The sequence below is a fragment of the Perissodus microlepis genome, chromosome 14, assembly GCF_051167445.1.
Source record: "Perissodus microlepis isolate ML-2025 ecotype Zambia chromosome 14, ASM5116744v1, whole genome shotgun sequence".
NCBI classification, from domain to species: Eukaryota; Metazoa; Chordata; class Actinopteri; order Cichliformes; family Cichlidae; genus Perissodus; species Perissodus microlepis.
The window spans coordinates 25433077-25577255 of record NC_140474.1 but is presented as its reverse complement, the minus strand read 5'-3'; the positions used below and the strand labels follow the sequence as shown (position 1 = coordinate 25577255).

Below are 144179 nucleotides of genomic sequence, written 5' to 3'. Positions count from 1 at the left end.
AGGGTCAAGTTGACAGGTGGATGACTTAGATTTTTTAATAAGATTAGATACATCAGTTATGGAGGGAAGAGTAAAGCTTGAAAATAACTTGTATGTTTTGGATACTTACTAAAACAATATATGAAAGTAATGAGAAAGTGGCCACTTTCATGAGTAAATCATATAAGCCTTATATGATTCACTATATGAAGTAGGCCACATCTTATGCAAGTCTTTTATAAGTTTTTTCTATTTCTTTTCCATATGGGACACCTAACTCAGTATTTTTTCAGTGCCATTAATGACACAATGTGGGAATGTGAAATCTGTAAATCTTTGGTTAGGGAGAATTTCTAAAGCTGTCTGGAGCACCCAAGGTCAGTTACTCAATGGTAATAGCTTACATACATATAATTTTGAATATTTGACTGTGTTTTGCTCTTTGTTGTGCCTTGACTTCTATCAAAGATGCATAAATCTGGGGAATAGCATTCAAGACTAATGAAAACCTAATGAAAAATGAAAGCCAAGATTCAGTCAAAAATGAGCTCTAATGAATTCCAATGCCAATTATCAAAAGGCTGCAAAAAGTTTTTGATTTACTGTTCTCCTTTTCATAAACTAAAGTTTAGTTTGGATTTTCCATCAATGAGATGGTTGTGCTATGATTTATGCTTACCAGGCTAAAGTAAAACCATTGGTCTTTTCCCTCGTTCTCTCTCTCTCTGTGGTTCCCCTGGGAGAGCAGCGTGCGAGAATTAGGTCTCTCAGCAGACATGTGGGTATTTTTGCTTCGACAGTTTGAGGCTATAGCCAGTAGAATGAGATGGGATAGTGGATGGTATGGTAGCCTCCTGGACTCTATGTTTGTGTGTTTGTCGCTGTGTGTTTCTAAGACAGACACAGAGAGAGAGAGAAAGAGGCAGAGGTAGAGCAACAATGTGTGCCACAACACACGCTTTTGGAGAGGGCACCATCTGGCCATGCGCTCAAAAAGTCATCCAGCACAAATGCTAGGAAATGGAAAATAGTGGTTGTGGTACATGTTCTTATAAATAAAATTTGTTCTTGAAATTCTGTTTATTTGCTTATTGTTAAGCAACCTGACCAACTTTTGTTAGCTGAATCAGAAAACTGCTCATGCCTTCTTTCCACACAGTGATGCGTTAAGTTAGCTTTACAAGATAATGCAATATAAACAACACTGCATATGTTGCCTCCCTAAGATGATGACCAGAGGGGTAACTGGTTTCCTGTTCAACAACGTGTGGTGCTGTGATAAAGAATAGAAAAAGGGACACACGTTGAGCTGATGTCAGTTTCACAACAGGAAGGTTTATTCTTCACAACAGCTTAGAACAGCTTCAGGTATCACCATACTAACTGCAAAGAAATGGCCTTATGTTTCAATCCAGTTTACCATACATGGCCACAGTTCCCTGAGCTAGAGACTGTATAAATCTCTCAATACAACTTTGACAAAACATAAACAAAATGTTGCTTAAATCCATTGATAATATCAGATCCACAATGTATCACAATAAACACATTTGTTTTACAAAGATAAACAAAACACAATAGCGTACTCTGTACTTCATTTTTAACTACATTTACAAACATCATAAAATTAACTCATTTTTAAACATTTTAATTCTTGTTCAGCACTAAATTATTTATGTGAAATGTATTTCCACTGTACTGACAATGTAACTTCTGTTTTTTTAAATATAGCTATTTTACTCTTTACAAGAAAATAATGTCTTTGACATGAAACAAACATATTCACTGTGCTTAGACAACCTACAACTATATAGAGTGCAATGCTCCTTTAACAGCGTTCACTACTACTGTGCAGTCAGCATTGATCATACAGTTTCCTTATAACACTCTATAAATGTCTTTGTATTAAACCACAAACTTGTTCTTGTAACCACAAGATTAACCAGAAGAATAAAACATAGTATAAAACCCATTTATCAGAGTGCATAATACATTAATAGTTCACAGTCCAGAAGTCTCTCACAGGTCAGATTAGCTTCCCCACACACACTCAGTATTCCACATTAGCCAAGTCCGCTAGCATTAGCATCATTTAGCCTGCAGCCTTAACCCACAATTCAGACACAACTCAGAACGAATCCATTTCTTTAGCAAGTTGCGCTCATTACCCACATAAACAACATTGTCCGTTTGTAAGGTCTGCAGTATACATTCATTTAAATGCATTTACTAACCTGTGATAAAGAATAGAAAAAGGGACACATGTTGAGCTGATGTCAGTTTCACAACAGGAAGGTTTATTCTTCCTCTGTGCCCCAAAACGCTACTCGATACCACTGCGCGTAATACGCCCTCTAGCGGCTGGATGTAGGATAGCATTTTAAATGACAGGTACAAAAATACAATCACAACAAAAACCTTTGGGGGGGGCTGTTTTCCCCAGTTTATTTCTGATACCAGATTTTACTAGAGAGCTATTCTCAACTCTCTACACATAAAGGAACCTGGGCATTAAATTGCAGAACATACTTGCTCCAGAATGCCTGCCATATTGGACTTTTTAGATTTCCAGGCCAGACTGCTCTAGGCTACTTAGCCTATGTGGCCTCGTTCAAGCTGTGGTGACTTATGCTGCTCTGCTGATGTGCTTAGGCCAGGCTACTTCACACATGCTGCATGGAGTAAACCATTTTAACTGGTCTTCATTGGTCTTATACTGTGTGATTCTTAATTTATTATTTGTTCTTTGTTTTCTCTGATATCCCCAAAAAGTTGATTAAGTTGAATAAGTTAATCTGGATGTTGCATTTTGAGTGGGAGAAATGTTTTGTTACTCATCCAAGTGACTTCTTCAGTCTCAGCTGACTGCAGGTTTCCCCAACCTTATAAACAGTACATATACATATTGACTGAAACTACCACCACTTACACAAAAATGGGCTGTGAGGCCAGAGGCAGACAAGGGTAGGTGCACGGTTTTGCAAAACCAGAAAGACTGTCATGAGAATATTTTGTCACTGCTCAGTGACAAAAATACTTGAAATAAGACCCAGGAAGTGGTTACAGGAAGAGGGTGATAGACCAAACATACATAAACTTGGTTTACCTTTGAGATCATTTGTCTGAATGATCAACTTGGTCACCTATAACATCTCAAAGTTGGTAGGCAGCTCTAAACACCATATCCAGAACACCACTGGATTTTGTTGAGAAGCTGAGAGATGGCATTATTGAGACAGATGAAACATTGGTCTTGTATGATGTTACATTTCTCTTCACTTCACTGAGCAAGTGTGTTTGCTCTTGGAACTGTGTCTTCCTTCCACCTATTTCACATACAAGGGTCAGAACTACAGGCAGAAACATGGGTGTGCCTGTCATAAGCTGTGTGCAGCAGGCAGGAATGGAGGACCCAAAATGCAGACTCAAAGGCAGAACTAAACTCAAACCTCAGCTTTATTGCTGGAATCCAGGATAACAAAACAAACTGGAAAATATGTGAACTAAACAGGCAGGCAGGCAGAACACACACAGCGGGAAATGAGGGAGAACGCGATGCTGAACAGAGGGAGATGTAGACACTAAATTCAAGAGTGAAACGGGGCAAAGAGAAAACACCTGGGAAACACGGCTGGTAACAAATCAGACAGATGAGACGGTGGAGAAGCAAAACAGAACATAACGCACACTGAAAGGAGACTATCCTTAAGACCTACAGGGAACGCAAACACTGAGATGCAGACTGACTAGGTACAGGCAACAGTGGGAGGGACAGAGACATGACTGGGGATCAAGGGAGTAAAGTAAAAAGTGACAAGTCTATACGTGGGCAAGACTTAGATGACCTACCAACATGACCAGAGGGTACAGATAACTAAACTAGGAACAAGTCACACAGAAAAAACCATCACGAATAAAGAAAAAAAGACTAAAAAACCATAAACACAACAACACTGAGTCGACGACCCAGGTACCCTAACAGTGTTATGGGTTCCCCAGTTTCACCCCTTGTGGCCAACTTGTACATGGAAGAAGTGAAAAAGAGGGCTGGAACACCACCAAGTGATTGGTTCAGGGATGAAAATCCAATCTCAGGACGTACCAAAATTCACTGATCACGTCAACGTGGTGAACCAACACATCAAATTCACCAGAGAGAATATGAAAATTGACAGTTTAGCCTTCTCGGACTGGGAATTTTCCATCAGTAATGGGGGGCATTTAAAAAGTGTTGTGTACTGTGTATAGGAATTTCTTTTATTTATGTATTAATCACATTATTTTATTGTATAATGCCTTGGTGCCACTGGATTTTAGCATGTCTCACACTCATACAGTTAAACAGATGATGGGGGTCTGGTAAGGAAGTTGGGGGAAGCAGACAACTCCACAGGAAGAGTCTTTTGTCTCTTTGAGGACTCTGGGAGGTAGCAAGGGAATGTGAACCTTAAGGTGTGAAACAGCTGTGTACTGCCTTTTGTTCCTGAAGAAGGTATTTAACTGAGAGCCATGCTAGGCTCAGGGAGACTCTGCTGACTGTCTGCCCCGCAATCATGCAGGCTCTCCACCAAGCTGGGTTTTTCTGTTCTTTGTGTTTTGATTAAAGACTGTTAGCTACCGCTCACCACTTGTCTGCAGGCTTTATTTAATGGAAAACTTCCACAACAACTTTCAAACAACACATTTGGATCGGTATTTAAGGTTTGACTTTTATCATCCACTGGAGCACAAACTGTGTGTCATCAGGATGCTACAACACAGAGCGAACACCAGCCCCACAGACAGAGCATCGAGGGAAGCAGAAGAACATCACATCAAGAAGGCTATGAGTAAATGTGATTATCCCATTTGTCAAAGCTGGGAAGGCACCTAAAGAAAGCTCCAGGAGAGAAGAAGGACAAATGCTGCCTAAGTGAAAACCCTTAGTGATTGCTTATATGTCAAGAGTACGGTAACAGCTTAGATGCATTTCCTTTAAACACAACATCTCTGTTGCTTTCAAACCCCAAAATATGTTCTCCCAAAATTTGGTCCACCCCAAGGATCAGGTCCCCTGGCACCGAGTAATATTCAATTCAATTCAATTCAATTCAATTTTATTTATATAGCGCCAAATCACAACAAAAGTCGCCTCAAGGCGCTTCATAGATACAGAGAAAAACCCAACAATCATATGACCCCCTATGAGCAAGCACTTTGGCGACAGTGGGAAGGAAAAACTCCCTTTTAACAGGAAGAAACCTCAGGCAGAACCAGGCTCAGGGAGGGGTGGCCATCTGCTGCGACCGGTTGGGGTGAGAGAAGGAAGACAGGATAAAAGACATGCTGTGGAAGAGAGACAGAGGTTAATAACAGATATGATTCAATGCAGAGAGGTCTATTAATACATAGTGAGTGAGAAAGGTGACTGGAAAGGAAAAACTCAATGCATCATGGGAATCCCCCGGCAGCCTACGTCTATTGCAGCATAACTAAGGGAGGATTCAGGGTCACCTGGTCCAGCCCTAACTATATGCTTTAGCAAAAAGGAAAGTTTTAAGCCTAATCTTAAAAGTAGAGATAGTTTCTGTCTCCCGAATCCAAACTGGAAGCTGGTTCCACAGAAGAGGGGCCTGAAAACTGAAGGCTCTGCCTCCCATTCTACTTTTAAATACTCTAGGAACAACAAGTAGGCCTGCAGAGCGAGAGCGAAGTGCTCTAATAGGGTGATATGGTACTACAAGGTCATTAAGATAAGATGGGGCCTGATTATTTAAGACCTTGTATGTGAGGAGCAGGATTTTGAATTCAATTCTGGACTTAACAGGAAGCCAATGAAGGGAAGCCAAAACAGGAGAAATATGCTCTCTCCTTCTAGTCCCTGTCAGTACTCTTGCTGCAGCATTTTGGATCAGCTGAAGGCTTTTCAGTGAGTTTTTTGGACATCCTGATAATAATGAATTACAGTAGTCCAGCCTGGAAGTAATAAATGCATGAACTAGTTTTTCAGCGTCACTCTGAGACAGGATATTTCTAATTTTAGAGATGTTGCGCAAATGGAAGAAAGCAGTCTTACATATTTGTTTAATATGTGCGTTGAAGGACATGTCCTGGTCAAAAATGACTCCACGGTTCCTCACAGCGTTACTGGAGGCCAAGGTAATGCCATCCAGAGTATGAATCTGGTTAGATACCATATTTCTAAGATTTTCAGGGCCGAGTACAATAACCTCAGTTTTATCTGAATTAAGAAGCAGAAAGTTAGCGGCCATCCAGGTCTTTATGTCTTTAAGACATTCCTGCAGTTTAACTAATTGGTGTGTGTTATCTGGCTTCATGGACAGATAGAGCTGGGTGTCATCTGCATAGCAGTGAAAATGTATGCTATGTCTTCTAATGATGCTGCCTAAGGGAAGCATGTATAATGTAAACAGAATTGGTCCTAGCACTGAACCCTGTGGAACTCCATAATTAACCTCAGTGTGTGAAGAGGACTCTCCATTTACATGCACAAATTGGAGTCTGTTAGATAGATATGATACAAACCACTGCAGCACAGTACCTGTAATACCTACAGCATGTTCTAATCGCTCTAATAGGATATTATGGTCGACAGTATCGAACGCTGCACTGAGGTCTAGCAGGACAAGCACAGAGATGAGTCCACTGTCAGAGGCCATAAGAAGATCATTTGTAACCTTCACTAAAGCTGTTTCTGTGCTGTGATGAGCTCTGAAACCTGACTGAAACTCTTCAAATAAACCATTCCTCTGCAGATGATCTGTTAGCTGTTTGACAACTACTCTTTCAAGGATTTTTGATATGAAAGGAAGGTTGGAGATTGGCCTATAATTAGCTAAGACTGCTGGGTCTAGAGATGGCTTTTTGAGTAAAGGTTTAACCACAGCCAGCTTGAAGGCCTGTGGTACATAGCCGATTATTAGAGATAGGTTGATCATATTTAAGATCGAAGAATTAATCAATGGCAGGACTTCTTTGAGCAGTTTTGTAGGAATGGGGTCTAAAAGACACGTTGATGGTTTGGAGGAAGTAATTATTGAAGTTAACTCAGAAAGATCAATTGGAGAAAAAGAGTCTAACTTAACATCAATGGTACTAAGAGTAGCTGTAGATAATATTACATCTGTGGGATGATTACTGGTAATTTTTTCTCTAATGATAAAAATTTTACTTGTGAAGAAGTTCATGAAGTCATTACTAGTTAACGTTAAAGGGATGGTTGGCTCAACAGAGCTCTGACTCTTTGTCAGCCTGGCTACAGTGCTGAAGAGAAACCTGGGGTTGTTCTTATTTTCTTCAATCAGTGATGAATAGTAAGATGTTCTGGCTTTGCGGAGGGCTTTCTTATAAAGCAGCAAACTATTTCTCCAGGCTAAATGATGATCCTCTAAATTTGTGACACGCCATTTCCTCTCCAGATTACGAGTCATCTGCTTTAGGGTACGTGTTTGAGAATTATACCACGGAGTCAGGTACTTCTGATTAGAGACCTTAGTTTTCACTGGAGCTACAGTATCCAGAGTCGTACGTAGTGAGGAGGTGAAATTATTAACAAGATAATCAACCTCTGTTGGGGTAGCGTTCAGATAGCTGCTCTGCTCTGTGTTGGTACAGGGCATTGAATATAGTGTATGCTGCTAAGTGCCAGTAGGATTGTCTTGAGTTATATGTCAGGGAAACCAAACAACTCCTGGCTAAGTGGATGGGCAACACAGAAGAGCTAACTCGTCAGGCCAGGACTCCGCAGTCTATTTACACCTACAGGCCAGTGGACACTCTTTCAATGATGATGATGTACACATCCTGGACAGGGAGGAATGCTGGATTTAGTGGGAAGTTAAGGAGACTATTTATGTGAAAAGGGAAAGACCATCTCTGAATCAAGGAGGGGCCTAAGGGTACATCTTTCACCATCTTACAATGCTGTGACTGCAATCATTCCTGAGCTCTCTGTGAATGGTACCCATGGCCATAGATCAATGGAAGTGAGAGTCTTTGATCAGTGGTTGTTGATCAGTGGTCATGACAATTTGCATATTAATGATCAAGAAACTGATCTCACGGTCCACTGTTCATTCAGTGGTCCTAGTTTCAGTCATTATGCAGATGTACTGTTTATAAGGTTTCTCATGGCCCCTTGCATGCAACACCATTGTGACTGAATGGTGGTGGGCACTTGACTCTTTTGACAGATTGTGGATCTTTGGGGTTGCACCGCGAGTTCATATGTGAACACACTGCAGGGAGAATAAAAATAAAAAAAACACACCATGAGTATCCTGCCTGTTTCTGCCTGAACAATGACAAAGGAATTCTATTTTACTCTATTCTATTCTTTTCATCAAAGTTTTTTTAGTATTTAGCATTTAAATGATTGAATATACAATCTTTTTTTACATTAACAGTTTTGCTTTTTTGTAATGGTTTGAACATATGTGTTCTTATAATGATGAAGCTCATAATTTCTAAAGTATATGTGTGTCAAGGATTCTTCATCAACGGACGGTAATGGAACTGACGTTAATGTGAATTATGTCTATCTGACTTGTAAAAGGTTGAATCTCCTTGTACCTCCAGAACTGCCTTAGATCTTCATGGCACTGATGTAGCATTTGTACAAAGCTCAGGCAGACCTAAAGTGCCCAAAACAAACCAAGGAAATATCCCCCACTCCATAACGTTTCTCACACTGAAAACATTGCGTCTAGATGTAAAGAGACAACTTTTTGGGAATCCCCAACATCATTAAATGACCACCAGGTTTTGTTTTGTTTTTTTAAATCTAATGGTACAATGGACAGATAAAAATTCAAAAGTAGAAAATTACAGTGTGCACAAAGACAATACTGATAATGTGGATTATATAAGCTTAATTTCAGACAATACTTTAGACAGAAGACAGGTTGGCCTGACAAGATATTATACCAGGGCTGGATTAGACATGTAATCTGGCATACTGGGCATTTTGCTGGTGGGCCAACCCACCTTTGGGCTTATGGACCAGCCCAAAGGGCCAATCCTCACCTGCTGTACAAGCATTAATGTCAGCGGATTCATTTACTTTCGTTACTGACACTGGATTGGCCAATCACATCTCTTAATTCAACCGGTACCTCCCCTATCTTTGCTGTTCTCTCATGGAGCTTGTAGAAAAAAAGTTTAGTGTGGAAGAAGTGGTGAGAAGGTGGAGCTGAACAGCTGAGAGAAAACAATACAAAGAAAGTAAAAATAAATGCAGCAAAATGTGCCAAATTAATCAACATGTTAGATGTTGGAGCTGCTGCACCATAAGCAGTAGTACCAGCAACAACTAGTAACCATGACTCACAGTCACAAGAGGCTCCTGCTGCTAGCACCAGCTGTGAAGAAGTGAACAATAGATGGAGGGATATAATTAGGAAGGGAGCGATTCGGTGATTCAGGTAAAATGAAGGGCTATTTTCACCATGAGCCACTGCTAAAAGCTAAAGTAGGGGTGTCAAACCTCCACGGCAACTGTGCAGGAATAAAATATAAATTGTAAGACAGCAGAAATAAATAACAAACGGGAGAAATATATACAATCAATAGGAATATATACAGAACAAGAGAAAGGCACACAATAGAAAAGCCTCACATTGCAGAGCAAAGTGCTTGGAAGAAAGACTTGGTCTCAAGGACTTGAGAACTAGGAGTTAAGACTGACTGAAGCCAATGTGAAGCTAGTATGACAAGCAGCTGTTGACTACCAAACCAGACACAATAGTGGTTGACAAGGAGCAGAAGAGGGCTGTTGTGACAGCTTTGACAATCTCAGCTGACAGTAACATCCAAAACAAGGAGCATGAGAAGATGCACGGAAGCCTCCAACTCCCATGCCTCTGGTAGAGGAACTGAGCATCAGGGTGACACACACCACCCCTGGTTGTGAAATGGAAATCTAATTTACATAAGCCTGCCTTTTATAATAATAATAATAATAATGGATTGGATTTATATGGCGCTTTTTTTTTTTTTTTTTTGTGTCCCGTTTGGATCTTTAGCCATCAGAATTGTTGTCTTAAGGCCAAGAAAGATGCCAAGCGGATTTATTTTACCAAGTGGATCATCATGGCCTTGCCATATTGGTCCATTTGATTGACCTTTATTATAATTATGAATTTATTTTATTTTCGGTTGCTACAAACGGGACAGACGTGACTGGGGGATAGGACAGGGAGAAAGAATGAAAGAAAGAGAGGGAGAGAAAGAAAACCAAAGGGGAGAAAAGACGGTGAGAAGGGGGGGAAGAAAGGAAAAAACAAACAAACAAAACACCTGGATCACCTGTATGGAGAAAAAAAAACAGAAGAGAAAGCAAACAACAAAGAGCAACATAATAAAAAACAGCACCATCACAATAAACTAGCTCGCAGTAGATAACAGTAGATACTAAATAATAAACGATATTGTGCAGCACGCAAGATAGACAGCGCACAATGTGCTTTGAGGCAGCAGCCAAGAAAGGTGTAGTCTGCGTCTGTGAACACCCGTGTGTACACCTGTGTGCATACCTGTGTGGATCAGCATGCTTGTATTCCAAAGGTTTCTCCGTGTAACGATCTGCTAGGGAGTGTGGGGAGCCATAGCCCCGTCCACCAGGGTATGAAGCAGGTATGGAGGAGATCCAGGCCCCAGATATCCAGAGGCCCCAGAGTACAAGGACCCGAGGAGGACCACCAAAGGGGGGGGAACCGTGCCACCCCGCAGCTACGGAGCAGAGGCCAGAGGGGGTTGCAGTGGCGTGCCCACTTATATAGCGCTTTTCAAGGCACCCAAAGCGCTTTACAATGCCACTATTCATTCACTCTCGCATTCACACACTGGTGGAGGCAAGCTACAGTTGTAGCCACAGCTGCCCTGGGGCAGACTGACAGAGGCGAGGCTGCCATATCGCGCCATTGGCCCCTCTGGCCAACACCAGTAGGCGGTAGGGTAAAGTGTCTTGTCCAAGGACACAACGACCAGGACAGAGAGCCCGGGGATCGAACCGGTGACCTTCCGGTTACAGATACGCTTCCCAACCCCCTGAGCCACGGTCGCCTTTTATGCACCATCGTGATCTCTGTGTTGATTTGTGGCTTCTGACATGACATGACATGAAGTGAGGACACAGTCTTCAGTAAACAGGGCTTTGATATCTTCTTTCTGTTATATTTTAAAGATCAGCTTTTTCTTTTTTTACTCTTAAGACAGAGGTAGAGACTTTTAAAATTGGAGTGTTTGTTATTTTATTGTGAAACTACCCACATGTTCTGTGCCCTCTTCATCTGCTCTGTCCAGTTGCTTCTGTCAAAAGATATGACCAGTCTCTTTTTATTTCTTGGATTTCTCTTAATACCATTTTGCCAAAGTACCTTTTCAGTTTACTCATGAAACTTAATCTCCTGGCAAACATGTCATTTATGCCACCAATCCCTACCCACCTTTTTTTTAAGACTTTGCAGACTCGTAAGCCTCTAAAATGGCACCACCAGTGTTGCTTTGGCCAGCCAGTCAAACCACTGAATCCAGCAAACATCTTGAGTGTAACAAGGACACACAAGTGGCATCTCACAAAAAAGAAAAAAATATTGTATCATGCCCTGGGATGATAATGCATTCACTTGACGTGTATTTTACAGACACAGAGCAGAGGGTTTCTTCTGTGGAATCACAAGCACTGGCTTGAATGAGCACTAACCGTTCTGACAGCCACATTTAAGACAGAAATTGACGTAAACACCCCTGGTGGGATTCAGGCATCAATCTTTCTCAGGTCATTGTCTCTTTATTCTGGCATTCATGCATTTTCCCCTGCTGGCAATCTGCCTTTTGTTAGTTCTGGTTCTGTTAGGTTTTTGTTAGCCTATTGGAATTATTTGGCAACTGTGTGGCATGATTGATTGTTTTCAGTGATACAGTTAAGTACCTTCTCCATTAACAGCCTGCCAGCTTGCCTCTGTTTTCAGCCACTTTATAAGTTGAAAATATTACATGTACACTCTGTAGTGTAGAATACTGTATGTGTGGTTTTCTATATCTAGGAACGTGGAAGAAGCAGGAGCATAGACTAGCGAAATGTAGTGACAAGGGCAGACAAAACAGTGTCCAGTTAAATCATTATTCATTATCTAATTATGTAAGCACTTTACAATAAACTTTGCATTACCACAGGCAGGCTACTGGTTTCCTGTAATGCTGTCAGACGTTTCAGTAACAGTGACAATATTCGTACTACGTTTTACAGTAAGAACGCTATAAAGATGTTACAAAGCTGTAATGTTCTCGCCAGACAATGACACCTACACTTGCTCTGTTTCACTCAGATTGTGTGTGAGAGAACAAAATGTCGACATCTGTTTTATATTTGGATGCTCTTTTGTCCTGAACTTCATCCGTACTGTTGGGCCAATCACTCAGATGTGACCACATTAAAGTGCTGCTCAGTGGCCAGCACACACAAGCACACAAAGAGAGAGGGAGAGAGTTCATAAACTTAGAAAGAATTCATTGAAGCAAACCCCAATGTGACATTTAACTTCTTCTCTGGCCCTGTATATTTGCAATGTCTAATCCTGTGAGAGTCCACTTTACAACAGAAACTTATAATACCTGATATAAAAAGATCTACATGGAGTTTAGCTTGATTTCCACAAAGAATTTTATCTGGACTGCCAAAGAATATTGAAAAAAGAAACAATGTTCTGTGGTTCTGAATATTTCAAATTCAATATAAACATTAATGGATCTTCTCAAAGGATTTTTTCTTTGTTGTTTTTAAAGTCAAAGATCTCCCCAGCCACTGTTTCTTAAAACCTAGGTCAGGGTACATTCTCACCCTCACCCATTCTCACACTCAAATTTCAAACAAGGCCAGGCATTGAACTACAAGACTTTGAAAGAGAATGTTGCTGTGGACTCCTTTTTTCAGACTCCTTATATCTTTAGCCTCTTACTGTAGGCAATCAAGACCTCTTATTATGTTCAATGGATCTGTGAGCCACTGCATAAAGTATTAATTTTCCATCCATCCATCCATCCATCCATCCATTCATCCATCCATCCATCCATTTGCAGGAGTCACCAGACTAATGAGAGATGCAAAGACCTCTCTCCCCTGCCAAAAGCTCTTCTAGGTCAATAACATAATCTGTATCCCACAATGGCCATTGACAATGGGTGCAATGCACTGCACTCCTGGAGCACCCCCCACAGGATACTCTGAGGGAGTCAGTGAAATGCCCTCTCCAAGTCCACAAAATACATTTAGACTTCCAGGGGTTCACAACCAGCCAGAAAGCAGCATTGTTTTTTCTGATTAACACGTGAACTTTCCTCTTTTGTGCCTCACCCTAGACTTTCCCGTTGAAGTTGAAGAGCGTGATTCAGTTGAGGCACCCCTTCTGGATTGCATTCTTAAAAAGGGGGACTTGAACCCCAGTTTACCAACCAGAGCCATTGGTGCAGGGATGCCAGGAAAACCAGAATGATTCAACAAAATCCAGAGCATTGCGAATATTATCCACCAATGGGATTGAATGCTATGAAGTGAATACTATACTATGAATAAATTAAAATGCTATGTACTATACTATATATATATACATAGCTTTCTTTCCAAGTCTTAATAACATGCATGTGGACTTTAAACAATGTCTGTTCTTTTCATAAAAAAAATTCAGTGCAAATGCATGCAGTACTTCTGCACGTGAAAAGATATAAAATATAGAACAACAGCTATTTTGTGTCTCTAGTACAGCAGAGAGTACATAGATATACTACACAAAGCTAGATGTGAAACTTACAAAGAGTGTAGGTCTTTTTTATTATTTAATAATAAAAACCTACCATTAGAGAACACAATATTTTAACAACGTTTGTCACTAAGAATATTTTCAACATAGGACATATTCTTAATGACAAACACTTCTGTGTAAAGTAAGCTGTTTTTCCCAGCCAACATCAGACTCAAACAGAAAACAAAAGAAAAATATACAGACTTCTATGGTAATGAATATTGTGCATACTGATTTTAGATTTTCTTATAGGTGATGATAATAATAAAGAAATACATTGTATGATTGTATTGTGTGATACAAAATATCAAACTAAATCATGCTATCATGTGGCACATAAATCTCAGATGGGTCTTTTTTTCCTCTCCATTTTTTACCCACATCTTCTTTTGTCAATCTGTCCTTGTTAGTAAGTATAAATATAAGACAAGATAGAACTTGTAGGTGCCTAAAGGAAATCTGTCAGTCATGTAGTAACACTGACAGGCTCATAGGCAAATGGGTATAGCGGCACGGAGACAGACGGACATGAAAGAATGCAGCAGGTTGGCCAAATAAGCAGCTATCAAGTAGAAAGACTGGCAGGCGGGTGGTCTGGTTGGCAGGCTGCCAAGTTGTGGTGTATGTGGACAGTGAGAAAGGCAGACCAGTGACATATTGGACACACTGACTCCCAAGCAGTCAGGGAGACTGGCATGAGGAGAGACAGCTAGATAGATAGACAGACAGATAGATAGGGAATTATTTGACTGTGCCTTCCACCATCCCTTGTGGTTCACAAAGGACATGAGGTATGTCACTGAAACCCCTGATGACAAGCAGAGAAACGGTAATGGAAAGTTTCAAAAGGTGAAGGCTGAAAAAGAAGGAAAGTTTTTGAGGGACACAAAACTTTTTTTAAAACTTGTCTTTTTTTAACAATGCAATAACCCATTAGCTTTTAAAACTGTCAGTTTAAATGCCCAACCATTATCTTAATTTCATGAATATTTTGCATATTTACATGTTATTTAAGCAGTCCTGCTAATCAACCCTTTGATAGGAATGTTTGGTTATAAGTTGCTAAAGCACTGAAAAAATACTTGACATATTATTATTGCTGTCATGTATTATTAAGCGTTTATGAAATAAAGACACCCCTTTGCTGTTGTGGGTGCATCCTTTTGTCTATTCATTGGCAGCAGTTTACTACAATACTCTTTATTGTCTCTGATGATTGATGTTGTCGGTGAGGTCAGTTTATTATTCAGTGATAACCTTAAAATGTTACCCGAATTCATACTCATACTTTTGCTTTCTCGATCAGTGTCCCTAGAGTGATGACATTGCTTGACAGTGCACTCACCCACTGACCTTTATAAACATTAACAGACCTACCATACCTTTCTAACTGAGAGAAAATATTTTTTTTAATAAATGGAATTATAATACACCAAATAGATTTAATAGCAGTACACCGGGTAAAGAAACAAAAACCTCAACCAAAGCATTTTTTCTGGTAAATTTAAATCTTGTTTTCATATCTTAACTGATAGTTATGATTTAGCACTACAATACTGTTGCTTCAACATCCATAAACGTATGTCATGGTCCCCTGGTCTTCCTGTGCCAACTTTCTGTTTTCTAGTTGTTTCTCTTCCCTGTTCTTTCTCTCTATCTGTCTCCCTCCTTTCTCAGTATATGTGTACGCATGTGTGTCTGTTTCAGGGGCGAGTTTCCTCCAGGAGCACCTGCCCTCCTGATCTGTACAACTGGAGTTGTCATCAATTTTCTCACCTGCGCACAACTGTTCGTTTCCTGTCTGCTACTTAAGGCTGAAGAAATCCCTCAGTTGATGCCAGATGTTGTACTAACAGTGTTATCCCCCCAATACACGAACAAACACACACAACCCTGACAAGGATAAGCGGAAGAGGATGGATGGATGAATGGATGGATGCTTCCAGTCTTTGGAGACTTTGAGAGATTATAGTGGAGATAAATATATGGACTTATCTGCCTGTTACCTCATTCCCCAAAACAGCTTTATGAACTTGTTTACTTCCAGTGCTCACATTAAACCTGTTGAGCATTTTTTTTCATGTTCGGGTCTTAGCCTTGACATCGTGACCTCATGTCTTTGTGTTATACAGATTACATTTTTATTATTTACTGTCATTCTTTGCCCTTCCTGTGACACGATACTTGTCAAACCCAAGCATATCAATGTCCATGTTTTGCTGTAACATTCAAAGTGGAAGCTCTAACTAGTAGTCTCATTAGCACTGATCTCCAAAGTGTATGTTAGTGCTGCTGTACTGTGAAAAACTCTGGCCATCCATGTCCAGTGAGATGAATGAAGGGTTTGTAGTGGCCTTATGTCAGTCTTTTTGACAGTAGCTGACAGTCTGAAAGGGTGAATGATGGCTACTCACGAAGAAGAATGGCAGTTTTACAGTCCACCAGATGCTCTCACTTTTTTCTATTCTCCTATCTATTTTTGTGTGTCCAATATGTGTCTGTCTATGGGTGTGCACTGCCTAAGGCTTGTGTGTATTTTATTTATCGTTATAGAATGGTGACTGGTCTGGAAAACCAAGGGAAAACACATCAGGCAAAACATTTCCATCATGTCCCACTAACACGTCTGTAACTCCAGAAGTAACTCTTGATAGATGTTTTTTTCTTTGTTGACACCAGTGTGTGTTGGTGTCAGTTATTTTAATATGACATGGCGTGAGACAGGCACTGAACTGTGCAGAAATTGGGAAACACATTTACAATATGAATAGGAAGGTTCTCTGCACTCCAAGATTCAACATTTTTTGCTATGAACATCACTATTTATTAACATTGCATATGTGCAGTAAGCATGAATGTCCCCAGAGCTCAGTTTAGCCTGGAGTAATCCACCATGACATGCGTGGTAAATCTCTACAGGATTGTCAAATGGGGAGGTTTGCTTGTCTAATACCATGACAGGACACTTTCAAAAATGACTACAAAAACAAAAACAAAAAATACAGTTGCGCCTACACAAATAGACTTAATGATTATCAATTTTAGCTAACTTATCCTGCTTTACTCGGAGAGGATCTACTGAATAATTTTAATAAGACTTGCTACAGCCTTTAAAATACCTGCGCACATTTGAAGTATCCTTTCTCTAAAGTGACTTTAATGTATCATAAATATAATCAGCAGTCGTGTTATGAGAGAAGGATTCCAGCAACCCGATATCGTCGCTGATTTTAGTGACGTTTCATTGCGTAAACTTTTTTTTTTTTTGCCTTGTGCTGCAACCACAGCTACTGTAACAATAATTCAGCAGTCCACAGCAATCATCCTCCTCCTTGCAGAGATACAAGAACTTTGCAAGTGCATCCCAGTCGTCTTCGTGAGCTGTGGCTTGGTTTGCCGCTCACAACACGGGCTTGTGTTGCCCGCTGGAGGCGAGGCGGGGGAAGGCACGCAAGTGGATGACAAAAATGAAGCTTTCTGTGCTTCTCTGTCTCTCTCCCCCGCCTGCTGTAGATAGTCGTGGCCACCCTCTGCGTCTCCACAGCAGTGAGAGGAGGTATTGGCAGGGTGAGGGGCTGCTAACTCCACAATTTGCTCTCGCAACTAACGCCGAATAAATATGCTCAGTGAAAGAACTGAGTATCATTGTGATTATAATTAGATAAGCCTCATAAGGAGAGAGAGAGAGAGTCCTGACTGTCATCCACAGGTTTCGTAGTTTCACCCAGCCCGCACGGCTCTCGCTCCCAGACTCTCACTCATTTATTTATTTATCTATCTATTTATCCGTGACGCGCGTCCCCGCCGCGAAAGCCCGAGCGCTCCCCACTCTCTCCTCTCTTCCCTTCCTCTTCTCCTCTCGGCAGCATCCAGAACCATAGAGCAGCCGTCCCCATCACTCGCTTTCCTCCCCTCCTCCTCTTTCTCTCGCCGCCAGATCGCTCTCTCTCTTTCTGCGTCTCTCACCCCCTCACCCCCATCCACCTCCCCAGCTCTGTCCCTCATTTCTCTGACGCACGACAGGGAAACATACCCGAGGAAAAAAAGAAAGGGAAAGGGAAAAAAAGATAGCAGCTGACCCAGCCACAGTCGATATGATCCACAGATTCCTTCTACTGCTGAGCCGGAAAGAAACGCGGTCCTGAAACCGAGAGGAAAATACTTGCACCCAGCTATACCGTTGTTGAGCGCGCACCCGGGGGGCGGCTGTGGAGAAGGAGGGAGGGGGGAAAGGGGTGGAAGGGGAAGTGGACGGACACAAGCCGAGGACTTGCATTTTAAGCAAACTGCTTTGAGAGGGAAAAAAATGTAGAGGAGAAAGAAGGGGAGAGAGTCAGAGTAACCGGAGAGTGAGAGTGGCAGAGATCGCATTCCTATCACGTCTTCATTTCTTCTCTCTTTTGCCTCAGCCACTGAGAGATCGAGAGAGAAGAAGAAGAAGAAGAGAGGGCGAGAGATAGAGAGAGAGGGAAAAGGAGAGGAGGGGAGAAGGAGATCTAACAAGATTCAAACTAGTGGTCTTTCCCCGATGCTTTGCAATTGGTGAGTGGTTATAGGCTGTTTCCATGTGCATGTGTATCATATGGGGAGCCTTACGCAGATGTGTGCATGAATGTGTGTGTGTTGCCGTGCTTATCGGTGTCTGCATAGCCACAGACTTCAAAATGGGACAACAAGCGTTCTTCATATATCGAGGATAACGGATCACCGGCATCTAGTTAACTGATCAGTGGCCGTTCGTTCTTTATTCGGAAATGTCCTGCCAATGTCACGACGAAAGCCTACTGCATTATGCTTGGCATGTATTTCAATAAGCGCTCTGCTCTCTGCTCTGTCTTGACGGCAACGGTTTCGTGTGTGTGTGTGTGTGCGCGCGCGCGCGCGAAGAAGGCATATTCTCTATTTTTTTTGGACTGTAAGTTGTGCAGTATAATAATTTCACCATAACTTAGTATGATTTAAATTCAAGTTTAATCCTTTTCCAGGTTGTACTGGAATTACCACGCAAGATAAGCAGTACTTTTAACTCGTCCCCGGCTCATTCACATGCGCATCTCTTCCTCTTTCCATCCTCAATGCCCTCCTCTCTCTCTCTCTCTCTCTCTCTGTTTCCTCCTGTTCCTTTCTTACGCCTCGGTCACCCCCCCATTTCTCTTTCTCGTCCTCACAGCCGGACATCGGACGCTAAGCGGGACGCACCGGGCAACAACAGGACACACCGCAGGAGGATATGTGAAGTTGGAATCCTACTAAACTAAGTACGTATGTTAAACGATCTGATACACCCCAAGGGAATATAAAACGGCGTTTAGTATATATACATATTTTTAAATTTTTCTTTAAATTTTATTACTACTTTTTTTGGCATCGCATCGGCGCTTTTTTGATCCCCACTATGGAAGTTGAAACGATAAATCGTGGAGGATTATGCACAGAGTTGGGAATGAAAACAGAGAATTTTTCAACGAGGAAATTGCATGAAGGATTTTTTTCCCTACTTTTTTCCCGTCACATCATTTTTGGGGATTACAAAACATGTTTTCCGTCTTTTTTTTTCTTTCGTTTTTTTTACCCTTGTCGCTGGGCTTTTGATTTCAGCACCACGGACAGCGTCTTCACTCTCACAGACAGTCGTAGGGCATCTCCCTGGATTTTTTTAATGCCTTCGTTTGAACAGAGAGCGCTGTGCGTGCATGTATGAAAAGTCACAGCCTTAAGACAAGACGTTCTGTGTGTGTGTGTGTGTGTGTGTGTGTGTGTGTGTGTGTGTGTGTGTGTGTGTGTTGTTCGTAGGGAGAAGGATGGAGATACTTTATCCCTATTACCATAAAGATGTGGAAGAATCTTTGATAAGTTTTTTTTTTATTATTCCTTTTAGATGATTGGCTCTATTATTTTTATATAACAAAACATTTTTTTTGTTTTTGCAACTGGACATTTTACAATATATATATATATATGATCTTATTAATCATACGACGGTTGGATCCACGAAGATACCGCCTTACATCTTAGCTTCTCGGAGCAGCAGATTCGGCCACTGCGTTATTTCGCTTTACTTTTTCCGATTCACATCCAGTCTTCAAATGTTTTCAGTAGCTGAAAAAAAAGTTCAATTGAGGGCATTTTAGGGAAAAAAAATACAGGTTTAACTACGCTGGAATAGACACTAATGTTTCAGTTATACAGGGAATTAACCCCAGGCAAAGGGCTGTAATTTCTCGTTTTCTGCAGATCGGATTAACGAAACTATTTTACCTATTTCAACACGTTACTGACGTTTTTACATTTGACAGTTCAGGCCTAGCGTGAAGCTGTAGTGGCGTTGTTTACGTATTTTTCAGGCGTATATATTTCTTCTGTCACATTTGCTTGAGTCACAATAGTGATATTTAATTGTGCTGATATTTAATTTTAAGGAGACTAAAAATAAGAAAGCGTCAAAATAATCCGTATTTAGCCCCACTGTGGATACCAAGCGGGCACCTTATCCCGTCCTCTTCCAGCGTTAGACCTTCAAAGCACCTGCTCCCATTTCCACCAAGCTTTTCTGGACTCTAGTTTATTGAAAGAGGGATTGATGTCCCTGTTATGCAATAAATACTGCGAAGGGGCAACTTATACTCACCACTAACCTCACCCTGCTGTGGTTACCTTCTTTATTCAATGTGATAAAAATATCTCAGGTGATTTACTGCGTGCTTACCAGCATATTTGCTGCATAACAAATGACTTTTTCCCTCCTATTTGGTAAAGTTAACTGTCTTAATGTAGGGATTTGTTTGTGCAGCATATTAGCCCTACAAAGATGCCTCACACATATTTTTTAAATACTCATCAATATTGCAAAATTGAAAGTAGGGTTCCATGATTTTCTAATTCATTGGTATTATTTTCAAGATTTGCCTTGCATTCTACTGAAACTAATGTGACCTCCTCTTCTCTCCTCTCCTCTCTTCTCTCTATCCCATCTGCCTGTCTTTTTTGACACAAACATTTCTTGGTTGAGGGCATGCGTGTACCTGTATGTGTAATTACGACACCCGCTTCCCTCCCCCGCCCCCGCCCTTCCTCCGCTCCTTCTCTGTTTTCTGTTGCAGTGTTGTGAAGTGGCTCTGTCCCTGGAGCCAAGACTTCATCCCTTTGGTGTCAGCAAGGATGCTGTGGGTTACCTTGCTGAGCACCATAGCCTTAGGATGGACCACGCCGATCCCACTACTGGAGGACTCAGAGGAGATCGACGAGCCCTGCTTCGAGCCCTGCTACTGTGAGGTCAAAGAGGGCATCTTCCACGTCCACTGTGACAATAAAGGATTTACAAATATCAGCCAGATCTCCCAGATATGGAGCCGGCCCTTCAAGCTCAACCTGCAGAGAAACTCCATGAGGAAGCTTTACTTTAACAGCTTCCTCCACCTTAACAATGCCATATCCATTAATCTGGGCAACAACGCCTTGCAAGATATTCACGCCGGAGCGTTCAATGGCTTAAGAATACTCAAACGGCTGTTCCTGCATGAAAACAAACTAGAAGTTTTCCGGAATGACACTTTCCTGGGCTTGGATGGTTTAGAGTATCTCCAGGCAGATTACAATGTTATCAAAAGGATTGAAAGTGGTGCATTCAGACACCTTCACAAATTGAGAGTACTTATATTAAATGACAATCTGATCCCTGTGCTCCCAAATTATCTTTTTAGGTCTGTGTCACTCACACATCTGGACTTGAGAGGAAACAGACTAAAGACATTGCCATACAAGGGCACACTGGAGTATATTGGGAGGAGCTTAATGGAAATCCAGCTAGAGGAGAACCCCTGGAACTGTGTCTGTGAAATTGTCCAGTTAAAAACATGGCTGGAGAGAATTCCCTACACAGCTTTAGTGGGTGAAATCACATGTGAATATCCTTTCCACTTACATGGGAAAGACTTAAGGGAAATCAAACGCAGTGAGCTCTGTCCTTTGCTCTCTGATGCAGAGATAGAGGCCAAGCTGGGAATTCCCAGGATTCCATTCAGCAATGAGAACACATGGCCTACTAAACCTTCCTCAATGCTCTCCTCCTTTCACAACACAGCCTCTTCTGTGGAATACAAGGAAAGAGTTGTAAAACCCACCAAACGACCTCGACCCACAAAGAACCCCCCAACTCCTCGTAGCATCTACCCAGGCATCAACCAGCCCCCAATTGCAGGTTATCAAACAAGGCCTCCTATTCCAATAATTTGCCCTGCTGGATGTATTTGCAATCTTCATATCAATGACCTGGGGCTAACGGTAAACTGTAAAGAGAAAAGCTTTCATAACATCTCAGAGCTTCTTCCACGGCCCCTCAATGCCAAGAAATTGTATCTCAGTGGAAACCTAATACAGAAGATCTATCGTTCTGATTTCTGGAACTTCTCAAGTTTGGATTTACTGCATTTAGGTAACAATCGGATATCTTATGTCCAGGAAGGCGCCTTTATCAACCTACCGAACTTGAAAAGTTTATATTTGAATGGGAATGACATTGAGAGACTCACCCCTGGGATGTTTCGGGGGCTTCATATGTTGAGTTATCTTTACTTTGAGTATAATGTCATTCGTGAAATACAGCCTCATTCCTTTTCCCTGATGCCAAATCTCCAGCTGGTTTTTCTCAATGACAACTTGTTGCGTTCCCTCCCCACTGATGCCTTTGCTGGAACCAACCTTGCACGTCTCAACCTCCGCAACAATTACTTCCTTTCCTTGCCCGTGCATGGTGTACTGGAGCATCTGACCTCGATTGTCCAGATTGATCTCCATCAGAACCCCTGGGACTGCTCCTGTGATATCATTCCCCTCAAACAGTGGTTGGAAAAGCTCTCCTCTGTTATTGTAGTTGGAGATGTCATCTGTAAGACACCAGAGTTTGCTTTTGGGAAGGATCTGCGTTCACTTGAGGTTGAAGTCATCTGTCCCGAGCTTAAATATTCTTCAGGCCCATCCCCAGCTCTGCCTGGTGGGAATGACTTCACCACAGGGAGCTCTGACATGGGGGTGGCAGGTGGGAGAGGTGCTGTCCCACTGTCTGTCCTCATCCTTAGCCTACTAATCCTCTTCATATCTGCTGTGTTTGTGGCCGCTGGGCTTTTTGCTTTTGTTCTTCGTCGCCGGAAAAAGTTGCCCTTCCGGAAACGTTCTGAGGTAGATCTGACAGGGATCCAAATGCAATGCAGAATTTTTGAGGACCCACCAAGGCAAAGCAGTTCCGGGAACACTGGCACACCAGAGAAACCTACGCAGAGTATGCACACACACACCCATGCCAGTCACACACATGCTCATGGCCACGTCTATGATTACATCCCTCATCCTGTGACTCAGATGTGTAACAACCCCATTTATAAACCTAGAGAAGGGGAGATAGCAGAGGAGGAGAGAGCACAGTTTTCTGAGAAGAAAGACAATGGGAGCAGTAGCAACAGTAACTACAGAACCTTATTAGAGAAAGAGAGAGAGTGGACCCTGGCTGTCTCCAACTCTCAGCTCAACACCATTGTTACAGTCAACCACACCACGGCTGACATGGCAGGATTTCATGAGAATGGAGGGCTCTGCCCAACAGTGATTGACAGTCAGAGGCCCACGCCTACTGTTGGTTTTGTAGACTGTTTGTATGGGACAGTACCCAAATTAAAGGACATGCATGTGGCGCATGCACACCCACCAGGCATGCAGTACCCTGATTTGCAGCAGGATGCACGGCTAAAGGAGACGTTGCTTTTCACAGCGGGAAAAGGTTGCTACCCCGACCCGTCCCAAAGTGATTACCTTGAGTTGAGGGCCAAACTTCAAACCAAGCCGGATTACCTCGAAGTCTTGGAAAAGTCTTATCGGTTTTAACATCTCTAGCCCATGGACAAAAAAAAAAAAAAGACACAACGTCAACTTATTCACTTTGCCACCCTCAAAACGAACTCACCCAAAATCCATGTTAAAAAAATGAAACAAAACAAGCATAAAAAAACCAACTTGAAAATGCAGCATGATATAAAATAAAATATTATATTACAGTCACAATGTTTCCCCCCCAAATCACTTTGGAGGAGAGGCCATTCTCAGATAATTCAATTAAGTGCCTTTTTTTCAGAGTAGCCAGCAATGTCAACAGCCGTTATTTTTATAATATATAAATATCTCAATAAGTCCACGAGAGAGGAAAAGAGAAACAACAGGGGCACTGGGGAATAAAACATACAAACCATCCTACATCTGTCACTAAAATCCATTTTTATGGAATTACATGATGCTGTACCAGATTCACTGAAGACACACGGGAGCTGGACGTCTCCCTGATTTTGGGGTTTTTCTTTCTCTCTTTTACCCCTGACTAGGATGTACAAACACCCGGAGGCCGTGCACATTAAGTTTGTAGGAAATGATCAAAAGAGAGAAAAAAAGAATATATATACATATATATATTAAAATGAACTGCAGTTTGCTGCATGCACTTGCTTCGGTGCAGGAAGTGAGAGGATTTTCTCAGAACTATCCAATGACATTATGAACAGAGATACTGCAACGCATTTACAGTTCAGTGTTCTATTTAATTTTTATATCTTATTAATATGGTTATTACTATTAATGAGGACTTCTGTCTATATCAGGGTGCTTCTCGTAAAAAGGATGCGCCGACGCACGGATGGCAAAAACATTTGTGAATATTACTATAAGACAATGCCGAAGGTTTTCTGGATATTTCCACACACTTTGTTAAGACCCACCCCTTCTCCCCCTTCTCCCCAACCCCCCACCCCACCCCTCCATTACTTCTGGATTCCCCATCGCCACCCACTAACGGCTTTGTAGAAGGCACTTTTAATGTTTTCTCTCTCACAAAGATTTGAAGAAAAATGTGCATATATTTATTCTGTAATTTCAGTGAAGAATTTAATTGTAAAGGTAATGTTAAATCAGTGTATAGTGATTATGCGTCTGGTATAGCCTTCTTAATAAAAACAAACTCTTCAATCAAATGATGAAAGGCTGAATTGGGCAGGGACGTGTGTGTGGAGCACTACTGACAGGGACTATATTTGGTGTCCTGTTACAAAAAGGCATGATGAAGCTCTGGTCAGCCATCATGAGAAAATGCTGCTAGAGTCAGAATAACAGTGTGCTAGACAGGAATGTAGCGGGAAAAAACATTTAAACTAAGTTCAGCTTAGTGATATTTTTCAGATTAGTACTAAATTTATATACGTTTTAAGTTAAGTGTTGGTAAGAGAACCAGATTTATTTATTTTTCCTAAAACTTTTTATGTCTATTCATAGTATGCCCTATGGTCTTTACCTGCTGAATGTCTTAGTGTACCGTTTTTTTCGCCTCTACATTGCTGGTCTCAGTTGGATAATACCTGGAGCAAAAATCAAGTGCAATGCCACAACACGTCACGTGAATGCTGCGGGGTTTGAAGTGGATATAGCAGTTGATACCAAATCAGTGAGGCATGCTGCGATTGTCATTATCTAAACGGGTATTGCTGATGTAGGCTAATAAACAGTAATTGAGAGGGTGAATGAAAACGTGATTGGAAGATGCTCTTTGAATTTGCACATCTAATTTCTGTGACTCCCTCCACAGTAGCAGTGTGGATTCGCTCCACTGGAGGGCGATAAAAAGGTGTTCAGATTCAGTTGGGCATTTATTAGATTTGATGCAGTTATAAGGTGATGCACAAATTGTTCATCCTAAAAGGTCATACAATCTCATATTCAGATGAATGGTCATATGAATTATTTTTAAAGTATATATATATATATAAAACAAAGAAATGTGAATAAAATGCAGTGACATAAATTTCATTAACTTCAGTTTCATAACCGCTTAATTTTTTTCACATTTGTTGCCCTTTTGTTCCACAAACATGTGCGTGTGTGTGCACATGCACATATACATATATATTTATTTGTTGTTGACAACTAATAAATGGTTTAAGGTAAATTAACCCCCATTATTCTCCTCCACAGGACTCAACGTTTGATTAACTTAATGTTTTGTAATAATTCAAATGTCCATGTTTAAGCCTCATTCATTTCTGGGCCCATGGCAGACAAAAAAGAAAAATTAAGAAATATATGGTTGAACCTGCTACATTTGGGTGAAGATGCTATAGAACAGATACTGTCATAGGATCTTGTGAAATTCTAATTATTAAAAGAAGAAGTTCTATGTTTTTGATATATTTGTGATTATCTATGGAAGGAAGCCGTGTTTACGTTGTTTTTGAAAATGGGGATGATATGTACTGGGTTTTGTAGGAATGGTGAGAGTTGGTTCATATGTGTCAGCCTACACTAAGTGAAAGAAAAGTAGCGCACCTGATATTTTCCTGTTAAATAAGAATGCCCTTAGCTAGTCAAACAGTCATCTCCAATATCAGTGATCTGGTCTATAAACTCGCATAGTATGTAACATTTTACATTGTGTTGTATTCATTGTTTATTTTCGAATTATTATTGCTCAAATGTGTAGAAGTCACACTCACATAAAGCCGATAGACGCATGGTTGCATAAAGTCAAGGGTCTTTGTTTTCTGCTTCAGAAAGCTTTTCACTGCTCCGTGATGAAATTTGCTCTTGCTTTAAATTGTATCACTTACACACATATGCAGATACATTTATGCACAAATGCAACTACACACACACACACACACATATATATATATATATATATGCATAGCAACACACATAAAAGCTTCCTTTATCTGACTGACCCTAAGGTCAAAATATATGATCAGCATTTTTAGTGTGCACTCAATTTGATTAAAAATATAACGCATTACATTGTCGACTCCCAAGTCACACCATCACTTCTTTTTTAATGATTCATAAAAAAAAATGGGATCACTGATAATTTTGCTTTACCCCAGTAACTTGGCTACCTTTTATCCTAACCCACCCACTATAGTATTTCACAAATGAGTGCTGGGCTTTGTCCCATTATCTCATGCTGAGTGGTTTTATCCCAATAAATCCTCTTGTTATCCTGCGCTAATATCTCCAAGTGATTCCATACTTTAGTGGAATGCTAGATAAAGGCGACCAATAGGAGAACAGGATTGATGCATGTTTCTTTTCCATGTGGAAAATTGCTTTTACCTATTGATGTTGAAATTGGCATTTGAGTTAACCTATTCCTTCTCTCAAGGTTTCTACACCGGCAAGGCTAATGTGTGTGTGTGTGTGTGTGTGTGTGTGTGTGTAATGCGTGACATGCTTTCTCCATTTGGGAAACAGAGAATTATCTCCAGTTTGCTGAAAAAGCCAATCTGTCTCTGACCATGGTGCTGAAGTTGCAGTCTATTGCAGGTGCTGCATACAATGGCACGTTCTACTTTTTATGCATATGTGTGTTGGTGTGTGGTGGGAGACTTGGGTAACGCTCTCTCTAGCCTTTCTATATTTATTTTGTTTCTCAGAGCTTATCTAAGTTTTCTGTGATAATGCTGATGACTCAACTAACTTCTGGTTGTCTTTGTGGTGTCATGAAAGTGCTAAATTTAAATCTGCTGTAGGTTTGGCCATAGCACTAGCATCTGTGAACAGAAAGACTTTTCTTTTACATGATATAAGCACATTTCATTCAATACTGATGAGCTTAAGTGATTTAAAATAAATCTGTTCTGTGTAGGAATAGAACCTTTAAATATTTATGCCCTTATTTAGAGCTTTGATGTCTGTAACGAAGCATGTTGTCTAATATATGAGCCCAAAATCTCCCATAAGCGTTCAAATGGGTGGAGCTCTGGTGATTGCAAAGCAAGTAGCATATAATTTTCATACTCACTGATGACCTCTTGTGCCTTGTGGATGTGGACGTTATTGTCCTAGAAGACTACACTTTCATCTGCATAGAAACATTTCATCACAACAGCTTTGTGATGATTTTCAGTGACTCTGCAAATTAATATAAGCATTAATATAATTAATATAAGGTTTAAGATTGTCCTTTTTCATAAACAGAGAATTTAAAAGCATAATGAAAAGGCACCCCCCCCCCCAAAAAAAAAAAAAAAAAAAAAAAAAGCTATAGTTTGCTTACTACTGAGATCATTAAAAACCCTTTAACACATCACTCATCTATGCTGCAGTGCAGGAGCTCAGCTGACCCAGTATGTTGGAGAGAAAGTGAGAGGTGGGGGAGAAAGAGAGAAGAAATGGGTGCAGGAAATTGTACAGTGAGAGTGAGGGAGAGAAGGTGAATCTCAGCCCTCTGCAAGTTCTGCTGCTGCCTTTGCTCTAAAGCTCTGCATCCGTATTGTTTGCTAGTGAATTTCAGGTCCCCTGAGACCATGGCCCACTCTCCTTTCTGAAAATACTGCAAGTTTGGGAAAAGTTGCAGTCATTTGTGCTGCTCAGCAGTGTGCCACAGTTTTAGCTATTGTATGTAAGAAAGATTAACAAATCTGTGTCGTTGTCTCTTTTTTTTTTTTTCAGAAAAGAGGAGGGGAGGACAAGAGGCATAATTTCATAAAATAAAATATGGAGCATGGTGTCCCTGGCTGGTGTTCTGAACAGTCCATCTCTCTCTCTGTTCCGCAGTGTGGGGCCTACTTTGTGCTTTAGCGTGGAGTAAATTTACTATGGACTGCTGCAGTTGCCTTCTCGTTATTCTGCTCCCTCTTTCCCTCCTCCTTCTAATGAGATGACATTTGCACAAAGTCACTCATCTGTTTCCTCCCATGAGTCCTGATTTCACATGGTTTTCATTTTCCTCTGCCTCACTTTCAACCTGTTTGTTTTTCCATCTAATATTCTACCCTTCTGCCCCCTGGTACAGCTACCCATCCATGTATGTGTTATTTAGTACATATCTACACAAACAGCAAACGGTTTACCTACCGACCTTGATGGTTGTCTGTATGTCTTGGATGGGCAATATTTGACCAATATAAAATGAGTTCAGTTGTAGAGTTGCTTTTCTTTGTCTGACACGGTAGAAATACTTTTTCTAGTAATCTCCAGGGATGAGGCTAGATTACTGTGTGTTTCTGTCTATACAGTGCTAGCCAGGTGCATTGTATTTTAGGGGTCTACAAGTGACCCAACAAAATAGGCAACAATGCTTGAAATGAGAGCCTGCTACCTGAGTAGTTTATTTTGGACATCAAATACACGACTCTCTGCTGGGCTGCTGTGTTTCTTGATGTTGCAGACAACAAAAAAAAGGTACATATGATTCCATGATGTTATTGGAGCTTTAAATTGAATTCTTTCATCAACTATTTATACTTTTTTTAGAGAGAAATTAAGTTCAACATGAGGGAGACTAGTTTCTCTTGTGCTTTTGTGTAGTGGTTTGACATTCAGCTGCTCCACTCAGATCATGAATAGTTTAGTTGGCCAAGGTCACCCGCTGGTTGCTTGTTTAGCTGATGTGCCTGGTTGTTTAAGTGCATAATGTAAAAGCTGCCTTCAGGGGGTTGATTGCTGATGCAGATTTAGAGATGTTTGGCATTCAGAGATTTAGTGAAAGCGAAATGTAGCTGCTGATTTAAAGATAAAAGCATCAAAGCATGTGTTTAATTTCTGCCAGTACACCCAGCCTTGAATGGTGCAATGCCGACCTCTGTGCCAGCATACCGTGCTTATTTGAGTGACATTGCAATTGTGAATGAGGAGCAAAAGAAGTTAGAGGGAAGCAGAGATGATGACTGAAGAAGAAGCGAGAAATGGAAGAAAAAAGAGGGGAAGTAGAGATGAAGGGAGAGGGTTGGGTCTTTCTCTATCTGCTTTTTCCACAGTACAGATTATGGTGCACTTGCTGGCTGCTCAAGTTGTGTGACTATGGATGGAACATCCCACACTAATGCTTTAAATATGTACTGCAGAGTAAAGCAAATTAGATTTGCATGTGATATAAATGATTTATGTTTTTTCCAGGGTTACCATCGAGCAAACCTGAATTTATGAGGTCAATTGATGTATACATTCAAATGTAATTATTCTACATGAATATTGCTTTTATACATATGAATAGAATTTATAGCTTATTTGTGTGTGTGTTTGTGTGTATGTTGTTGGCTTGGACTGTTCACTTGGCTTGCTTACTTCCATTAGTCTGAGGCTATGGGAATTGCACAGAGAGAGGGCAAGTGGTGGAGGAGGAGGCAAGTGAGCAGCAATAGGGGGAAAAGAGTGATGTAGGACATATGGCAGAAGACAGAAAGGGCAGAGGTATGCTTAACAGGCTGGCATAGAGGGAATAAATAACATGTGTGTTTTGATTTTTCACTGGAATATCTGGTATCTGTTATGTTTCCCCCATGAGGCACAGCACGTTGTTCATTTACGTCTACTGCTAATGTCGTAATGTCTTAAGAAGCCTAATGGTAGTTAAGTTACTGTGTTACAGGTTGTGTTTTAGAGCCCAGGTAGAGCTGCAGATATTTTTATTTTATTTATTAATGTGGGTGTGTGTATGTGTTGATAGGGTGGGCTTGTCAGGTGGGGGGTTCATTTGACTTATCAGTGAAGAAAACTGGTGTGTTCCCCACTGATCTAATGTTAGTCAAACATTTCTGCTTGGTTAGTGAGCATAATGATACTCATATATTATGTGTGTGTGTGTGTAATGATGTGGAGCTGTTATGCTTGTTAAAGTGCTCTGTAAAAACTACTACAGCAGAGAGGGAGAGGGGTTTGTGGAGAGTTTTGCCTAATGTGCAGGGATTGCTTGTGTTGTTAGTGTCATCTGAACAATGGAGGAGTTAGCTTAATTAAGGCCTGGTGGTTTGAGAGGATCAGCACACTCTCACAAACACACTTCGATACACTTCAATAGGTTATAAGAGTAGTGTACCCCCTCCCCACCCCCCGCAATATCATCTTTGGAATTTATGGAGAAGTCTACAAGTGTGAACTCAGGAGAGCTTGTGTTTCGTATGGTCACTGTTAAGTGATTGCATCATTTCTGTGGTGGTGTAAATAGAGTCACATGAACAGGGTGAACTTGAAGGTAAGCGATTTTTTTTTTTTTTTTTTCATTTAAAGGCATCACAGATGACTCTTGGTGAGGTTTCTGCTGCTGCTGTGTGTTGCTGTTGTGTGTGCGTGTGTGTGTGTGTGTGTGTGTGTGTGTGTGTGTGTGTGTGTGTGTGTTTCTTTGAGCAATGTCTAGAGAGTGTGTGGGTTGTGGAGAGAATCCATAATGCAGCCCTATAATTCAGGCAGAATGCTGATTCACAGTAACAGGTAGGACAAAGGCAGTATGCTTGCATGGGATGGAGTGGGAGGGGTGCAAATGCCTGCATGTGCTGCATGTTCCTTTGCTTACAAATGTAGAGTGTGCGTTTTTACAGATATTTTTTGTCAGTGTACATTCCTGTGTTTCCCTGCAGGTTTTATGTGAACAGTTGTATATAGGCAGGTGCGCATGTAAGGTATCCATTGTGTGTGTGCGCATGTCTGTGTGTGTGTGTGTTAGAGAAGCCAAGGACCCTTAGACATACAGAACTCGACAGAAAAGACCCTTGGACTACGTGTGTGTGTGTGTGTGTGTGTGTGTGTGTGTGTGTGTGTGTGTGTGTGTGTGTGTGTGTGTGTGTGTGTGAGAAAGAGAGAGTTGGATAGTCAGATAAAAAAAAACACACACACACAGGAAAAAAGCCCCCATCCAATTCCCTGTAAGCTGCTGTCACTCTTCTTCCCACTATCTCTTCTTCTACCCTGGTCTGTTTTCCCTCTCCTTTCCTGCCTGGAGATGAGAGGGCAGGGTGTGATAAGAAACCAGGGGAAAAGAGGAAAGAATGATGAGATGGAAGGAGGAGAGAAGAGAAGAAGGGAGATAAACAATGTAGACACTGCAGACAAGTGAAATTATCGACACCATACTAAAGAATGAAAGGGGAGATGGGGAGGGGGGTACTGTAAAGAGTATACAGTATTTCCCAATGTCCAATGTATGTGCATGCTTAACTACGCTGAGTAATTTTTGGAGCTTCTTGGCTTCAAGAATGAGTGAACGGCGAAAAGAAGAGTTGAGCAGATGGACATGTAAATGAATAGATTGAACTGTAAAATGTAAGGCTGTATATTTTATCAATGCAATCTGAACTTGCACAGAAGGCAAAAGCTAGGGTAATTTATCACAATTTTCACTGGTCATTACACCAAATTTACACCAAAAATTACACCAAAAAAACGAGAGAGAGCGAGAGAGACATCACTTGGGATTTGCAGAGAAAGATTGCTGCTTCATTTAATTGGAGCATTTAGCATTTTTGCTTGCATCAGTTCTCTGAAAGTGAAAAGAAATGGAGGCAAATTAGTAGTTAGGCAAAGGGGAAGAGGGGGTGCGGTAATACCAAAAATAATGAAAAACAGGGATGGACATATAAACATTTGTCAGTTCCTCAGTGGCCTCAGGCCCCTTCTTTTGGTCAGCCAGTCCATTGTCTTCTTGTATCTCAGAAGTAGCTTTGAAAGTGGACTCCCTCTTTCTGACCAGAGTCTCTTCGTCCTCTCTCACATCCTTATCCTTCCCTCCATCTCTTGGAGCAGCAGAAGCAGCATTTGATGGATCGTTTGGGTCGGCAGGGTTGACAGGCAGGTTGATGTAAGAGACAGAGAGAAGGAAAGACATGGTGTGCATTTGTGTATGTGTGTGCTTCTAAAAGACAGAAAGAAAAAAGAGAGAGGTGGCCGCCCTCTTTCTCCCCTTCACCTGTTTTTCTTTTTCTTTTCATCTCCCTTTGAGGGCCTCATACTTTATGTCACTTCTATCAGATGCTAATACTTTGACCCCAACAAGCTTCTGCCCCACCCTTCTTTGTCTTTCTGTATCAGATTATTGTTTTATAGGTGAGATGACTGCTGCTAACCTGTGGGAAACATAACTTCTAATATATTTACTCACTGAACAGAACAAAAATAATTACTCACAACAATGACAGCATTATGATTAAGAAAACAGTGCTGATCATCACTTTACAAATCCAGTGTTGTGTTGGGGAATTTTCAGTTGTGACGGTCGTGGTGGCCCACCCACCACGACACTGTTGCAAACCAAACACAAGCCAGTGGCAGGATCTTTGGCCGTAAACAAAAAGCCCATGCAATCCTGATACTGCAGAATACCCCCACATAGGTCCTGTTTCTGAGATCCAGTGGTTCAGCCGTGTCCTGGCAGCTGGTTTTAATGTTGTGGCTTATCTGTATTAATCCTATTTTCTCCTAAAATGCGTATAGCTTCAAGCCATTGTATTATCGTTGTATTATATACCACCCATTTGCAATATGAAGTGCCAGCCAGGCGATATCTATCTAGCTTAATTTAAATGTGATTACACTAATCACATTATAGCGCTTTTCCTTAAAGAAATGCTTTTCACTTTTAATTTAATCCAAGAGCACCCTGCTTTGCACAATTAACCCGTTGACACACATAATTTAATGCATAAGATGGACGTGTAGTAGTCTCAGCAGAGCACATGTTTACATGAAATGGCAGAGAACTGTTGATAGTGCTTTTATGTTGCGCTTATCTATGGTGAGCCAAAACTCAGAGCAGAAAACTATTGATTACAGTCATGGATACCTAAACTGTGCTTTGTGTCTAAGAGATAAAACAGCGCTTTAATGTCATAAACTTCCCTTAATGTCTTATAGAAGCTCTTACCTTCACTTTACTATCATGACTCTGTCTGTGTTGTAACACAACATCCAGACTGATCACATATTGTTCAATTGTTGAGTTTAGAGAGAAACAAGAGGACATGGATATACCATCTTTATTTTCTGCATTTTGAACTCTTAAATGGGTGAATGAATGCTCAAGTATGCATGAGTACACAGATCCAGGGTCTTTAAGAGCTTGAAGTGGACTGACACTGAGATTGTGGCCAGGAGCTGTTGGTTATCTATGTATGTCAGAGGGAACTATTATGCCTCAGTGGGCCTCAGTGGGTCTCAGTAGGATATAAAGGACTGAGAATGACTTGCAAATGCATTGCACTTGTATCTTCCATGTTAAGACAGAAACACACACAAACACACACACACACACACACACACACACACACACACACACACACACACACACACACACACATATGACATTAGAGTCAGAGCATATTGTTTTACATTCCTGAGAATGTTGTGTTCATGGGTTTATACTTTGACATCCTCAGCATCTTGTTCCTGTTTTGGTTGTTCAAAATACATGTGAAACACTCATGAAATGTGACTATCTATAGGCAAGCAGGTGAAGCTGTTTGCTGTTTTTTTGTTTTGTTTTGTTTGTCCAGATTTCGCTTAAAAACGTATGTGGGATCTTAAAGGTGCCTGTCACAGTGTGAGTAGGATGAGTTTCACTCATTTGTCTGACAGCACACACTTGAGAGAGCTAAATTTATGATTGAGTTTTCAAAAGACATTTAAAATTGAGAAGGGTGTTTTGTAATCTTTACCTTTGCCACTATTGTCCTCTCCTATTTATATTCTGTGCTAACCCTGCTTAATTAGCTTTACTTCACTGTTTTCTTTTTAAATGTCATTGTCAAAGAGTTACATGTCATCTATTCATGTGTTGTCACAATAACTAGCTTTTAAAAGTGTAGCCAAAAGTGAGAAGAAATAGTTCAGTCATTTGAACAAGATTCTTTTTTAAAAAATAGTAACAACAAGAGAAACAGAAAACTAATGTTGAGAAAAAGATGAAAAAAAACAACTCACTTTCTCATAACTTTGTGTCTGTGTTTGTGTTGATGTGTGTGTTTGTGTGTTTGCCTGTGTGTTCACATTGTAGATCTGAGTTTAGGCTGTTGTTTTGCAGACCTGATTGAATCACTCCCTTGGATTGGTCGACACATCAGTAAAGCCTGACATGGCAAAGGGCTGCTGCTGAGCTCGCACTGCTTTATTTATCACCCCAGTGTGTGTGTGTGTGTTTGCATGTGTGTGTGTGGGTGTGTGTTTGTGTGTGCGTGTGCGTTCTTGAATATCGTGGTTTCTCACAAGGATATCTTTGGTATGGATGCATGTGTGTGTGAGAGAGGAGCTGGAGTAAGTTTGTGCGAATGTGAAAATATCCACATATATACACACGGGCATTCAGGACTTTGGACTCAGTTCAGCTTCTGTGTTATTTGTTGTATATGTGATATTTATACCACAAGGACAATGGTGAAGTCAGGAACAAAATTCCGATGAAGTGTGCATTTATTTGCATCTATGTGTGTGTCAGAGTGTGTGTGTATGTTTTTACAACACAAGGACAGTGATGTGGAGAGGAGCTGCATACTGATTAACTGAAGTCGAAGAGAGGGCCTTTGTGTTGGCAGGCAGATCCACACAGCAACAACAAGTCATTCACCTAATTTAGGACACACACACACACACACACACACACACACACTTCTGAATCACAGATCTCACCCCTGAATCTTTCTCAAAATGCTGCAGAAGCTGCATGACGAGACACTTTGAGAGGAACATTTTTTGTCACCAGCTGCTGTGCTGTACTTATGCTGTTTATCTTTCAGTACAGTCTAATAGTTTTTTTCCCCTAATTATCGTTACAGCTATATAGATATGCCATAACTCTTCATTGTCTCTGAATCAGCAAAGAGGTCATTAGAAAAGAAGGAGGGGGAAAGAGTAGAATGAAGGGAGGATAATGGATAGAGGGAGACATGGGGTGAATGAGAGGGAGGACAGAAAAGATCAATGCAGTCTGTACTTTGAGAGAATCTGCATATCATGGAACAATGCAAGGCGGGAGTGTAGTTGCAGAAATACAGGAAAGCACACAGCAAGTTTTCTTGTTTTACTTTCATGGAAGGAAACAGGAAGAAACAGGCAGGAGAGGAGTTGAGAGCAGAAGACATAGCTGGACTGGCCATCGGGCATACCGGGCATTTGCCCGGTGGGCTGCTTGCGATTTTTTTGTTTTTATGGGCCGATCGATTTATTTATTTATTTATTTTTTGGAAGGGTATAAATAATGAAAGGTGTTGGATTGGCCAATTGGTCATGATCGACTTTGGGCTGGACCAATTACAGCCGAGGAGGTCGGATGCACCCTCCCCCTTGTTTAGCAATCTTATAGACGAACTAAAGAAATGGAGAACAAAAAAAGGAAAGGAGGTGCAGAAAAAAATGGGGCCAAAAAGAAACAAGCCCTTCAGGCAGACGCTGCCAAATGTGTAAAAATAACTGAATTGTTTGGCGGCAGCTATGGCATAGCTTCCACAGATTTAGCAACATCAGCAAGTGGTGGAGGCCAGCAGGTGGATAAGGGAAAGGGGAGGCAAGAGGAGGAGAGACCCGAGGCGGCCGCCGGTCATAGTGTTAGAGGAACTGAACTTCAGGTAAGAAGTTATGACGTGCTGTCTATCTGTGTCAGATATAAACCAAGTTTAGTTGTAGCTTGTTTTCGTTGTGCTGACTTTTTACAGTCGCTTAGAATAACTGGTACTGCGTACTAGCTAGCATGACGGAGTTTATATACTGCTGGGCGGGTGCTATGAAGTTACTGATAGTAAATTTTATTTTATGCTTAAGGTTAGTTTCTCAAACTCCTCAAAATCTTAACAAATTGTGCCAATCCTTACATGTTGCACCAGGCTGATTTATCATCAAAAGTGGAGAAGTCTGTGACAGAGGAGACAGAAGAGCAGCAGAGAGAGATGGAGCAAGAGAGAGAAATAAAAGATCAGGAGAAAGAGATGGAGAGATGACTTTATGTCATCCATGAGGGATGCATTTGACATATGTTTCACATATTATAGCCCAACAAGTTACTTATAGCAATTTAAATACGAGCAATCAGTTTTTGGCAAATACCGGAAATCAGTTTTTGGCAGACAATCACTTTTTGGCACAACACCGGCTATTGCAGTTAATAATACAACAGCTTCTTGCCATTTTTTGTGTTTCTTTTTATCGCTGTGTAACTGAGTTCAATTGAAAGCCTGCATGCGCTAGTACCTCTTGCCACAAGTTCCCAGAATCCTTTGCGGTTTTACCCCTGAATGACGTCACATTTTTGGTGTGCCGGTCTCTAGTCAAAATGCCCGGGCCGATTTTTTGTCCCAGTCCAGCCCTGGCAGAAGAGGTGATGAGAACGTAAAGTCTCTTTATGTCAACTTCAGGGAGGGTGAAAGCATGTGGCAAGGGTGTATCTGAATGAAAGATAATCGAAGCTACGGAAAGTGTGGCTGAGAAAGAAAGAGAGTCACGCTGCTGGAGGACTGAGAGTGACAGACCGAAGGGGGATTTGCAGTCTTCTTCAAAGATAAGCACACTGTTTTCTTTCTGTCCTACAAACCACACACACTCATGGTGCAAGTGTGCACGTACATTAAGACACACAGACACATGCACACACAACCAACACTTTCTGTTGGAGCAAGCTCTTGGCATCTGGCAAAAGTTCACCCTCTCACGTTTCCATAGCAACGAGGACATCGTTGTTGCTGCACATACGGCCCAACAGCCAGCCTGACGAGAGAAAAAGAGTGAGAGAGCAAAAGATAATTAAGGTTTAAATGAATATCCTAATTTGATTGGAAAAAAGAAATGATTGGAATATCATGGAAGAAAAAGTGTGTGTGTTTTTTTTAAAACTGACATTTAACCAACATGTCATTTGGTAACAACAGAGATAGACAATAGAGATAGTGAAGTTAACTGGGGTAAACCATCCAAAGCAAAGGTGCACAAGAGAAGTGAAGAAGAGAGTTTAGGACAAAGTGGAGCAGGTGGAGACGAGTGTCACAGGTGATTTATGACAGAAGAATAGAAGTGAGGGTTAAATGGAAGGTTTGCAAGAAGGTGGGGGTTTGGAGACAGTGGCAATGACACAAAGACAGAAGGTGAAGCTGCAGGTGGCAGATTTGAAGATTTTTGTATGGAGTGACAAAGAGGGACAGGATTAGAATGAGTAGAAGCATAGTGGACATATTGGAGAAAACATGTTGAAGATGGAAAAGAAGAAACCCACAGAGAAAATTCATGAATGTAGTGAAGGAGGACATGAAAAGAGTTGGTGTGACAGAAGTGGATGCTGTGGATAGAACACAGTGGAAGCAGATGATGCACTGTGGTGACCTCAATGACTGTATAAAAGATGGACGACACAACACCGCCTCCTCCCGTTGTGCAAAAATGAAGCCAAAATATCCCGCTTGTGGAGGCTGCCATCTTGCAAATTTTGAGCCAGAGTCTGTGCAGTAGTGACTTGAGGTGGAGTGACTGTGTAACGCTCCCGCCCACACACCCGCTGGACGTGACCGCAAACACGCCCCCCTACACTTTTTACGTAGCCCGGCTCGAGTTTTTTGCTGGTTTACCGCAACTGATGACTCATTAAATTAAGGTAAATACAACCATGTCACTGTTATAAAAAAAAGACACACAGCTTATCGTCTTATAGTTCTAAAACATCTAAAATCACTCTGTTGTTAATTCGTTTGCTAGATTAGCCGCTAGCATACGCACTGTGTTGGAGGCTTGTTGCTAGCTAGTTAGTGATGCTACACACCTGTTACTCTAATAGTCTGTGTTATTGAATGATTCAGCACTCCTTATGTTTTTTTTTTTATCCATTTTTAGACAGCGATGAGATCAGCTGCACACTCCACAGATGCCCAGAGTTACTGTTAATATCAAAAATATAATGCTGTCCTTTGAGATTTTAACATAAGACTGTGAGTGTAATGGATCTAAAACTGTTTAAATCTTCAGAGCCCTCTACAGCCTGGTAAAAACATCAGCAGAACGTTTCAGTAGTGTAGTCTAATTTGTTTTTTTCATTTAATAATAGAGTCCATATTATATCAACAGCTACATTCACCCTGGGGAGAAACTAGTGAGGGATACCATCAGGACCAAGCTGGGTTTCCTGGGTCCAGAGGTTTGGAGAAACTTCTTCCCTTTCTTTCATCACAGCTGTCCTGTGCCATAAGTTCTGTTGACCCACTGTAAGAGGCATCCTTTAAGAAACACCAGGAATACTGAAGCTCATCGCACTGATCAAGCAGGACTCATGATCTTCACCAGCAGCTCCCTCACAGGGAAATCTTCAGCACTCCTCCGTAGGCCCGCCCCAGGAGATGGATAAACCCAGCATTTCATGAACACTGTGATGGAGACCTTTGGTTTGTGTAATATTATAAATACTCGGATACTCCCCAGAGGCTCCAGGCTTTTACATAAAGATATTATATTTAGTCCTGTAGAAAGTTATATATTTAAAAATATATTATCCTCTCTGGTTACTCTGGTATGAATAACTCTGAATCACTTTATGGTAAATAACACACCATCTGCAAAAAACTGTGAAAGAATTCCAGATGACAAGTTTGTAGTTCAACATACAAGTGACGACCTTTGACCTTCATCAGGTTTTATTTAATTGTGTCAGAGAAACTCAAACGTGCTCTTCATGCAGCTGAGTACATCAAGTGTTTAAAACAGAAGCTGTGCAGGTCTGAGATCAGCAGCTCTGTGAAACACCAAACTGAGGTCCTGTTAATGCTGATATATAGTGACACAGTTACATGGGTGATTAATCCTTTTGTTTTTTTTGTCTTTAACTTTATCAATAAAACAGCTGCGGCTTTCACTACAGCACATGTGGTACTTTAACCTTTGTACTGTTTTCATCAGTTCATTTTGCAGTTAACATGTGAACATGTTGGATGATCTGTCTGCTGTCATTGGGTGGTGCTGAGGTCTGAATCTGAGAGCAGCCCTTGTAATCACAAAGAGAACAGAACCATCAAACTCAAATATAAATTTTATCCCTCAAAATTGAAATAAAGCTGATTCTTCTGTCCTCACACACTCAGGATCTGAAGTTCTTTTGAATTTTTTCAGTATTACAGTACACTACAGTACTTTAATCCATAGTTCCTGATTAATGAGTTACTGAAGTACAAGCTTTTAAAAAAATGTTACTGTCTTTACAGATGTGGCAAGAGACTGAAAACATGCCGTTGTTTGCACATCTTTAATATTCAGCTTTGCACAGGAGCTGAAGCAGGGTGCAGCCTGTTGCTTTTACAGTATAATACTTGTAATAAAAGTACAGTAACAGTAATTAGTGACTGAGTAGCCCGGAGCGTTTCTCTTGATTTCTTTAGTCAGGGTAAATTCATTCACCGGCACAGCTAAACGAACCACCACAGCCGAGTGCTCATTTTAGCTAGCTAGGTCTCAGGACCTAGCTAAGGACGGTAGTTACGGATTAGCTTACAAACACGTTTAACTTACCGAAAAAGTGCAGCGGGGCCTCGGGTCCTTCTGTCGGGTAGTCCGGTTTACTGAAGAACACCTCAGGCTGTCAGGTTAAAACACTCGGTCGTGTTTTTGTAGCGTAAACGCTGGGCGTCCTCTCAGAGCCTACGCTCTATCTGCTATTCCGGAACAGAGATACGCAAGTTTCTCCGTGACTGCAGCTGCCAGTCAAAGCTGTTATGATGACGTTTCACCCCAATTTAACATCACCGCGGTAGGAATTAGAATCAAACTTATGGGAAAGGAGACCCCTTGGACATCAATCAGCATGATGAGAACTATTGAAAACAAAAGAAAGAATCTTTGGAAAAAAATTATCTGAGGAGAATAAATTTATTTTAGTCGGACCCCCGTCCCATCCACTAACATGGAGGAGGCGGGGTTTATGACCTATACTGCAGCCAGACACTAGGGGGCGATAGAGACGCTTTGGCTTCATTTTTGGGGAGCTGTCGCGTCGTCCATCTTTTATACAGTCATTGGGTAACCTCTAATGGGAGCAGCTGACAAAGGAAGACAAATATACTATATACTGTCCATAAATAAAAAGCATTCCACTATATATACCAAGTATCAGACTGTTATAAAAATATTGTAAAATTGGACTGTTAACAAGGGAAACTTGCATTTGACTATTTTTTTTTTTTTTTTTTACAAAAATCTATACAGGCTGAACTTTTGTAAAACACATACAGACCCAGAAACACCTTGTCTCAGCAACATGTCAGCTAGTTTCTTGATGTTTAGATTTCCTTTGATCTCTTCTTCTTTGAGTTTGTTTGGCAGGCAGAGATGATGAGTGAGTGAAGTTGTGGGTGTTTTATAAGGCTGAAGCTGCCAAAAGTAACTGTTCTACAAGTCTCTCTGTACTTGGCAAGATCACACACAAATATAGTATTACATGTATTATTACGTGCCGTATTACATCTTCTGAAGAAAACTGTATGCAAGAAAGCATAATTAGTTTTAACATATAAATATATTAGATAAATGCAATTTACTGTATATGTAGAATTCCCTTTCTTCAGTTTAATCAAATATGTGTTTGTCCAAACCTACTTTCAAACTCTTTCATTTGCATTCCAACTACACACATGTAAAGTTTTGCTAATCTTTGCTTGTCTACCACATTAGCAAAATCATCCATAAAGGCTTTCAAAAGTACTTCTCCCTACATTAGATGTCTTTAAGACCTGCATTTTGGCAGAATGACAGATTTCAGTCATAGAGTGAATACAATACCAGCCTTACAGTTGCAGTTAATGGTTATAACCATCATTCTCTATCACCAATGAAGATATGCTTTCATCTTTTTACAGGTGAGTTGAAGGACAGGATCAACAGCACAGCCACACCTCCAGATGAATGATTTTTACAGGGAGTCATGTATGTTATTCCAGTAAAGGTATCTCAAGTGAATGGTGGTCTTTTGTAACAACCACTATAGGCAATGTGCATTCTTTGTATTACACTCATTTCAGATGTTTAAGTTTTGATTACACCAAATATTAACTCACACTGATTAACTGATTTCATGATGCATAAAACAAGCTTTATTTAAATTTAGCGTTATTTAATTTTGGGTGCCAAAATAGCGCTCTTTAGATATTATTGAAAACCTCATAGTCTTCAGAAAATACAGATGAAGAATTTTGATGTGAGATTAAGTATGCTAAGTATGCATGCTCAATTTAGGTTAGTATAACGATCATACTATCTTCTGGTATCTGACAACTAAACTGGGGAAACTGACAGAGCAGTCTAAGCCCTAAAGAGTATTTTATATGCACATACACAGGAGCCATAAATATACACATAACACTTTCCTCCTCTCCTGAAGAAAACAGATATGAAATAATGAAACTCTGCTGATACTCCACAGAAGAGCAGTGTATCAGCAGTAAATAAATCTCAGCAGAGAACACAAACTTTTTCTGTATTTTTCAACTTTTCTAGTTTCTGTATAATATCCTTATATTCCACTGAACCTCAGGTCTCCTCAACTTTATAAAGTCACTAGCAGGTTTTATAGGACTGTATAAGACTTACAGGGAGAGGAAGGATATTCACACTTTGACCATTTTCATGCTCGATACCAGCATCTGGTGATCTTTCCATCCAACCATCAGTCACACAAACATCCACACCAAGATAGCGGTTAATCATTATGCAGCACTTAAAATAACTGTCACGCTGCACACTGACAGCTGCTGTCATACTCTTGTTTTATAAGCACGTGTGTCTACACGTGGACAAAAAACCCCTGCTGTTTTAGAGAAATGGCACATATTAGCCTAAGATATGATGCAGCAGAAGCTTGGCTTGTGTGTGTGTGCATGTGCGTGTGTGCACACTCATATATAGTTAAAGTCACACATATGGGTTGTTCTCCTCATTTACTTTGCTGTTTGTTCCCCCACAGGGGTGTAACATCTGTGCCATGCTTATGGGGGAAAACGGCATAATGGGAGCACTTAGACAGGCCACCTGCATATTACGGCTTGTGCGGCCATTTGTGGAATAACAGCTACAGACATATGCACGCCGACAATCACACAGTGAGAACAACCACAACACCACAGTCTAATTGCTTGATGACTTTGTCTCCCAGGAGGTTGAATAACTATATCAACATGGGCAGTTCTTTGTCATGCCACCATTTAGTGGGCCTGATTTCAGTGAGACAAACAAAACAAAACAATATAAAGATATTTATTTTCGATCACTAAAAACAAATGCGTTATCCCTTTGGCAAAGGAACACGACATAGTGTGGGTAAATTCAGATGTTTTGGGAAACACTGCACAGATTATCACAGTCAATTGCATTTATTGTTTATTAGAAAAGTTTAGCTATTTTGACCAGGATTCATAATTTTTTCTATTTAATTAGCCTGTTGTAACTCAGCAGCACATGGGATCTCTAAGACTGTTGCCACTATTTAACAAGCAAGCTGAGTTGTATTGGAAAATTACATTATTGCTTTGTGCCATAGTTGACTTCAGCACCTTGGAGACATTCTAGTTATGCAACAGTGGGATTACTCAACAATGGAAAAAGACAGAGAAACTGTGGCACCAACAACATTATGAGTCCAATACATATAATTAGCTGTGTTGGTAAACTTTTATCTGCCTGCTATTGACACTTTTTTTCTTAAATGACAGTGGGGATAACATTACTACTGGAGTGAGTGTGACTCAGGAGGTAGCACAGGTCATCTAATAATCTGGAAGGTTGGTGGTTTGATCCCTGTCTGCTCCAGTGTGCATGCCAAATATCAAATGTAGTGCTAAGCAGAATAATAATGCACTATAATAATATTTTATTACAAAAAAGTAAAAATGGTACTTTGAAAGGTTTCTGTTGGGTTTTACCAACACTATCTTCCACCTGACTTAGGTGTCACTAAGACTTTCATTTTAAATGCAAAAATCTAGGACAACAGGTTAATTATTGGTGCTGAGTGCTCAGTACCATGTTTGCATGGACTGTGATTATATCGCACCTTTAAGCTACCAACTGAATGTAGGTACTTGTTAGGGAGGCAGACCCACATTAAAGTAAGCAAAGTGGTAAACTGTGGAGTCCTTAAGAGCCTCTGTGTCACACGAGTTAAGTTGAGTGTGAACGTATGAAGGTACTTGTTGAAAACATTAAAACAATGGTTATATTATAGTAAGCATAATGATGGTAAATAGCAGGATCATAAAAAGGTGTTCACAAAGGCCACTCTGCACTCAGTGGAATATTATTTTTACCACCTGGTATTAATAATACCCAACACTACAACAAGGTATTTTGCCAATTGTACATATGCGTGTAAGAGTATGTTGTAATAGCATACACTGAAAAAAATGCAATAGGGTGGTTGTTGAATTTGCATAGAATTACTTCATATATCCAGCATGACTAATTTAAATTTCACATCTAAACATATTTTTGTCTTTTAATTTTCACATATTCTTTAAGAATATTCATTCTTTTAGAACAGCGGTCCCCAACCCCCGGGCCTCGGACCGGTACCGGTCCGTGAGTCGTTTGGTACCGGGCCGCGAGAGTTGAGGCTCAGGTGTGAAATGTATGGTTTTCAGGGTTTTTATCGGTTTTCAGTCATTCAGTCATTTGGCAGAACTGCAAAATGGCCAGAAGGAGGCAACTGCTGTGGTTGCAAACAGGCTTTGGGTGGTATGGAAGTAAGGGCAACTATGGAACTGCTCAGCAACATGGGACCCATAGCTAATAAATAGTAATATGACAAAAAATAACAACTTTGTGTGGATGTAACCTTGTGAGATTTGAGATTTTGACAGCATTTTTATGTGACAACTTCTCTTTTTAGATAAATGCAGAGTTTAAGCGCATTACCACCATGCCACTGCAGTCCAGATTACTCTCGCAGATAGATGTGCTATCTGACAAACTAATAAGGTCTTCAAAAGGCGAGGAGGACAAATAGGAAGAAGACTTCAGAACATTCTGGAGCCCACGGCCCAGGTAAGAAAAAAATTAATTTGTGTATACACTAAGGGGAAAATAATAATTTTAACAAAATGCTGCTTGTCACTCTATGCCAGGAGTATGTTGAAAATCACCTGGGATTTTCACAATTTACCATGGGTGCGTTTTTTTTCTTCTTTTACCTGCATTAGAACTATGTGTGGAGTTCATAGTTGAACACCTCTCTATGCTCTGACAGCTTCTTTGCATGGAGATTTCACTTCAGAAATGCATTACCTTTTTGAGCATTCTGAGGACTCAAATCACGTGCTGTAATGAATCCATTTTTGTTCACCTAATGTGTTAATGTTAACATTTTTTGGAATAGTGACACAGATTAAAATAAGATTTGGTATAATGTTCTTTGACCAGTGTTCTGTTTAATCAAATTTTGGAATTCTGCATTTTCTAGGCCACAGATGAAGCCATTATCCAACGATCTAATAAGGAAACAACCATGGGAATTTACATCATAAAGTCAAGAGATGCCAATGGCAGCCCTGAGGACATCGGGATAGTCCTTGAAGGCCAGAGAGTCTGGCAGGATTTGGATAACTATACCCTAGCAGCTGCAATGCTGTTTGGACTAATGTACACTTTGAACCTCACCTACCCACTGGAAAAGTATACCTTCGAGGTATTATAGAAACTGGTTATGGAGCTCAAAAGGAACAGCCTTTCAAAGAAGGCCCAGGTTTTCAGGACCAGACTGTACGATTGAACAGTTTTCCAGTTATGATGTGGGAACAACATGTTTACCTCTTCGAATATGTACCATCCTTTCTTTTAAGCCAGCACTGGTAAAGTTGCAGTACATAGTGAAACTTATTTTTCTGGCACTTTTCAACTTGGGGCCTTTATTACTGCAGTTTTCACTTTTCAAGCCATGGCTCTTTTAAAAAAAAATTCAAACTTTGAATGTCCATTTTTCTCAATGGAAATGGTGCCTTGCACCAATTTCACCAGTTTGCAATTTTTTTCCCAAGGTGCACCACTACAAACAGATTGCATCGTCTAGTATTAGTGATTGTGATGTTTAGTGATAGAAGCAAGCCAATACTAATCAGTTTAGGTCTCTTGGTTTTGTGCCTGTGGGTTATAATGTTATTTTAAGTCTCTTCTTTGTGTCATTTTAATAATTACACCCCTGTTGCCATATTACCTTATGGCTCTTACATTTAAAAAGCTATTTTTTACATAAGCGCGATGTCATAAGGCCCCACAATGTTGAATTCAGCTTACAGAAGATAACTTTGAGGAATGTTGTGGAATGTTTTTCAAGAGATGCATTGTACAAATATGACTCATGTATATTTTGGAAGCCTGAATTGAAAGTCCATTGTTACAACTGTGTAGTATTTTCAAAAATACAGGTCATTGTTCAAAAATGTTTTGCTTATTTCTTTGATTGAAGAGAAAGTGTACAGTACATACAGTAAGATCAGCCTTAATTTAGTTTTATTTATTGAACACTCAATTATATATTAGATTATATATTAGAAATTTGTTATAAAATAAAATAAGCTTACCATAAAATAATCTTGTCAATATAACACATAGTAGTCCAATACAATTAACACAAAAATTTCATGTCTGATAAACAAGTGGTTTCTATAAATATTTGACCGGAATGAAAAACATGACAACAACATAAAAAAGTCATGTTCATGTTACCAGAAAAATGTGTGCAGGTATAACATAAAAAACTAAGGTTAACCAAACATAACTTAATTTCGTGCAACCGATTACAATAATTTTTTTAACGTTTATCCCACTGATTATTTTTTTCAGTGTATACAAAACACAACTGGCTATGAAGACTGAGAAAATTCATGACTGTTTAGAAAATTTCTCAATCTAAGAAACTCCACAGAAGGATTTTGACAAATGGAACCCTGCTAAGAAGAATCAACAACCACATCCACTCTCACAACAAAACTTAACAACATTCAACCCATGTGCACATACTACATGACAATATTTCAATAAGGAGAGCTCATTTGGTAGAAGTAGAGATACAGAATTCAGTTAAGCTATTTGGCAGAAAGGAATCCGAATTTGATAGGAATTAGGACATGACTCCCAGGAATCTAGATGTTGGTGGTGGTGAATATGAAGATGGAAGCTAGAATGGAGCTCTGAGTGACTGGGATCAGGCAGAGATGCAGGGGAGGCAGGCAGACTTTATAAAGTCACTAGCAGGCTGCCTGAAAGGAAGAATTACAGATTTAAACTATGCAGAATGAAGGCTGATTGGCTCAGAGGAGGTAAGAAAAAGATTAGACTAGAGCAGGGGTCGGCAAACCTGGGCACGTGTACCACAGCTGGCACAGGAAGGGTTAACTGGCACAACATTAGCTGGACTGGCTATCTGGGCCGATGGTGATTTTTCGTTTTTATGGGCCGAAGATTTTTTTTTATTTATTTATTTTTTTTAAATTTAGTAACAGTATAAACAATGAAAGGTGGTGGATTGGCCAGATGCTGGCAGATGTGTAAAAATAACTCTGTTGTTTGGTGGTGACTATGGCGGAGCTTCCACAGAGGCCAGCAGGTGGATGAGGGAAAGAGGAGGCAGGAGGAGCAGAGACCCGAGGCAGCCGCTGAGTGTCAGGTGAACTGAACTTCAGGTAAGAAGTTATGACCTGCAGTCTATCTGGGTGAGATATAAACCAAGTTTAGGTGGAGTTTATTTTCGTTGTGCTGACTTTTTACAATCAGTTACAATAACTTGTACTGGGTACTAGCTAGCATGACAGAGTTTCTATACAGCTGGGTGGGTGCTGTGATGTTACTGATAGTGAACTTTATTTTATTCATAAGCGTAGTTAGTAGAGTTGCCAACCGCCCCTTAAAAAATGGAATGGTCCCGTATTCAGAGAAAATATTATGTGTTTCATATTGAGCTGAAAAGGAACGCAGTTTGTCCCTTACTTCAGCTAGAATGGAAAAAGACACAAAGCTGGAGATATTCTGCATCTTAAGCTGCACAGCTGTCTCTTCTTCTCTCATTCTCTCCCCCTCCCTCTCCTGTTGCTACTTCAATCATAAAACTGATCAATGATCAGCTGATCGGCTTTTCTCTCTTGTTTGTTTATCGGCCACTTTGCGCCAGAAAGAGGAAATGCTAAACAACAGCAGTACGTTTAAGCTTAATTAGCTGTTGGAAAAAACAGCGGCCGACAGCGCTGTAAACAACGGTAGACTTGTGTGTAACAAGCAAGCGAATAATGCAGAAAACAGATTTTTAGACGGGAAACTGTTCTTGAAGAGAGAGAGAGAGAGAGAGCTGTGCATGAAGTGTGGTGGAAGCAAAACAGCAAAATCAGAGGGAATTCATGAGGATGTTTTTGTGAAGCGTAGTTTGGATCTTCTTTTGCTGCTGGTTCAGTCAATAATGTTTGGAGAGAGATAAAACTAACAGCTTTAGAATCAGCGCAAAAAGGGTGTAAACACAAAGCGCGGACCGCTGAAACATCGGAATCAGCCAGCTGTCGGCTTTCAGCCCCGACCGTGTCCGTGCCGTCGGGTGAGAAAGGCGACATCTCACTGATTCTGATCCGTCGGCGGGTCTGAGGTTTGTGTTTACGTCTTTGTGCAGAATCCGTGTACCTGCTCTCATTTACTGTTTTAGCTGTTTGGTGGTTCTTGAAATTTTGTGAGGTTTAACCTGAGATTCTGGCATTTCCGGCAAAATAAATTAATATTAAAAAAATCGATTCAGGATTTTAATGAATCGATATCACGTTATCCAAGCCAGAATCGATTTTAATCAATAAATCGATTATCAAAACCCACCCCTATTTTCTAAGTAGCTGAAAGCCGGTAACTGTGAAGGGGCGGGTCTAGCAAAGTTTTGCCAGGGGGCCAGGTAGGGCATTAACAGGGAAAGGGGGGCACAAAGAAATACTTTTCTTTCTTGTTCTCATTTAAAATGTCTAGCTTTTAATAAATAATTATCTGAAGCTTACAACCAAAGTTTTTATCTGACGTAAAATGTATAGAAATCATACATATACCAACAAGACAGTGTACATCACTGTCACAACAGCATTTGTTTTCATTCAAAGGCTTTATGGCTTTTCCTATAATACCTGGTGGGCCGGTCCCTAGTCAAAATGCCCGGGCCGATTTTTTGTCCCAGTCCAGCCCTGGGCACGACACGCAGTGAATTAATCTGAGCACGTGCATTAAAAAATAAATGGCCGGGCCAGCGGTGCACATCGCAAATTAGCTCGCATAGACACATTAGTTGTGCCGCTTCTTAATGACGGTTCAACTTGTAATTGGCTAAAAATCACTGAGGGGGACGTTGCTAGCTGGCAGTTTTTTCAAGCAATGTTGAAATTTCCACATTCCAACACTTCAAATGCTTCAGGAGCTGTCCGCTCAGCGCAGCATCAGCACCACGGAAATACACGGATACATCCGTAGACTCGAGACAGAATTCACTATGCGACTTTCAGGTGTATGGACCAATGTTTTCTTTTCTGATCAAACCAGAAAGCTTTAATGAGCAGCTGGATTTGTCTCGCATTAACTGGCTGGACACAGAGGACATCGAAATGCAGCTGATTGAACTGAAAAGCTCGACTCTGTGGGGGTCAAAGTTTGCAGAACTACGAACGCAGCTGGAAACACATATCTGTGTGAGCAGATTTTCTCTCACATGAGTGTCCTCAGGTAGCCGTCTGAATGCTGTACACTCGGAGACCTGTGTCTCTGAGTGGGAGACCAGAGATCACATTAACGTGTATCTCTGTATTAACAAACATGCCATATTGGCCCAGTTTATTTTTCTTATCATTGCTGTGAGGAGACAATAAATAGCATTTGGATTTTCTGTTGTACAGTTCATTTGCTGTTATGGAGTTCTTGTTATGAATAAAAAAATGTCTTTTTTTGTTTCAAAATAGCTGAAAACTATTCACTGATAGCTGCCAACATCTGCGAACAAATATAATTCTATAAAGTTGTTCTATATAGTGTGTAACTGTTAATATAGAGCGTTATTAATATGGCATATGGCACATTGACTTCTGATGAAATTTTAGATGGCACTCATCATCAGAAAGGTTGCCTACCCCTGGACTAGAGCTATGACATCATCATTGAGTTTGTCAGTGTTGTAAGGAGTAAGCAATGTAAAGAATACACTAATAGGTAATTAAGTAAAGTTACCTCCAAATGTGGTGCCATGATAGCTAATAAAAATCCACAATAAGACACAAGAAAATAAAGAGGTGGTTTAAAAAAAATAAAACTATGCCACAGAGTCAGTTAAATGTAGTTGTAGTGGTAAGCTGTTCCACAGCTTTGGTGCCACAGACGGACAGAGGTTCTGTCCCTCTTAGTCTTTAGTCGTGTACAAGGAACAACTAACAAAAACAGCTTTCTTGGTGCATAAGAAAGTAAATACAGGAATTTAAAAATGAATCCTAAATCTGTTGGGAGTACCTGTTAAGAGTACAAAATTGAACTGATGAGAACTCACTTGCTAGCAGCCAAACAGCCCGGAAAACAGGCAGATGAGTGATTAAAGATCTTGCTTGATGAACTTGCGCCTAAATTTCATGTGTGAATTTGCTGAACTTGTGCGATCAGTGCATGAAAACTCCATACAGCTCCTTGTCTGCTTTGTACTTTTTATATTGTCAGTACTGCCGTTGTTTCACTGCATAACACAGCACCATGTGAACACCTAGCAGCCATGGTTAGCAAGTACAATACAAAAGAAAACATCGAAGGAATACTGAAATAAAAATGTATAAATAAGCTAGATAAGAAATGGCACATTGTGCACATGAAAAAATACAAAACTTTATCCTCATGAAAAAGTAAATTTAAAAAAAGATGTAACACACCAGTTACAGGAGTTTTTACATTTCAGCAACAGTCCATATGGTGTCATGCAATATATGTAACAGACAGTTTTTGGTATATGAAAGTGTTCCAGTTCTTCTGTTGATCATTATGCTCCTGGGGATGAGTTGAGTCATTGTATTAGAACAGCAAAATCAAATCAAATGAAGACTATAACGGCACACATTAAACAGAGAAAACATATTAGTCTGAGTGGTATATTATTTCGGTCAATTAATTTTAACTGGAATTTATTGTTGGTGAGAATACCTAATTATGCCATATCTGAAACTGTATTACTGTGTTTATAATATTGAGACCTTGAGTGTTTTATTGTGTCCTGAGAAAACAGGTTGGTTGCGAAATATCAACAGCAAAATGTACAAGCACACACGTTCATATCTACACACGCACACAAGGTCTTAGTCGTCAGATATGCTGTACAGGTTTCCTTTCTAGACCCACAAGCAAACAAAAAGAAGTACAGGTATACATGAACCCCATATATAACTTGGTTGGTTGGCAGCTCTCAATGTTGAGTGCCTAGTTTTAAAGTGACTGGATCGATACAGGGGAGTGAATTGCCAATTTCAGTTTGTTCTATTGAAATTGGCTGGCAGTGCATTCTTGAGGGAGAGCACCAGATATTGGCAGTGACAGAGTGGAATTGGATTTGTAAGGAGAGAAAGACCAAGAGGGAGCATAATGATCAACAGAAGAACTTGAACACTTTCATCCCCCAGCATGTACTACATGCAAGCTAAATATGCTCTTATGTATTTGCTGGACAGTTAAATTATGGCGACAGGGATAGAAGCCTCACCTGCTTGAATGATTACACACAGAATGGCTCATTGCATTGTTTATTACCATCGAGCTCTATGTTGGAAGACTACTGTGCCACTACATGATAAATACCTCATGTTCTTCCTCACTATTCTGCTTTGCAATGGTATAGAATAAATTTATTACTAAAGTATAACATGAAATGGCATATATTATGTCTTGGATGTCACGTTTGGGATGAGTTAAATCAAGCAGCACTCGATCATGGAATAACTTTTCTTGGTCTCATGAATACGAGACCAGGGAAACTTCATAGTCATGAAATTATGTGGAAAGGAAGCCCTCTGTCAAAAATGGGACTGCATCTTAACAAGGAAAATCATGAAACTCATCAACAAGGAGTGCATCATACAACTCCTTAGGATAATACTTAGGAAGTGCTTTTATAATGCCAAGATAAAAATGAGCAATGCTGGCAACATGTAGCTCTCTTATTTCAAGTAGAGCTCTGTAGTATGTTGACATAATTCACTAATTCTCATCCTCGAATGTAAATATCCACTTGCAGCCAGCTGTGGGGGGTTCTCCAAATTGAATTATTGGATTTGTTGACCTTTTATTTGCTAAGCTGATATAACCTGAGAGTAATGTCCTCACATTTACACAAACAATTATTTACCAGTGAATTAAAAAACTTTACATAATATTCTATGTTCTAAAAGTTCCTAAAAAGTTTCTTCTTCCTGGTATAAAAATTCAGTTTTCTACTACCAACTGAGTGAATTTGAATCTGTACATGTGTTGACTACTGAGTTGAAGTGCTATAGCAACAACGGTGTAAAGATTACTCTCTCTAAGTCACATCTTACGTAAACCATTGAAAATGCACAGTAATCTTTAGTTAAACTATAACCATACAAGCATAAACATGCAGACTCCGTGACTGTGGTAAATGAATGATTTTAACACCCAGATGAGGGGATTTTGGGTTTCACTTCTTCTCTCAAACAGTAGATGGTTTTCAGGCACACGTACACAGCAGAGATACAGCCCTGCACACACACAACCATTCATGGAACAGTAAAGGGGGCTGAGCCTCCTTGTCCATGTGCAACACTTCCACATCCTGTGGATTGAAAAGCTGTTATCTCTCTTGAACGGGGCACACTTTGCCCCAACCTCCAAAGAGAGCCAAGGTAAGATTACAGAGGCAGGCAGTTTCAGTCAAAAACTAATAACAATACCTTACAGTGTGTATTACAGTCTTTTGATTGTACTGCATGAATTATGATTTTGCTGAATAATGATATATAAACAGAAAAGACAATTTTACATTCAAAGATCTTTCTTGTTATGACTACATACCTACAAGAAGCTGATGTTCAGTGGGAATTTTCTTCATTTTTTAACATTTTGTAGATTGTAGGTGCTTAAATTATATAATTATACTCACATTAATGTGGACAAAGAAAGACTGCATTAATGATTATGTTGGTTATATGAAGCTCTTTGCCAGTGGCATAAAAGCATAGTGCAAACTATATTGCGGTTCCATTGAACAGATATCTTATGAGGGTTCTTTGATGCGGATTTTCTTTTCTTTTTTTTGTTGTTGTTGTTACGATGCACATCACATACGCAATTTTTATGCTAGTCTTAAACTTAATTACAGGTAGCTAACTGCCTCCTGGTCTGTCATTGAGTTTAATAAAAGTTCTATTTAAATATAATATTTTAAACTGGCTGTACTCAGGGAACCTTAAAAGTGCAGCTGTAAAACAGTGTTAGTTTCAGGATTTCTGTGTGTTGGAAGATTTAGTGAAACCTACTTTTAGGTATTCAGTGGAAGCCAAAAGGAGGAGTAGAGAGCCTAAAGAATTTGTACTTTAAACATACACTATGTTTGTGTATTTTTTTTCTCAGTGCCTTACATTGCATGTTTGCAGGTGCTTTTCAGTGTTTCTCTATGATGTGCAGCTGATTGCTAACACACAGGGGCATGCAGACAGTTGGCTCTCTGTCTCTCTCTACGCCCTCACCTGCTCTTCACAGCACATTAAACAGGATAGCTATAAGCTTCTCACACACCCAAACAGACACATAGCCACACACACACACATCCAGATATTCACCTTGTTTTTGTCTACAAGAGTAGACTATACTGGAGTGAAGCCTAATTGCTTGAGCTGTATGTTGGGTGCCTTTGCAAAGAGTAGGCTAAGCCTGTTGGACATCTTTCCTTTCCAGATTCTCTTTTTCAGTCTCACTCCAGTCTCCTTCTCGCTTATGGTTTTATTTTACTGAATTTAATACCTATCCCACCTTTGTAAGACTTTTTGCCAAAAATTCAAGGTTAATGGAAGGAAAATGCATGTGTGTGTTAAATATGTTTTTATTTATTTTTATTTTTTTGCACGTCTGTGAGTGTGCCTCCTGCCAATGGGCATCATTAAGCAGCTAAAGGTTTTTGTACCTCTGAGACCTTGCCTGTAGTAAACTTGCTATCATTAACGAGTGTTAATGATGCTGGCCTTTGTAATCACTGTGTACGTATGAATATTTTGTTCTTGTGCATTTTTTCTCTGTTAGATGGCGAAAAAACGCTTCTCTAAGTTGGAGGTGATGTTAATGGTGATGTTTACGATTACGACTGTGATATCAATCGCATTCATAGTTCTGTTTGCCACGGGACAATCTGGTGTGAAAGAAGGTAGGTGGACCACAGAGAAATACACATCTAAGTTTTAAGCAACATAAAATCACTTCCTCCTTTACTTTTCTTTTGCTCACATGATTATCATTTCTAAACCAGAGAATAATCTGCACACTAATGTCAGTTTGAAAAATTACAAGGTTTACCCTTTATAATTGTGACTTAGTTGCATTGTTCTTTTCTCAGAAATTACAGATACATTTGTGCCAACATGTCCCAGCATGCCTCTGGGTGAGAGAGTAGATTGCTTCCCTGATTCTGGAGCATCACAGGTAAACTAATTTCCTAAAGTGTAAAGTGTGTATATGGGGATTTTGTTTATTTATTAATTTATGAATAATTAAATAAATAAATATTATTTACACAATTTAAGCATTTGCTATTGTGACAAAAAGCACTTCTAATAGTAACAGTAATGACACTACAAATAATTATATTGGCAACAATACTCTTAACAGGAGAAATGTCAGGAACGTGGCTGTTGTTGGAGTCCACGGGATGAGAGTAATGTTCCCTGGTGTTTCTTCCCAACCAACTATGGATATACTGTGGAATCACAGGAGACACCAAATTCTTATGGTAAAACCTTAAACCCCCTCTGTATTCTTTAATTCAGAGTCATGTGCTCACTAACTGATAAAAATATGCACATAAATAGAAAGAAGTCTGTATGTGCTTGGACTCAGTAGAATATTCAAAAACAGTCATGTTATGCCCAGCCTGAGATTTGTATGCGTTGGGAATTGAACCAACACATAAAAATGAAAGCATTCCTTTTTTTTTTATCCATATCTAATTTAAAATGTCATCAAACATTTTGACATCCATTTGGCAAAGGTATTGCTTAAGGATACTATGCAAATTAGTACAACAGAGCCAACTAAGTACTCTGTAACCTTTTATCATGGCGGTAAAAGAAGTTGGCAATACATATTGTTTAAATAAAGTCCAGTCTAAGTTCACCTGAAGATTTTAATGTGGTGCTACACCTGAATTGAACGACTGACCCTGACGAATGTTTGCTCACACAGTTTCTCTTTATAATAAAATATAACAAAACTGAATTGTTGTTTTGTTTTCATTTTTTAAACTTATGTTTCTTATGTAACTGATTTCTACATTATGTAAATATATTGTATTATGCGGATGACATATTAAACTTCTGTCATCTGTTTATTTTTGCAGCTATAAAGGCAAAACTGACAAGAATGGAATCTCCATCTCTATTTGGTCAACACATAAAAGAACTGGCAATTGACGCAGAAATGCAGACAAAGAATCGACTCAGATTTAAGGTGAACATTGACACCATTCTGGCTTTATATTCTTGTATACATGTTTGCAGAGCCAGATTTTACAGCAAAGTAAGAAATTATGAGATACACTATTCATTTCAGAAGCAGTTTAATCAAAGTATCTTTAATATAAAAGATCGTGGCTCAAGAGTTGGCAGTTCATCTTGTAATCGGAAGGTTGCCGTTTCGAGCCCCGGCTCGGACAGTCTCGGTCGTTGTGTCCTTGGGCAAGACACTTCACCCGTTGCCTACTGGTGGTGGTCAGAGGGCCCGGTGGCGCCAGTGTCCGGCAGCCTCGCCTCTGTCAGTGCGCCCCAGGGCAGCTGTGGCTACAATGTAGCTTGCCATGACCAGTGTGTGAATGTGTGTGTGAATGGGTGGATGACTGAATGTAGTGTAAAGCGCTTTGGGGTCCTTAGGGACTAAGTAAAGCGCTATACAAATACAGGCCATTTACCATTTACCATAAAAGCTGTTGAGAATGAAGAATAGAAATATACACAACTGAGTATTACTGAGACAGCGAGAGTTCTGTCTCACTGCCTAAAATGACTGTTTCCTTTCCCTCAGATTTATGATCCCAACAATAAGAGGTTTGAAGTCCCCCATGAGCACATCCTTAGCCTCAACCCTACACCATCCAGTCCCATCAACAACACACTGCAGATCACACAGAAACCCTTTGGCCTTACTGTACGCAGAGAGGAGAACCAAAACGTTGTGTAAGTGCTCATTGTGTGTATATACCATGTATATTTGCTGTTTCAGACTGGATATACAAAAGATATCAGACTATGCAAACTGTGTGTATTCATTAAAAAAACATGATTTACATTAAGGTAATTGTTATTATAATTTCTTATGTACTTTATACATTTTTTTATATACTATGGTTGCGCTAGTAAAGAGGGATAAGGGCATTTCTGAGTTAAAGCATGTATAGCAGCAGGGGATTGCGTAGTGTGGAGGAGATTTTTCATAATAATGCTAAGATGCCATGGTACTGAAATTTTAATATAAGATAAATTGAGTTATTAAATATTTATTTAGAATTACAATTATTACTTATCAGAACTGTCCCCTTAGACATTTGTCACTGGAAATTCGGAACCACAGGTTATGTGTATCACTTGAAGCAGATGTGTAAGAAAGCCACAAAGGTGGTCTCAGCAGTACACCAACTCACTGTCATGCAAAACTGGCAGGTGACACCATTCCATGTTACAAGACAGTTTCTCAAACAATAAGTCATTATTTTCGTGTTGATTCAGTGCATGCTTTGTTGGCCCTGTGTGACATTGCAGTGACAAACTCCTCCACAGAACACACAAACACAGATAAATAGAGCAAAACAACAATTGCATACATTAGTGCTAATGGTGTTTTGTACATCATTATTGGCTTTTATGGTGCATGACAAATTTCCCTACTAGGTAAATGTGGATTTATTTACAGGAAAAGTGAAAGCCAAAGTAACCTTTGAAAATGTTTAATTTATAGTAGAGGTGCAAATTGTGTGGATGTCATCGATATAGGTATCACTGCGGCTTATCAGTCTTCCTGGATGTAACGATAATGAAATTTACAACCAGGCGCCCTTTGTGCAGTTGTTTGATAAAAAACTAATTATTATTATCATTGGTGGGGAAAGGTTAAAAGGAGGTTTTTATCATTTCATTCAATGTAGGAAAATATATTTATTTTTAATAAATTCCATTGGTATAAAAAATAGCTTGTAGACAGAGGTCCACAGTTATTTCATGAAAAAAATAGGAGGTCCATTTTTTTCTGATTCAAACTCTCTACAGTGTACGGGGATTTCTTTGGTTGATTGCAAATGTTCAATACTTAGAATAATCTCTGTGCTCTAAAATACTGATAACGATAGTTTACACTCCTGTAGTTGATCTTTGCTCTTGGCAGAAAGTGGTGAAACAAAAGTTACACTGCCAATAGAGAATTCATATTGGTCAGACATGCCAACACATTTCAAAATGACAAAATATGTACAACAGTCATTTTATCTAATCCTTTGCTTTTAGTGTTTTGTCTTTTATTGGCTTTCTTTCATTGTTGAGTTATGTTTCTATAAGAAAAAAAAGAGTCAGTTAATTATTTTCTTCAACACTCTTTACTTACAAAAAAGAAATAATGAAAGACAATTAAAGTTAAAGTCACAGTTACATAAAATGAAAGTTGTTGGTTTGACCTGCTTATAAAAGTTGCATTTATCTTTCTCAACACTGCACACAACTTTTAGTCACAGGCCTTTAAAATTATTTTCAAGATAAATTTTAAGATAAGCAGATGAAGATTATTTGTGATTTAGCAACCAAACTAATCCTTTTTGGCACTGTGGGTGAAGCATAGCTATAGAGACAACCATTGTGGGATTTTTAAGCACATGGAATGTTTACCAAGATCTAAATTGTTATAATGTAATTATAGTTTGATAAGAATATGAGAATAAGCAGGCCATGAACTGTAAAAAGTCCATAAAATACAGTGATAACAATATTTACATATTTACTTTTAAATCATAAAAATTGCAGCAGGTTACCCCAGGTATTTATTATGGCATTAAATTCCACCGACATCTGTTATTTATTTACTATATAGATAAATGGTCAATGTTGCTCATAATCATTCTATTAAGTAGGGCTGGGCCATATTATACCGTTCACGGTAATACCGGTATAATGTTAGGCAACGATAGGAAAATGAAATATCGCGATAGTTATGAGTAAAACGCGCATGCGCAGTACCTTTGTTTTCATGCGCACATAGCCGATTGTTGAGTGAAACAGATGAACCAGAATTGGTTTGTAAAAATGCTGCAACTTCAGTGGTGTGGAACTGGTTTGGTGTTTGACCATCAGATACACGACAAAGCACATTTTTTTGCAGAACATGCAAGCGGCCGTCGTTATATTTGTCGGACTAAGATGCTCTTAAATCTGGGAGTAATCTGGGTCCTAAACTCCGTATTCCTCAGGTCAAACGAACACTGCAGCATCACTGAGAGTTAAAAACTATCTAAATTCTTTCATCTTTAATAAAACGATCAGCGTTGCTGCTTTACCAGGTGTAACTATGAAGTTTAACTTCCAGGCATCCATAAAAACAAAATTTATTACATTTAACGGAGTTAGAAGTTAGCAGGAAGCTAGCGGAAGTTAGCTCGCTAGTTTCGCTAGTTACCTAAACATGATATAGCATGTTCTGAGTGAGAGATTTCTGAAAAAATTCAAACGTACAGCTCTGCTATCACTTCCAACATAAATGAAGACAGGAAACTAAACAGCAGTGACGTTTGTAGGGTTACTGAATTTGGGGTAGCTGCTATATAATGATGTGCTACGTGATCGCTAGCGACACAGCTATGTTAGCATAACATAAACAGTGAAGCTGCAGGATGAACGCTAACACTTTTCCACTTATAAAAGTTAACGTTAAGGTTCCTGATAGTTAGAGACAAATGCAATCGCATGGCAGGATGCTGTAAATGGACCAAACTTCAGTCAGGAGAACAACTGAGATAATCCATCCACAATACGAGGTTAATCATTAATATACTGCAACAAAATGGGAATAGAGCAGCTGCCAGAGAATTCAACATTAATGAATCAATGGTACAGAAGTGGAGGAAGCAAGAAGAATGAGTTTAATAAAGTTTGATTTATCTGACTGCTTTGTTTCACTTAATGTGCCTTATAATCCCGTGCACCTTATGGTCCGAAAAATACGTACTGCACACTGCAGTTTAATGTTGCAAAGCACCTCTTTTTAACTTCAGTGGATATGATACATGGTTATGCTCAGGATATGTCAGCCCATTTCTACTGGAAATGCCTTTTGGTTAAACTTTCAGCAAGGAATTTGCATTTACACTGTTAAATTTTTATAAAGCTTTAATGTACATAAAAACCAGCTTCTTGTTTAAGTGAAAATAAATGGAAGGTTGTCTTTTTGCGCTAGTAATGTTGTGGAGTTGTATTTTGTTTCGCATCAATTATATCGTCAGTTATATCGTTATCGCAAATTTTCAAATATATATCGTGATAAATATTTTTGGCCATATCGCCCTGCTCTACTATTAAGCCTGTGTGCCTGTCATGTGGAAATGATCTTTTGGAACAGAATTAGGGTTAAGATGTTAAATGAAAATAATATCATATATTTACTGCATTTAAAACCTTTACTTGTAATATCTGACAGCTGCAGGCTCGGTATTTCAGTAACCAGTGTATGTCTTGTTTTGAAGACTACAGAAATGCTACCCAGAGGGCTTATTAGAGCTTGATGGGATGGCCTGTCTACTCGCTGTTTTTTTTTTTTCTGCAACTCAATTTGTCAAAATGTCTCTGCTCCAGAAGCTCCAGAAGCTAGGTGAGGCTAGACTCTGAGTAGGCAGGACTGGGGAGAGGGTTGGTAGAATTTTAGTTAATGGTTGTCTTGATACAACATTTTATTTCGCCTGTTTTTGGTTGTGTAGTGAAGGTGTTGTGTGGCCCTTGAGTGGTTAGCTTGTGTTTTGCAGGCCGTTTTGAGTTTCATGACCACTTTTGATATTGCTGGATTTATGGCAAAGCCGTCGCTTGCCCTGCTGGATGTTTGTAGGAAGAGGGATAGACATGAGGTGGCAACATATTACGGGATCAGTGTCTCCACTGGTCTACGCAAAGCGGAGCTGAAGGCCGCTCTGGTGTCTAGGCTGTTGGAGAAGGGGGTGGTTGTAATGCAAGAACCCCCGAGCACACCCAGTCCGGCTGGACCAAGTACAGCGCCTCATGTTCCAAGCCAGGTCGTAGAACCGCCAGTGTCTACACCTGTGGGCCAATGACACTGCCCCATTTTGATCCGCTCTCCACCCAGTCATCGGAGGGTTCTAAGCAGGATGCTAGGCTCAAAGTCCGTCTGGCTCGTCTCCAACTGGGAAAGGAGGAGCGTGAGAGAGAGTTCCAGCTGAAAAAGGAGTTAGAGCTTAGGCGTTTGGAGGCGGAGCTGGCTAGCGCTAGGGAGGTCGAGCTGAAGAAGGTGGAGGTGGAGGCGGAGACTAAGGTCAAGCTGCGACAGCTGGAACTCCAGCAGGCCTCCTCCCCTCCTGTGGCGGCCTTGCTGTCACAGACAGAGGTACAGTTTGATGTAGGCAGGAATAGTCATCTGGTCCCTGTGTTTCGTGACACTGAGGTGGAGGGAAAAGAGTGTCCTCTTTGACCGATGGTGTATGGCCTATAAAGCTGCAGACCTAGTTTCGGTACGGGAGTTAATTCTCATTGAGGAATTTAAAAACTGCATCTCCGAGCGGATGGCAGTACATCTGAACGAACAGAAGGTCTCCACGTTGCAGCTGGCCGCGACACTGGCTGACGAGTTAAGCATGAGCGACGCGGCACCCTAGCGAAGGCTAGCGGTGCTAGTGGTGAGCAAGACACAAGGGGAGAGGTACCTGTGCCTCGTCCCAGGTAAGACCAGAAATGTTTTTACTGTTTTAAATCTGGCCATTTAATAGAGGACTGCGAGGCCTACAGGCGAAGACAGCCAGCCTCAACACCACGTAAGCCAAAAGGGATGGGGTTGATTAAAATCGCTTCTCCTGTTAACAGGTGGACCTCAAAGCCAGGGGAGGACTGGAGTGTAGTCCAACAGATAGTGGTCCCGGCTAGTTTGCGTCAGCATGTGCTACAATTAGCCCATGATCATTCATGGTCAGGACATTTGGGGGTAACTAAAACGTATGACCGTATTCTGCAGCACTTCTTCTGGCCAGCAATGAAGGCAGATGTTGCAAGGTATTGTAATACCTGTCGCTGGGTTTCGGGCAGGTTCGCCCGGTAGAGGCAAAAGTCGAGGTTGTCCTCAGCTACCCAGCCCCAGCCTTTAGGCGGGAGCTAAAGCGGTTCCTGGGCATGAGTGGATACTATCGCTGTTTTTGTAAGAACTTTGCGGTAGTTGTGGGCCCTTTGACAAAGCTATGTAGCCCCTGCCTTCTCCTTTAGAGCACACCTGCTGCTCATCTGCCCTCGTTTACCACCAATTACCCTCCAGAGGTGATATAAGCTGGAGGAGAGCAGTGAGTCTGGTCTAGGTGTGGAAAAGGCCTGCTGTGTGTGTGTGTGTGTGTGTGTGTGTGTGTTTGTGTGTGTGGGTGGGTGGGTGTGTGAGTGAGTGAGAGAGTGTGACCAGCCCCACTGTGCGTGGCTTTTTGTGAGTAACTCAACTGGGCAGTGGTTTTGCTTAAATGACGGCGGCCTCCATTTCTTGGTTTGGCCTGCCTGGTTATTCCTAATAGCAGCGTTGCTGTCTTTTTCTATTGAAGCCTTATAGTTGTTTTCTTAGTTGAAGCGGTCACCATCTCTTTGGGTTGGCCTGTCTGATTTGTCATTAAAGCAGCATTGCTGTCTCTTTCTGTTGTTACTGCTTATATGATTATTGGGTTAATTAATTATAATAAAGATTTATTTTGTGTTAAACACCTCTGCCTGGCGTCCTTTTCATTTCAACCCGGATCCAACTGTTACTGTCCCCCTCCCTCTTCGCCTAGCTTTCATGTGGGGACGTAACAGTCTCTGTCTCATTCCCACTCTCTTCTTGCTCCATCTCATGCTCATTTTCTTTATTTTTGTGTCTCACACAAATTCACTCTTATCTGCTCTCCCTTATTCCACATCCCAGTGCATCAGTGTGTCTCTTCACTTCCTACTTAACTTTACTTTTTTTCTGGTTTGACATTCAGGTTTGACACTAGAATGGCTCCAATTGTGTTTGAAGACCAGTACATACAGCTGTCTGCTAAGCTCCCATCCCATAATATTTATGGCCTGGGGGAGCATGTCCATAGGCAATATCGGCATGACACAAACTGGAGAACCTGGCCAATTTTCACAAGAGATGCTTTTCCTAATGGGGTAAAGACAGCGCGCGCACACACACACACACACACACACACACACACACACACACACACACACACACAAAGAGACATATGTGCTTAAAATAAGGCCTGCTTAGTTGTGCGTGTGTGGCATGTTTACATGTGTGTTTTACATGTGCATTTGCCTTCACAAAAGGCTTATAATTGAATGCCTTGTAAGCTGATTATGCCGTGTAGGCACCCCCTCAGTTTCAGTAAGTCTCCCACATGGTGGTCTCACAAGGCACCAATGCCCTATATTCATTTGTCTCCTCCTTTCTTCTCTACAGGGAACACATAACCTCTATGGACACTATCCCTTTTTCCTCTGTCTGGAAGATAATAGTGGGAAGTCATTTGGGGTCTTTCTCCTGAACAGCAATGCTATGGGTAAAGTTACGCTAACACAAATGCAAGAACACTTGTTGGTACTTGGATAAAAGAAAATACACATGGGTTTGAGCATGCAAACAAATGCACATAAAAAACATTTGAGCAGCACTGTGTTTAAAAACCACAGAATGTATGTGCACAAGCACTCTCATACATACTGCCAAAAAAGTACAAACATACAGTATGTTTACACTGATACATGTAACATCGGGACAAGAAAATCATCTCTAAATGGTTCAAGGGCATACGAACCGCCAGTTAATCCTCATCCCCCAACACAAAAGGAGCTACTGTTGCATCAATCAAAGAATTGTGCTGACAAATCAAAGAGAATATTTCATGACTGTTTTATTCTGAGAAGGAGATGACTGAAAGCATTAGTGATTCCCACTGACATGTTTCAGTCGCTTATGCTTACAGTTGCTTCATGTAAGTTTTTTTTAATATATTGATTTCCATAGGAATTGACTGATATGTCCTCCTTATACAATTGTGTTTAGGTCTAAAGTAATAATTCTCTGAAGAATTAAAACAACAAGAAAGTTGTTTTATCAAAGCAGAGGACCGGTGGTACACAATGGTTTACAATCAATTTGGGGTTGTAATTTCTTTTTAAACATAATACTGATACTTATACGTTTTGTCTCTGTGTTTTCACCAGATGTGACACTGCAGCCCGCCCCAGCTGTGACCTACAGGACAATTGGAGGGGTGCTTGACTTCTACATTTTCTTTGGTGACACACCAGAACAAGTGGTGCATGAATTCCTCGAGGTGATTTTCTAAATACAGAAATATGTCTGGCAGGTTTTCTGGTTAATACTGTTGGGTGAAGTGGGTTTTGTGTTGCCTTGACGTGGTAATTGCATTAAAAGTATTTCCAATCGTTCTATTCAGCTCATTGGCAAGCCTGTCATTCCTGCCTACTGGTCACTGGGATTCCAGCTTTCTCGGTGGAACTACGGCAACCTCAGTATAGTCAAGGAAACAGTGGAGAGGAACCGTGCTGTGGATCTTCCATATGTAAGATTCTGTCTGCTTGGTTTTTATTCCTTATTTGTCTTTCATAACATGCATATTTTAGAAAAACATTTTCTTCAGACTATCTAAAATTGCTGTCAGAGCTACTGCCGCCCCCATAAACATCTGTGATTTTGTCCTTATAATATTTTGATAAAATGTTGAGCAACTTTGCTTACATATTTTACCTCCATTATATCACAATATCATGCATTGTATGTAATAAATGTAGGGTCCATTTACATACCACTGTTACTGACCATGTGATCATGATGAACATTCTGGAAACAGAAAACATGTGACTTGGTGTCACTGACATCACCTGGCCTTTTACTTCTTCCTAGTTCTTTGTTTCTTCCTTAGAAAACATGCATTTTAAAACTCGAGTGTGTGAAATGTAGTGGCAATGCGTGGTTTTTATAGAGAGGGATTCCTTTGACTACTACCACAATTGTAAAGCTTTCAGAGGTCGGGGAATGTGGGGAATCAATACTTCACCTTGTGCACCCCTTGTTAAATTTGAAGCACTCATGCACCACTGTGTGGTTCCGGAGGCAAGAGCCTTAACCACTACACTATCTGTGGAGACGTGATACGAAGGTGGAAACAGGAATTCGACAGACAGACAGAATGATAGGGATGGCCTTTAGCTTACACAGGGTAATCCAGCTTTCTGTCAAATAATGGCGAGTCTGCTGGGCTATATAAGTTCAATCCTGGGATCACTATTTTTCATACGTCACTGAATGTTAGTGGCGATCAAAGATCAATCGATCGACTTCCTTTCATTATCTCATTCACGCTGAACTGAATGCTAAAACTACTCCAGTGCCTATTCCTTTCTGAGACATTTGGTAAATATCAATTCTAGTTGACATTTTCTTTGGAATGAGCCCTACTGCTTATCTTTGTCGAGCCATGAGAGGTAACTGCTAAGAGTCTTTTCGATACCGAGTCTTTTGCAATGCTGTACATTTTTGTCTTTAATTACTAAGGTAGACTCCTATCCATGTTCTTTATGTGTCCCAATAAAACATTTTAACTCTATCACAACTCAGCAGTGATGGCAACAGTCGAGGGTGTCATTTGAACTCTGTTTTATCTAACGCTCAAATGCAAACAAATTTCCAACCCATCTCAATATTTCACTCTTATAATCTCCAATCTCTTTTTTCATATCCAAAGACATTAGGATGCAGCTGCTTTCTCTCCGGCTGTACTCAGGGACATGTTTGATAACCATTAGATAGACCACAGAGGGTATTATCACATTCTCCCTAATATGTCTGGAGCTGATTACCATTAGAGGAAGGATCTGGCAGAGCCTTCCAAACCATCTGCTCCATCGATATGAAGTAGATTTTGGCAGGCAACAGACAGAGAGCAAGCATAAAGTCACACCCTGGCAAAAAAGGAAGACTGTGTTAACATTGCTATTGTCCTCCCAAGGTTTAGCAGCACATTACCAAAGTTGTTTGCACTCACATTAGGTCTCCAAAAGTCCATCAGAGGTCTTTCTGTTAGTAAGACTCTATGCAAATGTTCAATATTTCTTTTGCTAGCTATGTTAAGATGAAAATATACAGCGTGAAAGACACATTTAAGTAATGCTGAAAATGATGATTCTTTTTAGCAGATGTGCCAAAATTAAGCACAAAAAGAAAAAAAACACGAGTGGGTACATTTAGGAGGCATTATGAGAAATTTGGAATCTATTACACTGCAATCCAAGATGCAAATTTAATTTTAATAAATAGAAGTCATGCCAAAAGTTTTGTATTTCAAAAGAAGCTTTGAATATCTAATGCCCATTTCTAAAACTCATTTGAAATTAACTCACAAGGGTTAATGCATATATAAAACTTGGTAAATTAACTTCATATGCTATTAGATTTAAAGCTTTTTTTGAAACACAAAGATTTTGGCTATGCTAGCCTATATAATTTCTGAAGTAAAAAATGCATGCACATCACATACCAATGCAGCATTTTTCTTTACCCTATGCAGGACATTCAATATACTGACATAGACTACATGGAGGATAAAAAGGATTTCACCTATGACAAGGTGAAGTTTGCAGAACTTCCACAGTTTGCTGAATACCTCCATGAGAAGGGGCAGAAATATATCCTTATCCTGGTAAGAAATACTTTGCTGTTCACAAAATAATTTATGTAATGGACATGTTAACAAACATTACTACATGAACTTATTCTTGTATTACAAGCAAGTTTGTGATGTGAGCTCTGTATATAATGTGTGATGATACAATAATACAGTACACAATCTTTGTAACATCAGATACAACAAATAACAATTCAAAATCATGCCAATGGTGCTGTGTAATTGTTATGTATTTACTGATTTGTTTTCAACTTATATTATTTTGACAGGATCCAGCAATAGCCACCAGTAAGAGGGTTGGGGATGCTCCGTATGAGTCCTATGACCGTGGAACTGCGAAAAATGCTTGGGTCACTGAATCAGATGGAGTGACTCCTCTAATAGGAGAGGTGAGCCACATTTGTGCACAAACCTAATTTAAATAATTACATGCACACAACAAACAAGAGGAAACTCACTTAAAAAGAAAATTACTTAATTAACTTTGAAACTTCAACTGTGCTTTCAATCAAAATTAAACACAGGAATGAATGGGAACTATTTTCAAACAGTTTAGAGTCCGCTACTTTTAAGGCTTATGAAAATAGAGGTTATATATTAGCATATTCTTTCAGTTATCAAATTTGGCTTTTTAAGCTAAAGCCTTTCAAACCTTTCAGCTGCTTAAGCCAAAACATAAAAAAGCATAACAGATTTTGATTAAATCAGACAGTCAAACAGTTTGACTGGCATCCAAATGACTCATCATAGTCTGTTATTTATTTAACCTTGGGGGACTCATAAAGGGTTAACTAATAATAAAATTAACAAAACTATGTGAACTATAACTTTAAAAACTTTTATTTTACTATATAAACTTTTATGAACAATTTAAAACAGTTGTAAAAAATAAAGGACTTTATGCAGTCATGTGAAAAACTAAATATAAGCACCAGTAGATATACCAGTAGGGTTGTGTGTGGTATGGTTCCCACTATATAGATTCAGTCTGGTTTAATTCCTGAAAGGCATGCAATGATGCAAAATAATCGATACCTCCCCTAGAGGTAATGAATCTTTTTTGAAAGTGTAAGCAGTACAAATATCTTTACTTCATCTATAGTTTGTAGCTCTGTTGACTAGTAGCTCCTTCCTGCTACTTATCCTCTTAATTTCTATTGAAGCAATAATAGCACACATAGCTCTTTACAGGACTGTATATATTACTGACACAATCAGCTGATATTTGATGCAAGGTCACAGCTTTGTTCTCGTGGAAAATAATTTTCCATAGAACAATCATAGAACATAAATATATTCATTGAGAGATCCTTTTCCCCGCTGAGAACATTTTTTTAAAAAGAGAGTGGAAGTGCGGAGTAAAATGTCTTGCTCAATACTTTCTTTAGTGTTGCTTCTGATTATGCACATAGCGAGACCCTGCCCCACTGTTAATAGTTTTTTCATCCTGTTTATAACAGGTCAAACATATGCATTGATTCTGCATTAGTGCTTAATCTTAAAAAGTTCTGCATCACCACATCACACATTAGCCATGGGTCTGTGCGTGTGTGTGTGTAGGCCTGTGTGTGAATGTGTAATGGTGAGAAATACAGAGAAAGGTAGAAAGAAAAGACCCATAGTCCCTGCATTCATTTATGTGCATCCAGCTGTGTGGGTTAAAAAAACTTTTTTGTAATTTGTGGTTTGTTTCTGCACACAAGTGTGGCCATACTTGTGCAGTTTATTTACATATGCAGTTCTATGTATTCTCATTGTGAACATTCAAGTGTCTCTGCCAACAACCTCTGCTGTTGCTGCCTCTGTAATCAGGTAGGCACTGAAACAGACCTGGTATATATTCTGCTTTTAAAATAGATAATAATTGCTGAGAAATATGTAGATAAAAGCTTTTCCTGGTGGCACCCATGTTGGAGTGCCTGAGTAAAATCATAGCAGGACCTCATTCAAACAGGTGGACATTTCTGTTCATACCACAAAAGTAAAGATAGATGAGAGTTAAAATAAAGGGCAGTAGGGAGAGCTAAAAGAAACCTATGTGGATTTAAAGGGAGGTTTAACTGTTGACAGAAACATGCACAGAGAAAGGGGTATGTGCAGACAGTCAGAGAAACACAAATAATGGATTAGATGAAAATGTAAAGGGAAACAGACTGGCTGTCTTACTGTGGCATGGTGACAGAGACATGCACAGGAAGCAAAGAGACAGAAGAGACAAAATAGATAGGTTATCAGATACAGACAAAAAAGAAGGGGGTAGACGATATGCAATGTAGAAAGAGACTTTGGAAAGAAGGTAGGCAGAGGGACTGATAGCAGTAGAAGAGAAGAGAGACAGGTGGATAACAACTTCGAGAGACAGACTGACAGACAAAAGACCATAAAAAACAGTAAAAGAAACAGTGAGATATGCAGCTACAAATGACAGCACTTTACTTATCCTGTTGTCAGTATTAGTACGCAGCTGGAGATTACAAAATCTGGTCTTGAAGGAAGGAAGGGCTCAAAAAAAGATGCAAGGGAAAGCATCTGCAAGGGACTATCAATAAGCTTTGACCTTGGATTTCTGACCATCTGCCAAAAACATCTGCCTATAAATCTTTGTGTGTGTGTGTAGGTGTGTGTGTGTGTGTGTGTGTGTAGGTGTGGGTGTGTGGGGGTGTCTGTGTGTGTGTCTGCAAGCACATGAGCATACATAAGTATGATTCATGTCTTTGCTGAAAACTAGGTTGTAAAGTTATTGCCCATGGAAGTAAAGGTAAAAGATAGCTAGAGTGGAGCAACCTTGAGATTTAATATCTAGTGCGCTCTTCAAGAGTGTTCACATACAGAAATACAGCCACATACACACACACAAACATACACACACACACAAACGCACAAAAACTCCTCCTTTCTCAGTGGATTAATCATTTTTCTCAATACATGTCATTAAGGACGACTTCTAACACACAGTCACGTCTGGAGATTTCTATTGCATTATCGATTTCTCCTCTCCTTTCTACTCTTCCTCAACTCATTTGTCTCTTTATCCCTTTTCTCCTTAGCCATCTCTCTCTCATCAATCCCTCTTCTCCTGTATTTCATCTGTCCTCTATTTTCTGTCATTGCCACTTCCCTAAGCTGGTCCTGCAACATCTACATAGGAACATTTATATTTTTCTTGCAGAGCTCATAATTTTGACTGATCGTGCCCTGTTATGTTGATTGGTGATGTTGTGTTATGTTGATATAGATTATTTTGCAGACTAAATTGCTGCTTTGTTTCAGCCATGTTTCACATCCATATATGTTAAGTGCATAAAAAATGAGCACATAAATAAAAAAAAATTGTACTTACACCTACACAGAACTGACACAAAACTGTGAGTGATGTTAACTAATGTAGACTAGTCAAGGTTTTTTTTTTTCTCACATTCTCTCCCTCAAAGGTGTGGCCAGGAGAGGCTGTATTTCCAGATTACACCAGCCAAGCCTGCATAGATTGGTGGGTGGATGAGTATGAGCGATTCTACAGGGAGGTCAAACATGATGCACTGTGGATTGTAAGTCAGTTTTGAATACAGAAAACGGAGGTATGAATAGTTGTGTCCTGACCGAAAATTGTCAAAATGGCCAAGGGCCAAGAAAGAGCATTAATAATAAGAATTTTGTTAACTTAACAAACATGAAAAAAAAAAAAACTTCATAACCGTCTTTAAACAAAACAAAAGTCCTCTCACTGAAATCTACTATATGTCCTTGCAGGACATGAATGAGGTCTCTAATTTCAAGCAAGGATCAGCAAAGGGCTGTGCTTCAAACAACCTCAACTACCCTCCATTCATTCCAAGTAAGAGATGTTGTTTTTTACCTTCTGAGCCATGATCATGCTAATCATTTGACGTACTTAGCTGTTCTTATAGCTGTAAATTGTGGCTTTTAGAAGGAAAAAAAAAAAAGAAATCCAGAAAAAGCTGGGCAGTCATTTAAAATATAACTCAAGAAAATGCAAACTGAATATTATGCTACTAAAATACCAAAGAAGAGGCCCTGAACTATAGAAATTATATTTCAAGAAAGAGTAGAAAATAATTTACTATGGCAACTAAACTCTGCAGTTATAATTAATTATAATAATTTTTAATTAGTAATCTATTATTAGTAGTATTATTATTAATTAAGTTAATTATTTATTTATTTTGTGGCTACCTAATTCAAAAGGGGCACATGTCAGTAAAAGATGCAGGTTTTAATGATTTTCATTTTTTCCCCATTTTCTGCCTTTTCTGTGAAAACTAGTCATACTGGTATGCATTTAATACAAAGAAACAAAGGATACCATAGAAATGCAGGTCATCGCCCAAATATTTTACACAACTTGATAAATTAGCTACACTAGCACACATAATAATAGAAAAGCCCTTTATTGTCATTGTACATGCACAGTGTATCCTAGATGGTTTTCTAGAAAACTCATCTAGAATTGTAGATCCCTTAAGAAGAATTTTGAAAATGACTCTTCTGCCATGTCTTTTATTCTGACTGTGTCCCAGATAGGATGATCATAACTGGAAAAGGCACGCTCCCCTGATGCCATCCTTGTTATTGCCCTCCTCCTTAGTCATCTTCCTGCATTGCTCTCTTTTCTGTCATTTCCTCATTGCTCTGACATCCTATAGGAGTATACATCAATGTCTATCTCATTCTTTCTGTCCTTTTACTTCATCGCAACACCATCACTGTTTTTCGTATTCTCTTCATGCCTCCTCACCCCTTGTTCCAGCTCTTCACTCCTTTATCTTTTCTCTCCCTCAGACATTCTGGACAACTTGATGTACAGTAAGACTCTGTGTATGGATGCCAAGCAGTCTTGGGGAAACCATTATGATGTCCACAGTCTGTACGGCTACTCTATGGTGCTGGCTAGTGAAAAGTGAGTATATCAATAATCAATGACAGGAAGAGTTCAGGTTGTGCTACGAAGGCCAACTTTCTGCCACCCATTCAGTATATTGAGTCTCTGGGAAACTCAAAATACACTGTGAAAATAATGTAATATACATAATTTTCTAAATCAAGAGTTGTAGAATCAGATGTCACTGACCCATTGTGCTAAAGTCCAGAGCAGTTGACTTGACTTCAATGTGTTAAATCCGAAAACTTGTTTTAATGAGTCTAGCTTCCAGTGTGTTTGAATGAATTTCTCATTGGCGTCTGGCGCTGAAACAGTTTAATGGCCCATTATGTGCACAAACTTAGAAAGGAGTATTAAATATACTGTTGGTGCTGGCAATCTGTTGGGGAGGGATAAAAAGGTGCTTCACCATACGCAGGTTTATTATTATTAATGTTTTATACTTGCTAACCAGTTAGCATTGGTTCATCTTATTTCTTTATCTGAATGCTGTTGAAGGGCTCCAATTCCATTGTCTTGAACTACAGTAGTCCTTGTTCTCAGCAACCTTGCTGAATTTGGCATAGATGTTTATGAGCCATTTTTTGGCCTACTGCAATTTCTTATTACAGTGGCCTCTGAGCCCATTGCTGATCCTCCAGAGAGCAGAACAAGGCCTACCATCACTACCTGCAGTCCAAGGCAATGCAGTGGGAGTTCTTCGTAGAGACAAGATACTCAGCAGACAGAAAAACACTGGGGAAAATAAAATAAAGTTCCCTAGCCAGCCAGCATTTAAAGAACCAAGAGACTAGGGATGGGTACCGGTACTGACATAAACGGTAGTAACCAGACCGAAAAGCAGCGCACATTTCGGTGCTTTATTTCGGTGCTTTTTTTTCCTGAGATGTCACACACTTTGGATTCCAGCCAATCATTTTACCTTTGCGAGCGTAGTAGGCGGGCCCAGGTACGTACGTTCTTTTAGACCAGAGCTACAGATTAAAAATGCCCAAGGCGAAGCGGTCAGTCTGGCTGTACTTCACAGCAAAAGATGCAAACTCAGCAGCCTGCAACAAGTGCTTTAAGCTGATACTGTGCAAAGGAGGTAACACCTCGAATCTGATGAAACACCTGGCGACGCATAGCGTTTTTTTAAAAGCCGAGAAATGCACCGTATTTGATAGCTTGCTGCGAGACCTCACATCGAGCACATCTACTGCGGGTGTGGTGCCTGTTATCGGTCCCGGAGTTAGCAACATCCCCCAAAAACCCGAAGAGGAGAGTCCTGGCCCCTAGCCCTGCCAGTGTAGCAGAAATAATGATGGATGATGATGGCAGCAGCAGCCGTTCTTCTCTGGGTCAGTAGCTTAATGTTGTTCGTGTGTAATTTACGCTGAGTAGGCTAAGGTTATTAAATTAACGCATGTAAGGTGAACTAGCAAACACCGTAGTAGTTACATGCGGCTGTCTTCTTATTTAATGGCGGATACTCCCTTCACCCTGGCCAAAAAGGCTAAAATGACCAAAGAAAAAGTGGGAAACAGCTAAACATGAGAGGTTTTTGGACAAAGTTTGTGTTCTTCATTGTTTAAGCATCGGTTCGAGCACCGTTTAAGCACCGGCACCATTTCAAAAGTACCGGTTTGGTACTGGTATCGGATAAAACCTAAACGATACCCATCCCCACAAGAGACATGATTCAAAGTTACAGTTTGACAGGTTGGTTTAATACAATTTGTAGACCTAAGACAGCATTGTGGATCCAGAATAATGGTGAAGGAAACTGTATGGGCTCAAAATGTGGTCATAAATATTTTGTACTTATAAATCAGGATTTGTATGTGTAAAAAGAATTTGTGTGTGTGTAAAAAAGATTTGTATGTGTAAGAAAGATTTGTGTGTGTGTAAAAAAGATTTGTACGTGTAAGAAAGATTTGTGTGTGTGTAAAAAAGATTTGTATACGTAAAAAGAATTTGTGTGTGCGTAAAAAAGATTTGTGTGTGGACTTAGCCAAAAAAAAACCCTGGAAGTTACAAGTACGAATTTTTGCCCTATTTTTATTCCTTTCATCTGATTGGTCAATGTCATGTCAATCACAAATGTAACAATCCAATCAGAGAACAGATGGGTCTGGCTGTCGGAGGGGCACTTTTTTGAACTGCAGGTCCTTGAAGGGTAATACAGTTTGAAGCTGGAGGATCTCTATATAAATATCCAATAGCAGCTAGGTCCCCTAACTTTCAGCAGCTGTTGAAAGGATAAAGTTGTGGTATATCAGTGGTTAGAAATACCATTATTACTTTAGGATTAGTTTAACACAAAGTCAGGGCTGACCCGGGACCATTGCTGTGAGTCACAGTGCGCAGCATAAAAGTCCTTTCACATCGGACGCAGGATGTGCTGCTAATGCTAACTAAAAGCAAAGGATCCAGAATTTGTTGCGCTGGCTTCTGGGCTCTGTGGGTTTTTGCAGCAGCTCTACCTGTACTAGATGCTCCTTGTCGTTTCTATCTCTGACTTTATGTCCTCTACAAAAGTTTCTTTTTTTTTTTTTGCTAATTCATAACGAAGAAAGCTTTGTAACGAAGACTGTCATTTCCAAAACACTCCAAAATTCGTACTTGTAACTTGCAGGGTTTTTTTTGGCTAAGTCCACACACAAATCTTTTTTACGCACACACAAATTCTTTTTACACATACAAATCTTTTTTACACACACACAAATCTTTTTTACACATACAAAACTTTTTTATGCACACACAAATTCTTTTTACACACACAAATTAGTTTTACACATACAAAACTGATTTACAAGTACAAAATATTTATGACCACATTTTGAGCCCATACAACTGTTGCTGCTGATCTGTATCAGAAACCTAGATGTCAAATTTTCCTAACAATGCAGCCAGTAATATAAAGTAATATAAAACTGTAATATTCTTCTGCTAGTGTATCCTGACTCATCAGTGCATAAGCTTTAAGAGCTAACTTGAATGCCAATAAAAATCATTAACAAAAAAATCTCATAAAACCATTTTGCAGCCTTGCACGTGATACATTTTCCTCAGTTTGGCAAATGTTTTAGAACTTTTATTTAATGTTTAAACTCTGCTCATGTCAATTCTCCGAAGTTACATCATTACCCTCGTAACCACATTTACACTCGAAAGAAACAATCTGCCTATATATGGTAACACACACATACACAGACACAGCCCACTCAAGACCATGAAATACAAGCTCCCTGAAGTGAGCTTGCTGACTCACTGTTTTGGTATTAAAGCTAGCTCATCATTCTTTTGTCAGCTTTCCTACTCATTTCTTTTCTTCTTTCTTAGTCTACTAATTAAAATGTATTACTGGCAGGAGACACATTTTGTAAACATCATCAGGGCTTTATATTGTCATGGAGATTGATAATGCTTCGATTTTGTTTGAATAAAATATTAATGTGTAGTGGTAAATCAATTCTGGCTATGCTCCCTTGCATTATCTATCTTTCTCTCTGATCATTTGTGTTTGTGCATATGCATGTGATATCTGTTTCTCCCTTGTGCTCTCTCTGACTCTCTTTTTTGTCCCATTGTCCTTTTATCTTAATGACCCTGTATCTGCTTGTCTTCTTGTTGAATTCTCTGTCACAGAGCTCTGCAGCGTGTTTTTGGAGCAAACCGTACTCTGTTGCTGACCCGCTCCTCCTTTCCAGGTGTGGGAAAATATTCAGGTCACTGGCTGGGGGACAATGGTGCCAACTGGAATGACATAAAATGGGCTATCCCTGGCATGCTAGAGTTTGGCCTCTTTGGAATACCCTATGTGAGTAGCAAACATTCAGAGAAGGTCATGTAATGGTCATATCATTTTTAAAATAGCTAAAATCATTTGATAAGACAAATAAATATGACCATTCAAGTTTTTATTTTCACTTCAGCAAAGCATTGAAGAATGTGTATGTATATGATATATATATATATATATATATATATATATATATATATATATATATATATATATATATATATATATATATATATATATATATATATATATATATATATATATATATATATATATATATATAATTTGTACTCTACAGAAAGCTCCAGAACCAGTCATAGAACTTAATCTGTTTGTTAGCATGTGTTTCTGGCATTTGGATGGTTCTCTCTTTTGCTTTTTTTAAAGAAGATTTAGTTGTCATTGGGATGTATGCTCTGACATAATTTCAAACAGCAGACAAGAAGAAGTGTGTCTTGAATAAGATCCATTAAAATGTCTGCACCAACAGCAGTTTTCTTTCCTGGAACAACACCACGTTCAGAAAACACACTCCTAGCCAGTAACCGAGTGGACCTTGTACTTGCTTGTGTGTATCGCTAGTGTGCAGATTTCAAACAGCAGTAAGAAAACGACAGGGAGTCCAGTGCACATGCAAACACACACATGCACACGCCTCCAGCTGTGCACAGCAGGTAGTCATATATACATGCCAACTTCTCCTGCTGGGACTGTGTCAAGCAGATTTTGGGTTCCTCAGTAGACACACGCTCACACGAACGCAGAGAGAAAGACGGAGAGAAAGCAGGAGAAATAGGATTTGGATCGATTCCCTCCCATTGAGGCTGTTGTAAAATGTGGCCGGTAGTAAACAATAGAAAGCAAACAGTCTCTGCAGACTGGCCTTTGACTGAAGTCTCTTTCTTGGACTCCATGAAAGCAATTAATGTAAATAAAGATTACAACCCACATCTACTGTTTGCCAGTAAATCCTCACTAAATGGAGCCAACATGAAGAGAGGCATTTTAGAAGATAAATATAAAGGCAGTTATCACACTGGTGCTACAAGAGATTTGTTAACCTTACAGTTGGACCATTTTTTAACCAGGCCATAATGAAACATTAGTAATCTAGAGATCTTTTGTTTTCAAGTTCAAGTTTTCTCAGAGTTTGTCAAATGTTATTCCAGTTTGATTTTTCCGATATAACAATATTAGGATGTTGTTAGAATTGAACCTGTAGGTTCTGGCTAAATGTCATTGTAAATGTTTTTCAGATTGGAGCTGACATCTGCGGTTTCTTTGATGACTCCACTGAGGAGTTGTGTCGTCGCTGGATGCAGGTCGGGGCTTTCTACCCCTTCAGTCGGAACCACAACGCTGAGGGGTACAAGGTACTCCCAGATTTATTATATTAGATTGTCAATCTATATATTACAACTTTGCTGTTTGGTGTAAAGTACTGCAGGGTATACACATTATTCCATAACATTGTATAGGTGCTATGAAATCCGAGCAGTTAAAAACTTTTTGTAGCCGTGGAGATTATCACCTCACTGGTGCAAGTACAGCTGAATCTGTGTTTAACACTGAGGATGCAAGCTACTGAAAAACACAACATTTGAGTCTGAAATAAAATATTACTCACAATCTCAATGGTGCAATGAAATTTAAAGGAACTGATATTGATATACATAAAGTTATTGTAATATGGTGGATTCTCCACATCAGCTGCAGTATTGCACTGACTGCCTTTCTTAACTTTCTGACTGGACAATTGCTCTTTAAGAAGAGTCAGTATTCATTTTCAGTGACAATGATTTTCAACAGGTGGTAATATTAACAGAGTAAAAATTATGTTTATATTTAACAAGCAGGCTAAAACGTTAAATGTCACAGGTCAGATCAGTGGCTTAATGTCACTGAGAAACACAGGGAAGGCGCCTGCTGAGCCTAGAAGAGTGCTTATATTTCCACTGAGCTATTTATATAGATGAACACAAATGGCTTATGCGAAAAATCATTCTACACTATTGAATCGCATGAAAACTGATGCTCCCACAACATTTTCCGTTTGGGGTGGGGGTTGGTGATAGTACTTGCTTGAAGACAGGGACACGATGATGATGAATCTGATGTACAATTTCCACTAAACAAGACGGCTAAAGTGTGACCTTTGCTTTGCCCTAATCATGGCGCTCATCACATCCCATACAGATAGTCCAAACACACACACAGACACAAATGAGTTTTCATCAGACTGTCAGAGTTGCTGGAAGCATAAATGATTAGCCAGATGAGAGGACCACGGCCTGTAAGCAGCTAATCACCCTCACACTTACCACACTTACCACTGTCATCAAATTAACATCATACCTCTGTTTCTTTCTCTCACTTTTTCATTTATTTTTTTCTTTTGCTCTTTGTCTTTATAAACTGTACTTTTAGATTGCTCCAATGTAAAGGTAATTTTGTGGTTATTCATTATGATTAAGGTTAATGTGTATTTGCTCATGGTAATTTTCCACTTTCTCATTCCTCCTCTTTACTGCTTTATCGTCACTCACTTCCTTTAATTTCAGTGATTTTCTTTCCTTCTTTTGCTCAAGCATATTCACTCCTTTGCCATCTTATCTCGTTCCCATTGTTTTTCAGTAACTAATGGACAAATATGTGTTTTATTTTCTCTATTATTTCTTGTTCATTAACACCATCCCTTTACTCCATCTTTCTATCTCCAGCCTCAGGATCCAGCTGTATATGGTGCTGACTCAGCACTGGTCCGGAGTTCAAAACATTACCTGAACATACGTTATACACTTCTGCCTTACCTCTACACGCTATTCTACAAAGCCCACACTGCAGGAGAGACTGTTGTACGTCCTGTTCTGCACGAGTAAGTCCCATCTACTATTGAGTTAAGTCATTATGCTACCAATTCAAACAGAGACACAAACAAACTGCAGTTGCTTCAACTCACCTGTGGACATACCTCACAAATACCTATTCCTAACCACCAAAACCTTAAATCTTCCAAAAGTATTTCTCATGTACTTCATACTGTGTATTGCTGGAGACCTCAGTAAGTGCAGTGCTAAATCGGGGCGTTCTGAGGAGTGGTTGTCTTTTCATCTCAGCTAGGTCACTTTGGCATCATCTGACAGATCACAGATGATGTTACACTGCTGTGACCTCCTAATGACCAGATCACACAACATAGTTGATAAATCAACCTCCAACGATGGTGACATCCATATTTGTTGATGTCCCTGTGATCCCTGTGACAGTGGGCACTGTGCTAGTTGCATACAAGCAAAGTAATTTATTCAATAATAGGGCATTTGTCTTGGTCACTACCATCATTCTGATGCCACAGAGGAGTGTGACATTATCATCTGCAAGGTCATAGGTGATGTCACAGTACCTCTGAAGGTGTTATCTAGGAGCAAAGAGAAGACTAGCATCATGTTGTTTGGATAACTCCCTGGTTATCCAAACAACCTGATGCTACTATACCGTAACTCTGTCCACAAATACTCCCACCAAGACGGAAATAGACAGTATAAACAACTGTCAAGGCAGGCAAAAACAAAAATTCCTTGATTTCCTTTTTTTCCTAAAGAAAGAAAATGAGCAATTTTACATAGTGAAAAGCTCTGTTCCAAGTGCCTGAAAGCTAGTAGCTGAAACCTGGCAACCCTGGCCTATAAACTAAAAAGTGATGTCACTGGCAATGAATGAAAGGACAACATGCCAACAGAAACTAAGACGTTGGCAAGACAGCAATTCCAAATCGAGTGAATACACTCCTGTTTGAGTGGTTTTATTTTTAAAAGCACAAGAAAAATTAAATGTTTTGGCAATCAGACAACTAGCAAAACACATGATAAACAGATAGCGAGAAGCACAAGGACCGTGTTGCAGTACAACTGTTCATCCCTTTCACCATTCAAAAAGACACCAAGGGCATTAACAAAACATAATGGCATCCAAGTGACAAGTTGCAAAGTATATGCATGACTCTACGAGTCAAAGGAGCTTGCAAAGAAAAGCGTCTGGACTTCTTTAAGTTTACTTGAAGACGTTTCACCTCTCATCCGAGAAGCTTCTTCAGTTCTAAGGTCAAATGGTGGAGAGTCCCAGATATAAACCTAGTGGGAGTATCCCCCCACAGAGGGACAAAAGGACCCCCTGATGATCTTCTAATCGCCTGAGCCAAGGTGTGAAACTGGGTGTGGGTCCCAATCAGCCAGGGTTTCGGGTGTGTTCATTGTGAAACCTGGCCCCACCTTATCATGCAAATTCCTGAGGTCAGATGGCCCAGGATGTGAGTGGGCGTTAAGGCGTCTGGGAAGGGATCTCAAAACTGGATTATAGATGGCAGAGAGTTGGTGTCGTAAACCCCCGCCTCTGTTCAAAGATGGTCGCTCACAGTGGACATAGATGGCTTCTTTCACTCCTCTTTCAAACCATCTGTCCTCTCTGTCCAAAATGTGAACATTGGCATCCTCGAAAGAGTGTCCTTTATCCTTAAGATGCAGATGGACTGCTGAGTCTTGTCCTGTGGAGGTGGCTCTTCTGTGTTGTGCCATGCGCTTGTGAAGTGGCTGTTTGGTCTCTCCAATGTAGAGGTCTGGGCATTCCTCGCTGCACTGTACAGCATACACCACATTGTTAAGTCTGTGTTTTGGCGTTTTGTCTTTCGGGTGAACCAGTTTTTGTCTGAGCATGTTGCTGGGTCTGAAATGCACCGGGATGTCATGCTTGGAGAAAACTCTCCTAAGTTTTTCTGATACACCGGCTACATAGGGGATGACAATGTTGTTGCGTCTGTCCTTCTTATCCTCCCTCGTTGGTGTCTGGTCTTCTTTTCTGTGCCTCTTTGCTGACTTTAAGAACGCCCATTTAGGATAGCCGCACGTTTTGAGTGCTTCCTTTACATGTGTGTGTTCCTTCTTTTTTCCTTCAGGCTTAGAGGGAACATGTTCTGCCCGGTGGTGTAGGGTCCTAATTACTCCAAGTTTGTGTTCCAAAGGGTGATGGGAGTCAAAGAGGAGGTACTGGTCCGTGTGTGTGGGCTTCCGGTAAACTTCGATGTTGAGTTTGCCGTTCTCTTCAATGTGCACAGCGCAGTCCAGGAAAGGCAAACAGTTGTCCTTTGTGTCTTCCCTGGTGAACTTGATGTTTTTATCCACAGCGTTAATGTGCGCAGTGAAGGATTCCACTTCTTGTGTCTTGATTTTGACCCAGGTGTCGTCCACATATCTGTACCAGTGGCTGGGTACTCTTCCTTTGAAAGAGCCAAGAGCCTTCCTTTCCACTTCCTCCATGTAAAGGTTGGCTACAATAGGTGACACGGGGGAGCCCATGGCACAGCCATGTTTTTGTCTGTAAAAGCCTTCGTTGTATTTGAAATATGTAGTGGTGAGGCAGAGGTCTAACAGTGTGCAAATCTGATCGGGTGTGAAGTTGGTCCTGTCCTCCAAGGAGCTGTCTTCTTGTAGTCGTTTTCTGACAGTCTCCACGGCCTCCGTGGTGGGTATGCAAGTGAAGAGAGAGACTACATCAAAGGACACCATGGTTTCATCTGGATCCAGGGTAAGTTTCTGGACCTTGTCGGTGAAGTCGGTGGAGTTCTTGATGTGGTGTGGGGTGTTCCCCACAAGAGGAGCAAGGATGGTAGCAAGGTGTTTAGCAATGTTATAAGTGGCTGAGTTTATGCTACTGACTATGGGTCTGAGTGGGACAGCTTCCTTGTGGATTTTAGGAAGTCCGTAGATGCAGGGTATGGCATCCCCTGGGTAAAGGCGGTGATATGTAAGGCAGTCAATAATTTTGTCCTTTTCAAAGTCTTGAAGGCAAACTATAACTTTCTTTTTGTAGCTGCTTGTGGGGTCTCGCTTTAAGGCTTCGTAGGTATTGTTGTCACTGAGGAGAGTAGTGATCTTTGTATGGTAATCTGTAGTGTTTAGGACCACGGTGCATCTTCCCTTATCAGCTGGTAAAACAGTGATGTTGTGGTCTTTGCTCAGGGAAGCGACGGCCTTCTTTTCCTGTATTGTGAGGTTGAATGGAGGGACTTTGGCACTGGAGAGCGTGGCTGAGACTTTCATCCTGATTTGCTCTGCTTCTGTCTGTGATAATTTATTAATCCGTATGGCAGATTCTGTGGCTGTGATGAGGTCCACTATGGGCAACTGTTGTGGAGAAATGGCAAAATTGAGTCCTTTGGCTAATACTCTCTTTTCAGGTTCAGTGAGAATCCTGTCTGAAAAGTTCTTAACCCATTTCTCCTGACTGACTTCAGGTGTGTTTTCTTCTCTGGGTTGTGTAGGTTCAGGATGAGGAGTGTGTGTTTTTGAAAGCAAGGTGTGAAATTTCCTGCGTTGTCTTTCTTTTCCTTTAGAGTGTTGGGCCCGCTGAGCCTTGTCCACAAACTTGTAAACCTCTTCTAAGATTGGAGAGGGTAGAAGGATTTCCAGTTCCTGCAGGGTCTGGCTGATCTTGATCTGGAGGGCATCTATGGTGAAATGGGGGTTTACGACACCAACTCTCTGCCATCTATAATCCAGTTTTGAGATCCCTTCCCAGACGCCTTAACGCCCACTCACATCCTGGGCCATCTGACCTCAGGAATTCGCATGATAAGGTGGGGCCAGGTTTCACAATGAACACACCCGAAACTCTGGCTGATTGGGACCCACACCCAGTTTCACACCTTGGCTCAGGCGATTAGAAGATCATCAGGGGGTCCTTTTGTCCCTCTGTGGGGGGATACTCCCACTAGGTTTATATCTGGGACTCTCCACCATTTGACCTTAGAACTGAAGAAGCTTCTCGGATGAGAGGTGAAACGTCTTCAAGTAAACTTAAAGAAGTCCAGACGCTTTTCTTTGCAAGCTCCTTTGACTACGATGACCTGGATGACTGAGAACCTTCACAGACATGACTCTACGAGCTACTTGTAGAGTTCAACAGCAAGAAACCGACTGGAGATTAGTAGCCACACAGCTTAAATGAGCCAGCCGGGGTAAAACATGGAAAATGTGATCTAGTAAGACATGAACTAATAAATTAGAAAAATCAAAGGGTGAACATTAATTTAATGTTAATATAAAGTTTAGAATTGTAACAAAGCATAGACATCCTAAAGCTTTTCTAAAACATAAACGGGAAAATAAAATGTACAGGCTGTAGTTTAATTACATTTTGGCTGGACACAGCATAATAACAAAGATGCCTAATTTAATATATATTCTTCCTTGCCCAAGGTTCTATTCTGACAGCGAAACCTGGACAGTAGATCGCCAGTTCCTCTGGGGAAAATACCTGCTCATCACACCTGTATTGGATCCAGTAAGCTAAAACACACAGAGAGAGACATATCAGAAACAGAATACATATACATATGAAGATACTTTGGTCAAAATGACATCATACACATTACTTAAAGAAATGTACATAGAAAATGGAGAAACATGTCTTGCAGCTGAACAGCTACTCACTCACACAGTCACACACACGCACACAGCATGACCTCCACTGGGAAAACATGACATGGGATTTTCTTTGTTGCCCTCCCCTACTCTCATCCCTCTTTCTTCTCTCTTCCATATCCTCCCTCTTTTCTCTGAGCTCTAATGAGAGCACTGACCTCATTACGAGCAGATTAGAAGTGTAGATAGAGTGTGTACTCTTGTGTTTGTTTCAGTGTGTGTGTGTCTGTGCGCTTGGGTTTTGGTGTGTGTGTGTGTGTGTGCATGCGTGCAGCTGCCTGCATATGTAAATGTGTGTGCCTGTAGGCACATATGTATGTGTGCATATGCAGTGATTGCGGTCATGTCAAAGTGGCCTGAATAATAAGCAATTTAGTGCGGCCTCTCGTGAATTACAGAATAGTGGAAAGCGAATTGGATTCATTGTTGGGCTGAGGATGAAGTAACTTCAATCAGTGTAATTGTGAAAAAGTTTCTAATACAAGAAGTGTGTGTGTGTGTGTGGGGGGGGGCTTTGTGATGCTTTAGAGTTTACGTCTTACAGAGTATAGGGAAAGGAAAGGAAGAAGCATGAGGCAACTGTGCAGGATGTTATTTTTGTGAACCAAGACAAATGCACCTATTTGGGATGCCTTCACAGCCAGAGACACAATTCAACTGCTGTTGTGCAGTTGGAAACAGGATAGGATAAAAAGACATCCATTATCAGTGGGTGTGTTGGGGCATCAATTATGACTCACTGCTCATTTCCCTTCTCTTTAAAAGCAATGTGCTTTCCATCAAAGTGCCCTGATAATTGAACAGAGAGAAATGTTTAGAAGTCCTCCAAGGAGGGGAAAATATGACCTTGCTTGTGATGGTGAAGACATGCCCTTGAATAAATTTACAGTAGGTAAAGTTATTCAGGAGTTGGATTAAACATTTGCTTTACAATGCTGTCTTTGCCTGTAGGTGGCATTGGGAAGAACTGCAGGCTTACTTTGGGTAAATAGGGTCATCTTCCAGAGCCTGACCTATAGAGGTCATGCGTTTAAATGTACACTCTATACCCAAACGTATTTGCTTATCTGGCTTCACACGTATATGAATTTCAGTGACGTCGCATCTTAATCCATAGGGTTTAATATGATGTCAGCCCACCCTTTGCAGCTATAACAGCTTCAACTCTTCTGGGGGGGGGGCTTTCCACAAGGTTTGAGAGCTTACTATTATTCCAGAAGAGCATTTGGGAGGTCAGACACTGATGTTGGAGGCCTGGTTCACAGTCTGTGCTCTAATTCATCCCAAAGGTCTTCTATTAGGTTGAGGTCAGGACTCTGTGGAGACCAGTCAAGATCTTCGACACCAAACCTGCTCATCTATGTCTTTATGGACCTTGCTTTGTGCAATGGTGAGCAGTCATGTTGGCACAATGCAGTTAGACAAGTATTGGTCTCTGACAGCCACCAAATCCAGACTCAGAAGTGTGACTCGTTACTCCAGAGAACACTTCTCAATGCGCCCTAGTCCAGTGGCAGCATGCTTTACACCACAACATCTGATATGTTGCATGGCGCTTGGTGATATAAGGCTTGGCTGTAGCTGCTCAGCCATGGAAATCCATTCCATGAAGCTCTCTACACACTGTTCTTTAGATCAGCGGTCCCCAACCTTTTTTGCGCCACGGACCGGTTTATGCCCGACAATATTTTCACGGACCGGCCTTTAAGGTGTTGCGGAAAAATACAACAAAATAAAACTAGTACCGGTACCGAAAAAAAGATTTATTCATAACACACGTGAAAAGACCCAGGAAGACCGAGTTAAAGATAAAAACGATAACAAAATAACGCTGAAAACCGATAAAAACCCTGAAAACCATACATTTCACACCTGAGCCTCAACTCTCGCGGCCCGGTACCAAACGACTCACGGACCGGTACTGGTCCGAGACCCGGGGGTTGGGGACCGCTGCTTTAGATAATCTGAAGGCCACATGAAGTCTGGAGGTCAGTAGCGATTTACTCCACAGAAAGTTGGTGACCTCTGCACACTGTGCACCTCAGCATCTGTGATTCTACATGGCCTACCGCTTCATGGTTGAATTGCTGTAGTTCCCATTTGGTTCCACTTTGTTTTAAATCCATTAACAGTTGACTGTGTAATATTTCATAGTGAGTGAAATTTCACTACAGGACTTGCTGTACAGGTGGCATCCTTTCACAGTACGCTGGAATTTACTGAGCTTCTTAGAGCAACCCATCCTTTCACAAATATTTGTAGAGTTAGTCAGCATGCATAGGTGGCCACTTGTGGCCATGGAGGGGATTGGAGCACCTGAATTCAGTCATTTGGATGTGTAAGTGAAAACATTTGGCAATATAGTGTATGATCCTGACCCGTCTGCATAGTTATTTATGCATACATGGACATTAAAACTTTTGTACTATCATTTATGTAAGGTTATGACTTTTACAAAAGGGTCTAAATTCTCGTTTCACCATTTTGGAAAACAATGCCATGCAAATAATGTTCAGGTACAGAGCCCAGTGCCCTAATGGATGCCCCTGTTTCTGTCTGTTTAGACAAAAACAGTAAATTTTCTTTTACCATGAAAATTGTTTTCATGTGATTAATCAGCTTAAGAAGGGTTATATTGCAGTGTCGTCGAAGTGTTTTTGTCCTCTTGTATGCAATTTCAAAAGGATTCGGGTGGCAAGAGTATGCTCACTATATGTGACGGCTGTGTCATGCTCTGAAGGGCAATATAAAGAGATATCATCAAGGGTCAAAGGATGATCTTTAACAACCCTTGATATTCTACACTCACCTTTTTAACTATTCTCTACTATACTCTATCTGTTCTTTATTTATTCCTTTGTCTACTTGCCTATCCATTTCTCTAATGATGCTTTCTCCATCATGCAGATCAATCAATGCTTTAACCTTGATCTCTGTGATAAACTGAAGAGATCTCCTGCACTCTATCTCTGTCATCCCCTCTGGTCTTCATCCATACTTCTACTCTCATGCTCGTTTCTCCCTTTTTCTTTTCAGCTCATCCTTTCATCAAACGTTGGCTCCCTCGTCTCATCTGCATTCTCTTAATCAGCTGCTGTCTACTCACCCTTGTGATCCCATTTCATTTCATCCCACTTCTCTTTCACTCTGTGTCTCATACTCTCTCTCTCTTTCTCTCTCTCTCTCTGCCGCTCTCATTTAATTCAGCTGCCATCTGATCATTCTGCCAGTATGAATCTTTGGCTCACCTGATCAAATCTTACCTTATAGCTAACTGAGATTCAGTGCTCCAAATAAGGATACAGGCTTCGTACTGTTTCCCTATCAAACACAGTTAGCAGCCATGCTAAGTCCTGCAGTCCCTTCCCGTTAGTCAGTGGTGTGAGTGATAGGAGCCGCGAGCAAATCCGACACCAGAAAACGAGGTATAGGGGGAGCATCCATTTCCCCAGGCTGTCATCCCACAGGCTGTGCAGCAGTTGTGACTGGTGATTTACGTCAAAGTGTGAATCTGTGGCCCTTAAGGGGGTGTTAAGTCATTTAATTTGGTTAGCAGGCCATTATTTTTATATATTTGATCATATTTTAGTCTTTCTTCTTTTACTATGTCCTGTTTTTTTCTTTTACTTCTCAAATTTAATAATTTGGCGTTATTTGTCATTGTTTAAATATGCCTCGCCACTATTCTTCTTGTCCTCTTGAATCCCCTGTTTCATGTTCCTAGTGACAGACCTTAACAGTCCACATAAAGGACAGCGTGAGAGAGACAGAGAGAGAGAGAGAGGAGGTGAGAGAGTAATTGGAAGGGAGATGCTTTTGCCATCAGTGCCCGTGACAGGCCTTGGCCTGTGCAGTTGTCACACTGTATTTCACAATATAGAATTTTTTTGAGAAGGACCTGTAGTTTGCGCTTTCTTTAGCTGTGCCCCCTGTGAATGTCTCGCTCTCTCTCCCTCTGTTCTGCACTGTCACAAAGAACAGGGAAGTGACAATGCTATCAAAGGCTTGGTGCTCGTCTATTGATTGCCCCCGTCTGTCCACCACCTTAAGCCATCAAAGGCTGTCACCTATCAGTTGTTGCTTGATGCCGTCTTTCCCATCGTCTCTTACATCATAGTATTGTAGACTGAAATGTCACAAGGCCTGTGTGGAAACTTTGTATTGGATGATAGGCAATTTAAGAATATGTTTCTTTGATGGGGACATTTTATCTTCATTTTTACAATTAAGTTGCAGTTATATAGCAGAAAGCGCTATCCTCACTTTTTTTGAGGCACTTTCTCTGGATATATATGCAAATAGATAGTCATGCAAGTGTTGTGTTCTTGTGTTTTTGTAGGGTGTGGATAAGGTGTCGGCATATCTACCTGATGCTCGGTGGTACGACTACGAGACGGTAAGGGTAATTTTTCCTCATTTGAAATGTTTCCTCTAAAGTAGCACAACTATCTGTTAGATGTATGGGTCTGTAACTGTATTTGTAAAGTAGCACAACTACTGCCTTTAATGGAGTTGTATACATTAATTTACACACTTGCAGAAACCACAATTCTTTAAATTCTTGCTGAAATGTTCACTTTACTTAATAGCAAAGGTAACTACCAGAGGCTTACTGGAGGTTGTCCAAGTTAAGTGCACATTCATAAATTGCACTCTTTTTATGGTTTGATGGTCATAAAACTGTGTATAACCCACAATGCAGGAAAGCTGGGTTTTAACTTCAGACATCACAGTATAGGCAGTTTTTAAATCCCATGTAGGGAAGCAAAATAATAAAATATCTTCAATATAATACACTCTCAATCAAAAACAGCTTCCTTAAAAATCTCATTGAGCTGAGTTAACATAATAAGCCTTGTAATCAAAATAAATCAGATAGATTGGGGGGGGGCTTACATTTGTCACAAAAACATGTAAAACACAACCTGTCACATGAAAGTTGATGCCTCAAGTTGTTGTTTGAGACTGAGAGACTAAAGCGATAAGATAGAGTAGGAATGAGGACAAAGAGCGAGAAAGGGGACAAGGAAGAAAAGAGAGAGACTATCTCCCTGACAGAGAGATAAAAGAAGTGTTAAGTTCCTTTGGGACCTTATTTAGCCGTCACAGTGGCGATGTAAAGCACCCACTGATCAGATGAACGATTAGATTGGCTGTCTTACTGCCGGCCCCTTGTCCTGGTTGGTCCCCTGTGATTATCTGGGTAGGAGGATAGAAGGGTGGGGGAGCAATGATGTAGTGAAAATGACCATGAAAAACAAGTTACAGAGCAAAGAAATACTGGAGAAACACTCGGATGAGAATAAAACAGATGGGATGGGAGTTGAATGAAAAGAAAGGGGAAAGGATGGGTAGCGCAATTACACAGAGACAGAGGAAAGCATAAACAATAGAGAGGATGAGAAAGAGGCAACAGAAATGAAAATTACAGTATGCAGAAAAGAGTTGCAAAAGATTGCAAGACTAAGAGGAGGAAGAGAAGAGAGGGCTAGAGAAGACCTCCTTAAGACAGACAGTGAGGGGGAGATAAGATCTGAAATTGCTTATAGATGCTCCACTAACTCTAGCCCACACACACGCCCATATTGTACTGCGTAAAATGACACACACGCACACACAGAAACAGACACATGCACACCCGGACACACCCTCACATAGAGCTCAGTGGGAATGGAGGAAACAGGATAAAAAAAAAGAATTAGAGCATCACAAGAGAGAAAACAGGACACGGAAGTAAGTAAAAAGGAGAAAAGGAAGAGATTGGGATTTTTTTTGTTAAATAGTTTTAGGCTGCTCTGAGGATTTAGTCCTCAGGGGATCAAACAGCTGAGCTCTAACTGGACCAGAGATGAATGGAGGGACACGTTTAAAAAGAGAGAGACAGAGAGAAATGTGAAGTTTATAATAATAATAATAAACTTTATTTATAAAGCACACTAAAAAACCAAGGGTATACCAAGGTGCTTGACAAAAATAAAATAGGAAAAGGGAGATGGGAGGGAAAAGAGAAAGGACCTGGCACGTATCAATTATAAAAACCTTGACAATCATAAGATATAAAAGTAGTTCACAAGCATAACGGATAAAAATGTACAACGCACACCAAGTGTTAACTAGGTGGAAAGGCAAGATTAAACAAATAAGTCTTCAGCCGTGATTTAAACAGTGGCATAGAGTCAGACGTCCGGATAGCAACAGGAAGGTTGTTCCATAAGACCGGGGCAGCTACAGCAAACGCACGGTCACCACGAGACTTCAGCCGAGAACGAGGTTGCTCCAGAAGAATTTGGGTAGCAGATCTAAGTGCTCTGACAGGAGTGTGTAACCTGAGAAGCTCATTGAGGTAGCTCGGCGCCAAGTTATTAATGGTTTTGTAGGTGAAAAGTAATATTTTAAATTGAATACGGTATTTAATTGGAAGCCAGTGCAAGCCAGCAAGAACAGGAGTGATGGAAGAAAACTTCCTGCTACCTGTCAAAAGGCGTGCCGCCGCATTCTGGACAGTCTGCAATCTAACGAGAAGGGTGGAGGAAAGGCCAATGTAAAGAGAGTTGCAGTAGTCCAACCTGGAAGTCACGAATGCGTGAATGAGTTTTTCCAGGTCAATGTGCAGAATATAGCACAATATTATAATATTTTGAAAGCCAGTTTAACATGCAGATTTCAGAAAGCCTGTTGTCAAGGGTGAGACAGGAGAACACCCTCACAAAAGGCCCAGTGTTAGTTTGTTTCCAAATCAGATGTCTTTTACAAATTACAGGGTGGTCACTTCATAATTGTTGCATGTGTTTACATACTCATTTGTGATTAACCCCCCCCCGCTCTGCTTATAGTATGAGACTAGAGTTTGATTAACAATTACTGATGATGACTAACTGATTTAAAAGATCGGTGAACTCTGATTAAATATGATGAAGTAAAAAACAATTCAAATTACATACACTACATATGTATCACTTTAAAAGTAATTTTTTTTCAATAAAAAAGAAAAACAGTCTGCATCGCATAGATTCTTTTGCCCACAAGAGGGAATTCAGTTAAATTAATATTTTATTCTGCTATCCTTCTGATCAGATGGAACAAGTGGCAGACCGCAAAAGGCATGTTGAAATGTACCTACCAGCAGAGAAGCTTGGATTACACATCAGGGGTGGAGCAATCCTCCCAACACAGAAGCCTAATGTCACCACAACATACAGGTACACACACACACAGAGATTATCACAAACATGGACATAATGGCAAACGTTGTATTCTTACATTTGGTGCATTTGTTTTATTCATGTGAACGCTATTTGTAATTTTATGTGTGTTTATGTATATTTAACTAGTCGGTGTAATCCCATGGGTTTGATCATTGCTCTTGATGACCATGACAGCGCAGCTGGAGAGCTATTTTGGGATGACGGTGATTCTCGAGGTATTGTCTCCTTTCTTTTTTTTTGTCTGTTTGCTAGTATGTTGTGTAATGCTATTACCACTGACTGGATTCTGGATACATTTTTTTTCATCAAATGAAAGTTCTTATCTTTTTGAGTACAAAAAAAGGATATTAGCCAGTGTGACTCTTAAATCACTTTCAGTTAGCTCACACGTATCAACAAGCTGAAGCTGTTACACTTTGCTGTGTAACTATGCATCATTTGTGTTCAAGTGCTGTGACAAAGATAAAGCTCTGCGTGTGCTTCTCTTTACAGACACAGTTAAGAATAGCAACTACATCCACTACAAGTTCACTGTTACCCAGGTAACTTTCCCTCACAAGTTCATACATCCTTTTTTTTTCAAATTGAGCCAACATATTTCTTTCAATCTGAGCTTAAGTCCAAAGTTCAAAACCACCCAAGAATTTTGACATTCCACTTTACCACTCATGGTTGACCAATGTTGGGATGCTAAAGTATTGCTGGATCAAACTTTTTTATGCTTTAAACTGCCCTGAGGACTAAATTGGATGTTTAATGTATACATTACGTTACATTACATTACTCTGGGGTGGATGGCACTAAACTTATTGTGTGTTTGCAATTTGCAAATCTGGGATAATTTTCTAGAAGGTCAAATTATGTGATTGTGTCATAGTCATAGTCTGCTGTCTTGTAGGGAACACTGACGATGCAGGTGACCAACAATGGTTACAATGACCCAAACAACCTTAAGTTTGACAACATTATTATCCTTGGGGTACCTACTGTTCCCGCATCCGTCTCTGTGACTCATGTTGATGCTACAAACACTACTACAATATTAGATAACAACAATATAGACTACGATGGAGCCAAGAAGGTAAATACAAGCATGTTTCTAGACATAATTATGCAAAAAAAGAAGCAACCTTTATTGTTTTTTTTTCTTGTTTGTGTTTGTCACACAGTCTTTATTTATAACACACATGAATGTAGATTTTGTCAGACTATAGGTGATCTGCAGCAGCAGAAGCCATTTTTTGAGTAAAAAAATCAAATATATGAATAGTAAAAAGAAAATCTCTAATCTAATGTCCACAAACAAGCAACATATATGACAGATATATTTAGTGACTAGTTAATGGAAACAATCAATATCAATATTATCAATCAGTGAATTAATATAATAATAAGAAAGCACAGACTCTAGTATTGCATGACTGATGCAGAATGGATGACTTCTACAGCAGCCACACTTCTGTCATTTGTTTCAGTTTGACCAGGAATGAAACCATTATTGTTCACTTCAAGGTTAGCCTCTAAGTGTAACAAATGATAACAATTTACATTGGGTGAAAATCATAAAAAAACCCATCTGTGAGAGTGTGTGGGGGCATGTCATTATGAGAAAGAGAAAAAAAGAGTGAAAATGAACAACTAAGAGCAATGATTCTACAATAAGTGCCCAGGGTTAGGAGCAAAAGGCAAGAGTCTGTAAAGTGTCGAGAGACTCTTTAAGCAGTACTTTTTAGATTTTTTTGGTTGTGTGTGTGTGTGTGTGAGTAACTGCATGTACATACACTATCAAGTATATGTGGCTGTGGCAGTGTTTGTGTAAATCCTTGAGGTCTCCTTGGTCACGGGCACAACCTTACATTTATCACAAGACACTGAGTTGTACACGTGGGGTCATTCTTGACCCCACGTGTGCATCTAAGGGTTAAACAAGTCAGCCTGGAAGCTAAAATGTGTTTTATTTGATTACTTTATTTGATTTTTAAACATTTCATTCTTACTGTATGTTAGGGATGTTCTTGGTGACTAACTTGTTAGTGATGTAAAGAAGAGAAAAAAATAGACATAATAGACAAAAAATAGAAAAAAAAAAGTGTGGACACTTTGGCTAACCTTAGCAATGCTAGCAGCAGTGATGCTGTCCACATCCCGATGTGTCATAAAGATGACACAGTCACATCGCCAGGCAGATCTTGGCTTTGTTCTCAATGGCTTCTGTAATCCCTGCACAAACACTTTCCTTCCTTAAAATTTATCCAATCCACAGGTGCTGACCCTGCAGAACCTTGACTTGATCTTGGGGGAGACCTATGTGGTAGAGTGGAAAGTACTACGTATTAACTGTCATCCAGAGGACAATGCAGATCAGGCTAAGTGCGAGGCCAGAGGCTGTATCTGGGATGTAAGTAGCCTACTGAATTTCTCATGTCGTAGGCTAACATACACATATCATTTTATTTTTCTGGCAAATAGTTGGAATTCTGTGTTAATGAAAAGTGCAAATGCTTTCATTATATGGCAAATACTACTATGCAGACCAGCAGAAATCCAAATCAAGCATATTTGGATAAACATTTTGCTTTCAAAACTGCAGTAAATGAGCATCATCAGTGCCCAAACACTTACACTTACCCAGCTTCTTTGAAACCTGTTGCTGGCATCAAATTCAAAGTTAGCACATATTAGAAATGCAATGACAATATCTCAGTTTGAACATTTGATTTGTTGCCTTCCTAACAATTGACACTTAAATATAGCCTTTTGGTGATTTGATGGTGTCAGTCTTGAAACTTTATTTCATAGTGCTCCATTATGTTTTCTTTTTTCCCTACATAGCCAATTGCCATTGAAGGTGCCCCAAATTGCATCTATCCAAAAGACTATGGTTACAATGTCACATCATTAAGGGAAAGTAATGAGGGGATGATAATTGATATCATTCGGAACACAAAGTACAGGAGCAGTGGTCGTCCACAGTCCCGTGATATTGACACACTCCGTGTTGACATTAAATATCACAGCAGTGACATGCTGCAATTCAAGGTGTGTGCCTATTTATTTATTTTTGTTCACGTAGTGGGGCAATAATTGATTCATGATTGATGTGCATAAATTGATGCAATAACAATTCCTCCACATGCAGATCTATGACCCAAATGATAATCGCTATGAGGTACCAGTGGAGTTGTCGGTTCCTACAACTCCTGAGACTGAAGAGAGCAATAGGCTTTACAGGGTCGCTATTGTCCAGTACCCATTCGGCATCCAGATTATTAGGAATAGCACCGGGACTATAATGTGAGTATCCAAAAGTTTTAGGTATGTTGAGGCTTTTCTTTAATGGAATTTTTTTTTCATGTGTTAAAATGTGTTTTCAACACTTGTATTTATTTGTTAAATAAAGCATAAATAGATAAAGCATAGATAGATAGATCGATATTCTCAGTTTTTCTAAAATAATACTAAATTGTCCCACCAAGTAATAAAGTCAAAAATAGGTTAAAATTTCCATTTCAACTATTTCAACTAGAAACTCTTTTAACTCTTTTATTTAAAAGATTAAAGTAACAATGCTGAGTCAAACCCTCTGGTGCAGTTACGCAGTCACATGAGATATGCTCAGGAAAGTTTCTCAGTCCATCAGTGCCTGAAGTTGTTTCCGCTTGTTCAGCATTCATGATGATGTCACATGAAGCAGCACAGGTTTGGAGTCTATTCAAAGAATATCTCAAAGCAAGGGTGACATTATTTTGTAGTTAAACCTCCAATGTTTTTTTGGAACTGTCAGCTGAAATTTTACTAATTAAAATTTATGTTGAATGGGTGCCTGCAGTTCCCCATGGGTCTTTATGCCTGTTTATTTAAACATAATGTGAATTACTACCTTTGACTACTCCTTACCACAACCACCACACGCCTTCTCTTTTCTTTCTCTCGTCTCTCATTGGTTTAATTCCCTGTCTTTTCTCCTAGTTGGGATTCATCTGTGCCAGGTTTTACCTTCTCAGACATGTTCATCCAAGTGACAACTAGACTGCCATCTCAGTATGTTTATGGTTTTGGGGAAACGGAGCATAAAACTTATAAGCACGATCTAAACTATCATACCTGGGGTATGTTCTCCAAGGACCAGCCTCCTGGTGTAAGTATACCATAAACACATAATGTTTGTTTCATTGTTTCATTGAAACCATTTTTATGCTTGCTATGACATATGTAAAAGTTATGCAGTGAGTATCTTTAACCTCCTAAGACCCCAACTCTTCCACGGCATGCATTTTTAATTTCTCTTTGATATTTGGGCATATTGGGGAGCGATGAATGTAAAAACAAAGAATTACCAGATTTTTTTTTTTACCTTATTTTTGTTTTTAAAAAAATAAGAGCCACATATGAGGATATTCGTTCAAAATTTTGATAGAACAGTAGCAGTATAATGTCCTCGTAAGTGGATATCAGGCCCTCGTAGAGCAAAATTGAGTATTTTGGTCTAAATAACCCAAAATGTGATGTCCACATATGTGGATGCCAGGTCCTAGGAGGTTATATGACTTGTAGAAATTGTGAAGAGTAAACCACTTTCTAGACTATGTAAAGTTCTCTCTTTTTCTTATTAATGATATTTGTGTTTCCATTGACATGACCATTTGTTATCGGGTTTGTCATCACAATTTCAAGGTCAGATAGGATATAGTTCACATCACCATTATCAAGGGTAATTGCTGAGCTTTTAAGATTACACCACAGGGTTCAGATAACTGTTATGGGCTTCTTGGAGAGGAAGAAAATTAAAGTTGGGGAGGAGGCCAAATAATTTAAAGATGGATAATGAAACACTTAAAAAATAATAGCTGAATCCTTGGTATATCAGAGCTAAAATATACTGTGGAGAGGGCATCTTCAGTCATTAAGCACGTAGAAATCCAGAGCATTTGAAGGAAAGGTTTTGTAAGGCACCTGAAAAACTGGTTAACCCAAATGTTGCTTTATTTTGAAGAGTGTCCATGGTTGAACTATTAGAGTCCATGTAAATGTTTCCAGAATGAAAATCCGTGTCTGCACATTTGTTATGACAGAGTAGTCGAGAGAGACCACAAGGCTTCAACTCTGTTGTTAGTGAATTATCTAATGACCTTTCTCCCTCTTAAGCCACAGCCATCACACTATGTACCAGGGCCATAAGGACACACTCACACTTATCAAGAAGAGGCACACATCTAAACACAAGTGACACAAAGGCAGAGCAGGTCCTCAGCGACACTGTATTACAATTCAACAACTTCTTATGTACCAGAAGTGCAAGAGGCTGATAGAGTGTAACGTGCCCATGAGTCTCAGGATAGTGACATCTGAAAGTGGCAGATTCCCTGTCCCCCACCACCTTTCTGTCTGTCTTTGCCATGTCTGACTAGTTCTATTCTAATCTAAGCACTGAAGACAAGAGAACCTCTTGGATTTTTACTAAAGGAACACTAACTTGGCATTGAATAGTATGGTAGCAAACAAGCTACAGTCTTCTCATAATTAACTGGCTCCTTTACTTAGCATTAGCATTCAAACTTTATATTTAAAACTTTTATTATGTGCACGTTAATTTACATAGAAGATAGCTGTAGGAATATGTTTCTCTTACTCACTCTGGGGAAAACTTCAGAATACAGAGAGTGCTGGGAGCAAGCCCATTATAGCTGGGTTGCTGTCATATCCATAAATAAAATTAGAAATGTACTGTCAGGTGAAAAGAAATGTGCTAAAAAAAAAACAAAGTTGTGCACAACTCAGCATTAGCACAAACCACACATGGAAATTCCTTAACCAGCATTCACCCATTTCACACTGTGAACTTGATACTTACTTTTTTTGTCTCTCTCCTACAGTACAAGATGAATTGCTATGGAGTCCATCCCTTCTATATGGGTCTTGAGAATACAGCTGATGCTCACGGTGTGCTGCTGCTAAACAGCAATGCTATGGGTGAGAGAAGCACACACACACACGCACAGAGTCCCACGGAACTTGCGCATGAACACTATTGCCAGGTCATGCGTATACACAGATTTAAGTGCATCCATTCACTTTCACATGTACACACAATCATGCTCAATTACGTATGCAAGTAAGCATTTAATAATTAATGATGAATTGCATCTTATAAGGTTTGAGAACAATTGCCTTGATATTTGCATAATGTAGTAAGCGCATCCCTGCCTCTGTATATTGTATTCATCCCATGAAACACAAATGGACATGCATCACACAAACTGTCCTCACATTTCTCATGAGGATAGTTATGCCTTCTGTGACATCGTGCTTGTAACCTATTGGATTATTAGACTAAATATTGTAGTCTAAATGTCTTCACTAAAAGTTTTTGTCGGCATTACTGTACACTGCTATTTATGCTAGTACACACTGTACCAAAATGAAATAAAATGTTTCATTTGTTACTTTTGCATCTTCTCCCTCCTTTCTTGAATGCATGCTTTAAACACTAAAATATATAGTGGAAACACACACACACATACACACACACCTAGGCTTCATGTAAATTTCTAAGTAACATATAAATTTTTAAGTAACAAAAATCTCTTTTATGCTTTGTTTGTAGATGTGACTTTACTGCCTAGTCAAGCTTTAACCTACCGAACTCTGGGAGGCATCCTGGATTTCTACGTGGTCATGGGGCCGACGCCTGAGATGGTGGTGCAGGAGTACACTCAAGTAAGTCTTCTTGGACTTGTGGTTTGTTTGTGCCTGTGTGCACCTGTGTGTTTTGTGTCTGGCCCTGGGCCGCTGTTGATGGACTGCAGCAGCTGTGACTTCTTTGCTTCATTGCGCTCTCTCATTTAGCCAATCTAAACACACATATGCACACACACACACACACAGTGATACACACACACAGACACAAATAGTCAAACAAACACTTTATGGACACTGTCCCGTTTTCCTGCAAAACAACTTTTGCCTGTGCTTAACTGTTTTGGTTTCCTTGTTTGCTTTCTTCTGAACAGTTGATTGGACGACCTGTTCTACCTGCCTATTGGTCCCTTGGGTTCCAGCTCTGTCGCTATGGTTACACGAATGACAAGGAAATAGAAACGCTATACACAGAAATGAAGACAGCTGGTATCCCCTATGTAAGTTCCTGGTGAAAGATTTTTTTTTTGAGATGTCTGAAATCACCATAAGAACAGCACCAAACCAGCAAACTAAATGCAGTTCAGAAAATATCATTCAAAGAAAGTTCGCACGAGTATAGTCGTATATTTGTTTATATTAAACACAAGACTTTTTTTTGACTTTTTTAAAAAAAGTTTATTTAACATAACATGTGAGAAACAGAAAAAGTATGTTCGTAAGATCCTTCCAAAGGAAGCAAGATAGGTTGACACGTAGAATTTTCCTCAGGAAATAAATTATGAAAATAATCTTATTATACACCAAAAAACACATACAAAATAATAACAAAAAAGCGGAAGAAGGAGAATAAATTAAGAAAGATATTTAAAAAAACTGATCTGTTCCAGATGTCCAATAAACAGTAGGCAAAATACCTACATCACTTGAATACTGGTAGCACTGTGGGTTTGCTACACCATAGTATCATTTTACCTCATTTTGGTCTCCTTACATACACTGATGTGGTTCTGTAATTTGGATTTATTGGTAAATAGAACTTCTTTCCAATTATCCACAGTGCAATTTCAGTATGATTTAGTCCATCTTGAGTGTTTGACCTTTTTTCTCTCTTGAGAAATGGTTGGAGATTGCTACTTATCCTCTGAGACCATTACTAGACCGCGTTCGTTTGACAGTAGCGCTGCTGATTGAAGTTCTGCCTTCTTTATCTAGCAAATCCTTTATCTGTGGTGAAGATGCTTTTTTTGTTTCTTATAGAACAAACCTGCCTAATGCTTTGGATCCAAGTGATCCTGTTTCTTCAAAGAGTGCTTTGCCCCTTTCTCTACAGTCAAACTATTATGTTCTGACAATATTTGACAATATATTTTGAAATCTAAGACAATCCCATATTTATTTATTTAGATTGGTGAACAATAATTGTACGTTTCTTAACTTCTTTCTCTGATAAATTAAAAAATTCACCTGCCAACCAAACCCCTCCTCCTGAGCAAGTGAAACAACTTAAGGAACTCTGTCTACAGGACACAATGCTTATACTCCCTATAAAACATGTGGCTCAATTACATAGCAGTATATTTGTCTGCTTTTGTCTGATTTCATTCAGTCAGTGCAACTGCACAAGGAATTATTTCATTGGCTTCATCTGGACAAATGCAACCTGAAAGCTTATCCATTGTAGGTTGTATAGTGCAGAGCCATACACTCAGTGGAATAGACATAACTAAACCCAACACAGTATCTAGCTATGTTTTTGCAGTATAATGATTGTATGTGGCCTGTAACTGAATTACATGAAATTGGGTTTTCGGGAGAAGAAAAATGGAGACGTGGACTTTGTGGATTACACTGGGTACATCCAGTTTAACCTAATCAAATGTGACCTATAATTTTATTTGAAATTCAATCAATTGTATGTTTCACAGCCTCTAGACATTTCCAGTTTGTACTACACATTTCCTCACAGTGAAAACTGAAGTGCATATTAGGGTAACATTTTGGCCAAAGATGTCCTGTGAGGAAACAGGCCAGAACCGAATCCTCTTCATTATGCAGAACAGAACACAAGACTTTCCATCAATAATCAAGTGATCCCCAGAATATGCTTTCACAAAGCCCTAACCTGCAAGAAGCTGACACCAACCAAAAAGATTCCTGCATCATTAGGTGGAATGAAGGATTGCAGAAAATTCAGATACTTAAAAATGCTACACATCAGCTAGCTTTATACACGAGCCAGCTTTAATCTTCCACAGACATTTTAGGCAACCAAAGCAGATCAAGTGTCACTTTCATTGTAAGAAATGAGACCCAGAAACAAATAAAACTCTCACGTCCCCTACATCCCATGTGTAGCATGCATTATAAGATTAGCGACATATTTATCTGCTACAGCCCAGCATATGACACCTGTGTATGAAAAGTTATCAGTTGTTATTATCATTATTTATTAATTATTGTTATTATTATCATTTGTTTCCAAAGTGTTTTAGCTGTTTAGAGGTTTAGTAAGAAATGTGTTTTTAACAGCTTTAATTTAAACGTAATTGTATCTACTAACTCTGTACACAAAAATGAACACGCAACAAAATGTTAGTTTAAAATTTCATTTAAGCTTCAATTGGCATCTTTTGCAGGATGTGCAGTATGCAGACATTGACTACATGGAGCGCCAGCTTAACTTTGTCCTGGACAAAGACTTTCGAGGACTGCCTGCCCTGGTTGATAGCATGAGAGGCGAGGGCATGAGGTTCATCTTCATTCTGGTAATGAGATATTGAGATCTTTACATTGAAGTAATGCTTAATCATTAGCAACCACAAGGCAGATGTAAATACAATAAAAAATTGATTGACTCTAATGTCAAATGTAGTGTAATTTCCATTTTATAAAGGATACATGTTACTGAAAATCTGCATTCTCTCATGTACTGAATACACAAGACTTGTGCATTTCCAATTCCAGGATCCCGCCATCTCAGGTAATGAGACCCAGCCCTATCCAGCTTTTGAGAGAGGGATAGCAGCAGATGTTTTCATCAAATGGCCCCAAACCATCAGTGATGACATTGTGTGGGGGAAGGTAAGAAGGAATGAATCTTCACAAAAAGTTAAACAATATATACTTCAGGATTTGCTGTGTTGAAAAAGAGAGATTTTGCATGTTGTGTAGCAATCATTTGTGCTATCATTATTATTATTATATTTATATTATAACTGTTACAGGTGTGGCCTGATTATCCCAATGTCACTGTAGATGAAAGTCTGGACTGGGATACTCAAGTAGAGGTACAATATTTTCCGTATTCCATATATATGTGTGTGTATATATATGTATATGTATGTGTAGAGAGACAGAGAGAGAGACATTAATCATTACTGGGCTCTTTCAGTTTTCATAATTTCATTTTCTTCTAATCTCCAGCTCTATAGGTCATACACCGCATTTCCAGACTTTTTCCGGAACCAAACGGCAGATTGGTGGCACACAGAAATTAAAGATTTCTATGAGAATACCATGAAGTTTGATGGTATTTGGATCGTGAGTGTCCTGAAATAGAAAATCCAATAAAGGCACCTTGTTTCTGTTTACCACTGATTCTACCTGATTTTCTTTTCAGTTCCATCATCTATACTTTATGTTTTTTGAAGGACATGAATGAGCCTGCAAGTTTTGTCCATGGCACAGTTGGAGGAAAGTGTCTTGGTGATCCAGTTCTAGAAAATCCGCCATATATGCCACGTAAGACAGACTACTGTATTTGTTTACCATGAGAAATAATTAGGTTATTTAACAATATCAACATAAGCAGTGTGTGTGTGTGTGTGTGTGTGCGTGTGTGTGTGTGTGTGTGTGTGCGTATTTTGCAGCCTTGGAGTCAAAACATCTTGGTTTAAACCATAAGACTCTGTGTATGAACAGTGAACAGATACTCAGTGATGGAAGAAGAGTCAGACACTATGATGTCCATAGCCTCTACGGCTGGTCCCACTCCAAGCCTACCTATGAGTAAGTATATATGCGTTTGTATGTGTGCCATATGTGCCTGTTTGTGTGTGTGGTTTTATGTGTATTTTATATATGTGCTTTTGTGTATTGCTGTTTTCTTTCCTGCCAGCTTCAGTAGCTGCTATACGGTATTGTTTTATATATAACAAGTGCATTTTTCGCCTACAAAAACACAGTTCTTTTCATTTTATTTTAACATGAAAGCATAAGCTATCCATGTAACTCAACAAATATGAGAGCTGCTCAGGTTTTATGACATAATAATCACAACATCCAGGCCATTTCACCCGAGAAATGTAAATCATCCCAAAGAAATGCTGATGTTGATGATGAATCTAAATCAGAAACCCAGACATGGAAGGTAAAACACTGATATCTTAAAGCTAGAAAAGTATTTAAAAAGACACTACTAATTTACATATAAATACATATTAGCCACCCAGCTTAATCATTTCCAGCGATTAAGAACCCTGGAATATACTTTCTATGTGTTTGGTTCATGAGCGACTTTTTGTCTTTAAATATATTATCACCCCCTGCTGGTAATGCAGCTTCTGCAGAGGCAAAGTGTGAAATCGACATACAGAATTGGTGTTTCTATGACACGTTTTGTGATATTGGGTTGTTTATTTCCATATCCATTTATTTCCAAATTTCTGTGTCCTTCTTTCCACAGTGCCCTTCTGGGTGTGACAGGTAAAAGAGGCATAGTGGTCACCAGGTCCACCTACCCCTCTAGTGGAAAATGGGTTGGACATTGGCTTGGAGACAACAATTCTAGTTGGGATCAGCTTTACAAATCCATTATAGGTACATACAGATATACATTTTAATTGTTTTCTTTAAGATAAAACTTGTTATTCATAATTAATGGTATTCAACAATAATTATTTGGGTCTTTTTTACTTAGAGAAAAAAGTGACAAAAAACCCAAAACAAAAGAAAAAATACAAATCCACAACTTTCCATATTCCTTTCTTCTACAGGTATGATGGAGTTCAGTCTGTTTGGCATCTCTTACGTAAGTATCATCATCTGTCCGGCTTTTGACAAGATGTAATCTTATTGAGCGATCTTGCCCTCGCTAAATAGATTACAGTAGCTTGAATTATGTTATTTTGTTTGCTTGACCCATTTGATCAAAGGACATTGTGAAATACAACGCGAAGCATGTGACTAGAAGCCCCACCTCAATAAAATTCCCATGTATTACTCCGTCAGGACATGTTATTAAATTAGCAGTCCTGAATGAATCTTACATTTTATATTGTTGTCCTGGCTCTCTCTGTCTTTACTTGTTTGCTTCTTTCTCTTTGCGCCTCCTCTCCCCTCGCATATTGTCTTTCTGTCTTTTCTCCCTTCTGTCCATCCAATAATAGTTATAAACTGACACCTTATTGATTCTTAATTGAAGACTCATTTGCATGTGTCCAGCCCAGCTGCAAGGTTATACGATGGAAAGACATCTCAGAAACACGATGATTGCAAAATAAATAAACTAAAATACCATGACCCCAGTTCCTGTAGATCAGAAGTTGTTCTTTGTAGATACACCTGCTCTTTGATACACATGTTTCTTCTTTCTGTCTATCTCCATCTCCTCACACACACATTGATAAACTCAGACTCTTTGTCTCTTTCAGACTGGGGCAGACATATGCGGGTTCTTTAATCCAGCTGAATATGAGATGTGTCTTCGTTGGTCACACCTGGGTGCCTTCTATCCATACTCACGCAACCACAATGGCAAGGGTAACCCGGTGAGTGAATTAAAAATAAACTTTTGTAGACTCAAGAGAATATATAAAAAATTTTTATATATGGACTTGGTGTCTTTCTTACGGAAGAGGATTAGGGTCACAGAAAAAAAAAAAGTGTGTATGTTTTTTTTCTTCTTTTCCAGAATTCTGAGAAAAAAAGTCAGAATTCTGACTTTAATCTCTGAATTTTGACTTTTTTTCTCAGAATTCTGGAAAAGAAGAAAAAGAAAGACGTACCCACTTTTTTTTTCGGAAGGCGCCCTAATCCTCTTCCGTACTTTCTTCCTCGCGGTCTTTGTTTTTTTTTTTAATCATACTTTTTCGTTTCGTAAAGTGAAGTTATGCCCAGGAGTCCAAGAACAATTTTTTTTTAAACCACTGAATAAAAGCACATAAAATGTCCTTAAACACACTTCAGAAGATACAGCATCGGCTACTTATATGAGTATATAAGAGCAAAAACAAGCTTAAATGTCACCAGTGCAGTGTATATGTAAAATATAATGTTGTTGTAATGATTTAAATATACATCAATACATTTTTGTTCAACTTTTAAATTGCATTTGTAAAAATTCATCTGGGGGAAAAAATATCAGCAATTCCACGAAAACTGTGACATTGTATATTTCAAAAGTAGTCATGTTTTTATATTCATGAAATCTTGTAACTTGCATTTGCCTAAGATTAAACTTCACAACATTCAGCTCCGAATGTTGGATGAAGGTTATGAGCTGCTTCTTCTGGCCTTAAATGACACAAATCAAGGTGCTCACTACATCTGAATTCTCCTATAGCCAGCATGTGTTTGTGTTCTGAAAATATGGGGTCAAATTCTACTGATATATTACGAACACATACCAGCTTTTGTGCAAACTAAGTTACTTCCTATTTCCTTTGCCATCTCTTTCTTAATCTCTGTTTGACATACGTGCACACCCACACAAACACACAGAAGGATAGACCTGTTCGGCGGTGTTGTGTTGGTGGCATTCATTCAAGCGCTGACCTTTAAAAGCGTTGGAACACATCTGAGAAATCCAATAATGCCCGTCCGGAGATCGATCCCACCAGGCGAAATTTCTCTGCACTACAGTCTGCAATACTAGACAGGACACAGTTGTGTATGTATATGTGGGCGTGTGTTTGTGTGTGTGGGTCAGTGCCTGTGCTTTTTAACAACATGGAGTGGGGATATAATTGAATTCTCAAGGTGATCTGGGCACCACTGCACACCACCTAACCTCCACACACACATGCACGCCATGCCATGATACCAATCGTTTAATAATGGGTTGCAAATGGATGTTTAAACATGGGTAAAACTGGCAGAAAAAAAAGTACTCACGCGGCAGGATTGGGTAGCTCAAAATGACAATTTCAGAGGAAGCTGTAAAGTCAGAGAGAGAAAAAGTCAGAGGTATTAGGAGAGAACTGATGAGCATGCACACTGTGTATTTATAGCAACCTGGAGAAAAAAAACACACAAAAAAACAGAAGACCTGTCAGGGAAAATACTGACATGCAAAAAAAAGAGAAGGAAGAGCAGAGGAAGTCATATGCTTTGAGAGAAAGCAAGACAAACTATGGATAAATCAGTGGTGATGTACACAAGATGACAATTGAGTAAGTTAAATGGCCTTGACACAGGCTAGTAATAATGATGTGAGAGGTGGGAAAAGATAAAAAAAAAAAAGAAAAGAAAAAGAAACTATTTACCACTTTTGAAGTACAAATCTGAAAAGGAATGTATTGAATGAGAGTAAAATGTCGCTTTTATCTAGCACAGCCAGATAAAAGCCATGCAATCATCAGGCAGTTAGTGACTGCAACATCAAGTCTGCTTAACAAGCCACTTGACAACGAAGTATGTAACAGCACAAACCAGACTGGAGGGTATCCAAGGTCAGAAACAGGGGAGACAGAAAGAGAGAGGAGAGTTTTTGCAGAGTCATTCCCAGAGCTCCGTCACACCTAGTGTCTCTTTGCCCTCAGACAACTTTCAGTGTTGACCTCTAGATAATTTTCACCACACTAGCAATATACTGCCATGTCCACAGTGATATCAGAACAAAATTAATTAAACAAGAGACATTCTCGACCAAGCCTTGCTTGAGCAGGGCAGTTATATTGGAGTCATGTATATTGTTATTCACCCAAAGGGACATGTTACTCTTCATCTAAATATATTTTCTTTTTCTGATATGAGCTATGCAAAACAGAAACTCAGATGTTTATTAGATAAGGTGAGGGGGTAGATTCGAGACAGATAAAATGAAAAGAATGACCATATACTGAGGAGGATATAAGAATGGGTAATGCAGCCAAACAGATAGCATCTTTATTTTCCTTGAAGGAGCGCATGTCTTGCCTTTTTCCTTTTGCATTTTGCCTCTATAAATTATATCAATTCATAACATATGGGCCCCACTTTTCTTGCACATCTCCATCAATCCCATCTCTCGCTTTCTATGAATGAAAATTCTACCTTGAAGGTTTTGCAGAAAGTGGTATAACTGTCAGGACATGCAATATATGTGTGGTGTGATGTTAGAATGTATGAAACAAGTTTGGGGATATTTTTATGTTGGTTATTGTAATTCTTATGTGCTTTTGTTTAAAATTTTTGGCCTTTTTTTTTTTTTTTTTTTACAAATTGTGTTTCAATATTGGCATCCCCTAAATTCATAATCAAAGAGTTTGGGTTGCTTTAGGTACAAGTGTAAGAGCTTTAGAAAAAGATGACTGAACCATGTTTTTGAAATTGTTTCACCTTGCATCCTAGAGCCTTCTTCAGTTCTACAACCAAAAGGTGGAGAGTCCCAGGTATTTAAACCCAAACTAGGGTTTAAATATCTAGGACTGCTATTTGGTAACTGTTAACCTGAATATATTGTGATGATGTTTAGACAGATTAACACGTGCTGATAAGCTTCTAAAGTACTTAGAGTAATATAATGTATACACAAACATACACAGCACACTGTAACAGAGAGCAGGAAAACAGCATAAGAATCAACAACCAAACTAAGTTTCTGTATCTTTTTGAGTCTTCCAGTGCACGACCCAGACACACAGCCATATAAGCTTCTAGATAATCCAGATAGCAAAAATCCACACAACTGTGAAACACTGTAGCCAGTGATTGATGGGGTGCTGTGTCTCTTTGTCAATGTTTGCCAGTGGTTAACAACTCATTGCTGTACGAGATCAACAGGCTAATTCAACACGCATTTGTGTTTTTAATTTCTTTCAAAAGGCGACGCATATCGACTTGCTAAGCGCAAAAACAATATATTTGTCTGTTTGCCGTAGACAAACATAGACACAGACAGTTACATTTAAGAAGATGAAAAAAAAATCAGATCCAACTTGATCCTAAAAGTTTATTAAAGGGAAAAAAATGCCTTGAAAATTTGGTAAATGGTGATTGGTGTATTCATTCATGTGCTGTTAGGTTCTGTATTTAGTTACCACTGTCCAACAGTTTTTTTAAAAAAATACAAATTTTGTTAATATCATGTTTGATGGTTTGGTTTTTTTTTCTTTTAGAGGCAAGATCCTGTTTCTTGGGATGCGGCATTCGCCACTGCAACCCGGGATGTTCTGAACATCCGTTACACCCTCCTGCCCTATCTGTACACTCTGATGTTTGAGGCACATACGAAAGGAAGCACAGTGATCAGACCACTTTTACACGAGTAAGTGTAAACCGACAAAACACAAGGCTCTTATCTTTGATGATAATTTTTGGGGCGATTTAGCATTACATTTAGTCACTTTATCAAATAATTGAGTTATTACCAGCATGGATCTTTCATCCTGATCACTGGCAAGATGACCTGATTTTATACTACACTGCTTCTCATTAGAGAGCAGTGTGCAACGTAACATGAAGAAGTTTCTGAATTTAATAAAAGGAAACTTTCTCTTTAGTGTACAACATGTTTTCAACCCCAGTATCTTTTAATGACCGACAACACAAGTTATATCATGTTTCTAAAAGAAGGCTTTCACAATTGGCTACAAATGCTAAGTTAAATGGGAGATAAAACTGACTTTAACTGAATGTCAATGAATTTTGTAGTGAGGTAAGGTTGCTTTGAGAAATGGGCTCTTGAGAATAACTTGAACTGGTAAGAAAATTAGAGTTGTATTTCTTGCCACAACAGCTGCCTTTAAAAAACCCTCTGAACAAGGCAATGTGACTGTGTAGTGTAGAGGCCAAGCATAGATGACTGTGGCTGCACTTGGCAGCTCCCAAATGTGAATGTGTGAAATTGTTTGAAGAAGAAGACATATTTATTCATTTTAAGACTCTTATAAAGTCACAGATGGTATTTAAAGAGCTGGCACGGTGAGTCTGCAGGGTTAATTGGCTTGCATCTGCAAACCGTTGAATTCTGAATGAGTACTTGAATAGTCATCTGGGTTGAGGACGCATAAGAGAGCAGTGGTAACATTTCTTTCAGTCATGTTTAATGGCCTCTGTGGTTGTATGTTGTAGGTTTGTGGATGATAAAACTACATGGGAAATCTACAGACAGTTCCTGTGGGGACCTGCCCTGCTCATCAGCCCTGCACTGGACCCAGTATGGTGCAACATGTGCACATGTTTTGTATTGTTTTTATTTTTATAGCTTTAAGGTTGGCTCTGATTTTCTTTAACTGATTTTTTGACAGGGAGTCACAACTGTAAGAGGATATATTCCTAAAGGCCGCTGGTATGACTTTCACACTGTAAGTACTTGTTCGTAACAACAGTAAAGTATTTGGTGTCAAAGTTCTTGCAGAATGCTGTGAACTAAAAGGTGCCTCTGTTTTACTGACTTAACAATTTTAACAGGCTAAACTAAAAACTACAACAAACATTCACCTGACAGTAAATACAGTATGACAACACCATCACGGAGCTACAGCTTAGCCACTACAGGGAGCACCTTAATAACAAAAACCTACTCTGCGGGGCTAAGGGAGTCCCATCTGTTAAACAGCATTACAACCCCTTGTCACTATGCGCACATACTAACACATTTCCACATATGCTAGTCTGTGCTTTTAGTCTCTACCCTACCGATGCAAAGGACCTGTTGAATTAAATTAATCAAAGATAATAACCTGTAGTATTTCTAGTACTTTAATAGTATGTAATTATTTCTTTCATCAGGCCAAAGATGTTGGAGTGCGTGCCACAATGGTTGACATGCCAACACCCTTGAATCATATTAACCTTCACGTCAGAGGAGGATATATCTTACCCTGGCAGAAACCAGAGAACACTACATATTACAGGTAAGTGAGCATACATTATGACTGATACATCTTGAGAGTTTGCAGCTACAGGTCAGCATCCTGTGTGTAGTATGACTTGTGTGTGCACGCGTGTGTGTGTGTGGGGCTTAGTGCCTGTGCAGAAATGCAGAACGGAGCACATATCACTTGTGTGTTTGAATGAGAATGAAAGAGAGAGAGACAGTCAGAGGGCGATGACTGTTCCAGCAGGAAAGAGGTCAGATGGATCCCCTCAGCAGGAATATATTTGTTCTCAGCAGCAGGTATAAATAGACATTGTCCTCTATTACAACAAATCTATTACAACCCTTTCTGCCCCTTTTGGTTTAGTCGGAAGAATCCTTTAGGACTGATCGTTGCTCTGAGTGACACTGGAACTGCCAAGGGATCATTCTTCTGGGACAATGGTGAAGGAATAGGTAAGCAAAAGGTTACTTTTGAACACGTACACCCACCAAAACAGCAAATACTGTATGTGTTCATGGAGTCATAAATTCATGAATAGTAAAATGACTCACTAGAATTCAATTTTTTTCTCTCTCTTGTTTCCTTTTGTTTTTTGTGGAGTTGCCATTAATAATAGCCATAAATAAGAGTTAGCATAAGAAATGCAATCACCAGACTAGCAGTTTTTTTCCAGGCATTAATAGCTTCACTGTCTAGTGAGGCTGTAGCAGGCCTGAAGTGGACCCAAATGCAGAAACTCGTGCATGGAAAAATAAACTTTATTAGCAGCTTTTTCTAGCAAATAAAGCTGCTAAACTTTATTTAGCAGCTTTATTTGCTAGAAAAATCATTCATAGTATAACTTACAGAAAACAAATTAAAAATCTAGAACATAAAACTATGAACAAAATACTGGGAAACTAGAAGCACGGAAAAACCAAAACCAGAACCAGAAACGCAGGGAGACTTACAACACATGAGGGGGTACGATACAACAAAGGAAAACACAGGGCTTAAATATACAAGGGACTAATGCAGGAATGAGAAACAGGAGGGAAATACAGCCAGGACTAATAAGACATAAGGAGACAACAGGGTGCAAAGGTAGATACACTGACATAGGACATGGGACCGTCAAAATAAAACAGGAAATGACATGAACATTGAACCAGGACACTAAACACAACACCAGGAACACAAGGCAGGCACAGAGACTAAAAAACACAGAGGTGCTAAAGAATAACTAAGGAACACGAAATACAAACGACTAAACCACAAAAAGCCCACAAAATCCCAGAACATAGAATAAACAAAACCCGACTCCAGACCATGACATTCACATGAATATCATGGTACAGGAAGAGCAGTAGAACATTTTAGGTATTTGTATCACAGTTTCTAATCGTACTTACAACCCCGTAACCAGATACGTTTTCAAACAGGAAAATCCTGTTTCATTCTTATCTTGAAATTTACATTTTCTGTTTTTTATTTATGGGTTTAAATCACCTATTTCAAAGACTGATATCAATACCACAAAAGACAGAAGTGGATCAACGGCCAGTGCTTGATGCTTTTTAGTGGATGACAGCTGCTAAGTTGGTGTGCAAACAAAAAAGATCAAGCTTGTCGACGTTGTATGATAAGAATAACAGGCTTGTTGTTTAAATTAAAAGATGTGCACTGATTAATGAAAGATACAGAACATTTTGGAAAATTAGAAAATCTGAATCCACTAATGGCTTTTCATCCCAGTGTGTGTTAAACTCCTGCGCAGTTAGTTATTCAGTGAAAGTAATTCTGCTACTTTCACTGAATATGAAATTCAGTATGGATTTTATCAGAAAGACACACTGAGCTACAACACGTCTATCTCTACTTCCTCGCTTGTTCTCAGACATGCATATTTACACATACACGAACAGAATCAGTCTCAGAAGTGCTTCTGTGAGAAGATGCACTCGTCTGTGCACGGTCTGTTTGTGTTGGGACAAAGGAGAGAAAGGCAGATAGTAAGCAAGTGAGGAATGCATAGAAGGGGAGTGACAGAAACCATTACAGTAATTCCCTGTGTCGCAGCCTAGAGATATGCTCTCCATCACTCCTCTTTTATCTGGTCCCTTGCTTCTCTCTTCTGCGTCTCCCTGTCTGTCTGCCATGTAGCCTTCCTATGTCTTGCTTGCTTGCTTGCTGCCTCTCAGCGTATCGCTTTCTTACCTGTACTATCTACTTTTCTGCTTGTTTCGGCTTCCGCATTTTTAAGTTTTACCTCAGAGGTTTAGCTATTCACTCCGCTGTCTGTCAGGTCGGTCCAGCTGCAGCACTCATTGTGCTACTCTGTCATCCACTGGTGTTCTCTCGTGTATTCAACTGGTTTTACTTTCAAGCATTAATACCACCTATGTATATTTAAGTGGCATAGCCAACTGTTTATTTTACTTAATTATTGGGTTTTTAAAGGTGATTATTTACTTGCCCTTTAAGTAATATTAATATGAACTTAAACCTTGATCAACACAAATTTTTATGCATCCCTTATTTGTCGCTGCATCACTCAGTGCATATTCACATACTCTGCATACCCTCCATGCCTCTGCTCTGAATGTAATTCACTCCTGTTTCTCTCCTCAGACACAGTGGAGAACAAAAAATATCTTCATGTCACATTTTCAGTGGAGTCGGTGAGTTCAATGGCCAAATACAAGCCATACTTCTTTTTTTCCCCCATTATCATCATTATTACTATTAATGCAGCAAGACAAGCATATCAGCTGATACCTTAGCATTTAAAAAGGCTGTGGTGGTGTGTGTGGCTGTGGTCAACATAATTTTGATCAGGTGCAAGGCTTTTGTTGTGCATGAAGCCTCATTAGAATTCTGTGGCCTAAAATTAACATGCTTAGACAGAAGAGCCTGAAGTTGAGTGGATATGTTAATGCAGATTTCGGTGTGTTTCTGGCATTACAAATGATTTAATAATCCTGCCTTTTTAAGGCAACCTCTAATGTAGAACAAAACATTTTTAGGGATTTATGTGGAAAGAAACAAACTAACTAACAGAAACAAACAAAAAAAGTCCCAAATAATCAGACAAATAGTTCCCAAAGGTATTAGGACAAACCTATTATCTACCTTGTATAAAACCTCTAACCAGTAAGTACACTGTCTCCAGCCTCACAAATCAGAATTATGATGAAATGCAAACCTTCTGACTCACAACTCAATCCGGTTTTGAAGTGCATTTTAAACAGGTTTTCTGACTCTCTATTAGCTCTCATGTTTCTTGAGACTTTCTGTTTTAAAGTCTATATGCTGATGAACATGAACAGCTATATGCTTTCTGTTTGATTTCCTCTTGCTGTTTTGGGGAAATCAGAAAGGAACATGCAATACTCCAGAAAGGTCACATGCAGTCCTTTAGTTTATACACTTTAAATACTTTATTTACCTAAAGTCCAGGATCAACCAGGATCATGTCTTTGAAGTTAGGAAGGATAACAGAGTAAAGTCATGCAGGCGCAGGAAGAGCATGTAAGGACTTATTCCTTGAATTTTGGTCTGAGACAACAGTGCCAACCCTGGCAACACCATGCCACCATGCATAAACAACTATCAAGCTTATTGAGTGAAGTGGATGAACGAGTTTTGTCCACTGACGTGAACACATTCTCAAAACAAACCCCTAAAGGATGTGTTATCTATAAGGAACAAGATAGTAAAGGATTCACTTGTGATTCTGATGAAGTTTTACAAAATTGAATTCAAATTTGGCACCAGCAACAGAGTTGCCTCATTGGTGTCTTTTGGGGTAAATTTTAAAATATTGCTACTATGTAAGGATCATATCCTTCTGCAAAAGGTATTTCAGTTAGTTGAAAAAAAGAAAGAAAGGTGGCCTATGTGTTATGGCAAAGTTTGTTTGGTAACAACTTAATAGCAGTTCAGGTCGGACATGTTAAAAACTCCCAAATAGCTAGGACCAGTGGGAATAACCCAGCCACATTTGCCTCTTTGCCAGGCAAAGACCCAAAGGCACACATTAATACACACATCTAAACCCAAACACACACATATATGCAAAACCCTACAGCATACACTTAAAGCTACCGTGGCCAAACATCTGTGGCTGTCCTCTGCCTACAATCAGGCTCAATTCAAAGCAATTTCACACAGCGATAAAACAGGCACTGCCTGACAGCCAAAGAGGGAGAGAGAGGAAGTGTGTGTGTGTGTGTGTGTGTGTGTGTACGTATTTTGTGTGTGCACACATGCGTATGTAAGTGACTGTGGGGATGTATGTATGTGCGAACAGGCAGATGTGAGAAGATGAGGATAAGTTGAGCAATGAGGCCAGAAGCAGCCTGGCAGATTAGCAGATCGTATGCCATTTTGGATGTCTATCTGAATGTAGATGTGTATGTGTGTGTATGTATGTGTGTGTGTATTCGTATATGTGTGTTCTCTTAGCTCTGTATGAGTGTTGGACCTCAGTACAGCTAAAAGGAATCAGAGTAAACAACATTACCTGTTGGATATAAAACTATAGGACTAAAAATAGAACTATATAAGGAAGAGATTCAAATAGTAAATCTCACTCACTGAAAAGATGAAGCAAAAAATAAACAATAATGCATTACTGGGTAAACTTCATGACTCAGCTTAAACATTTTTCCAGCAAAGTGAATATGAAGTTCATGATTGTTGTTATCTGTCCTGTCATGCAATTCCTATAACAATACATATATTCCCATAACACAACAAAATGACATTGTGTTTTGTACATATACATATATATGATTCCCCTTAACGCCTCCTCTTTGTCTTCATCACTTTCAATTTTAGAACACTTTGACCAATGATGTGGGAACATCTGGCCTGGATGCTGCAGATTATTTGAAGCTGGGTGTGGTGAGGATTTGGGGCGTGGGAACTGAGATCACAGAGGTTACCATAACTTTAAATGGAGGCCCTGAGCCACTAACCCCACAGCACAACCTTGAATCACAGGTCAGTACATTTCTGGAACACTTAATTCAATTATGGTTAATGCCAATGTCTAAATATTGTGTATATCTACATTAAAATAAAATTAATCAAGTATTATTCACTAAATTACAGATGACCGTATAAAACCTAAACTGCATATAGGAAATGGTCTATCACCACAAAAGCTCCTAACATAAATTAAATGTTGAAATGAATGTTGTGATGTTCAAAAATGGGCGTTGGTGCTCTGTAGGCAAGCCAGAGGTTCATGGTCAATAAAGTTCAACCACAGAAGGAGGGTGTGTACCAAAACATGACATGAAACACAGATTTTCTAAAGCCTTAAGATACTCAAAATAAAAGTATAAATAATGGCAATAAAGTTCTCAGAATCCAAATACCCAAATTGTAAATAAGAAAGCAGAGTTTAGGTCATGTGTAAAGATCTAAAGCTGTTTTGCAGTGCTACATTGGTTTGAGGTGGGAAATGAAAAAAAGGAATTAATAGTCCAAGAGGATTGCATGTATTCCCTCTCCTCATTTGGCTTATGATAAAATATTTCTGTCAAGGTTGTGTACTGTACTCAGTGCACTTATCAGAAGCATGAAAATGATAGCTACTGCAGCTCCATAAATAATGGTAGATGAAAAAGCTGTACATTTATACTGTTCTTGAGAAGATGGACAGGGAGAAGCCAGACGAGAGGGCAAGAATTGCAGATGAAGAAAGTCAGAATGACAGAGGACTCAGTGTTTGTGTGTGTTGGGGATGCAAGGATGGGTTACGAATACTGAAAAGACAGAAAGATGGTTCATCTGTAGAAGGAAGGGAAGGACAGGCAGTACTGGTGGAGAGAGGGAGAATGCATCACTGTAACTAGATGGAGGGAAAAAATAGAGGTGAAAGAGATAAACGTGAAGAATGAAGGATGTGTGGGGGTGGGGGAGAAAAAGGGCAGCGAGGAACAAGAGAAACGGAATGAGCATGACACAGTATGTGCATGGTAATAAGTAGTTTTTCAGCATGAGACAATCCATTTATCTTCTTAAGTGTTGTCTGATGGGGTAACAACTTGAAAGAAATAGTAAGCAGCTGGTGCTGTGTCAGTTAAATACAGTGAGGTGGGAGAGCTATTTCTGTCTGGCACAGGACGAGATGTTTCATCTTGAAGACGTATAGGCCTGCTCTTACTGTCATGCACAAAACACATGTCTCAGCGTCAGCTTGTTTAACTTTACTGGAAAGATGTGCTGTGTATATATTAGAAAAACTGAATTATTAGCCTTTAGATCAGATCCAATTTATAGAACAGAACAGAAGGCAAGTGCTGTACATTCAACTCTTAAGTCCTGGATGATGTTTATTTAAAAAATAGTAAATGTGAGCCACCAATGAAGAAGTAAAACTGATGTCTCCTCTTGCTTTTACAGGAGCTGACCGTAGATATTACTGATCTGAATGTGGATGTGCATCAGACTTTTCAGTTAACATGGAAGACCAAGGCTTGAGTGCAGTATTTGTGTTCACTTGTTTAAAAAAAAAAGGGAAAAAAAAGAAGATATCTTAAAATAAGGGTCCATTAATTTAAACAAAGATGTGAAGAATACATATTGTTTTTGAACATGAAATGTGAAACCTCAGTGCCTCCCATCAACCTATAAAACCGAATAATGTTTTCCTTTTTACCGTTACACTGTGCCTTTAAAACAAATGTTTGATTTACTCTAAATAACTTCAGAACTTTATTGTCATTCAATATCCCAAAATGTGTGATACCGTAGAAAAAATAATGACTGCCAATCATGTCTATGGTAGGAATATCTTTTCTTGCAATCATGTATACATGCTGATTACTTTTAAGAAAATGAGAATAAGGTAATGTTAGGATCCAACTGCAATGAACTCTGTGCATCATATGCATGTCTGTTCCTGCAAATAAGATATGAATAAATCAGTGAATTAAAAACTGTGTTTGGTCTTCTTCTCCAGTTATCTGTGTCTCTGTTTTCATATTGGTCTTTTAATCCAGTTAATAATCCAGTTAAGAGAAAGTTATAATGACCCATATAATCAAACCTGCACAAAATCTTAGGAATGATGATTTTGATAGGTGCAAATGTGATGCATCATTGATGTTTTGTAGGTACTAAGAATTTAGTAATAGTAAATTAAGTTTCATTAACTCCAGTTTGTACTTTGCGCTTGTGTTATTGCCATTTAGTGCTGTGCTTTTGCCACTTGTATTTTTCACAGTAGATATGCGCAGACTTGTGCATGTATGGGTGTTTGTGTGGGTGTGCCAGCATCTATTTATAGCTCTCACCTGCAGCAAGCTGTCTACCTGTGCTTTGTCTCATCCCATTATTTTCCCATATAATGATACAGCCATCCATTATTCAGCCTGCAGTAAACCTAATGATGTCAATTTAGCCATGGGCACCTCAAATTGATTTCCACTCTAATCGCCACTCCACGGGAAGCAATGTGTTTGGAGGTTGCTGTAGAACGTTGTGTTTATGCGCTCATGTCCAAAAAGTTTAGAACTGTGATGAATCATTCTAAGCCCTGTATTCAGGTTAGCTATTGTTTTGAAAAGAGAATTTTTACACTTTGACTGTGAAAACATCCTTACCTTCAGTGCCTCTGGGACTAATTGAGCTGATGATCTGAAGAGGCATTCTTCCTGGATTCATACTGAAGTCATTACTGGTGTAAGAAAAAGAGATAAAGACTGTAGACTGTGAATGAGTTTGAAGTTTTGTATTCTTCACATTCCTGGTGGTTACTGGTTCCTTTTTTTTTTTTTACACATATATATTTTCTCTCTTATTTTGTCAAAGAAAGAAAGTTAATAATAAATTACCCCTGACACTACCATGTTTTGAATTTGTTGTGAATGAGACTTAAATGCTTTCTTTCTGTCAAACATTTGTAAAAATTGACAACAGCATTGGCGCAGATTTTCCTTTTCATCATTTCTGCTTTCCTGTAATTTCCAGCTCAATTTTGTTCTCATCATTCTGGTCAAATCTCTTGCCTGTCTTCTGTGAATCAATCAACCTCACTCCAGTTCTACATGGATGTAGCCCAAACTACATGTTTTAGTTGGCCACCAAAGTTTTCTTCTCTGTACCACACAGAGGCTTGTCGAATCAGTGTAGGTTAGAAAGATTTGGTTTTTTTTGCTCAATGTTAAAATTTCTAATGCTCAGAAAAAATCACTGCTGTCGCTTTTCTTTTGTTTTAATATAATCCCCGTAGTCAACCCATGTCAAGTACGGGTCTACTCAATATTTTAAAGAAGTGTTCCTTAGGCTTGAACGTCTCTCTCTGGGCCTGACCCACTAGATAAACATGGCAGGTTTCCTGTTCTCAAATATGTCATCACCCCTCTGGCCCAATCATTTTTACCCATCTTCTGTGAGCCAATCACCCTCTGTTCTGTGCTCTTTAAATCTCAGTGCTCAGTGCAGTATTTATGCAAGATACAATATACTCCAATAAAACCCTATTAGAATGTTCCAGATTCCTGAAATTTGAAAAAAAAAGGGGAAAATCTGATAAAAATTCAAAAAACCTAAATTTATCTTTAAAAAAAGCTATTGAAAGAGAGCTGTAACATAAGAAAATGTGCATAATCACGTTCATTTATTCCTCATTGTTGGAGATAGTCGATACAGCTAACCACGAGCCTGCTATAAGAGCAGTTAGTTATTAAGGTAACTGCCAGCCAAGATTAGGCTTAAGGGTCCTAAAAATTATAGTTTGCCTGTGATAAATAGTTGGATTACATTCACATTCAGACTTAAGTCAGTAAGTCTGACAATATTAGATGCCCGTCAGAGAAAGTTTAGGTAACACTGCCAAAACAGCAGTGCTTACACCACCAACAGAAAACTTCAGGATATCTTTGACAACTCTCCTGAATATCACTGCCATCAGTCATAAGTGAGCTTCACTGACTTATCGACCCGTATTGGAGCCCTTTCACAAATTTCTACATCTTCCTCTGGAGTAAATAGACAACTAATACTTCAGACACCCACCATTTTGAGAGCTGAGGTAAACAGTGGACTGACAAGCTACACTTACTACAGATGAAAAGTTGGAAGTGACTCAGATAAAAACACTAAATATTTATTTGACACATATCTGGGATTTTTGTTGTTGTTGTTTTTTATCCCTGAGTTATTTCTATATAAATATGGTGTGTAAAAAGTGTTTTTCTTATTTTATACACAAACAGTAAAAGAAACTTGCTGGCTGTCTATGGGTGTATAGCAGGGGTCTCCAACTCCAGGCCTCGAGGGCCGGTGTCCTGCAGGTTTTAGATGTGTTCTTGATCCAACACAGCTGATTCAAATGGCTAAATTACCTCCTCAACATGTCTTGAAGTTCTGCAGAGGCCTGGTAATGAACTAATCTTTTGTTTCAGGTGTGTTGACCCAGGGTGAGATCTAAAACCTGCAGGACACCGGCCCTCGAGGCCTGGAGTTTGAGACCCCTGGTGTATAGGGTACAGAGGGCTAAATGTCAAGCAGATGTTAGGTAAACAAAAAACTAGAGCTTATAGAATATATGTATTTTATGAACCACGAGGATTTAAATTTAAGGATTTAGAAATTTAAAAAAAATCTACATACAAAAAATAAAATAATTAAAATGCACTGCAATAAAAATTAATCTTTAAAATATATACAAAAAATATATACATAATTTTACATATATTTTTTAACAAAAAACATACATAGCATTCTCCATCAGTGTTCAAATAATTCAATTCTAGTTCCAGATTGTCAAAACATGATTTTCGCATGATTTTGTGTTAATTTCTTTCTAAAAAAAAAAAAACTAAATTAATGAGGCCCAACGCTTCTTATGGATAGTCGTCTTTTTCTCTGACTTTCTAAAAGAGAAGCCATCTTAGCAGAAAGCATGCCTTCAAGTAAGTTGCAGTAACAGAAATGTGTCTTTGTTCCTGGGGTGAATGACAGATACGACAGAGGCACAGATGGGTGATGGGGGTGGGGAGATGAAACAACATAAAAGACAGAGAGAAAACACTGTGGCAAAATCAAAGTCTGTCAAATGTGACAGGCGCGTGGGTGCGTACACGTGTGCTATTAACATGTTAGCAAATGGTGTCAATTATATATTTCATATCTTTATGCATATGCCATATTTGAACTATTAAGAGCTCTGCAAAATCACCTGTGAGGTGTTACAAAACCAGTAATAATGAAAGTCAAATCCATGAGCACATTTCTGTGACAGTCACATCAGAAAAACAGCAAGGTGCGTAAAATGTCACCTGTCACAATAAATTCATATGCTAATTTTTCAGGACAAGCTGAACCTTGAAAAATTAGAAATAGTTCATCTCTCATGGATTCGTAACGCCTTCCCCCCACAATCATATACACAGGCCTTAAAATGCAAATATAGAATATAGACTTGACCTTGTCCAACTTTTTTGCTCCCTTTTTTTCTTTCTTTCTTTCTCCCTTTCTTTCTTTTTTCTCCCACACGGTTTTTTCTGTCATACTTTCATCTGATGAAGACAAATAGTTTAGAGACAATGAAGCAGAACCCTACTGAACCAGGTCCTTACAGCCAGGCTCACCATTTGACACATGCAAGCACTCTCACTTACACACAAACACATAAAAATGTCACCTGTTTGACATGAGTAGTTTCACCCCTCACATTCGCTGATCTGTGGCTCATTTAGGGAAGTCATCTGCCCAGTGAGAGCTAACAGTGCAACTTTTATAGGCGCATGAATGGTTCCTGACCCTGTCTGAAACACGCAAGGAAATGCTTTCACAAAACCTTCTGTTGTAAATAAATAAGAGGAGGAAAAACAAAAAAGCAACTCTGGATAGACTCAGTACAAAAACTGAAAAGGGAATGGGGAGGTGGGTTTTAAGGTTGAGATGCATGGGGTTGTGAAAACATTAAAAACGAATAAACATAATGAAAAAATTAAGTAATTTATGGTATTTGTTAGTGTAACATAGCTTGATTTTTATGCATGTTCTTCTAATAATCTATTATTGAGAAATATCTGGCTAAAATGCCATTTTTGTCTGTGATAAAAACTTTTAAGCTGGCAGTTTTAAAACTGAATGAAGAACCTGCATCACTTTTTTCCCACTTGTTCCACTTCGCTGATCATTTGAATGTAGTTACAAGTCACATTGAGAATATTGATATTTCACATGGACAGCCTGCTAGCAAGTTGTTGTAGCACTTCTAACACGATTGTCTGTTTAAACCAAGTGCAACCAAATAAGAAACAGGAAGAAGAGCTGCGTATTAAATATAGCTAATGCTTCCTTTGATGTTGTGCAGACACAAAGTAAACATGTTTGTTTTCTTGCTAGAACTGATTTGATTCCATTCACTGATTCTGATTGGCTTGTCAGGGCAAAAATGAGCTGTCCCATTTTATGGCACTGAAAGAGATTATGTTGAAGACAGACAAAAAAACAAGACTGAATGTGGAAACCTGTTTATATTTGCTGAAAAACCTGGTAGAAAATGTAATTCAGAGGCGTTAGCGTTTCTTTTGTACTGGAATGTAAATTGTTTCGTTTTAGACCTACGAACAACATGGCCTGTCAGTCGCACTGTGCTGCAGACTGAAAAATCTGCTACAAAGCTACAACTGTTGAATTGGTTGTGACATTCATGGTATCCATAATGCTCTTCTGACATGTTTTTCCTCTGTTGAATCAGCATGTCAAACTTTGTATTTATTGTGAAACCATCTCCGACATGGATAGCCATAGAATTCCAGACAATGAATCCTTATGACTTTAAGCCTTTCTTAGATTCTGTCTTAGATTTTTTACATTTTTAGCCATCGAATTTAGCAACTAATGACATGCCTATCATTTCAGTAAACATGGAGGAAACACTATAGCATCAGCCAGCATCTCAAAATAATATTAATTCTGTAGCTGAATATTGTACATTGTACATGAGGAAAAATTATATGTTGATTTAAACATATGTGTGACTAACTTTAATCAGTAAAGATAAAAATTTGATCCATAACATTGTTTTTTTTCCAACATAAAAACGAGGATTAATTTAAAACCATGACTGAGGGGACCTTTTCCTTCAAAAGGGACATTTAAAGATGAAGGATACAAACTGTGGAGAGCACTAGACAGCCATTTTGTTTTATATAAATAATAAATGTCATTAAAGCACATCTGTCGACACTTGTTCGCTTCCCCTTCAGGTATCATGGCAATCATAATTGCACCATTACCATCATCATCTTGATCACTATTGTCATTATTCTTAACATGTCTCATTCAAGAGAAAAAGCCCATTCCACTACCAAGAGACAAAGGACACTTTTCTTTAATTGTGGAATTTAATTAGGCATGAAACTAAGTATTAATATTATGTTGAATAAAATCTGTGCATTATATAGTACTGTGTCACACCATTGCTATAAAAACATGTTGGGAAATATTGAATAATTTCTAGACAATGGTTTTTTTTTTTTACTCTTCCTTGTGTGTCTGTTTGCTTAGAAAGAACCTACTGATCAGTGGTGCACAAAGATCACTTTAAACCTAAGGTGGACACAAGAGTTCACTGTGTTAAGCTGAGAGAAACTAGAAGGTTAATTATGAGTCAGTGCAAACTGGAACAAAAATATTTCTCTCTTTTACTGGATAGAGCACTGAGAAGAAGAAAAAATATTTATTTCTGCAGATAGTGGATTAAGCACCAAAGGATGGCCACATGCATGCAAATTTATAAATCACATCAAATGGCACAACCGCACACCCACACACTTACACACTCATATAAACATCCCTTACAAATCAAATCAAAACAAGGCAAACACAGAGGGGGAACCATTTTTGAACTAGCCAAACCATCCATGCAGAAAAGGATTTAAATATCCTCATGATTGCATCACTTCCGGTTCAACAGAGCTAGTCAAATGCCTCTGGTGGCCAAGTAATTCAGTGCAGTAAAGTGTGCACAAAAGCCTGCAAATTATCCAACTTGCATGATCACCAACAAACTCAAAGTGCAAGTTAAGATCACATGGTAGTGTATTCAAAGAAACAAAAGAAAAAACCCTCAATTGCCCTCAACACATGGGTATCATTCTATTTATTTATTTAGCAGCGCTTACGTAGCCATCCATCCATCCATCCATCCATCCATCTTCATCCGCTTTATCCGAGGCCGGGTCGCGGGGGCAGCAGCCTAAGCAAAGAGGCCCAGACCTCCCTCTCCCCAGCCACCTCCTCCAGCTTATCCGGGGGAACACCAAGGCGTTCCCAGGCCAGCCGAGAGATATAATCTCTCCAGCGTGTCCTGGGTCTGGCCCGGGGCCTCCTCCCGGTGGGACATGCCTGGAACACCCCACCCAGGAGGCGCCCAGGGGGCATCCTTGTCAGATGCCCGAACCACCTCAGCTGGCTCCTTTCGATGTGGAGCAGCAGCGGCTCTACTCTGAGCCCCTCCCGGATGGCCGAACTTCTCACCCTATCTCTAAGGGAGAGGCCAGCCACCCTTCGGAGGAAGCTCATTTCTGCCGCTTGTATCCGCGATCTCGTTCTTTCGGTCACTACCCACAGCTCGTGGCCATAGGTGAGGGTAGGGACGTAGATCGACCGGTAAATTGAGAGCTTCGCTTTTACACTCAGCTCCCTCTTCACCACGACGGACCGGTGCAGCGTCTGCATTACTGCAGCTGCAGCCCCAATCCGTCTGTCGATCTCCGGCTCCCTTCTCCCATCACTCGCGAACAAGACCCCGAGATACTTGAACTCCTCCACTTGGGGCAGGAACTCCCCCAGGGACTCTAAGAAGGCTGGGTACTCCGAACTGCCACTCGGCGCATAAGCGCAGATGACAGTCAGGACCCGTTCCCCGACCCTAAGGCGCAGGGAACAAAACCTGTCATCCACCGGGAAAAACCCCAACGTACCGGCAGCAAGCCGAGGGGATATTAGAATACCCACCCCAGCCCGCCGCCTCTCACCAGGGGAAACTCCAGACTGAGACAGAGTCCAGCCCCTCTCCAGGAGACTGGTTCCAGAGCCCAAGCCATGCGTAGAGGTGAGCCCAACTATATCTAGCCGGTACCTCTCAACCTCACGCACTAAGTCAGGCTCCTTCCCCACCAGAGAGGTGACATTCCATGTCCCTATTGCCAGTCTTGGCAGCCGGGGGTCAGTCCGCCAGGGCCTCCGCTCCTGGCCGCCACCTGGCACACAATGCACCCGACCCCTATGGCGCCTCCTGCGGGTGGTGGGCCTGCGGGAGGATGGGCCCATGTCTCCTCTTCGGGCTGTGCCCGGCCGGGCCCCATGGACTAAGGCCCGGCCACCAGACGCTCGCCCTCGGGCACCCTCCCCGGGCCTGGCTCCAGGGCGGGGCCCCGGTAACCCTATCCCAGGCAGGGTAAACTGTTCCCTCGATGTTCTTTTCATAAGGGTCTTCTGAATCGCTCTTTGTCTGGTCCCTCACCCAGGACCAATTTGCCATGGGAGACCCTACCAGGGGGCAAAAGCCCCCAGACAACATAGCCCCTGGGATCCCTGGGACACACAAACCCCTCCACCACGATAAGGTAGCGATGGCTTACGTAGCCATCGGCTAATAAAATAAGGACACCACAAAAGACGACCAATGAATGAATAAATAATCCATGTTCAAAATATACACTGTCAAGGCAGTGAAAAGTCTCCTCTAAGCTTATTCAGTTTATTCTGGGCGCTGCCATAGAGACGCAAGGACTGAAGAATCTAACTCTAGCTTCATTGTGGATTGCGATCACCAGCTTAAGGACACATACGTGAGTTACCTGCATACTTCACACACTTGTGTTGGCTCAGTTAATGAATGTTTGTGGGAGAGACATGTTACATACTCAGCACAAGAAGATGAATATAGCAAAAGATGGCAGTCATGCATGGTAGTAATTGCAAAGCTAAAAACAGGGATGTGTTTTTTTAGATAGTTTACGAGTAAATGTTGCCATGACAACACGCATTGCCTGATTGACATTTAGAAAGGACATACTGGGATTACGCTCCTCTTTGTGTGTGTGTGTGTGTGTGTGTGTGTGTGTGTGTGTGTGTGTGTGTGTGTGTGCAGGTGTGTGTGTTTGCATTTCAAAGCATCTGATTCTTTCATATTTCAAGAAATCCAGAGCATTTCCATTTCTTAAAAAGCATGCTTTTTTTGTAAATGTGATGCTTTTTGCATACAGCTGATGACAGCAAACTTGAGAGTTCCTGAGAAAAAGAGATTACCATCACAGAACAATACAGCGGATGATGACAAATTGAGAGTGATCACTAAAAGTGGATAGGGGAAGATGAGAAAGGAGAGTAGAACACAAGAGAGGGATGATGAGAGATGGAGAGCACTGACATGGTGAGGGATCAGGTCAGGAAGAATAAAGGATGGTGGATGATAGTCATGGAAATACAGAGTAGAAGGGATAGATGGTAGGAAACAGAGAGGGGGGTGTCCTCTTGGTAGAATAGTTCTGATTGAGGTCAGTTTTCCTACCAGATGAGATACCACTTTAATCACCCTCTGCCTGTCTCATCACCATTGAGGGGATGGCCTCATCAAGGAAAGAAGAAAGACACTGCTTAGAGACAGAAAGAGAGACAGACAGAGAGAACAAGACATATCAAGAGAAAGAGAAATTACAAACGGAGAAAAACAAACAAAACATGAGTGAGATATGGAAAATAAGAGACTAGGGGCTGATTTCCAGAGAGAGAAGGGAAGTGAGAGAAAGAAAACATATACTGCATGAGTTACAATGCGAAAGTCGTTTCCAAAAGTTGAACTTACATTTAGTAGCTATTCACTAAATCTCTCAATATGAGGTTCAAAGAGATGTCGATGCAAGTGAATGAGGCCATTATTAAGCTGAAAAACCAAACAGGAGCAGTCTGGTACATAAAAGGCCCTGCACAGATCCAGAAAAAAGAAGGAAAAAAAACACTCTTTGGACAGATAAAACCTAGATGAACTTGCTCTAGAAGGATGGGAAAATAAACACTGGAGAATGACAGGAACATGAGTTGTTCCTTTCATTTTCATACCACATGATCTGAGGCATGATGGAGTATATTTTATGACATTGGCATGTACTGGTATCATTGGTGTTTACTGATGATGTGTTTGCTGATAGAAGCAGTGTGATGAATTTTGAAGTGTACAGGGCTGTACTCTCTGCTCAGATTTAGCCAAAAATCTGTAAATCGGATTGAAAAGCACATCTCTGTGCACATGGACACTGATCTAAAGCATATTGCCTGAATTATACCAGAGTCAAACCTCTCTTTATTGCTTTAATTTAGATAGCTGGTCTGCAGTGTTGGCACATGGCATTGAAGAAAACAATGGAATGAATCAATCATGTCCCTAAGTTTAATTTAGCACTTTCAGATAGATATCTACAGTAAGAACCTAGTGCTGTGTAGACCATTATGATAAAATGGTCAAGCTAAAGAGAATTTTCAGGAAATATTGGTAAATGTTCAGTTTCTATGCCATATGTCAAGACAAGATTGAGGGTGCCTTAACTGTTTTGGGTTTTTTTTTTTTTCTCTTTTCCCCTGTCTCGGCCAAGTTTTGAGGATTGATTAGAAACGTGAATGGGTTGGTGGTGTGTTGAGGGCTGCTTTGGATTATTATCCCCACAGTCACCCAGCTAGCTTGGCTTCCAGGCTGCTTGGGGAGTTTTGCTGAGTTTTGAGACCCACAAGCTATGTCTATGTTTTAATAGTTTAGATAGAACTTAAATCAAGCTAGCAGAATGATATGAAATGAATGAAAGCTATACCTACAATTTGCAAGTGATTAAACAGAATCAGTGCTTTGATAAGGCATGCATAGTTTATCATATAAAATTGATTGCTATGTAAGAAACTGCAAGTTATCAAGCTAGAGAGATCAGCTAGCAGAACACGACTCTTTGTTACAACAGACAGAACAGGAACAGGAAGTGATACAGTAGCACATGAGAGCCAGCACCAAATGGGAGAACCACCAAGTCTTACAGCCAGGCAGAATAATCAGCCTGTATGGAGACAAAGATAAAAATAAAGAAACAGGCAAACAGAGAGAGATCAGAGAAAAAGATGAATAGATAGGATTGTGGTTTCAGCATGAGGTTTCCCATCTGTCTGTAGCCAGAGTGACACCTGCTCAGCTTTGATTCAAAACTGCACACTGAGCTTTAACAGGAGGCACACATCATGAACAAAAAGAGCAGCGTGCACATATGTTTGTTCTCACATATGCCAACAAAAAAACTGAAAATCAGAGTTCACAAGGCCCTCAAAGATACAAAATTCTGAGAAAGCATAAAATATATGGAAACTATAAGAGAACAACACGTTTTCTTGGTGAGGATCTAATGCTATGGAAAGTAGAAACTTTAGAAACTATTGGGTAACTAGTAGTCTATGAATTATTTCCTTCCTTACTTAAAACGATGTAATGATTCCACCCAGCCTGTGGAAAGGGTTCGGAAGAAGGACAAAACATCTTTACAATCACAGGAGTCTTTCTTACACAATCACCCTCAAGGCAGAGAAATATATTTGTTGAATAAATGAGGACTGATGGAAAACCTCTTTGCAATTCTCTTCATTTACAGCTTGTTTGGAATCAGCTTTCCTTTGGTATTAAGGGGATGATTATCCTAAAGTCTTGGGTGGAAAATAAAAAACGTCAGGAAAAGAGATCATCATGCCTGCTTATACACAAAAGACATGCATCCCTTAGTTTAGACATCATAAAGAAGTACTTGTCAAACAGAGGACTGTTCTACTTACAACTTGTTACACACATTTGCTTGGTCTGATCATCTCTTAGTTTCAATTGCTCTTCAGTAAGATTTATGCAATAAAAAAGGGATTCGAATAATCTGCACCATGCAACTTTTTGTTATGATTCTGGCAGTACAATCATGTGAAAAAGACAGTTTTAAATGGACTCTGCACCTTTAAGAACACCCTTACTGCTTCCACAAGAATTAAGAGTCCAACAGCTAAAAGCTGACTGAAATTGGCTCATGGAACGGTAATTTTTTTTGATACTAAGCACACCAAAAGATCTATAACACGATGGCTGATAAAGAACATGATGGCTGATAAAGAAAAGAAGTTGTTGCAATGACCCAGGTCCAGACCGCAACCCAATTCAATTTCTCTGGCAAGACCTTAAGAGAGCTACGCCTGTAAGGCAAGAGACTGATTTCTGAAAACACTTACCTACCTAAGCTCCCACTCACATTCCTTGGCAAGTTTATTGGATATTGCTACAATATCCTACCTCATTATATATACCTCTGGTTGTTTGTAATAAATATTCTAAACTTATCATCTGTCTCTGGGTTTGCATCTGAGTCCATAAAACAGTAAATGGTGATATTCTTTTTTTTTTTTTTTTTACACACAGGCAGGTTTTGTGTCAGTGACAGGGCCAGCAGAAAACATTTGGCTAGGGACCTACGGTGCCTTTTTAAGCAACCGAGGGACTCCTAGTGAAGTCTGGCAAGCTACCCTGCATGTTAAAAAATTATGCTAAAGGGTTACCTGGTGTGTTAAAATGTGACGGTAATAGGTCCTGACCAAGTGTCATTGGAAATGAGACAGCTCTCCTTTAAAAAAAAGACCAAAACCAACAATGTGTTAACCTGTCTCTCTTCCACTTATCTGTGGCTCTTACCCCCAAGCCTATGAATTCTCACTGAAAAACATGCTTTAACTTTCAGTAAAGGCTAAGTTATTACTAAAGTTAGGTCCCGTATCCGTTAAAAATAGTAGATTTTTTTTTTTTTTTTTTTTTTTACTTTTTATTTTATTTATTTGAACAACTCACCTGTCCATTACGCATACAGTTTCTTAACAGAATACAAAGAGAGTCACAAACTCAAGACAGTGAAATTAGAAAGAAAAAGGAACAAACAAATATATATATGTATAAAAATATAAATACATATAGAATAATAATTAGAAAAATAAGATAAAGTAAAACAAAAGAAAAAAAAGGAAACATGCCTGTGGTGTCAAACATTTCCATCGTTCATTTCACTTTTTTTTTTCTTCTTTTCCTTCCCTTTTTTTTTTTGTATGTCCATCTCCATTCAGTTCAGTCTTTTTTTTTTCCCCCTTCCATTGTACGTCAACCATTTTCCCCAGTCCTTCAAAAAGCGTTCTTCCTGTAATTTCAGTTTATATGTAAGGTTCTCCATCTCCATAATGTCCTCCACGATTGCTACCCACTGCTGCTTTCCTGGTGTTTCCGTCTTAAGCCAGTTTTTGGTGATGGCCTTCTTTACTGCCAAAAGTAGAATCTTAGCCAGGTAACGATCCTTTACATCTACAGTACCTTCCAAGTACCCTAGATACAAAACAAGGCAGGTCCTAGGAATTATATAACCTAATATATCACAGAGAGCCGAGTGAATTTTAACCCAGAAAGTGTGAATTTTTCTGCATTTCCAGAAAATGTGTGTATGGTCTGGTTCATCCCATCCACACAGCCTCCAACATTGTTGTTGTGTATTGGTTTGTTTATTTTTAATCTTAGGTGTAATAAAATAGCGAATTAGATTTTTCCAGATGAATTCTCTCCACCTCAATGAGTGAGTTGTATTCTTATGTTCTTTCCATGTTTCATACCACACCCTCTCAGTGATTTCTTCACCCAGCTCTCTTTCCCATTTTACTTTAACATATACAGTTGATTCCTGTCTTGATTCCATCAAACATTTGTATAGGGTAGACACTGTTTTTGGAATAACACTTTTATATGCCAGTATAATCATTTTTATAATAGGATGGATTTTGTCTTCCTGTATTTTTATGTTTTTATTAAAGTAATCTCTCACCTGTAAGTATCTGAAAAAATCCTTGTTTTTTAAGTTGTATTCCCGTCTTAATTCTTCAAAACTTTTAATTTCTCCTTTTTTGATTAATAAACAAATTGCTGTGATTCCCTTTTCATTCCAATTTTTAAAACCAAGATCCAATTTTCCTGGTCTAAATTCTTCATCGAAGGCTATCCATTTTAGCAAACCAAGCTCTTTGCCAATTCTGAACTCCTTTACTGTATCATACCATACATTTAATGTAAAGGATATTATCGGGTTCCTATCTTGGTCTTTAGTTACGTATTCAGGGATCTTTTTTATACCCATGTTTGTTTGAATTGGGACATTGAGTGTGGAGAGCTCCACATCCTTCCAGCGAGCCCCGTAGTCATCACTACACCAATATGTTATCTGGCGTATCTGTGCAGCACGAAAATATTCTTTCAAATTAGGAAGCGACATTCCTCCTTTCTCCTTAGTAAGCTGTAAAGTAGTGTATCGTACCCTTGGCCGCTTGCCTTCCCAGACAAATCTAGATATATACTTATCCCATTCTGAGAATTGGGTTTGAGGTATGTTTATCGGAAGAGAGAGGAATAAATATAGCAATCGTGGTAAGATATTCATCTTTATCACATTTATCCTGTCACTAAATCCTAACGAATATGTATTCCATCTTTCCATATCCTGCCTTATCCTGTTATTTATATGTCCATAGTTACTTTGATATAGTTTGGCATAGTTTTTCGTTATATTTATACCTAAATATTTAAGGGTTTTTGCCTCCCACTTTATTTCCCATTCCTTAAGATTTTGAGTTGCTATACAATTAAACATTAGAACTTGAGTTTTAAGTATATTTACTTTGTAGCCAGAAAGTGTACCAAATTTTCCTAACATTTCTGTGAGCTGCATAAAAGAGTTTGTGGGGTCTTTGAGGGCTATCAACACGTCATCAGCAAACAGACTAATTACATGCTTTTGTTTATTGATTTCTATTCCTGTTATTAGGGAGTCTTGTCTAATCATTTGTGCCAGTGGCTCAATATACAAGGCAAGTAAGGTTGGACTTAAACAGCAACCCTGTCTAGTTCCTCTCTCTAGTTGGAATGTTTTTGTCAATGAGCCGTTAACTTTTAGTCTTGCAGTCGGTTTGTCATAGAGAGATTTAATACATTGGATTGATTTCGTAGTGAACCCGAACTTTGCCATGGTTAGGTACAGGAAGTCCCAGCTGACTCGATCGAAGGCTTTTTCCGCATCTAAACTTATCAATGCAGCCGGTATCTTGTCTTTATGTATTTGGTGTATGATGTGTAGGGTCCTCCTAATATTGTCTTGTGCCTGTCTATTTTTGACAAAACCTGCTTGGTCCTCATCTATCAGGTCTGGTATAAACGACTGGAGCCTATTTGATAGGATTGTAGTATAGATTTTATAATCAACATTTAACACTGATATAGGCCTGTAGTTTTGGCAGTATTCTCTTTGCTTTTGTGGTTTTGGCAGCACCGTGATAATTGCCTCCCTCCAAGAGGGGGGAATCACATGTTCAGTGTGAGTCCAATTAAGAGTCTGGTGGAGTATGGGTATCAATTCTTTTCCAAATTTCTTGTACCATTCGGCAGGAAACCCATCACTGCCTGGTGCCTTATTTGTTCGTAATTTTCCAATCGCTTTCTGAATCTCCTCTATCGTTATTGGAGCTGTCATGCGATCATTTTGTATTGTTCCAATAGAGGGTAGATCTAAGGAGTCTAAAAATATTTTAATATCATTTAGGCCATTATTAGTAGGTGCATTTTGTAGATACAGGTCCTTATAATAATCGGTAAAGATACTTTCTATCTCTTCTAGGTTATGTGTCATTTGTTCTGTCTTAGAATTATACAATTTATTCACTGTCGTTTCTGCCTGTTGTTTTTGTAAACGTCTTGCCAATAGCCGTGCAGCTTTAGGGCCTGATTCATAGTAGCTCTGTTTTACATACCTTGCTTTTACTTCCATTTCATATAAGAGTAAATTATTAATTTTCTTCTTAATATCTTTCATTTGTTGTTGTATCTTGACATCTGCCTTGCATTTGTGTTTATTCTCCAATTGTGACAATTCAACCACATATTCATTATATTGCTTCATTCTTTCTCTTTTAAGGTTGCTTGTTATTGCGATTAGTTTCCCACGTATAACTGCCTTCAAACAGTCCCATAGAATAATTGGATCGGTTTCACCATTGTCATTTTCTTCTAAATAAGTTTTGACATCTTTTTGTATTTGTTCTACCACAGATTTATTGTTTAATAGCCCCACATTTAATCTCCATATTGTGTTTTTTGGTCTACCTTTAAGATAGATTTTTAAGTAGATAGCACTATGGTCCGACACATCTGCCACTCCAATCCAACAATCTGTTATTATATCTCTATTCCCTTTTTGCATAAAGCAGTAGTCTATTCTTGAATATACATAATGTGTTGCTGAATAATGACTATAATTCCTCTGTAGCGGATGCAAAGCTCTCCAGACATCAAAATAGCTAGTGTCTTCCAGTGTATATCTTACTAATTTTGGAATTGAATTTTTATTTTTCTTCAGGCTGGTTGTGTCCAAGTCACTATCCAATATCACATTGAAATCTCCTCCACATATGCATATACCTTCTGCTTCCAGCACAAGAATATCAAAAATTAATTTAAAGAATTCCTTATTACTTTCAGGGGGGGCATACACATTCATCAATGTGACCATTGTTTGATTAATCACACCCTTCACAATGACATATCTACCTTCCTTATCCCCTCTTTTCCTAGAGTTTGTATGAGAGCTGTAAAAGGTGTTTTTGAACCTAAATTTCCTCAATTTTTCGTGTTCTATTTTCGATAAATGAGTTTCTTGTAGGAAAGTTATCTGTGTCTTCTCCTTTTTCAGTTTAGCCATAATCTTGGCTCTTTTAACTGGGTTACAAATTCCATTAACATTTAAGGACATACACTTTATTTCTTCATTTGTACTAAGCATTATCCTTTTGTGATCTACCGGCTATCTTTTGAGACCCCCACAGGCACCCCACTGAACCCTTGTTCAAACAAAACATTTTCATCAACAAGTTACAACTTAGTTTAACTATGTACAGATAAGAGGACTTCAATAAAGAGGTACCAGCCACCTTCCCCACCTGTTGTTCCTCTCTTTGTTTTTGGGGGGTATGTCTCTCATATTGAAAGGGCCCCCCTCCAGTAATGAGATATGACTCACAAAAGATTGTCACACTCATACTAGTCATTATTGTGTACTGTCCATCCCTAGCCAACTTTGTGTTTCCATATAATCCTACCAGACACACCGTGAATCCATCTTGTTGTTATACGTCTCCTTATACGCCTCTCATGCATGGTTATCGTTATGCTGAAATTCTTGAAGTCTCTCTCGAGCTCGCCTGCTAGCCACCCCAGCATACGTGGGCCGGACCGGTTTCCATGTTGCTGCCCCGATTGACAGACGTCCCTCGGTGCTCTCTCTCTCCCGGCTGTTTATCCCTTTTTCCACGTTGTATCCTCTCGCTTGCAGGTCGTTAGCAGCCTCCTCCGCGTTGCCATAAGTTTTCACTCCATTTGGCCAGTGGATTCGCATCTTGCTGAGAGGAGTCTGGAAACGGATGCCTTCTTTCTTTAATATCTTTTTGATATTCACGTACGCTTTACGTTCTTGCACCATTCTCGCCGAGTAGTCGTGGTCAAAATAAACCCTGCTTCCATCCAGAGTGACTATTTTCTTTTCCCATGCCTTTTTAAGTATCATCTCTTTAGTTGTGAATTGTTGGAAATTGACAACGACTGACCTTGGGGGGAGACCCGCTGCCGGTTTCGGGGTTAATGCTCGGTGTGCGCGTTGAATCTGGAGGTTGATGTTAATATTAAGCTCCTCTCTGAGCCAGGCTTCCAGAAACTGGGCCAGCGATTCTGCCTTAGATTCGGCCCCCTCTTGTATTCCGTAGATCCGCAGATTGTTACGTCTGGATCGCAGTTCCAACTCATCCAATTTGGTCATCATCGTTTTTTGTTCTCTCATTAGTTCTGTCAGGGTTTGATTGGCCTCGTGGCTCCACGTCTCCATTTCTTCCGTGCGCGTCAGCGCAGCTTCTAATTTCCCTTCTTGTTCTTTAAGTTCTGTAGTCATGCTCTTAAACTTCTGGTCAATGTCTTCTTTGAATTTAGACAGTTCGTGTCTCATTTGGCCAGTAATTTCTTCTTTGAACGTCGTGAAGTCTGATTTCAATTCATTTTGGAGTGATTGAATTTGTTTGCTAATACAATCCAGTCCGTTTTGAAACGCGGCCATATTAGCTTCAGGTGCTAGCTTGTCCTCGTTGTTCGGATGTTTTATGTCTTTACCTTGGGTGTCCGTAGTTTTTTTATTCTTTGCTTTTGTTGTCCCTCTGCTCATCTTCCAAAGTTGCTTTGTCTCACGCTTCAATTCGTGTTTTAGCGGAGTTTATCTACTTGGCTTGCGGGAGCTCTGTACTTATGCGACCATACTGCTCTACCGTCACACCGGAAGTCCAAAAATAGTAGATTTTAATGTTTCCAGTCATGTGTTTCGTGCATTAGTGAGTAAATGTTGAATGGAATGGTACTAGAAAACTAGTTCATGCATTTATTATTATGTATTATGTTGTTCCTACAGTATTTAAAAGTAGAATGGGAGGCAGAGCCTTCCGTTTTCAGGCCCTTCTTCTGTGGAACCAGCTTCCAGTTTGAATTCGGGAAACAGACACTATCTCTACCTTTTTTTTTTGCTAAAGCATATAGTTAGGGCTGGATCAGGTGACCCTGAATCTTCCCTTAGTTATGCTGCGATAGGTGTAGGCTGGTGGGGGATGATGCATTGAGCATTTCTTCCTCAGTCACCTTTCTCACTCACTATGTGTTGTACAAGTCTCAATCACACATGAATACAGTGCTTAAGCACTTTCCAACCTATCCGAACACATGGATAAACTAGGTGGAACTTGCCTGATATGTAAGAACATAGACTGGGTGTGTCAGAGTTCAATCCACTGCGTTTCCAACTAGAAGAAAGCCCACTCTGCTACTGGAGTCACAGTCACCCTATAGTGAGTATAAAGTCAGTTTATGAAGAATTGTGGCCAAATGTTTTCACAGAGTTTGTTTTTTCATGCATTTTGATGCTTCAGTTTTCATTTTGAATAATTTTTACACAATTCTATGATATAGTAAAAACAATGACAAAGATTCAAACACACACAAACAAAGAAAAAATGGGGCACAATTGCAAGGAACAAATCCACATGATGTTTTGACAGCTCATATTTGTTAGAATAATCCTTACTGTACTTAAGGTATCGCTAGTAGAACTTTGCTTTTACCTTAAACGATATCTCCGTAAGTTAATGGATGACCACATGCATATCAATAACTTGATGAGTATGGAAAATGCTGTGTTTCTCTATATGACCGTTCATTCTGATTTAGAGTTTTTTCTTAGAGTATACAACTTCATAAACCACTGAATGTCAAATATTTGTTTTAGTTTGATCCTAAAATCTCAAGGAAATATGTGTACCTTTTAAGTGAAATCAGTGCTATCAAAGAACTGGGAATATATGTGCGCAGGTGTGTGTAGTGTGTGTAGTGTGAGCACTCTCAAGCTGTATACAGCTTGAGTGTGACCCTGGTTTAATGCTTGTGTCTGATGTCATCCCAGAGATATATTGGTTTGGGAGTAATCTAAGCCTCAACACATTAAGGGAGTGTAGCTTCACTGAAGGATTACTCTGCACAGCAGAAGCCTGCCTTTAAATGTGTTAGCATAATGCTGGAGACAGCTAGGAGTAGAGGAAGGAGGCAGACAAAGGATAAATAGAGCGAGAGATAGTTTGTGAAAGGGAATAGAAAATCAGACAGGAACCCTACTGAACTGAAAGAAATGCATATTGTTACATGACGAAGGTTCACAAAATGTACTAAAGTCAGTTGTAATCTTGTCCATATATAGAACAAGGTTGTATATTACACTATATTACAATAACAAAGTAGACATTTTGGGTGATTATTGCATTAGCCTTCTTGAGAAATACTGTCCAGCTTTAGCCTATAATTGTCTCACAATTAACCTAAGTAGAAAATTACATGGTGTGTTGTAATCTTGCTCTCTTTTAACTCTTCTGCACCTTCATTACTAAACTTTTGCAGTCATTATTTTTTGACTGGTGAGTACAAGTATTCGTTCAGTTTATTGTGCTTGAAAAATTATTGTATTGGGAAAAATCTGAATTTTTTAAGATGTTTTTAACTGAAGCTGAATAACCATTGATAAGCATTTTGGAAACTTATTTCACCACTATCTACAGTATACATAGCATTTATAAAATATCACAGCATTATAGTACTGTGGTGTTTGAATCACCACAGTGTCATAATGTGTATTTTGTGTAATTGGCTGACAATATAGCATATCTGTTATATTTACATTAAAGCCTATTTTACTTTATTTATGTGTCTGGCATTCATATGACTCATCATGCTTTCACCATCTGCCCAACATTTTTGATGTCTGCTTGCACAAATTAAGCTGGAAAATCTGGTGAACCCAGTTAGTGCTTTAGACTCGAGGATTGTCTATTGCTATATAAAGAATTAATTTGTTTTAGGGTAAAAAACGAACAAAAATAACTTATGACAAAGGGTTTTATATAATTGCGGATATCAAAGAAATTTTGAACATATATTACTGCACATTAAGATGGACAGGCTTCCGAATGTATGAATATGTCTTATTTGGATGAACCAGATAGGGTAAAATTCACTGGCAACAAGGTGGCAAATGTTCGTGTACATTAAGCATGAAGAATCACAGTGGATGTGACACATGTAATCTTATTTGAAATTTGGCCATGCATGCACCCGTGGTATATGCGAGAGAAAGCCTAATGTGTGAATGTTGCTGTGCGTGGGAAGCAAGGGTAAACAGCTAAAGCAAATGCCAGTTTAGATTATGCATGAATAAGAGATGAAAATATAAAGTTGCATGTGATGGAATTTGTGCTTAACATGCATGTTTAGATGGATACATGTAATACGAAGAGCATCCATGTTTATTGGTTGCAAAAAGCAAAATCAGTTCTGGGTTCACCATTTTTGATTTTGTGGTTAAGAAGACGCCAGAAAGTGAGGGTGGCGTGTTTGGACTCCTGTTGCTTTTGGTTTACACATTTTTTGACCTTTGAAAGTCATTTGAAAAATGTAAATGTGCTACTTTGTTGAAAATACAGCATAGATATAAACAGGGTATGTGGACAGTGATGTTGACAATAAAGACGTCAGTCAAATATCTATCTATTCATATATGTGTGTGTGTGTATATATATATATATATATACATATATATATATATATATATATATATATACTTGGGGTGCAACGATACTCGTATTGATATTGAACCGTTCGATACAGTGCTTTCGGTTCGGTATGCATATGTATCGAACAATACAAAATTTTTAATTTATTTTATCAACTTTTCTTCTGACGGTGCTGTCTGTGTTGAGAGCTCAGTGGATCTGCGTTCGACTACTCCGCCTAGGCTGCACTGTCCAGCGCAGATCCACTGAGCGCAGCGCAAGCTAGCAAGACAGAAGCTAAGCTCGTTGCAACATGGCAAATTGAACCTCCCCCACCCTCATTCAGATCTGGCGTTTGGAACTATTTTGGTTTTCATGTGAAGTATGACCCTGAAGGTAAGCGCGTCATGGACAAAAGTAAAACAGTATGTCGGATGGGCCACGCAGTGCTCAATTACATGGGTGGGAACTACTGCGTTAGCGCAGTTTGCTCGTTAACGTGTTGATGCCGTCCAGCCCCACGCACGGGGCGATCCGCGGTAGCTCGTTAACGGAGATTTGTGGCGTTAACGTCATTTCAGATTAACGCTGACAGCACTAGTGGGAACAAAATGAATATGACTGCACATTTACGCCGACATCATCCTAGTGCAAAGACAAGTGGAAGCAGACAAAAACAACAAGCACGCATGCTACAAACTTTACCCGAGTCATTTAGACAGCCGTTAGCACATGATTCTCCTTATGGGGACCTGATATGTTTAATATGCTGCTGAGAATACAGCCCAGAAGAAGCGTATAGTATAGCTTTTATTTTGGAAAGAGACATTTCTCTGTAATAAACTCTCTTTTCCAAAGATGAGTGATTTCTCAGTCAGATTTATTTTTTTATCCCCTTGTTGTTTCAGCAACATTAAATTTAAAAACTGTACGTTTGAGTTAAAATATATATTTATAATTTTAATAAATGACAAATTAAAAAAGCCTGAACATTTTTTGGTATCGACAAAATATCGAACCGTGACACCAAAGTATCAAACCGAACCGAACCGTGAATTTTGTAATGCATACTAATAGAGAATCACAGACATATTATTTTTAAATGGGAAGGGAAAAACAATACTAAGAAGTGCTTCATAGTTTGAAAAATGTGCCATAAAGCAGGGGACATCTGAATAGAAGTGTTTTCAAATAATTCAGCTCTGTAGAAAGTTTGAAGGGCATGATTCATAGAGAAGGCTGCTTTATTACAGAGTCTGTTATATTAACTAGAAATGTGTGTGTAACAGCTGACCTGTGGGATGTAGGATGCAGCTCTTTCTAATAACAGATTCAGTGTGTCATGTGCATAAATGTGCACACTGGTCTTTTTTCCTGAAAGTCAAAAGAAAGAATATGCATTTTGTTTGTTGCCCACTTTAAGATTTAGTCATTATTCGATCACAGCAAGTCACAATAATACCTGTGTTTTAATACTGCAAACCATTTTAACCAACTAACTTAACTAACTTTATTACATTCATAGCATATGTGTGTCTTACACTGGGCAACAGTTATTTGCTTTCCTCTGACACTCCACATATGACTTAGCACTACTGTATCAGAGTAGCAGTACTGCTGAGGCCCTGCTGCAAATATTTACATCCAACTTTGGGAGATCAAGTTACATTATATGTTTGTTATTCCAAATAAGTCATCACTCATAGTGACAACTATGCATGCTTATGTTTGCTGTTACATTATACATGATGCTCTCAAAATGTTACTCCTACAGTTATATGAATGTGCCCATGCTTTCAGTCGCAAAACTGACAACGTTCTACTTTGGTAAATACTGACAGTAGTCCTTTTTTTTTTGGCAAAAACAGCTTATGCTGAAAGACAGAACACTCTGTCAGAATAAGTGTCTCTTAAAATAAACCAAAAGTTATTTCGTATCATTAGCATTTCAGTGGGTGTTTTTGTCCGCACTTAATGGGAGACCATTCAAACAGCTCTCTCGGTTCCCATAGTCGGACCATGATTTTCAAACATCAGCACAAATATGTGTGTGTCATGGTAAATAAACTGAATGTTTTCTCTTGAAAAAAGTTCTGCGTTTGGGTCCACTTCATACCCACTCGCCATGACATTATGGTGTCATTTTTCACATGTCTGGTCCTCTTTGAAGTAATCATGGACAGAAAACGTTTTTAGCATAATCAAAATGATTGTTTAAAAGAATTTATTTTCCTGAACTGTAGGACAGTTACAGTGAGCGATTGTTGCTTTTTTTACTCACAAATTTTGCAATTCATTTTAAGATTATTAACAACACAGAAAGAAAGTGTTACACAGACAACTGGACATCTTTTCATTTTTGTTTTCTTTATTGTTTTGTGAGTGAAAATGTAATCATATCTTTTGCAAACTGAAGGTGGAGAAAAAAAACTTTACAGCATCAGGCTGAGTTAAAATTAATTCCTGGATTATTTTACAAAAATCAATGGAATGATTGACGAATGTCAAGTTAGACTATAGTTAGACAATCAGTTAAAGCAGACCAAGCCATGAGAGCATTTATGTTACCACTTACTGACAGGAATACTTGAGCCTCTGACACAAGATCCAGGGAATGGTTACAGTAAAGAGGTAGCAGATTGTCTAAAGCATTTAGAATGCGACAACAGCATTGACAAGATTTCATAGTACAGATTATACTTTGTGAAGGCTTCATCAAATATATATTGTTGACCTAAGCTCTTTAAATAGGAAATACTTTGAATTATATATATCTCAGTATTATCAGTTCTGTTATGTACAACATCTCCAAGTTTCTGGCTTTGGTCCACAACCCAATGGCAGAGGTAGCAAAAGTACAGGCATTCTGTACTTCAGTAGATGTACAGATAATTGTGTTAAAAATACATCAGTAAACACAGAAGAACTGATTCAGTTTCTTTACTTAAAAAGGAAAAAGCAAAGTCTCTGAAATTTACTAAAAGTAAAAAGTAACTCTTTCAAGGACAATTCTATCATTTATTTTTATGCACACGCCACTGAACATTTTGTTATATTAATATAGTACAAAAAATAATATTAGGATGTGAGAATACAAATGTTATTTGAATCTAAATTCTAATTCTAATAAATCTACTTTATTTGAATATGTTATTTATGGCACAAGCAGTACAAGTGTTTAAAAAAGCATATATACTTTCTGATGCCTACATGGTGACTTGACACCTAAACAGAAAAATGAAAACAGTCAAGTGAGATTCAGAAAGTGGAGGAACACTAAGATCTGTTGTGGTGGTTCAGCATAGGGAAAATACTAACAACTCACAAAAACTTCTAATGTGAGCTCCAGTAGACTTTCTTAGTGGACAAGCTGTGATCAGTTGGCCTGTTACTATTTGTGGATTTACACATAAAACAAGATGTAAGTAGCTGTTTCACAGCTATTTCAGCTGAGTTCCATTTCCTACACTAATATTATACTGTGCATAATACAGTATACTATTAGTAATACTATTATAGCATAATGATTGAATTAAATGAATGAATGAATGAATCTAAGTCTCATCAACTTAAATGTAAATTAATCTCTGCTACACTTGATGTAACCTAAGACTGACCACAACAGCCACTGTGTAGCAGTCCAACGCAGTGCTTTACTGCAAATTCACCACATTAATGGAGCTGACCTGTTTATCCTGCACAAAGTTACCCAGAAATTTAATCTGAATAACACAAAATTAGTATACCTAGCTTGTTTTCCAAAATGAAAATGCATGATTTGTCAAAAAACATCATATACTAATCCAATATGTGATTACAAATTATGACATTGCGTGTAATCTTTAAATCTGCAGTTTATCAAGCTTCACTGAGCAGTCCTTACCTTTAAATATAACCTCTCTTCTTCCTCCCCTCTCCTGTCTTTTCTTACACATTTCTCCATCTCTCAGTGAAGTTAGCTCTCTTTCTTTTCTCTCAGCAGCTGGACCTTTAGCTAGTAACAAACTGCACATTAACAATTTGTGTGTTTGCTGATGTTTGTTTAGCTGAATATTTTAGACATGGCACCTATTTGTCGAGTAAAAAAGGAGGAAAAGGTGAGAGACGATGTCACACAGAAACAACATTACCAGTGAATTCGTGGCTGTCACATAATTATGTTACATCTCTCTTCAAGTGTTCCACGTACTGAAGCACTGGAAGTAGTTACAAAGAATTACAGGATGACCCCACCCTTAGCAACAGCAGGTGTTACTGACCAAGCGTGTCCTTTCACTCTAAATATTTCACATATAAGGGGCAGTACTAGAGACAGAAACATGGGTACACAATAGTTTTCCCAGTCGCCCATTCTAACTTGTACATAGAGAAAGTGGAAAAGAGGGTTGCATATTCTATGCTAAAACACCACTGATTGATTGGTTCAGGTATGTGAATGTGTAGGGTTTTTTATGAGAGAGAAGACAAATGCTCAAATTATGAGTTTTCACAATCTATTATTAAATGGTTAGAATTTAAAATTTGTTTCACATTGCACCATGGACCTCCTCTCTGTGGCTCAGAGACAAAAGGCTGCTGCACCCAGGCAGTAAACACTTTTTTATTGCATGTCTCAAAACCATAATGTTAACACGGTGGGTTGAAACAGCTTAGGGTGGCCTTAGGTCTGATGTTGGCTCACATTTCTTCTCCTGCAACTTTCTGGGCATCTCCTTATTTGGAGACGCCACTTCACCCATCACCATAGCAACCACCTCTTGCCCACCGATCAGACTTGCATGAAGAGGTTGGAGAAAGAGAGCTTCTCCAACCTCAGAAATTTACAACCATGTTTACCTTCTGGTGCCTTCAATAGTGAGACAGACCCTTCCCCTCAAATTCCTTAGAGAAGGGGGCTCGTCTCTGTTTATGTCTGTTAGTATTTGAGTATAGGAATCTACTTCTAATACTACTTTACAATGCTTAACTTTGTGCAGTAAAGTATAAAACACAAATATGTGTGCTAATTATGAGATATTAGCCTTAAAGATAAAAATCAATCCCAACAGATGATACCTGGGTGATTATCAAACCTCAGGATGTACCATAATTCATCAATCACATTAATTCAGTACACAAACACACTGGGTGGGAAGATATGAAAAATGACATGCTAAGATTCTGAGACAGTGAAATTATCATCAGGAATAAGGGGCATTTGAAAGTTGATGTATACTGTGATATATAAACTAACGAAGGTCAGATCAGTGTTTAAGGTTTGGCTTTCATCATCCAGTGGAGCCCAAATTAGCTGTCATAAGGATACTGCAACACAGAGCAAACACCATCCCTACAGACACAACGGCCAACAAAGCAGGGGAACATTATATCAAAGAGGCCCTGAGTAAATGCAGTTATCCCACCTGACAATTTCTCAAGCAGAGAAGACACCTGAGGAATGCTCCAGGTTATCCAAAAAAGAAGTAGGACAATTCATGTTTAAGCAAAAACCACTAGTGATTCCATATTTGTCAAGAATACTGGAACAGCTGATATGCATATTTTCATCAAACATAGCTTTCAAACCCTAAAACACAAAATCGGTCCACCCGAAGGATCGTTGGGTGTCCACAGTTAAGTGCTAGGAAGATTGCCATGAATTATACATCGGGGAAACCAAAAAAACAATTGGCTGAGTTGATGGCACAGAACACAAAAGAGCAACCTCAGAGGCCAGGGCTCTGCAGTCTATTTGTACCTACAGGCCAGTGGCCACTCTCAGTGATACCAATGTACACATCCTGGACAGGGAGCATCTCACAATGCTGTGATTGCAGCCATTTCCCAATTCTGTGCGAATAGTGCTCATGGCCATCGACTAATGGTATGACAATTTGTATATCAATGACCATGAAACTAATCTTGTGGCTCATTGTTATGCGCTGGTGCTGGGTGTGATCGTCATGCAACTGTACTGTTAATAAGGTTGGGGAACTCTGCAGTCAGTTGAGACTGAATGAGTCACTAGGATTTAAAGCTTCTCCCACAAAAAGTGCTGGGATCGAACAGAAGTTAGCAGATTTAATTGGCTACACCTACCTGTGTTAGCACACTTGTCAATCAAATCAGCCATCTAAATTTAAGGCTTACTAGTGTTACCCCATTAATGTGTTTACACACACACACACACACACACACACACACACACACACACACACACACACACACACATACATACATACATATATATATATACTACTGTAAGATTGGGTGTTTTAATTTGGGAGTCACTAAGGGCTAATTTTCTTTTGGAAGCAGCCATCAGAAGAAATTGAGTTTTTACCAGTTCACTGTGGCTGTCATTTATTTAAAGTCATTTTGAGATTCTTATTTTTTTTAATCCCTTGCCTGACTTAAAGGGAATGACAGTTTATTATCTATTGTAGGATAAAGTTCTCACACAAGGATGCACCTGCCCACAAGCTGAGTGAGAGCTGTCCAAGGTCCTGAAAGTTAAGCTCCTTTATTGGCATTGGCTGCATAATGAAGCTGCCGCTGGCCATGGTGCTAAAGTGGCTAGGTGTTCTGGTGCTCTTGTGTTTGTTTAGTGTGTGTACTTTGCAGCTTTTGTAACAGGTATGTGGCATTCCAGTGAATCAGGTCCCAACTACATTGGATTCAGCACTGCCAATCCCAAACAGCTTCTCTCTCAAAAAGACTAAGAATAGAAAAAGAATAATCTCTCTCTAAGTAGGACTTTCCAGACATTTTCAAGCAGCAAATTGTGGAGCTAAAACATACACAAAAATCCCCCATCTTCTTCTTTATACACACTTTGTCAGTGGCCCTTGATGAATTGGAGTTCACCCTTTGCCTGGTTAAAAGCCGCGTAAGCCTAATGATGACAGACATCTGGGGAAGAGAGATAAAGACAAGATGTCCTCAGACTTCATGACCCTAAGAATTTCTTTCCTTTCATATGCCCTCTCTAATCACTACAGTTCCACTCAATCATCTTGTATAGGCATCACTCAGATCTTTGACAATAAATCTGGATAAATGGCAGGCTTGGCCTGTCCATTCATTTTCCTTTGGTATCCTATAGACATCTTCAGCTAGTGGAGAGAGGAAACAAAATAAAAGATTCACATCTGAATAATGCAATAGCCTAGTGGGAGTTAGGAAGAAACAGTGTGGAGAGAAGTGGGAGGCAGATAGAGAGATGATTGACAGAGGGAGGAGAAAGATAAAAACAAAGAAGAGTAAGAGTTGAAAACAGGGTTGCAGGAAAGGGGGGTGGAAATAGATATAAGAGGGAATGTAAAAGAGGAATGAGGGGATATATAGGAGACAGTCGAAAACCAGGATCACAGAATTGAAAATGCTGCGTAAAGATGCAAGACAAATCAAAGAAATAAGAGCAGAATGAGAAAGCAAGACCAATAGTGGAAGTGGGAAACAGAAAGAATTTGGGAGACAACAACTCTGTGCCACTTTTGGAAACAAGAACTGCAGAGCAGAGAAAGAACAGAGTGCAGTGCTATTCTCTTCCCCGACTATGTTGTCTTCTTTCATCATCGTAGCGTATTGTCAATCTTGATGTGCCTTCCTTTTTTGTGGTTGTTCAATTGTTTGTGGCTTTTCAATCACACCTGTTTCAATACCTTGCTCTCCTGTAACATTCCTTACCTCTTGGGATGTCTTTAACCTTTCTCACTCCACGTTTCTCCTCTGTTTCTATGACCCTCTTCTTATCCTGCATTCCTGTATTGCTAATCATTTGTTGCACTGTTTTGTTTGCCAACTACTGCAGTGGCACCTAATATGACAAACCTATCAATGAAGCATGTTGTCGGATCAGGGTTTGATTAATGCATTTCTGTGTCAGACAGTTTCTTATTATCTGTGCCTTTCTATTTTTTGTGACTCCTACTCTATTGCCTGTTGTGTTTCATATGTCATATATGAATAATAAAAGCAAACTCATTGTCTGATAATTCATATGGCCTACTGAAGCCTACTTTAAAAAAAAAGGAAAGAAATTAAGAAATTGTAATCTTACCTTGAGGAAGCTTTAAAAAATGATTTCAGTGGCATTTCCACATTTACCATATATAAGACACAGAAGACATCTGCCTTCTATGGAGGCATCCTTAATGCTAAATCATATCTACAACCTTTGGAGCAACATGTGCTGCCATCCCCATGACGGATTCTTTAAAGGAAAAATCCTGCTCATTTCAACAACACAAAGTTAATCAAATCAGCTGTTCTACTTATGACACTACATATGACAGGACGACACTGTACTACAAAAGTCCAGGTGCTACAATAGTCTCATTGCAGTCAAATATGCCATTATGTCAGTTTGCATTGGCTGATTTAAGTTATTCTCTGTTAGGTTGCAATTGTTAAATGTTGTCATTGTTTTACTTAAATTTGTAAACCGTGCCTTAAACTGCATGGTTAGATATTCTTCTGTTCCTCCCCTACACATCTATGATGTTGGAGGAGGTAATTAGCTGTAGCTGTTTAACTGCAGACACATTCCATGTGAGATTCTGGTTTCCTTATCTTGTGAAGGATGTCCACTCCCAGCCATTTCGGGGCTCGCCTATGCTTGCATATGGTGAACCATTAAAGTTAAGCCATATACGGGTAATACGGGAAATGTGGTTAAACAGTTGTAAGCATATATTGTGTGGCAGGAAGTCATGTACACACAGCACATGACATGGCTGGTTCCGACCAGCCTCCCTTGCTAGTAAGTAAAACCCGGTTACGTTGTTGTGTTGCTTTCCTCATGGGTGATAAGGCTCTGAACTAGCGGGCCTACTGAAGTGCACACCTAACATTCTCTCTAGGTGTGCAGGACTCCATTAACTTTAAACTTCATTTATTTATTTTTTTAAATTTACGGGATACCACTGAACAATTTTGAAAAGTCTGACAGTCTCTTTTTCTTTCAGTCCTGTTTTGTGTTATCATTCACTAAATTAAGAGTTTAAAATGTTTGAAGTGTTGATTTTTATGCTAAAATATGATAAAAAGAAAGATGGGAAACAACCGGGGGGATGTAGAGTGAGGGGACATCTCACTGAATAATGCAATAATAGACACCATGGGCTTCTCGTTATCATTACCTATTTATTTATTTTCTCAGAAGAACAGTACATCCACTCCTCCTCTCAAGCAATTACTTTTAATTGGATAACCTTTTCGTTTGCTGAAGAGCACTATTTTTAACTTAGAAAGCACAAGGTGTTGAAGCGCCATGCTTTCCCTTAGGAATAGTGACTACATAGAAGGGTAGAATGAAGTGGAGAAAGTCTGTTAATATGGAAAGGAGATGCAAAAAACTGGGAGGGAGACAGGAAGAAGCACACACATCAAAAAGATTGAGATGCCTTGTTTAGGACGATTTCACATAGAAGGAAAAGTAGACTTTTGAAGGAAAGCAATAACAAATAGATCTTACCTCTTAATACATATGGACATGCTGAATTAATTATGTATGAAGTATATATTGTATAGGGGACTTTGTTTCCTTGACAAAAAAGGAACCAAATGGGAATCTGGAGTCTGATAGAGTATTTATTAGTAGTAAGTCTTAATTAGGATTTGTCACAGTACAAGCAGGTCTGGGTTTTCTTACCTTTTATTCTCTCTCTCTTTTCTATCTGTCTCCTCTCTTGCTTTCTTTTTCTCAGATGGAGATTGTCTCCGTGGTTGCCCTAACTGTGGGCGGAGCCCTTCAGTTCCCTGGCTCCAGCCATCACACCTGTTGCCAATTTCCTCATTAACCACGTTGTTTAAGGACTAGACTGAGCAGCTTTGCTCCATGCATTTATTGTTGCTCTATTGGTGGTAATCAGGGCTTCTTGCTTTTTGAGCCTGTACTTACCTTTTCTAATCCTGTTTTCCTGCCTACTCCCAGTGAAACTTTCTATTTAGAGATAGCTGGATCTCTCCAAAAAACATGCAAAATTACCATAAGGAAGTAAGACTTTCACACATGTAACTACTTACTTGACTCCTAACCTGGACTCCTTCCTCAATAGGGAAAAACTGTAAAACTAAAAAATATCTATCTATCTAAAATACAGTTAAAGTTCAAAATCTATATGCATTCTTCACATTTGTCTGGTGGGCTGCATTTGAGTATTCGCCAGGCTGATTCTGGCCCCTGGGCCTTATGTTTGACACCTCTACACTAACCTGCATTCCCCTTTCTGGATATTTCCATCACCAATCCAGGCTCACTAGCCTGTTGTTTGAACCCACAACTGAGATTCCACTCAA

At 39.5% G+C, this 144179-nt stretch overlaps 2 protein-coding genes across 2 annotated transcripts; both read left to right on the top strand.

The window, feature by feature from the left end:
- The first annotated feature begins 17341 nt into the window (after positions 1-17341).
- Positions 17342-26323, top strand: slitrk3a (SLIT and NTRK-like family, member 3a). The gene is made up of 3 exons (XM_084950353.1): positions 17342-18317; positions 18946-19033; positions 20876-26323. Exon 3 carries the CDS (start codon positions 20934-20936, stop codon positions 23646-23648), a length of 2715 nt encoding a protein of 904 aa, XP_084806479.1. The 5' UTR covers positions 17342-18317; positions 18946-19033; positions 20876-20933; the 3' UTR covers positions 23649-26323.
- A 27411-nt stretch (positions 26324-53734) lies between these two features.
- si (sucrase-isomaltase) lies at positions 53735-113589 on the top strand. The gene is made up of 47 exons (XM_084951189.1): positions 53735-53907; positions 54097-54182; positions 54369-54489; positions 55096-55205; positions 55776-55927; positions 61942-62113; positions 62409-62508; positions 63173-63285; positions 63409-63534; positions 65539-65670; positions 65925-66044; positions 69087-69200; positions 69403-69487; positions 70453-70570; positions 74183-74354; positions 75593-75709; positions 77057-77211; positions 81587-81671; positions 86151-86207; positions 88886-89010; positions 89143-89231; positions 89509-89558; positions 89915-90097; positions 91280-91414; positions 91849-92055; positions 92156-92310; positions 92986-93154; positions 94890-94986; positions 95621-95733; positions 96027-96152; positions 98292-98420; positions 98620-98736; positions 98880-98942; positions 99079-99195; positions 99306-99396; positions 99525-99663; positions 100340-100473; positions 100650-100684; positions 101307-101423; positions 104973-105121; positions 105928-106012; positions 106104-106160; positions 106588-106712; positions 107043-107131; positions 109290-109339; positions 111501-111665; positions 113076-113589. The coding sequence occupies exons 1-47, from the start codon at positions 53787-53789 to the stop codon at positions 113151-113153; spliced, it is 5445 nt and encodes a 1814-aa protein (XP_084807315.1). The 5' UTR covers positions 53735-53786; the 3' UTR covers positions 113154-113589.
- Positions 113590-144179: the final 30590 nt, after the last annotated feature.

Coding starts and splice junctions, on each gene's coding strand:
- slitrk3a (XM_084950353.1), top strand. CDS start 20,934: ATGCTGTGGGTTACCTTGCTGAGCACCATAGCCTTAGGATGGACCACG.
- si (XM_084951189.1), top strand. CDS start 53,787: ATGGCGAAAAAACGCTTCTCTAAGTTGGAGGTGATGTTAATGGTGATG. Junction 54,490..55,095: donor GGAGACACCAAATTCTTATG/GTAAAACCTTAA, acceptor TTATTTTTGCAG/CTATAAAGGCAAAACTGACA. Junction 55,206..55,775: donor AGAATCGACTCAGATTTAAG/GTGAACATTGAC, acceptor CCTTTCCCTCAG/ATTTATGATCCCAACAATAA.